The 136,549-nt window shown below is 36.9% G+C and overlaps 2 protein-coding genes across 2 annotated transcripts; both read left to right on the plus strand.

Annotated features, from left to right (window-relative positions):
• Window positions 1-47,280: 47,280 nt before the first annotated feature.
• On the plus strand, window positions 47,281-95,404 carry LOC145979617 (retinaldehyde-binding protein 1-like). Its single transcript, XM_083112582.1, has 5 exons — window positions 47,281-47,395; window positions 69,000-69,180; window positions 79,287-79,378; window positions 94,861-95,011; window positions 95,337-95,404. The coding sequence occupies exons 2-5, from the start codon at window positions 69,009-69,011 to the stop codon at window positions 95,402-95,404; spliced, it is 483 nt and encodes a 160-aa protein (XP_082968708.1). The 5' UTR covers window positions 47,281-47,395; window positions 69,000-69,008.
• Window positions 95,405-95,502: 98 nt separating this feature from the next.
• Window positions 95,503-114,692, plus strand: LOC145979323 (clavesin-2-like). The gene is made up of 4 exons (XM_083112172.1): window positions 95,503-95,624; window positions 109,185-109,295; window positions 110,147-110,288; window positions 114,391-114,692. The coding sequence occupies exons 1-4, from the start codon at window positions 95,544-95,546 to the stop codon at window positions 114,420-114,422; spliced, it is 366 nt and encodes a 121-aa protein (XP_082968298.1). The 5' UTR covers window positions 95,503-95,543; the 3' UTR covers window positions 114,423-114,692.
• Window positions 114,693-136,549: the final 21,857 nt, after the last annotated feature.

The following is a 136,549-nucleotide window of genomic DNA, read 5'->3' on the forward strand; positions in this document are numbered from 1 at the left end:
GTTTTTCACAAATTTTATATAACCTAAAATGTGTTGGATGTTGATTTTTTTTTTTAGTATGTGGCAATTTTTTTTATGAATTTTAAAACTGTTCCTCTTGTTCTTCACGTCGTACGCGAAGGACTTCTCTGCGACCAGGATGACGCTGCATAGAGTATTGGCAGGCAGTGCGTCGTGGAATCATTTTTGGTCATGTCGAGGTTGTAATTCTCGCGCGGGAACACTTCGTTCCTCCCATTCTTGAGATAAACGTTCTTGATCTTGCAGTCGTCGAATTCGCAAACAGATTTTTCCTAAGTCTTACCGTTTCCAAGATAACCTCACTTCCGGTCGCCATTTTGGATTTCCGAACATAGGTTCTATTCATACTTTACTCACATATAGGCGTACATGATGAATCCGCAAACAGATTCTTGCTAAGTCTTACCGTTTCCAAGATAACCCCACTTCCGGTCGCCATTTTGGATTTCCGAACATAGGTTTTATTCATATTTTAGTTACGTATAGGTGTACGTGATAAATCAGCAAACAGATTTTTCCTAAGTCTTACCGTTTCCAAGGTAACCCCACTTCCGGTCGCCATTTTGGATTTCCGATCATAGGTTCTATTCATACTTTTTCTCACATATAGGTGTACGTGATGAATCACCAAACAGATTTTTCCTAAGTCTTACCGTTTCCAAGATAACCCCACTTCCGGTCGCCATTTTGGATTTCCGAGCATAGGTTCCATTCATACTTTTTCTCACGTATAGGTGTACGTGATGAATCCGCAAACAGATTTTTCCTAAGTCTTACCGTTTCCAAGATAACCCCACTTCCGGTCGCCATTTTGGATTTCCGCACAAAGGTTTTATTCATATTTTACTTACGTATAGGTGTACATGATGAATCCGCAAACAGATTTTTCCTAAGTCTTACAGTTTCCAAGATAACCCCACTTCCGGTCGCCATTTTGGATTTCCGAACATAGGTTCTATTCATACTTTTTCTCACGTAAAGGCGTACGTGATGAATCCGCAAACAGATTTTTCCTAAGTCTTACCGTTTCCAAGATAACCCCACTTCCGGTCGCCATTTTGGATTTCCGAACATAGGTTCTATTCATACTTTTTCTCACGTATAGGTGTACATGATGAATCCGCAAAGAGATTTTTTGCTAAGTCATGAATTGGAGGGTTCTATGACAACCTATATTAATTCTCGTAAAAGAACAGAAAACACACAAAAAAAACAAAAAACAATACTGTGGTCACTACAACAAATAGTCTTCTTCAACCCCTATCCAACATCATCCTAACTAGAACAATGTAACTATCTGCCATCTGTTAGATGTTTTGTGAACGAAGTGGTGCTTTGTTTGTGTGTAAAAAAAAAGAAATGCAATGCTTTTTGCACTTGGTTATCATCACCTAACATGTTATTAATTGTTTTTTAAAATTAATTACAACTGAAAACTAATAATTAATATTATCTAAAGTTACTAATTAATAGTATACAATTAATTGATATAATTTTTTTGTTCTTGTTGCTAGTGTTGGGTAATTATAGTTGTTGCAAAATTATAGCTCTCGCGTATCACAGTTTCTGAGTTTTGTTGGGTATATATAGACGAATTGAAATTTTACTTGTTATGTTAAATTGTATGTTAGGGTACATGGTAGGAGAAATCATTGTATATTAGAGCGCTCTTTTAATGATTTGCCTATAACTGCATACAGGCAGCCGTAAATTTAGCATAAAATATCCTGATCCTGTTTCTTCTAGCATGTGCGACGTTTGTTGTGGTGGCCTCATTGGGGGAAATGTGATTCTCCCATGATGTCATCTGACTTACTAGCATATGCGATACGAAGAACAGGTGTGTATGTGGCTTACTAGGATTAGGCTCATGGTAATGAGGTCCTAGTAGCTGAAACGTTGTCGGGGTATTTTGCATTTTTTTTTTTTATTAAGCATAGCAGTGTGTTTTCGCTTATTTTAATATCAGGCAACAATGTTAGAAAGTGGTCCCCCAAGCATACAATTTAAAATCACTAATGTGATATGAACCTTTTTTTTTACTTGTGTGTATTTGAATATGAAAGTGAGGTACTTTAAATAATTGAGGGGAACAATCACAAATAAGCTTGCAACGGTATTGGGAGGTGTCACGAGTTCAAATTTTAGACGATTTCTGTTAATCTGCTAAGGCGATATCAGTACGAAAATTTGTAAAAAAGAAGAGGCAATTTTAGCTAATGGCAACGATGAGGATGAATAATGATAATTATGATGAAATTGATGTGTGGCACTTAGAAAACAAAACTTCAAAGTGTATTGCACCAACAGCTACCCCCTCCCCAAATACAAGGCAGTTAACAGAGGTGTATTTTTGTTGGTTTACGAGTCTGAGGGCTTAAGTTAGTATGTTCATTATAGCTATACATATTAAAAAAATGAAATGACCTGAGCAATAAAATATAACAATACCGATTCTGGCTTTTTGTCGGATGACGTAGTGGTAACGTTGTTGCAATCCCACACCCTGATGGCGTATAGACTTAAATGTTTTGCATAACATGAAATACTGTTAATGGGAATGTGTTGTTTCTAATGTTCAATATAGAAAGCAGATAACAAGAAAAAGAAGAAAAGAAATGTTGCAAGTAGATACGGAGCCTCAACCCAAACACATATATGATCAGACAGGATGTCAACAATGCATTCATAACTAACATGTGATTATTCAAAAATTGAAATAGTGCAGTGGGAAACAATCAACTAACTAACTCTCTAGGCTTTTTAAACCCGAAGAGAGCAAAATACAAGCACAAGCGTAAATAATTAAATAAGTTCGAATCTTTTGATCTAGGTATGGATGCAGACAGGTACTAAGTTTTGTGTGTGAACACAATTGATAATGGAAAATCCTCTTCAATATAATAGCATATTGGTAATGTTGGTCTTGCCTTGTTCCTATCGATAACATAGTGGTTACACGAAAGAAAGAAAGAAAAAAAATAAAACACTGTCCCCTATTAAGAAATACTTCTCGAAATTATTCAACTACTTTTTTCTCTTCCTATCTTCGTAACTAAAAAAAATGTTTTGTCAAATGTTTGGATGACTATGAAAATATTGAAACATATGATGTAATAATAAAACTTTGTTGCATTGTAATCAAATGAATTCGTTGAATATGTAGAATATGGTAGGATATATCTTAAAATGTTAGAAGCTTCCAAAAAAAAAAAAAAAAAAGAAAGAAATTTCTGTAGGATTTTTCGTGTAGCAGTGAGACACACTAACTAAGTAACTAACTAACTAACTCCCTAGCCTTCTTAAACCCGAAGGTTCAGCAACACAGGCCTTCTATTTGTCCCTATCTTGAACAAGTTCTATATACTCCTTTCCATCCCTACCGATTTTCTTTAGGTCCATCTCAACGTTGTCCCTCCATCTTCGTCTTGGTCTTCCTACAGGTCTCTTAAGTAGGCTTAATTCAGGAAATGCATGTTATTTTTTCTTCATAAACTTTTGTCTTCTTGTTTAATATCTAAGATACTAAATGTTAAAATATCCAATAACAGTAATTGTGCCTGTGGATGCGAAAACTTGATCCCTTGCATTGACATTGAGAGTATTTGAAAATAAGATTCTTATGAAAATATTTTAAAAGGGGATGAAGAAACAAGTGAATGGTGAAGGTTACATAATTTAGAAGTATATAATTTATGTTAGTTTCCAAGTATTATTAGATTGATGATTAAATCACAAATACTTAGGTGGGCACGAATGAGAAAGGAATAAAGGAGATTTTACAGGAATCTTGTTGGGAAACCTGATGGTAAAGGACCAAAACGAAGATGGAGATGAATCTAAAAGAAATCTGTAAAGATTGTAATAGCAAATATATAAATTTTGCTCAGGATAAGTACAAATTGAACTGTAACCACGAATTTTCCGAATTAAGAGTGCTAGAGAATTAATTAATTAATTAATATTTAATGTAATAAAGGTAGTAATATAGTATTCTTATTGAGAAGAGAATTTCTACAAAACTTATTTTTCCTCGTACGTTTACTAATAGCAGTTACATTTGACATGTTTGACTAATTGCGAATCAACGTATGGAAGCTGTTGGAAGCAGTTTGAAGACTGAAATGGCTATGCAAGGACACTTATTATAATGTTAATATTTTAATATAATGTTTTGGGAATTGCTTCTCGATAATGTTTGGTATTTAATTTAATCTGTTGTTAGATAAAATACATAATTATTAGAATTTAAGGATGGATAATATGAACAGCGAATGAATGATACGTTTGACTAATCGTGAAGATGAGTATCACAGTACGTTTTTATCGTTCTTATATAAACGTTGAAACGTTTAAGAACGTATAAGAACGTTTACCGAAACGTTTCAACGTTGTTTTCACTGAAGTCGCAGAGAAGTCCTTCGCGTACGACGTAAAGAACAAGAGGAACAGTTTTAAAATTCATAAAAAAAATTGCCACATACTAAAAAAAAAAATCAACATCCAACACATTTTAGGTTATATAAAATTTGTGAAAAACCTTAAAATACTGAAATATTAAAACAAACAGAGTCCCTTGTAGGTTAGTTCGGTGCGTAAATAAAAAATAATAGGTTAAGTTATATCACTTAGGATCGTAAAAAAAAATTAAAAAATCGTAAGAAAAAAGGATAGGTTAAGTTGTATCACGTAAGATCGTGATATACCTACCAAGTACGAGTGGGGAAAAAAATTTTGCAGTGAAAATTGTACTGAAAACATCGCTAAACGCTAAAACGTCGACAAAAAATTGTCAAAATATGTCAAAAAGTGATATTCAATTGATAAAAAAAGAGGATACCTACAAAGTACTGCGTTGAAGCGCTTAGTTTTCAGTGAAAACAACGTTGAAACGTTTCGGTAAACGTTCTTATACGTTCTTAAACGTTTCAACGTTTATATAAGAACGATAAAAACGTACTGTGATACTCATCTTCACGATTAGTCAAACGTATCATTCATTCGCTGTTCATATTATCCATCCTTAAATTCTAATAATTATGTATTTTATCTAACAACAGATTAAATTAAATACCAAACATTATCGAGAAGCAATTCCCAAAACATTATATTAAAATATTAACATTATAATAAGTGTCCTTGCATAGCCATTTCAGTCTTCAAACTGCTTCCAACAGCTTCCATACGTTGATTCGCAATTAGTCAAACATGTCAAATGTAACTGCTATTAGTAAACGTACGAGGAAAAATAAGTTTTGTAGAAATTCTCTTCTCAATAAGAATACTATATTACTACCTTTATTACATTAAATATTAATTAATTAATTAATTCTCTAGCACTCTTAATTCGGAAAATTCGTGGTTACAGTTCAATTTGTACTTATCCTGAGCAAAATTTATATATTTGCTATTACAATCTTTACAGATTTCTTTTAGATTCATCTCCATCTTCGTTTTGGTCCTTTACCATCAGGTTTCTAAACAAGATTCCTGTAAAATCTCCTTTATTCCTTTCTCATTCGTGCCCACCTAAGTATTTGTGATTTAATCATCAATCTAATAATACTTGGAAACTAACATAAATTATATACTTCTAAATTATGTAACCTTCACCATTCACTTGTTTCTTCATCCCCTTTTAAAATATTTTCATAAGAATCTTATTTTCAAATACTCTCAATGTCAATGCAAGGGATCAAGTTTTCGCATCCACAGGCACAATTACTGTTATTGGATATTTTAACATTTAGTATCTTAGATATTAAACAAGAAGACAAAAGTTTATGAAGAAAAAATAACATGCATTTCCTGAATTAAGCCTACTTAAGAGACCTGTAGGAAGACCAAGACGAAGATGGAGGGACAACGTTGAGATGAACCTAAAGAAAATCGGTAGGGATGGAAAGGAGTATATAGAACTTGTTCAAGATAGGGACAAATAGAAGGCCTGTGTTGCTGAACCTTCGGGTTTAAGAAGGCTAGGGAGTTAGTTAGTTAGTTACTTAGTTAGTGTGTCTCACTGCTACACGAAAAATCCTACAGAAATTTCTTTCTTTTTTTTTTTTTTTTTGGAAGCTTCTAACATTTTAAGATATATCCTACCATATTCTACATATTCAACGAATTCATTTGATTACAATGCAACAACGTTTTATTATTACATCATATGTTTCAATATTTTCATAGTCATCCAAACATTTGACAAAACATTTTTTTTAGTTACGAAGATAGGAAGAGAAAAAAGTAGTTGAATAATTTCGAGAAGTATTTCTTAATAGGGGACAGTGTTTTATTTTTTTTCTTTCTTTCTTTCGTGTAACCACTATGTTATCGATAGGAACAAGGCAAGACCAACATTACCAATATGCTATTATATTGAAGAGGATTTTCCATTATCAATTGTGTTCACACACAAAACTTAGTACCTGTCTGCATCCATACCTAGATCAAAAGATTCGAACTTATTTAATTATTTACGCTTGTGCTTGTATTTTGCTCTCTTCGGGTTTAAAAAGCCTAGAGAGTTAGTTAGTTGATTGTTTCCCACTGCACTATTTCAATTTTTGAATAATCACATGTTAGTTATGAATGCATTGTTGACATCCTGTCTGATCATATATGTGTTTGGGTTGAGGCTCCGTATCTACTTGCAACATTTCTTTTCTTCTTTTTCTTGTTATCTGCTTTCTATATTGAACATTAGAAACAACACATTCCCATTAACAGTATTTCATGTTATGCAAAACATTTAAGTCTATACGCCATCAGGGTGTGGGATTGCAACAACGTTACCACTACGTCATCCGACAAAAAGCCAGAATCGGTATTGTTATATTTTATTGCTCAGGTCATTTCATTTTTTTTAATATGTATAGCTATAATGAACATACTAACTTAAGCCCTCAGACTCGTAAACCAACAAAAATACACCTCTGTTAACTGCCTTGTATTTGGGGAGGGGGTAGCTGTTGGTGCAATACACTTTGAAGTTTTGTTTTCTAAGTGCCACACATCAATTTCATCATAATTATCATTATTCATCCCCATCGTTGCCATTAGCTACAATTGCCTCTTCTTTTTTACAAATTTTCGTACTGATATCGCCTTAGCAGATTAACAGAAATCGTCTAAAATTTGAACTCGTGACACCTCCCAATACCGTTGCAAGCTTATTTGTGATTGTTCCCCTCAATTATTTAAAGTACGTCACTTTCATATTCAAATACACACAAGTAAAAAAAAAGGTTCATATCACATTAGTGATTTTAAATTGTATGCTTGGGGGACCACTTTCTAACATTGTTGCCTGATATTAAAATAAGCGAAAACACACTGCTATGCTTAATAAAAAAAAAAATGCAAAATACCCCGACAACGTTTCAGCTACTAGGACCTCATTACCATGAGCCTAATCCTAGTAAGCCACATACACACCTGTTCTTCGTATCGCATATGCTAGTAAGTCAGATGACATCATGGGAGAATCACATTTCCCCCAATGAGGCCACCACAACAAACGTCGCACATGCTAGAAGAAACAGGATCAGGATATTTTATGCTAAATTTACGGCTGCCTGTATGCAGTTATAGGCAAATCATTAAAAGAGCGCTCTAATATACAATGATTTCTCCTACCATGTACCCTAACATACAATTTAACATAACAAGTAAAATTTCAATTCGTCTATATATACCCAAGTAGACCTAGTGTCCGGGTTCTAAGCCATCATTTGGGGCTCGAATCATCATTTGGGGCTCGCTTGCCTTAATGGATTTCTCTCGTAAGGCGCTCGATCGCCTTAATGGATTTCTCTCGTAAGGCATGATCTCCACTTGATGGCGCAGTGTTGGCAACTGTTTACTCGAAAAAATCACCAAGGTTCTTGGTCTAATCTAACCTAAAAAGCAAAGGAACTGGCAATTTTGCTTGAGAGTTCACAAACCGGAAGTGGGGCTCGATCGCCTTAATGGATTTCTCTCGTAAGGCATGATCTCCACTTGATGGCGCAGTGTTGCCAACTTCTTACTCGAAAAAATCACCAAGGTTTTTGTCGGTCTAACCTAACCTAAAGCAAGGAGCTGGCAATCTTGCTTGAGAGTTCTGCAACCGAAAGTGGGACTCGCAGTGTTGCTAACATCTTACTCGAAAAAAAATTACAAAGGTTTTTGTCTTGGTCTAACCTAAGCTAAAGCAAGGAGCTGGCAATTTTGCTTGAGGCTTGAGTTACAGTGCATAAAGCAATTTTTGGTAACCTACTGGTACTTTTGCCATAGTTTTTTACAAAAAAGAGAGAGGAGAGAGAGAGGGAAGAGTTAAACAACCGACAGCTGCCAACACCCTAACCTAACCTAACCTAACCTAACGTAACCTAACCTAACCTAACCTAACCTAACCTAACCTAACCTACTCTAACCTAACCTAACCTAACCTAACCTAACCTACTCTAACCTAACCTAACCTAACCTAACCTAACCTAACCTAACCTACTCTAACCTAACCTACTCTAACCTAACCTAACCTAACCTACTCTAACCTAACCTAACCTAACCTAACCTAACCTAACCTAAAGCAAGAAGCTGGCAATTTTACTTAAGACTTGCCTTACAGTGCATAAAGCAAGGTTGCCAACCTACTGGCATTTTTGCCATAGCTTTTTACAAAAAAGAGAGAGGAGAGAGAGAAAAAGGGAAAAGTTAAACAACCAACAACCTACCTACAGCTTTTTTTTGTCTAACCTAGCATAAAGCAAGAAGCTGGCAACTTTGCTTGAGGTTTGCTTTACAGTGCATAAAGCAATTTTTGGCAACCTACATATACTAAACAAGGAGAGCCGGCAACAAATATGTACTGCCGTAAAAGAGAGAGAGATGGGTGGATGGCAACACAGTATGTGTGTGCGTGTGTGCGTATAATATGTAGCATTATTAACTAGAGTGTGTTGGCAATTTACTTACAACTAAAAAAAATAGAGATGCCAATTTTGCTGTAAGATAAAGAGAGAGAGAGATTTATGGCTGGCAACAGTAATGAGCGAATGCGCCATATCGTAATTTTCCAACTCCTTTGTAAACCTCTCTCGGGGGAACGATGTGCCACACGCGTGCGTGCCTCTTATTATTTCTGTATTGTAACGCAAACAAACAAACAAATAATAATTGTTGTTTTTTAGGATACCTGGCCTCTATAACCTTGCCAGGAGTGCATGGTGGGGTGGGTGAAGTCAGATTCAAAGAGAATGCCACGTGATCATTTTGATTCAATAGCTCCGCCTAGTTTGCTGTATTTTTTGACTGCACTCATGCGTCTAGTTGGTTACACGGTGCAACCTATCTTGTTGATTTTGGGTGTCATGTAGTGTATTTGGTGTCTGCACCACGTCTTGGAGAGGTGTAATATGTGGTGTGGTGTATGACCACGTGGTGAGTGGTTAACTAATCAAATGAACGTTTAAAGCAGCAGACAGATATTTGTTGAATCTTCTGAACTTGAACACCGCTATTCGTCTACTTGGTTGAACGTTATTTTCTTTCACCAGCCTGACACCGGGATACACCTGCACTGCATATAATGTCAAAGAAGTGCAGCGTACTAGACGAGGATATTAAATTGCTCTGTTGTAAATGAGATGCATGATGTTCTCTCGTAAGTTGTTAATATGAATTGATGTTACTGTGAAGAAACTGAAGGCAGAATAACGCCAACGCTATCTGGACTCGCTTAGTTAATTCAAGATAGTCGCGACAAACGTAAACGGGCTGTGCAGGACTTGGAAATTTTTTTCGATTGATGAAAATTTGGTTCTATGATGATGACCTATACTAAATTTTTGGTATGGGAGGACAGAGGATACCGAGACTCGACCAACACACTAAACCCCAGACCTCTCTACGGATACATGTTCGGAAGTTACGCGTGATTAAAAGTTTTGGGAGGGTGTGTGCAAACATCTCTTACCCTTGAACTCAGGACCACCAAACTTTGGCATACGTACGCTACATCCCCAAAATCGACAAGGGGTGGTGTTTGGGGGGATTTTTTCGATTTATTTTTGTGCAATATCACACTGTTTTCGAGTTATTTGCAATTTTTAATGCTGGACTTGGAAAGTAAATAATTATCTACCTCATCAATAAATTGAAATATAAAGGAATAATCATACTACATCTACAAAATGTCAATATCATGCTGCTGCTTCAGACAGAGGGGGTTCAACCATGATAACCTATGTTTATTTTGTTAGGAGCCAATGCTAGCGCATGTCTCTACGATGATCCTATCGAAAAGAAATTGACAATTGGCCCACCCTTGACCTCCAAATTTCGTACACGTACTCTACATCACCAAAATCGGCAAGGGGGTCGACCCTATCTTCTGCACAACTCTGACGTGTACGTCCTGTTTCGCGAAGAGTCGACAACCTTCCACAGCTGTTTGTATTATATTACATCAGATATTATATTGCATGAGTGAGAGTTGGCTGTGTGTATAAAGACTAGTTTCAGACATGGACGCGAATATAATGCCATGATAATTAGCTGCTGTCCAAAGTTATTGCATAACTTAAAATATTTATATATAAAAAAAGGATATTTATTGTACTGTGCTTTCTAGCGAAGGTATTATTGTAAACGATATTGTTTGTAAATGTGGAAAGTTAGAAGCTCAGTCCCCGGCCTATCAATGATAAAAAATTTCATCACGGACAACAACCAAAAAAAGGGTGTGCACGTCACAAAAGCATTGTCATATGGACTGACGATTATTATTTTTTTTTAAAAAAAACAGACCTAGTTACGATGGGTTATAATCTGTGCTGTCTTGCAATTGTTTTTGTTTATTTTAATGTCAGCGAGCGTGATATGAAACATGCATGCGAAGAAGGGAGGGAGATCATAACAAAATAATTCACACTTCGATTTCATTACTTTCGCTAGTCATGTTTCACCTCCTATCTAGAAGGATACTGGACGCTACTTTATTTGAAGATGGCTAAAAGCGAGGGAAGGAGAGAAATGTTACTTTTTACCTTTTTGCCTGTGTGTGACGAAAATAGTTTTACATGCATACTGCTGTATCGTGATCTGCTTGAATCATCATTACGTCTGTGAGTTTTCAGTATTGCTGAATATATTTACATTTCAACCAACGGTTATGAATTGCGTAGAAATTGGCTTTTGTTAACGGTCCAGTGGCGAAGTTGGAAACAGAGAGCGGTCACATCAGACAGGTGCTCCTGGTATCTAAATAATGCCCCCCTCTTACATAAAAAAATGGAGTGTTAGAAAGGAAAGATGTTATACCCGAATGAACGGGGAGTCTCGAGCATCTTCCAATCCTCATCTTCGCGTTCAGCTAACGAGGAAAAAAAGAAACTTTACATATGGGGGACTCAACAGCTGCTGTACGGTATTGTCCATGGATGTTAAAACTTTTGTTTTTTCTGAATAGACGGACATATCAGTGTTGCAATCTCCAGATGAGACCGGAGCTTATTATTATTATTATTATTATTTTGGACAAGGGGGATCAGATTAATGTATGGACTAAAACTTTTTTTTACATCAAAATAAAACAGAGGATTTTTTACGCCACTGCTTACTTATTATTGTAAAGAATGAGGTGCCGCGTCTTATTGTATAGTCTTCCAACAGCACACCTCGGGGCGTAAATTTCTGCTTCTTCATGTATGCAAAATGCACTTAACTTCTGTTGTGAAGCGAATGGAGAGTTTGTTTTGCTGCTGTGATTAAATACTAAACCAAAATCTTATTACATAATTTTGAAGTATATTTGTTAATACGATCTATATTATATTATTGCTATAGGTGGTCCATATTATGCGCAGGAGAATTTTTAAAAAATGTCTTGTTTTTCGAACTTAAGACTTAAGCGTATTATCTGCTTTCATGTCAGATTTTGCCAACCTGTAAGCTGTAGTGTTTAGGTGACAAGCGACCTGCTCAAATATGATACTGTTGACAATATTGTACGTCCGTGAAAATTATATATAAATAAGACTTAAGCGTATTATCTGCTTTCATGTCAGATTTTACCAACCTGTGAGCTGTAGTGTTTAAGTGACAAGCGACTTGCTCAAATATGATACTGTTGACAGTATATATATAGGAGACTAGAAGCATGTAATTTGGCGAAAAAAAAAAACCCAAATAAGGTCATAGAAAATAGTTAAAAAAAAGTGAACAATTATATTTTGCATTGCACAGCATTAGGTATTAAATAACATACCCCAAAAAATCTCTGCATTATGCGTTCTGAAAAAAAATTGCCCTACGTGCCAAATTGCTGTGTCAAGTAAACATTTTCAAAGGCACTGTCGTACTTGTGTGCCGGGAAAGCAAATATGTACGACCAAACTGTGCTCTAAGTGTGGAAAAAAATATTTCTATTGCCAACTTCAAGTTGTTTTTTTTTGACACGTATATATATTATTATTTTTTTAACAGAGGAAGAAAGTCCGTGCTTCGGAAAACGCGGTGATGTACGTAATGATATCTTTCTTCTCCTGCTCAGACTTGTACCAATCTACTGTGTACCGTCTTCTTCCCTGCCTCGCCTCGTGCAGTTCGTCCAACCTCTCGTTCATTTTTTCCCCTGCAGCCGAAAGCAGAATGTTGAGATCACCGCACCTCAGGCCGCCGATCTCCCGAAGATGGTCCTTGAGAACCATTTCACAAGGGATGCGAAATTCCGGCGTCGTTCTTGCTATGATTACAAGTTTCCCTACATCCTCACAATCTCCGTTTACTGCGTGTTTAAATATTTTACATAGTAGCTCGGGCGGCAAATCAGTTATACGAGACATGTTGTTATTATTATTATTTTTCACTCTATGTTATTTATATACCCCACCCCAATTTTTGTTTCGCGTTCATGGCGATGGTGGTACCCAGTGCGGCGACCCGTTCACCCAGCGATGCGTCTCTGCTCACGAACCTTTCGAAAGCTGCGTGCTCTAACTTTTTGTCTGCTTCGTGACGTGCGTCCAGATCCGTCTGCGTGGTGTTGTAGGCGATGTCGTGATCTTTGCATGCCGCGTCCAACAGATTCACACCCTTGTCCCCTCTCTCCAATTTTTTCTCGAGTTTGGTACCTGGTCCGCAGTACTGGTAGCCAGGTAAATGCATCTCAAAAGGTAACTTGTTACCTTTCCGCGTACGATGACTACGTAGGCGGAGACATGAACTACAATCAATTTTCGGAACGCTGCTGCTCTACTTGCTGGAACGGTGACGATTTCGGATTCGCGACGATCGACATGACGAGGAAACCCAACGACGGAAAATACAGAAACAAAATCAACGACTTTCTAAACGTTGCAACGTTGTAAGAAACGACGTATATAAATATACGAACGTTCGTTGAAACGTTTCAACGTTTATGCAGAAAGGTTAAAACGTATTGTCACGATTAGTCGAACATGTCGCGAAAGACAAAATAAAAAAAATAACTCCCAAATTCAAATCGACCAAACAAGAGATAGTGAAAAAAAAAAACATGAAACCTTACAACATCCATTGAATAATCGACATTTTGCTGAAATGTCTCAGGCGTTCGCTGGATGATCATGAAAAATTACATTTCTAAAATTGCAGGGAGAAGAAATGATAATCTAGAAGTCTCGATTGTGATAACAGAAGAGATGGACGCAACAAGAAGACGAAAAAAGAGAACATAAGAAGATTAATCGATGCGGACAAGATAAACGATGATCTAATCAATAACATTACAGCATTAAGTGCCATGCATTCTTTCCTCGTTCGTAATAAAATTTAACAAATTATAAAAAAAATAGCAATCCAACTTGTCATTTGACCTCCTTAGTGAAGCATGTTATAAAAAATATATATATATTGAAAGTTTCCAGTTTGTTTCATTTCGCGATTCATCCTCATAGCCGCGATAAACTTAGGAGGCACAGGCTTGTATACATTCCATCTTTCGTTCGGAGGGACAAGGTAAACCGAGCACCTAACCAACCATTCAATGATAATAATATTCATGAATTTTTGTTTTGAATTGAGAAAGTAAAAAAATAATCACCTCCTTTAAATATCACATCTACTCTAAAGCATTCATTAACTGTTCATATTTTCCGTCCTTGAATTCGAATGTGTGTTTTGTCTAACAATTGATTAAATAAAGTACCGAACATTATCAAAAAGCAATTCTGAAAACATTATACTGAAATATTAACATTATAATAAGTGTCCTTCCATAGCCGTTTCAGTCTTCAAACTGCTTCCAACACTGCTTCTGCATACTTTTCAATAAAATCAATTTACCGTACGCCCTGGCCCTTTGCAGTTTAACGAAAAATCGTCTAAAGTTTGAAGTTGTGACCCTTCTCTATACCGTTGCAAGCTTTTTTGTGGTTATTCAAAGTACCTCATTTTCGCATATTCAAATACACACCAGTGAAGGGAGTTCATGTCTCATTAGTGATTTTAAATTTGTATTTTTGGGATCATGCACACACTTCCTAACATTGTTGCTTTGTAGTCGATGAGTTGTGCAGGTACAGATGTGAAGTAGTTAATAAGACCCCACACAGACAAGCCCCCCACCATTTCTTTCCGACATAGTTGTTGTTTTGTTACTAGAAAATTGTTATGATTACAGTACACCTGTATCAGTATAGAATAACATAGTGCCATTTTCTGTTTCTCTTGCCAGCAAAAGCAAATCTGCAGGTCACAGGTTCGAGAAACAAGACATTTTTTAAAAATTCTCCTGCACATAATATGGACCACCTATAGCAATAATATAATATAGATCGTATTAACAAATATACTTCAAAGTTATGTAATAAGATTTTGGTTTAGTATTTAATCACAGCAGCAAAACAAACTCTCCATTCGCTTCACAACAGAAGTTAAGTGCATTTTGCATACATGAAGAAGCAGAAATTTACTCCCCGAGGTGTGCTGTTGGAAGACTATACAATAAGACACGGCACCTCATTCTTTACAATAATAAGTAAGCAGTGGCGTAAAAAATCCTCTGTTTTATTTTGATGTAAAAAAAAGTTTTAGTCCATACATTAATCTGATCCCCCTTGTCCAAAATAATAATAATAATAATAATAAGCTCCGGTCTCATCTGGAGATTGCAACACTGATATGTCCGTCTATTCAGAAAAACAAAAGTTTTAACATCCATGGACAATACCGTACAGCAGCTGTTGAGTCCCCCATATGTAAAGTTTCTTTTTTTCCTCGTTAGCTGAACGCGAAGATGAGGATTGGAAGATGCTCGAGACTCCCCGTTCATTCGGGTATAACATCTTTCCTTTCTAACACTCCATTTTTTTCTGTAAGAGGAGGCATTATTTAGATACCAGGAGCACCTGTCTGATGTGACCGCTCTCTGTTTCCAACTTCGCCACTAGACCGTTAACAAAAGCCAATTTCTACGCAATTCATAACCGTTGGTTGATATGTAAATATATTCAGCAATACTGAAAACTCACAGACGTGATGATGATTCAAGCAGATCACGATACAGCCGTATGCATGTAAAACTATTTTCGTCACACACAGGCAAAAAGATAAAAAATAACATTTCTCTCCTTCCCTCGCTTTTAGCCATCTTCAAAAAATAGCGTCCAGTATCCTTCTAGATAGGAGGTGAAACATGACTAGCGAAAGTAATGAAATCGAAGTGTGAATTATTTTGTTATGATCTCCCTCCCTTCTTCGCATGCATGTTTCATATCACGCTCGCTGACATTGAAATAAGCAAAAACAATTGCAAGACAGCACAGGTTATAACCCATCGTAACTAGGTCTGTTTTTTTTAAAAAAAATAATAATCGTCAGTCCATATGACAATGCTTTTGTGACGTGCACACCCTTTTTTTGGTTGTTGTCCGTGATGAAATTTTTTATCATTGATAGGCCGGGGACTGAGCTTCTAACTTTCCACATTTACAAACAATATCGTTTACAATAATACCTTCGCTAGAAAGCACAGTACAATAAATATCCTTTTTTTATATATAAATATTTTAAGTTATGCAATAACTTTGGACAGCAGCTAATTATCATGGCATTATATTCGCGTCCATGTCTGAAACTAGTCTTTATACACACAGCCAACTCACTCATGCAATATAATATCTGATGTAATATAATACAAACAGCTGTGGAAGGTTGTCGACTCTTCGCGAAACAGGACGTACACGTCAGAATTGTGTAGAAAATAAAGTCGACCCCCTTGTCGATTTTGGTGATGTAGAGTACGTGTACGAAATTTGGAGGTCAAGGGTGGGCCAATTGTCAATTTCTTTTCGATAGGATCATCGTAGAGACATGCGCTAGCAAGTCCTGCACAGCCCGTTTACGTTTGTCGCGACTATCTTGAATTAACTAAGCGAGTCCAGATAGCGTTGGCGTTATTCTGCCTTCAGTTTCTTCACAGTAACATCAATTCATATTAACAACTTACGAGAGAACATCATGCATCTCATTTACAACAGAGCAATTTAATATCCTCGTCTAGTACGCTGCACTTTTTGACATTAGATGCAGTGCAGGTGTATCCCGGTGTCAGGCTGGTGTAAGAAAATAACATTCAACCAAGTAGACGAATAGCGGTGTTCAAGTTCAGAAGATTCAACAAATACCTGTCTGCTGCTTTAAACGTTCATTTGATTAGTTAACCACTCACCACGTGGTCATACACCACACCACATATTACACCTCTCCAAGACGTGGTGCAGACACCAAATACACTACATGACACCAAATCAACAAAGTAGGTTGCACCGTGTATCCAACTAGACGCATGAGTGCAGTCAAAAAATGCAGCGAACTAGACGGAGCTATTGAATCAAAATAATCACGTGGCATTCTCTTTGAATCTGACTTCACCCACCCCTCTTTTTTTTTAATCCTTAATCGCGACAATAATTGACCGACTTTTTAAGTTTACTCTATGCCCAGATAAGTTAATCGGAGGGCTGGGCGTACAGTTTAAAGTAGAATCGGAATCCAGTAGGTATCGAACCCAAAACCCTTTGATTAAAATGTGACGACTTATCGACAAGAGGAGATACTTTTTTGGTGACGTAGAGTACGCATAGAGAGGTCGGGTTTAGTGTGTCGGTCGAATCTCGGTGTCCTCTGTCCTCCCATACCAAAATAAACATAGGTCGTCATGGAACCAATTTTTTTTCATCAATCGAAAATTTTCCAAGTCCACAGCATTAAATTGCAAATATATCTCGAATTTTTGATAAACAGAGGTGCCCCATAGGATTTTTTGAGAAAAAAAAAACACATGAAACTCTACAGAGGTATGTGGTTATCTAACCGCAGCCGTTAGAACCTTTACTTTTTTTTTGGTTGGGCACCACGCACTCCTGGCGAGGTTATAGGGGCCAGAAATCCTAAAAACAACAATTATTATTTGTTTGTTTGCGTCACAATACGGAAATAATAAGAGGCAGGCGCGCGCGCATGTGTGGCACATCGTTCCATACGGAGCATACTGTGTTGCCATCCACCCATCTCTTTTTTACGGCAGTACGTATTTGTTGCCGGCTCTTCTTGTTTAGTGTGTGTAGGTTGACAAAAATTGCTTTATGCACTGTAAGGCAAGCCTCAAGCAAAGTTGCCAGCTCCTTGCTTTAGGTTAGGTTAGGCCGTGTCCAGATTGGCAAGCACTCCGTCTTGTTTTCTACCGTTGCTCTTGAGTGTCGTAGAAGTCGCGTCCAAGTTGTCCGAATCTACATGCCCCCTTGTAGTACGGTTGTCACTTTTCCCGCCAGGTATCAGCCCGAACTTCACCAACTGCGCTCTGGGGCGCAGGCACATCTCACGGAAGCAGAAGGCAGACGCCAAACAAACATGACAATAATTTCCACCTAGTTAAAAATGTAACACGCTATTTCATCATTTACAATTTTTCTACATTCAGTATTATTGATAAAATGTTAAAGTATAACTGAGTTTTACATCGTCTAATCAGTAAATGTTGTCTGGACAAAATAAAAATTAGAATATGGCTGCCAAGCGCAGCGTCACAGCGAGTTCAAGCGTGCATCTGTCGCGCCTCTCTGCTCTTCCCTCAGACTCCACGTCTGCCGCAAATTCGGACAACGGAGGTTGGTTGGATCCCCCAATGGAACGGTGCTCTAGGTGACATCTGCTGCCGATTCGGACGCAGCCTTAGACCAAAAAAAAGCTGTAGGTAGGCTGTCGGTTGTTTAACTCTTCCCCCTCTCTCTTTTTTGTAAAAAGCTATGGCAAAAATACCAGTAGGTTGGCAACCTTGCTTTATGCACTGTAAGACAAGCCTCAAGCAAGATTGCCAGCTCCTTGCTTTAGGTTAGATTAGACCAAAAAAAAACCTTGGTGATTTTTTTCGAGTAAGATGTTGGCAACACTGCGAGAAAATAGAGCTCATGACTTACAAGAGAAAACCATTAAGGCGATCTTCACTTGATGACGTTGAACCCGTGCAGTGTTGCCATCCGCCCATCTCTCTCTTTTACGGCAGTACATATTTGTTGCCGGCTCTTCTTGTTTAGTGTGTGTAGGCTGGCAAAAATTGCTTTATGCACTGTAAGGCAAGCCTCAAGCAAAGTTGCCAGCTCCTTGCTTTAGGTTAGGTTAGACAAAAAAAAGCTGTAGGTAGGCTGTTGGTTGTTTAACTCTTCCCTCCCTCTCCTCTTCTCCTCTGCTGTATGACAAATAGCACAAACATAAAATCAAGATTTTGGAGAGCAAAACATAAAATTTGCATGCATCTGATGTCGAACCAGGAACTTTTATCTTTCGGGGAGTCAACATTATTTTTTTACTCAGTTGTCATATAACATGAACACACGCAAATATTCACATGTGCTTTTTATTATTTTGTGTTCGGTAAGTACAAGTATATTCTTACATAAATTATTGTTTAATTTAATAAATTGTAAACTCGAAGCCTGCTATACTAACACTCCTTCTGTCTATTGAAAGCGAATGTTGCGTGCATACGGAAATAACACAGAAAAAAAAACCGGATGGAAGCAATTTAAAATCAGTAGAGCAAGGTCAGTATTACGAGAGCGTAAAAACATGTGCTTTCATTCAACTTCGAAAAATAATGTTTAACTCTTCCCTCTCTCTCTCTCTCCTCTCTCTTTTTTTTGTAAAAAGCCATGGCAAAAGTACCAGTAGGTTGCCAGCTCCTTGTTTTAGGTTAGGTTAGGTTAGGTTAGACCAGGTTAGGTTAGACCAGGTTAGGTTAGGTTAGGTTAGGTTAGGTTAGAGTGGGTTAGGTTAGGTTAGGTTAGGTTAGGTTGGGTTAGGTTAGGTTAAGGTGGGTTAGGTTAGGTTAGGTTAGGTTAGGTTGGGTTAGGTTAGGTTAGGTTAGGGTGGGTTAGGTTAGGTTAGGTTAGGTTAGGGTGGGTGTTGGCAGCTGTCGGTTGTTTAACTCTTCCCTCTCTCTCTCTCCTCTCTCTTTTTTTGTAAAAAGTTATGGTAAAAATACCAGTAGGTTGCCAGCTCCTTGCTTTAGGTTAGGTTAGGTTAGGTTAGGTTAGGTTAGGTTAGAGTGGGTTAGGTTAGGTTAGGTTAGGTTAGGTTAGGTTAGGTTAGGTTAGGTTAGGTTAGGGTGGGTGTTGGCAGCTGTCGGTTGTTTAACTCTTCCCTCTCTCTCTCCTCTCTCTTTTTTGTAAAAAGTTATGGTAAAAATACCAGTAGGTTGACAAAAATTGCTTTATGCACTGTAAGGCAAGCCTCAAGCAAAATTGCCAGCTCCTTGCTTTAGGTTAGGTTAGATCAAGAAAAAAAAGGCTGTAGGTGGGTGTTGGCAGCACTGTCGGTTGTTTAACTCTTCCCCCTCTCTCTCCTCTCTCTTTTTTTTGTAAAAAATTATGGCAAAAATACCAGTAGGTTGGCAACCTTGCTTTATGCACTGTAAAGCAACCCTCAAGCAAGATTGCCAGCTCCTTGCTTTATGCACTGTAAGGCAAGCCTCAAGCAAAGTTGCCAGCTCCTTGCTTTAGGCTAGGTTAGACCAAGAACCTTGGTGATTTTTTCGAGTAAAATATTAGCAACACTGCGAGAAAATAGCGCTTATGCCTTACAAGAGCAAACCATTAAGACGAGCCCCACCGAGCTTTACTTTCGGGTGTAGTGTTGGCGACACTGCGAAAAAGGTTGCCAGCTCCATGCTTTATGCACTGTAAGGCAAGCCTCAAGCAAAGTTGCCAGCTACTTGCTTTAGGTTAGGTTAGACCAAAAACCTTGGTGATTTTTTCGGGTAAGGAGTTGACAACACTGCTCATGCCTTACGAGAAAAATCCATTAAGGCGGTCGAGCCCCAAATGATGATTCGAGCCCCAAATGATGGCTTAGAACCCGGGCACTAGGTCTACTTACCCAACAAAACTCAGAAACTGTGATACGCGAGAGCTATAATTTTGCAACAACTATAATTACCCAACACTAGCAACAAGAACAAAAAAATTATATCAATTAATTGTATACTATTAATTAGTAACTTTAGATAATATTAATTATTAGTTTTCAGTTGTAATTAATTTTAAAAAAACAATTAATAACATGTTAGGTGATGATAACCAAGTGCAAAAAGCATTGCATTTCTTTTTTTTTACACACAAACAAAGCACCACTTCGTTCACAAAACATCTAACAGATGGCAGATAGTTACATTGTTCTAGTTAGGATGATGTTGGATAGGGGTTGAAGAAGACTATTTGTTGTAGTGACCACAGTATTGTTTTTTGTTTTTTTTGTGTGTTTTCTGTTCTTTTACGAGAATTAATATAGGTTGTCATAGAACCCTCCAATTCATGACTTAGCAAAAAATCTGTTTGCGGATTCATCATGTACACCTATACGTGAGAAAAAGTATGAATAGAACCTATGTTCGGAAATCCAAAATGGCGACCGGAAGTGGGGTTATCTTGGAAACGGTAAGACTTAGGAAAAATCTGTTTGCGGATTCATCACGTACGCCTTTACGTGAGAAAAAGTATGAATAGAACCTATGTTCGGAAATCCAAAATGGCGACCGGAAGTGGGGTTATCTTGGAAACGGTAAGACTTAGGAAAAATCTGTTTGCGGATTCATCATGTACACCTATACGTAAGTAAAATATGAATAAAACCTTTGTGCGGAAATCCAAAATGGCGACCGGAAGTGGGGTTATCTTGGAAACGGTAAGACTTAGGAAAAATCTGTTTGCGGATTCATCACGTACACCTATACGTGAGAAAAAGTATGAATAGAACCTATGCTCGGAAATCCAAAATGGCGACCGGAAGTGGGGTTATCTTGGAAACGGTAAGACTTAGGAAAAATCTGTTTGGTGATTCATCACGTACACCTATATGTGAGAAAAAGTATGAATAGAACCTATGATCGGAAATCCAAAATGGCGACCGGAAGTGGGGTTACCTTGGAAACGGTAAGACTTAGGAAAAATCTGTTTGCTGATTTATCACGTACACCTATACGTAACTAAAATATGAATAAAACCTATGTTCGGAAATCCAAAATGGCGACCGGAAGTGGGGTTATCTTGGAAACGGTAAGACTTAGCAAGAATCTGTTTGCGGATTCATCATGTACGCCTATATGTGAGTAAAGTATGAATAGAACCTATGTTCGGAAATCCAAAATGGCGACCGGAAGTGAGGTTATCTTGGAAACGGTAAGACTTAGGAAAAATCTGTTTGCGAATTCGACGACTGCAAGATCAAGAACGTTTATCTCAAGAATGGGAGGAACGAAGTGTTCCCGCTCGAGAATTACAACCTCGACATGACCAAAAATGATTCCACGACGCACTGCTTGCCAATACTCTATGCAGCGTCATCCTGGTCGCAGAGAAGTCCTTCGCGTACGACGTGAAGAACAAGAGGAATATTAAAACAAACAGAGTCCCTTGTAGGTTAATTCGGTGCGTAAATAAAAAAATAATAGGTTAAGTTATATCACTTAGGATCGTAAAAAAAATTAAAAAAATCGTAAGAAAAAAGGATAGGTTAAGTTGTATCACGTAAGATCGTGATATACCTACCAAGTACGAGTGGGGAAAAAAATTTTGCAGTGAAAATTGTACTAAAAACATCGCTAAACGCTAAAACGTCGACAAAAAATTGTCAAAATATATCAAAAAGTGATATTCAATTGATAAAAAAAGAGGATACCTACAAAGTACTGCGTTGAAGCGCTTAGTTTACACTACTGGTTTTGCACACCAGTGTACTTAGAAGGCTACCATCCACATTTCACGTTTACCACATTATAAAGCATGGCAAATTTCACAGTTTAACGTGGAAAACTTTGTTTGAATTCTTGTGGCACTTACAGCGTTTACCAATTTTTGTCTTCATTTGAAATACACATTTTAGTATTTTAGCATTTTTATAATGTGTGGTGACATGTGACATGTGACAAAGCATAACATATGTGGTGTTTAATAATTCCTTCCGGGATTTCCGAAATCTATTTATCAGAGGCCAACTTACCCACGGAGACGAGATCATGACGATGAAAAGAGTAAATATAGTAGATTTTAACCCACTCTAAAAATTTTCGATATGTCCTCCCTTGGTGACTCAACACCCGTAAGTAATGAAGGGTTCCCAGGTTCGATACCCGGTGGAGGCACATAGCAGTTCGGATCCCAGTTTAAACTGTAGACCTAGCCCCGATTAACCTATCTGTGCATAAAGTGGACTTATAACTAAAACTCAATCACTCAACGAACAGACGTAATACGAACAGGTAGGCCACGTGGGACTGTGGACTGTATACGAGCAAGATTATAGAATTGACGATAAGGTGGTTTAAAAATTTCGATATTTACTCTCTTCATTGATACGATCTCATCCCCGTGTGTGAGTTCGCCTCTGATCGACCGACTTCACAAATCCTAGAGGAAGTTATGAAACATCCCTCATAGTACTCTTCTTGTGTTGAAAGTTTAAAAAAATGTGTTGTAAGAATACACAAAAATGCACTTGTTACTGTTTGGTACAGTTGGAAACTTTCTTCCAATTTCTCTTCTAACCCTCTACCCTCATATCGTTTACAGTGAGCATTGCAGGTTTTCAAAGTTCAAGGAGGATATTTCTTATTTTCTCTACTGGGTATAGGAGCAGAAATATGCTCTTGTTTATATTGTTTAGTGGTACCCTCAAAGCGAGATGAGGATCTCAATGTATTCTTACTCGGCGATCTGCTCAAAGAAATTTAGTTTCAACTGAGACCATGTGAGCTTCTTGGTTGTAGTTTTCCAGTAGGTAACATAGGAATTGAATGAGGCTTTTTTTCTTGAAATCTAGGGCTATTTTCTGTAGCCTTTCAATGACCTACACATGATTGGAAAATAAAAAATAACTTTGTTCTGCCAATCGACTGCATTGATGTCATTGTTGTGCAGGATAATTCAAAATGAATGGTGCAATTTTAAACAGTTATTATGACGTTACTCTTTATGATAGAATATCAGACAATGCATCAATATAAAGAAAAACTCTGGAAGTTTGACTCACATGGCTCAAATTATGGGATCCGGGTGTAGCGCGGAAAAGGTCCAAACGATAATCAAGTACTTGTTATGCACGAGACAGCAAATCGTTGTCAACAGTTTCGAAGGCACTATCAATTAGCAGTTACACTTTGGCAAACCTTTCGGAAGAGTGAAACATGCGCATTACTACCGAAACGCATGCTGAAATGTCTTTTCACCATTGTGATTGAATTTTACATTAATTGCAATTGTAAAAATTAGTAGCCTCTCGCTCCAACACACAATACGCATTCTACTGGTCATTAGCCATTTTGCGACACTGGCGATCCATGTGGAGCATCGACTAAGCAGAATAAGCCCGCTAAGTGGCAATAAAACTTCCACAGTTCTTCTTTATATTGATGATTGTCTGATTTTCTATCATAAAGAGTAACGTCATAATTACTGTGTAATATTGGACCATTCATTTTGAATTACCCTGCACTATATTAGTACTATGTTTTTGAAACTTCCGCCTCTTCTACTCATTTCTTTCATCTAGTCCTTCTTCCAACAAAGTAATATTGAATGCAAAATTGAGAATAGAATAACTACTTTCCGATCAGCCCATTTTAATGCCAACACATTGTTGGATGCTTTGCCAACAGCTTCAACCTTCTAAAGTACTTCTCTCTTCAGATAAATCGGATGTCTGCAGGTCAAATTTACATAGCTGTATCATGCGAACCATAACCCAACAACCACATGAATAGTGTTGACTATGAATACTACTTATCTCTGTATAACACACAGCTTTCATAAAGTACCCACTACAAGTTTCAGGTAATTTACTGTTAGCTTAAATTTGACACCTCTGGGTGACAACACGTCATTTCGTTCCAAAGTATAACAGATGTGATGAATAACTTTAGATTTTTGTATTTTTTTTTTCCAATTTTACAAATGATATTTTTTTAAAAAAATATGCCTCTTTTATAATTTCGTTTCTCTTGGTTTTGGATTTTGCATGCAAATACAATATAAATGCATTAATAAGATTCGTAGCTAGATATTTCAGTAGGTACTATAGTAAGGATTGTGGTTTATCCCCCCTCCAAAAGAAAAAAAGTATCAACCACGGACATTTCTTCTGAGTTCTACAATATTTTCTTCCATTCCATGTTATGTGATGTCAGGAAAAATAATATAGGTAATATTTTAAGATTCGTAATTTACATTCATAATTTACAAACGTTTTTAGCATACAATTTTTCTCGTAATTTAGAATATTTCAGTTAGCCTATGTCTTGTTGTCTGAAGAAAATCTTTAAAACGTACTAATACTGCTCCTCTGGGAAACAGAGAATCCAATCATTGTGTTAGCAGAATATAAGTTTAAAAGTATAATAAGAAGAAAAGGTTAAAAAATATTATTGAAAATAAATAATGCAGTCCAGTATGTCCTCAATAGAAAAAATGCAATTTAAAATTATTCATCTCTGCTTAAAAAGAAAGAACATCGTTTAAGACTATGAACAACACTTTTTGTTAGTTACATTTAGAAACTAATATAAAAACCGACTAATATTTGAGAAACAAAACAATTAGAATTTAACATTCTTACTTTCAATGAAACAAAATCGACAATTATCCTATGAAAATTGAGCATTCTTGCAATTTATTTTTTAATTGACAATATTGAGAGAGGTTATTTAACCTCACCTGACACATTCAATATCTCAGGTAATGTCCGTCCGTATTCTCCATCGCATATTATGCCTTCATTCCTTTTATAAAGTTTGAATATCGTCATCTACAGGGTGGCGCACGAAATGAACCACCATTTTGTTGTTGAATAAAAACTATATTATAAAGAATATCTCAATGAAACATAAATGACACAAAGGTTACATTTTGGAAGAACGTACTACTGAAACACATGCTCAATATGGCCACCGTTTTGACTTTTAACCTCAGTCAAGCGAACGCTAATATTTCCAATTACCCTACGGCACATGGGTTCCATAATTTCACTGCAAGCCTGAACAATAAGTCTTCGCAGTTCCATTAAATCTTGAGGGTTTTTGCCGAAAATCTTGTCCTTCAAAAAAACCCAAAGAAAATAATCACAGGGGTTGAGATCTGGGCTATATGCGGGCCAGCATTGTCCACCAGCGAAACGATCAGGAAATCTGTTTGAAATTACACGAAGATTGAAAATGTCGTGCAAAAAATCCAGCACAATATCTGCTGTGTGTGGCCTTGCACCGTCTTCCATAAACCACTGCGTATTGAACAGTAAAGGTGTGGCAAGAAGCTGTGAAATAAAACTATTGCGGAGCATGGTCAAGTAACGTTCACTGTTTACTGTCTCCTCAAAGAAAAAGGGTCCGATCAGACCGTGACTGTAGATAGCGGCCCAGACCGTAACCTTCGGTGCATGGCTAACTTTTTCATGAAGCACTCGTGGATTCTCAGCTGCCCAAAAGCGCACATTTTGTTTGTTAACCACACCATCCAAATGGAAGTGCGCCTCGTCAGAAAACCACACGTTGTACAGTGTTGCATTGATACCCTCAGCCCAATTAGCGAAGGTCAATCTCTTCTGTTTCTGTTCATTTGTGAGTTTTTGCACCACGGTAATCTTGTACGGATACATGTGGAGATCACTTTTAAAAATCCTTTGAATAGAACGTCTTGATATCCCAAGTTGTGTCGCTGCTTTTCTGATCGATTTGCCAGGACTTCTCTGCACAGCGACGCGGACGGCTTCAATATTCTCAGGCGAACGCACAGGTTCACGCTTTGATTCCAGTACTGTTCCTTCCACTAGAAACTTTTCAGCAGGTTGTGTATCGTTTTACTCGAGGGGACCCACCGAGTTTGGAAATGTGCACGAAAGCGCCTCTGAGTCCCCACAATGCTCTTTGTTTCGGCGAAAAATAGCACAGTTGCTGATCGCTGTTCCTTCGTAAGTCTTCCTTTGTCCTCCATGTTGTATACTCTAGCCCCCTGGGGACAGGTGGATGCACTACGCTTCAGTTTTCATCACACGATATTTCCAATGACTACTGTAACTGCTGTTGGCACACATCACGTCATTCCTGATCTCAGATCTGAAAAAAACAAAAAACAAAAGGTGGATCATATCGTGCGCCACCCTGTATGTATGGTTAGTTTTGAGCCCCCCTAGCATTAATTCCGACCTGATCTACGTTTTCATAAACCAGCACATGCAGAAGAAATTGCCGGTTGTACTTGAACTCCCTGATAGAACCTTTCTCGTGCATCTTGATATTCTGCACCTGTGCACCATTTCTCTGATTCCCATGTAAAACTCCAGTATTTCTGTTTTTTGGTATTTATGTTTATATCTGAGCACTGTGCATTGTTGAAAGCAGAATTACAATGAGTCTTAGGAGCAAAGGAGACTATGCTTTATCGTCGAATGCAAACTGTGAAGAAAGAACATCTTACCTTTGATTAGACAGAAAAATTGCAGGAACTCTTTTCTTCCTTGGTGCCTACAATTGAGGACCTCAACGGAAATTAGACCAAAGTCCAAAATTTCAAATTTTACTGGAGGCACAAAAAACTTACAATGAACTTGGCCTCATGGGCAAAACAAAAAATACCACGTGGTAGCCCGAATACTCCTCTTTCCATCGTGGCTTTGCGGTTTCTTCCATCTCAAATAGGATCGCCGTAAAAAAATCACAATGCGGTCCATGTTTTCAGCACAGGTCGAACATTGAAAAAGGCATATCTTGGACTCTTTGGTCACCATACCAACGCCCCTGTGTCCTTCGGGATAGATACCCTTTCGATCGCCGCCATTTTTTAAATTCGTTCCAGAGATACGCCTCCCGAAGGGCACCTTTTGGCGCTACCCTAGCGCCGTATCCTCATCTCAATCCACGAAACATTGTACTTCATTTTAAAGAACTCGAACCAAAGTTCCACCTGGTTGCACATTGTGGTAAAGTTGTAAACCCGTTCATTTCAGTAACAAAATCCTGCTACTTCTACACCTAGGACACTGTGACATATTGCGCCCATGCCCATGGACACAGGACCTTTTTCGCCACCCCCCGTGGCGGAGTGTTTAGCACATCACTCTACGACTCCAGGGTTCCTGTGTTCGAATCCCTGCCTGGGCACGGATGTATGTCAGTGTCCATTCATCAATTTCATCATATCATTACTCATCCCCATATTCATCAATTACCCAAAAGTGGCACAAGAAGCGAAGGAAAATAAAGCGAATCATTCAGTCAACAGGACCTTTTTCGACGGAGTGGATTTTTTTGTTTTTCAATTACAAAGTGAGATTTTTGCACTTAACTTAATTTCACCATGTGCCCCAGCACATAAAGAGTACTTTAAACCTAAAAAGTAAATTTCTGAAAAAAATAGACTTTCGCCCAATTGTTAAATTGCGTCATTTGAACAAAGTATCTGCAAGCGGTATGGAAGTATACAAATTATCTCAGGTTATATTACGACTTCGAGAGTTTTCACATAATGTTAGAGTAGTGTAAAAGGCCATATTATTGGTGCCAGAAATGATGAGGTCTTGCCTGTACTAAAATTAGGTCAAAATGCCTATAAACGTTTATTGCTCAAGTGTCCTCCTCTATCAAATTTAAGATTTTTGTACAAGAAAAGTTTTTTAGAAAGGATGAGGTATTTTTGACTGAATATAAATACTTAAAAACTAAGGCAAAAAAATGTCTATAAAAATCTTATTGCTACTGTGTATATAACATAAGATTTTTGTAAAAAAGCTTCTGAGAAAGGATGACTCTTTTTTTTTAGATTAATTTGGCTACAGCTATATCTGTCAGATTGTTATTCATAAGCTTGTTAAAAATATATCTTTTTTCGACACTATTTTGGCTTCACTTAAAACTAATCCAAGATGCTCTTTAGAGTTTTTGATTATACAGTAGTACACTGTAATATAATTTTAAATACTTATTCAAAATATTTTTATATTATTATGTTAATATGTTAACCTGGAATATTTTAATTCAAGACCAGGTACAACTTGTTTATCTAATACTAAGACAATGCAATATGCAGAGGTCTTCTAGAATTGCTCTGTCACTCTCTCATTACTTACATCATAAACATATGATTTTTCTCCTATAAGAATAACACTACATATGGTGTCATCAGGAAGTGTATCATGGAATTCACAGATAATTTTAATGTTTGTCCTGTCATTAACCACAACTTGTTTTCTTTTTGAGGTGTTGATGACAAACATGGGTCTCTGTGCTTTGAATTCATCTGGTGAGTAATACATGTCAGTATTCCCAATTGTGACCCTTTTGTAAGCTGTAAATGCCTCATATAATTTGAGGAAATCATCCTTGGACATGTTTAAATTATAACTTTCTCTAGGAAACACCTCATTTCTGCCATTTTTAAGATATATGTTCTTGATGTTGCAGTTATCAAATTTACTTGAATTTTTTTCTTGATTATTGTGTCTTCCAGTCTGAAACAGTACCACCACAAAATCTGGCATGTCATATTGTATACTGGAGAATGAGTTTGTAGCATCAAATTCATAATAGCTACCAGTGGCAGGCTTCTGCACACATTGATATGTATAAAATTGTAAAGGCACCTGTGGATTTTTTAGTATATCTGCTTTGTATTTAAGAGCATAACTAGCTTCATATTCAACAACTGGAATTCTTAGCTCCATAGTCTGAATTAGGCATTTGCCTTCATCAGGTAGGGTATTAGGCAGAGCTGCCCCAGTAGAGTTTAATGAACTGTACCTTATCAAAGCATTATTATCATTGGCAGCTCTTCTAAATGTAATTCTTAAACCACCCTTCGACATAATTTCTTTGTAATCTGAGAAAAATCCAGGCAACAGGCGCATAGGAAACAATACTGTGTGGTTCTTAGATATTATTTTATCACCAGCTTCAAATCCACCTATTTTGTAGTATGAGGCCTCGGTCTTGGATAATTTTAGTGTGGCCAAAGCTGTAGAGGTAATACCAGGGTAATCTACTCTGTTTATAACAACACCATGTTTTCTGATCTCGATTTCAGAGAACAGATGTGGCACAAAATTGTCTACCAGTCTTATATTTGAGTTAGCCGGATAATCTGTACCATCGAGCTTGACAACATCAAATTTAATATATAGGTCTGCTCTGTGAGGATGTATAAATCCATCTCCTACATCAAAGTCAACCTCAATCTCTGTGTTGACTTGATTTAAATTTACAAAGGTCCTCCGGTTTGGAGGGAATGATTGTAACTCATAACTCTCAATATTTTCCATTTTATTTATTTATTTATTTATTTATTTTTTGTATGTATTTTTATTTAAATATTAATTTCTATGATAGCAGTTGTTGTGGCTCCAGCAAAATCAACTAATTCTTCTTCTTCATTAGTGACCATCAACTCAATATAATCTATTCTATTATGGCATACAGGAAAATATAATGTTGGTGATGGAGTATAGATGATTGGTTCCATAAATTCAGAGTTAGGTTTGAATGTTGCAATGATGCCAGTTTGTTTGTGAGTGCCTATGCCATTTGATTTGGTGATCATACCCTCGGCCACATTACAGTGAATATTTAGAGTTTCTATGGCTAAGAATTTAGGTATATTAATAGCAGTGTGTTTAATAGCTGGTTCAAGTTTTGTGTTGTTCTCGTATCCTAATAGCTCTCCTATAGTACCCAGATCTACTGTTTCTGTAGCAGACACAATTTCTACTCTGTGAGTAACAGAATTTTGAGTTAACAATATACCTCTAGGTAACTGAGCATTTAAAGTGGACAAATTATACTGCCCTGGAGTAATGACAATTTTTTGGTCACCATCTGTGATTGTGTTGTTGTGGTGTGTAATATTAGGTATAAAGTACATGCCATAAAATGCTCTAAGAGCTATTGTTTTGGGATATACTATATCATCATGTAGTTTAAGTTTCAATATTGAATTTTGGCTGGTGAGATGGAATACTCCCATGATGTTTTAGATACCATAAAACTTTTTGAAAATTTTCAATTGATGGTTTATTTATTTGAGACAGATATCTAAGAATAGATAAACATAGATGTCCACAATTAATATCTTTGAAATTTTGAATACGGGTATTATTATAATAAAGATTAGTTGATTTTAGATATTTTACTAAATTCTCAAGTGGAACACCTCCAAATGAATCAAACACAAATGCCTCATTGTTTAAATATTTAAGATAACAAATCCAGTGAGTACCCTGATTTTTATACTTATCCAAATTAACTATGCCACACTCTTTTTTGAGAGGTTGTTCTGGTAAAGAATCAGACATGTATACTCCTCTAAAATATTTGATGCCTAGTGGTTTTATTAAAGCTTCAATATCTTGGTTGGAAAGCGGTTCTTGTTTTTTTCTAACTTATTCATAACTTTCTTAACACCTTTGCCTTGTTTTTCTATGGCCAGATTATGGCGCTTTTGTTCCTCTAATTCTGCCTTATTTTTCTTGGCATCTATTACTGTTTTTGCTATGGCAGCTGATCCCCCAGCCAAGCTGCCAACTGGGATTAACTATCACAATTAAATTGTAGCTAATTTAGTTAATTTATTACAACCCCCACCCCAATTTTTGTTTGGTGTTCATAGCTATGGTAGTCCCCAATGCTGCTATTCTCTCACCCAAAGAAGCATCTTTGCTTACAAATCGACCAAAAGCAGCCTCTTCTAATTTCTTGTCTGCCACATGTCGCTTGTCAAGATCGGTATGTGTGTTGTATGCTATGTCATGGTCTCTGCAAGCAGCATCTAGGGGATTAACACCACGGTCACCTCTGTTTAGTCGATGGTCTAGTTTGGTACCTGGACCACAATACTGATAGCCTGGTATGTGCAACTTGTTTATGATGTCATTTACCAGCCCCCGACCCTCAGAGATATTCCAAAATTTAGGTGGTAGAGTATTAATAATTTTTATAAGATATCCAATGCCCTTAGTGTCATTCAGTATAAAATTAGACAATTTAGTGCTTATCATGTCCATAATTCCAACCTTTTCATTGTAAAAATTGTGGTTGCCAGCATTTTCTTCCCCAGCTATCACCAGCAACCTATCTACAAGTTTCCTGACATCGTCAACCCACACAAATTCTTTAGGCAATGTGTTGTACTGTTTGATCCCACTACCTGTTTTGATCTGTGACCATATGGGTTTGATTAAGTTGTTGTATTTTGCTCCACTGCTAGACTTGACTCTTTTTTGTGTGGGATCATTGTTCTGGTATAGAGCATCTGATTTTATTAATATTTCTTTGTAATGCTCATAATCTTGATCTGTATAGTTGCCAGGTCTCTTCCTAGTCATCAGTTCCCATAATCCAGGTGTTCCAGGATACTTAACAAAACCACCTCTTTCTCCAAGATGAGATTCTGAATATACTATTAGATCATCTCCCATAAATGTTACTCTAAAATTGCCAATTCTATGTATGATGCTACCATCAACCTCTGTGTCAGCATATAAACCAAAAACCTCATCTTTGTTGTCTTTAGGTGTGCTTAAATATTTTTGAGCAAGAAGACCCAATTCAATAGGATCCTGAGTAGCTTCAATTCTTCGAGGAGCAACAGGACTAGGTGTATGAATACTAGAAAGTGGGGTGATTGGATAATCTAATATGTTCCTAGCAGCTACAGGTACAAGCTCTGTGATTAAATTTTGATTTTGTTCTGTAACAGTTTTGAAATTTTTACCTAGTTCACTAATAGCATCAATAATCGGTTGTTCTGTGCGCTTGTGTTGTTCATAGATACCTCGGTTCTCTGATTTCCATCCCTTAAATCTTTTTACAAGATAGTCTCTTAATTTAAGATCATCAATAATTGGTCTTTTCATGGTTATTTATATATGTTTCAATGTCTAGAAAATTGTTAATTTTATTTCTATATTTACCACTATTAGGTTTCCTTGTCATATCAATTGTGACAAACCCATAACTATCCTGGTTCCAGCACCTACTGCAAAACTTAGAAAAATTATTGTAGCTCAAGTCACCACCTACATATTCATCATGTATGTGTTTGAGGTTAGTATGGTCTTGATAAAACACACATATAAAATTGCTGTTGTCTCTTATTAGTTGTTTTGGTATTTTAGAAAAAGTCTGCGCCAGGTAGAAGCAATCTATGTTTTTGTGTCGGCCCTATTTAAAAAAAATTCTAACCTTGTTTTGGTTTTCCAATATAATATCATCAAATACAACAACAGAGTTATCGAGACATTCATGAAGTGGTTTAACATCTGATTCAAAAGTGGCTATATCCAGTCCATCATATAACTTCATCAGTTGCTGATATTTTAATTGTTCTAAACTCTTAGAGAAGACATACAAGTGCCTATTTTTCCAATCTAGCCAGTTAGGTTCCAATAAAAAATTATCAATCATTAGTGTAGTTTTACCACAAGCTGATGGTCCAACAATAAGACATCTTATATTATCAGGCAGCAGCTTTCCATTTCTCTTATTCTGCTGTTCAGGATCTGGTAGTCTTTTTATAACATCCCAGGTGTTCATAGTATCACTTTGTCTGCCTCGATCCAGCTGTGTTCTGGCAGACCTAGCCATTTGACCAGTATTTTATTGCCTTTTTTGCGAATAACTTTTTCTATAAGATATGTGTCCGGCTGTTTAGTTTTGTTAAGTTCTTCTTCATAAAACCTGCCTTTGAGAATTTCACCTCGGTGATCTTTTATTATATATGTATTACGAGCCCCAGGTTTAACTTGAACCACTGTAAATAATTCAGTACTCCAATTTCTGGTAAAACCCCTTTTGAATAAGTGCTTATATTTGCTAATTCTTACTTGATCACCAACTTTGTATTTAGCTATTTTTGTTGTTGGTTGGTATCTAGGATAGTAAACAGTACTGATCAATTTTTGCTCATCAGATGAAGTTACCTCAGAGGGCCTCATGTTAATTGTAGTGTGAACTAAATTATTATATTTATCTAGAAGTTCTGGTAGAATAGTAAGCCATTTATAATTACCTTGAAGGGTAAATTGTTTATACATATGATTTTCTAGAGTTCTGTTGAATCTTTCTACAATAGAGGCCTTGAGATCACTGTAACTCGAGTAATGTTTTATTGAATGGCTTTTAATAAATTGTTGGAACACCAAATTATAGAATTCTTTGCCATCATCTGTTTGTAGATAGCGTGGTGATCTTCCACTCTGATTAATAATTGTCCTAAAAGCTTCTGTAACACATTTTCCAGTCTTAGATTTGAGCGGCAATGCCCAGGCAAATTTTGAAAATGTATCTATGACAGTAAGTATATACTTGTATCCTTTGTTGACCTTGTCTAAATTTTTCAGCTGTCCCCCATGAGGTGCCATCTCAACCAAGTCAGACTGCCATAAATCATCTATGCCTTTTGTGACTACTGGTAGTCGCTTATAGTTATGTCTGGCTGGTTTGTGTAATTCATCAACAATAATTTGTCTAGACATATTATGTAAACAAGAATATTGCAACTATAGGGTGTTCAACAGCTGATACTACAGGATTTTCTAAATATAATTTGTCTCCTATATGTATATTAAATTCGAGAGATCCATCATCTTCAGCATAAGATAATTCTAATGTATTGGGATCTGTAAAATCCTCTAACTCTACACTGGTGACCTTTGGTTTGTTTTCAGCATTAGTTATTGATAAGGTAGGGTAGTGGTGAGCCTGTGTTTGTAACCAATATTTAATCTTGATTGGTCTAAGTGTGCCCCCAACAAAAAACTGGTAATAAAATTGTGCAGGGGATAGTTTATACAGTTTGCCACCTGGTGTAAATGGTGAATCATATTCTTTGTTGGGGATACTGTACAATTCAAGGATTATTGTATGCTTAGGATTCTCGATTATGCCAGTTATTTCTGTTTCTGCTGTAAGCAATCTACTTGTTACAGATTCAAGATGCTCATTGATAGTCCTAACAACATCGTCGTGGCCTGGCTTGATTTTTATGTCCACAGCAAGTTTTTTGTATTGTTGCACAATTTCTTGAAGCTGGGTGGCAAAAACAGACAGAGCATTTGCTTGGTTGGATTCGATGGTCCCTAGCTGTTGCTTGATATTAGCTACAATTTGCTGTAGATTTTCAACAATTGCCAATTTTGAATTTTGAGCAGTAAGATCATGGGCTTGTCTTCTGATATCCTCAAACAAAGCATAAAGTTCATTAATATGTTGATTATTTGGTACAGTGGCCACTGTCTGAGTAAGCTGTTTGATCTCTGTCTGGATATTCTTGATATCTTCTGATTTCAATATGCGATTCACAGCTCTCTTAATATTTTTAAGTTCCTGAGATGTAGGCAGATTTGCTACAGTATTCTGCAAAGATTCAAGTGCTAATTTCACAACATTTAATTCACTAGCGTCAGCGACACTACGCATAGCATCTTGGAGCAGGGTTATGTCTTGCCTGAGTAGGTGTCGATTGTTGTAAAATTTCAAGTTTTGTTTGGATATCATCGATCAAGTGTTGAAAATGAGATAGCTCAGATTCGGTGTTGAGGTTTTCAAGTTTAGTGATTTGTTGCTGGACACTAACAAGGGTATCTACAATACCAGGCAAGCGGGATTCTAGAGTTTCTTGTACACTTGTCAGATCACTTTGCACTGCTGCTATAGTATCCTCAAGATGTGTTATGGTACTCTGAATTTTTCCAAAATCTTCATATGTCTCAAGTTGCAGCTTAATGTTGGCAACACTACGAGTTATAGCACTCAAAGCATCAGAAGATGGTAAGTTGTTCATAAAAATTTCAAGTGTCTCAATTTTTTCTTTAACCTCGGCTATGGCATTGTTCAGAGGGTCCAGATTAGGTATCTGTAGTGATTGAATTTGTTCCTTTAGAGTGGAAATTACTAGATCAAAATCTTCTTGTGATTTTATGCTTTTGACAATTGTTTGCAGCTGTGTCTGGACACTACTAATCTGCTCTTCTAGTTGTTGTTTCAATTGTTCAGAGTTGGTATTCTGAGTTTTTAATTTGGCTTGAAGAGCTGCTACAGCTTCCTCTAAATTTTGAAAATTATCCAATGTTGCCAAATCAGTATATTTTTGAAGCAATAATTTAAGTTTTGAATCAATTTTAAAAAGAGGGTCCATGCATTGTGATTGTAAATTTGTAATTTCTAGTTGAAGACTGGCATTGAGTGTGGTTTGTAAAACTTGTAAATCACTTCTTAATTTTTTAACTCTGACATCAAGCATCAGAATCTCATCACTGTGATCTTCATGTCTTGTGTGGCCAAATATATCATCAGGCATTTTTGTTTTTGTTTTAGTGGTTATTTATTATAAAATATCTAATTCTTAGTTCTATAAAAAAAGGTATAAGTTTGTCATAATATCCTGGAACCTCAATATATAAACAATCACCGGCAGAGACGGTATATACAGTGCCAGAAATCATGTTTGAGTGCTTAATTCTGTAAATATTTCTCCCTACTGAAATCTTGACATCACCCTCGGGAGTTGTAATAAATTGTAATTGTCCACTTACAGGTAATTGGTAATGATTTAAATTATTATTAAATATGTATAATGTTTTACCTGTTTTATCATCAACATCTGTAAGTATGCTATTGAGATGAATAATTAGCAAACCACTTAGTTTAGATATTATATCAGGAGAGGGTGCTGGTGTCGGCAGGTCCATAATAGCTTTTTTTTTAATCCAAATAAATTCATTGGCATCTTTTATTTATTTTAAATCATGCTCTGTGATTGGGCATTGAATACCACTTCTCAAGTCACAATGTCCCCATGGTAAAGTATGTATGCCACATGATAAAATATATCTCTTATCGTCATGTGGGTCCAGAGCTACTTTTCTTACAATATTGCTAGTTAACAAGTGATCCACACTCTGAATTCTATTTTCTGATGTTTTAATTAACCTCTGTGACATGAGACAATTTTTGTTATCTTCAAATTCAAGCTCTTTATCTACAGTATCTCTACCAATGCCCTTAGCTTTTTTGGCAACAGCACCACTGCATGTTTTAAAACTATACATTTTAGCTCTTAACCCAGCAAATCCTACAATAACATCGCCAAGTGTCTCATCTTTTAACTTTCCAGGCACTTTTTGTTGTGGGGTTGAATTTTTGAATGTTCACTGGTATCAAAATATTTAATTAATTCAGGATGTGATATATCTTTATAAACATCTTCTGTTTGAATATCAAGAATAAAACTAGCTGTGTCCATGTACATTAATTTTATACGATCACCATAAAAAGGTTTCAACACATCATAATAATGTTTTAACATATGCAATTTTGCCAATTCTAATATCACCGCCCCTACATAAATAGGTTTATCAAAGTTAAATTTTGTTTTTTTTCATATTAAAAAGTGCCATATTGTCATCATAAATTCTTCTATAATTAAAATTCGGCTTTGCCACTAATTTTTTGCTCCGGCTAGGGTCGGTAACTAATTTACCATCACTATGCTTTCTAACATTTTCTATTGTTTTTCCATATACTGAATTTACCATTAATTTAAACAAAGTTTTATCAAATTGGCTTACTGCAGATGTTCGAAGTTCGGTGTTCGTATCAAAATATGATTTCAACCATCTTGAGTGCCTGAATCTCAAAACTTTGCCAACCTTAGTTATTTTAACACCGTGACGCATCAGAAACTGCAAGTTTTTGTAATATATTACATAATCCTGTTTTGGATCCAGAGTCATCATTAGCTTTTTTTGTTTAGAATTAGGGGAACACTTAACCTCAGAAATTGGGGGCAAATCAGAAAACTTGTTGTGTAAATTATCTGGAATTGACAGATCAACCTCTAAGAGCAAGCCATAATAACTGTCATCAAAATCCTGAAGATCCCCAATACTAAAATTTTCAACCCACTCAAGCCCTGCATATGGCAATTTATCCATCATAGCATACCCATATAAACTGTTTGTATCCACATAAAGTATATAATTTGATGGCAATTCTGGATCATAATTAGAAATATATTTATTATTAGCTCTGGCATATCTCTGAGAACATTGCACCATGCCCCCTCTTATACATTGCTCCATAAACAAGTACATATCTTGATCTTGGATTAAATTCAATTCCATTTGAGTATTCAAAAACATTGCAGACCATGCTAGATCTGGAGCACTATAGAAATAAATTGGATCTAGCTTATAATTTTCTATTGAAGATTTTCTAAATGCCTGAAGTATATCGGCTAAAAGAGTTACATCAAGTTTTAAATATGCCATATGATAATCACCAAATGTCTGGTATTTTAAGTTGTCCCACATCAACTGAGCATGGTGATAATCTTCATCAGTAATTTCGGATGCCCTGAGTTTACTATAGAATGCTTTTTGTGGTGGCAAAGCACACTCATTAAATTTAGAAAAATCAGTAACATAGTCATATGGGTATACACCTTTTCGCCTAATTAATTTCAAGTCCTGATTTGGAAACATAGTACATGTAATTTTGAATTGATAATCAGATAATTGATTGGCCAGAGTAGCCAAGCTAGCCGACAAAATTCTGTATGAATCAAGAAATCTTAAGTGAATGGGAACACCATTAACTTTAATTATCTTGCTAATAGCTATATATTTCTCATCAATTTCTGCTAAAATATTTAAATTTTGCTTGTCAAACCCCTCGTACCTGATCAGATGATGAAAATCATAATTAGATGCACCATGGCAAAATATAGGGACAAATTTTGGTCTCTGGATCTTAATATTACAACTATTACACAGAGCTATTAAGAATTTACCATTTGTATGGGAATGGAGTTTCACCTTAATATTTGTATCTGAAAAATTAAAATCACATACCGGGCATTTTTCTGCATTATTGAAATTTTGAATCTGATTTTTTGTTAAAGGCATCATAGGTTTTGATTTTAATAAGATATTAGATGCTATGTCATAGCACTCATTTTCTATTCTATGTGCAAATTCTTTGATAGCATTCGGTCCCATGTATAAGTGTGTTTCACTAGCTACACCATTCTGTATAATTATATAACAAAAACTAGAAGGTTCATGTAACTGGTATGATGTACTTGAAGATTCATCAGGTCTGCAGAATGCAAGAGGTTTGAGGTTTGATTCAAAATCACAAACTATATATGCTGGGTGTTCTAACAAAGCTTCAAATTTTTTGAATTCGGCATTTTCACTTAGGTTGGGCATCACCATATGAACAGGTTTATGATTCCGCACAATATTTTAAATGTTCAACTAACTTGTTTTTAGCAATTTCTGTGTTACGTTCACGAACCCCATTTATTATTTTTTTTACCATCAAATACAGTTAAACATCTTCGGCACAACTTAAATATTGTATTAGATTTATTTATTTGTTTTCTCACTAAAGCTTCAAGATTGCGTATTAAAGCAATCAATGGGAATAGCAAAATCATCATCAAGTGTACTAATTCTGAGAGGTTCTATCAAGCAATTCCCAGCACCAGTGGAACAAATAAATACATTAATAGATAATTGTTTACCATTGATATCTCTGGCCTTTATTTTTCAAATTTATCAATATTCTGAAGAGACGTTGGATATTTTAAGCCCTCCATTGCATCATTAAAATCATTTTCATTTTGTTTATAATAACTTATTCTTTCTGGATTATTTTAAACTGGATACAAAGCAGCTAAAATACACCACAGAAAACATTTCTCATCATTATTTTCTATGTTAACCACGGCTTTTTTGTTTTTAATATTGACAGGTAATGACAGATATGTCGAACCTTGTAGTGGGTTAAATTTGGAAATATTAATATATAACTTGTGTGGACTTCCACATAAACTCCATCCAGATTCTTTTGCCGCAAATTCAGAGTGTTTAATATTCAATTGCTCTATCAAACTGCCTATTATTTTGTTTGAATTTCTATATTGAATAAACAGCTACAGTTGCTGTTATGTGGGGGTGTGTAAATTTTGTTCCATTCGGTTTCTTATATTGTGTAAATAATTTGAAAGATAATTTATAAGAGCTATTTTGTTTATTTAGAATATCTTGCACATCAGAATTGATATTATTCAAAAAAAAATTAATATCACATTTTGGATCTGATATAAAACGGTAATCCTTTAGTTGGCCATTAAAACTGCTATGAATAGGTGTATAGCAGAACTGCTTTGCTGGTTTATAATTAACAGGTGTTTCAAGTTTTCTTTTTAGACCAGATGAAGATGTAGATGGTTGTACATAACAAATATTTTTATGTGTATATAAGAAATATTTCATGTTATATTTTCTATGGCATTTTGGGCATATTATTGTAGGTGTTCTACATTTGTCTGGATTACAATTCATTTGGTGCCTAGCCCAATTAGAGATAGATATATTTTTATTGCATTGATTACAATATTTCTGATTTGGCATTTTTGTTATTAATTTATTATATAAGATATTTTTTGAGGTTTAAATTAAAACTTTATACTTAATATAAAATATTAATTGTATTTAATAATATGTTTTATATACTTAATATGTTAATATTTTTTTATTATTAATAGTTTATTATATAAGATTTCTTGGGGTTTAAATTAAAACTCTATACTTAATATAAAATATCAATTGAGTTTAGCAATATGTTTTGTATACTTAGTGTATAAATTTAGTATGTGGCTATTTTTTATCCTAGGTTTATTATATACAATTTCTTGGGGTTCAAATCAAAATTCTATACTTAATAAATGACTGGTTGTAATGCCAATAGCTTACGTGCACAAAGGTAGAATAAGTATTGATCCCCAGAAAGCAATAACCTACAGAGTCCACTGACCTACCTCAATTGCATGTCTGCAAGGACATGTCGTGATGTGCGTGTAGGATAATGATTGATTGATTGATTGATTGATTTAGTTTATTTTACTTCGCTATTTGTGCCTCTTGGCTAATTTGCGAAGATGGGGATGAGTGATGAAATGATGAAATTGATGAATGGACATTCACAAACAACCAAGCCCGTCCGGGATTCGAACCCGGGACCCTTGGCGTCGCAGCGCGATGTGCTAACCACTCGGTCACAGGGTCGGGCGCGTGTAGGATAATGACCTAATGCCATGTGAAAAGTCTCAACAAATGAAAATACCCACAGGGTAGTGGCAAGCTAGTAACTGAGCTAGCGTAGGTAATATTAAAATGCACTCAAGATAAAAATACCTACGGAGGTGGCTTGGCAGCTGCTGTGCCAGCGTAGGTAATATTAAAATACACCCAAGATAAAAATACCTACGTGCTCGCTGTATCTACCAAACTGAGAAACTCAACAAATAAAAAATACCCACGCGAAACCAAACAGAGTACTGCAACAACATATCTATACTCTTCAACCACTCTTACAATACTAACTGATATGTAAACTCTTCAAACATTTATACATAGATGGCTCTGTTGTCAACCTATACCTAACAAAATACAGCGATATAAGAAGTGTCGAAGGAGATATATTTTTAATAAGCTTATGAATAACAATCTGACAGATATAGCTGTAGCCAAATTAATCTAAAAAAAGAGTCATCCTTTCTCAGAAGCTTTTTTACAAAAATCGTAGGTTATATACACAGTAGCAATAAGATTTTCATATACAATTTTTGCCTTAGTTTTTAAGTATTTATATTCAGTCAAAAATACCTCATCCTTTCTGAAAAACTTTTCTTGTACAAAAATCTTAAATTTGATAGAGGAGGACACTTGAACAATAAACTTTTATAGGCATTTTGACCTAATTTTAGTACAGGCAAGACCTCATCATTTCTGGCACCAATAATATGGCCTTTTACACTACTTGTTACCAGCAGATCATCAAACCATATGCCCCCTGCACAGGATGGAAGGCATAACACTTGTCTGAGAAGTGCAGTTGTGCTGCTGTTGTCAAAACTATTAACTATGGCACCTCACACGTGAAAATCATACGATGTGTACAAACAAGGAAGTCAGTGGCAGATAATAACGCAATTCTCTCGTAAACGGTTTGTCCGCAAACCCATGCTTACTTAGGCCTTTGCTTCTACTTTCGTGTACTTTTCACCGTTTCAGTTTGCGCTATCACTTCTGGTACAATCTCTATATATGTTGTCGCCTATCATATACTGTATACGAACATCATGCATTCTAAAAAATATTGATACCATATTTTACTTATATGGCCTGCTTGACATGTATAGTGTGAACATGCAACTCTAACATACATGTGGGCACTGTTGGATTTTGAGTGGAGAGAACGTGCAAAGCAATAACTAAGAATTATGAAACGGATGACATCGTTATATCACAAAGAATAAAAACAAATTTAAAAAGAAAACAAGTTAGAGCTACATGAAATACAATCTTGCAATGTATTTCTTTTCCAGACTGGCAAAGAATATAACGAAAAATTTAGCATGAAATGGCTAATCTGTGCTGGATCTATTTGAAACTGAAATGTATCGTTACTGAAAATCGAATCTGAGACATCTCGATTATAGGTCGATAATCCTAATATAAACGGATTTTGAGTATATTTAACAGACGTCCTGGGAAAAAAAAGCACTGGGTAACGTGAACATAAGAAAAAAAGTAGAATATAATTTAAGCGATTTCTGCAATTAAATTTATTTTACTACAACGTTTTGCTACTTGGAATTGTCTTGAACATGAATGAACAGAATGCCGCTTACACAAGCAACAATCTCAAGGATTTGTAGAGGATATCAAGCTCTTGTCGATGTAACAAGGCATAATAAGATAGCATTTCTTTATCCTTAAGGTTGCAGCTCTTCCCACAATTCTTCATACCAGAATCCTCAGCAATAAATAAAATATTCCTTTTCGTTATTCAACTATCACTAGGAGGCCATCACTCATTATTAGGATTCCAAGCAAAGTGAATAGTAATTATCCAAATAACCAATTTTAAGCAAGTAATAATAATTCCTATTCTAATTTTTATATCATTACTAACTCTATATTATTATTTATTCACTTCATTCACGACACTATAAATAAATTACAAAACTAATATATGAATTGTTAATAATAAATTATTAAATTTAAAAAAACAATTCTTATCAGTAAAATGGTTGCGGTTGGCTTTTTATTTTTCTGTCGGAAAATATTCTAAACGCTACAGTATGCTATGGAAACAATATTATGCCAGTAGGATCGCTGTCAGACAAAGTTTCCGATCTTGACCTTTTCCTTCAGATAATGCATATATGACTGCACACACATATTGCTCATCGTGTTTGACGCAGCTGCATGGAAGTAATAATTGTGTAACATCCGTAAGAGACGTCTACATTTCACAGTCTATACGGTCCCTTTCCAACAGAAATAATAAATTTCAGTTGCAAACGTGAATGTTTGAGATGCGGTTGCATACATATAGGATAGAAGAAACATTTTTTTCCAGGATTAACATTCAAATGAGAAAACCAAAAAGTCAATCAATCTATGCATTTCAAGTGAAATCTGTGGCAATGTGCAATGTGCCTCCACTCGGTAGCCAACCCGGAAACACTTGCTTTCAAGGCAATACCCTTACTATCCAACCTTTAGGAAGACCACAAATGAGCAAAGCATATTTAAGATAAGCTGTTCGTTAAGTCCTCTGAAAGTTTATCGGCGATGTATGGCGACATCTTGTATACACAAGATGTGATTTTGCACAAGTCTAGAAAGAAAATGCACACGTGGAGGGTAGCAGGAGTGTTACACTACATCAGGGCTTCGATTTCTAGTACCAACAATGTACCTCTCAAGCACCTGACCACACCCACTGACAAGACTCACAGCGGGGAAAGATTATATAGTCTTTCTCCGCAGTGCGGCATTCATATCACCCTTCCATACAGGTACAGTACTTGAAAGTAAATTAGATGAATTTACTGAGGTTGGATAAGAAAATGAACCACATTAGAACTGGGTACCTGATAAGAGAGCCTCCTGCTCCACTAGAGTTTTTAATACTCATCTCGTGCACAACCACACCAATTAATGCAAATGCAGGACACAGGTCTCATATTAAATATCACGAGTCGATAATATCAAGGAATATCATGCACGGACTGTGAAGCAGCAATTGAACTTGTGCCTGATGACAAATATGAGAGATTTTGCCCTGAATATCACATTAATATTTTCCTTTCTGCACTGAGAGGGTGATTTCTGTAGGTTAGATATCATTGATTTTTTAAGAATAGATCTTTCAAACTTTGCTTTTAAAAATATTTGTAAGTAAATAATTAAATAAAAATAAATATCTCGGCAGCAACATGAAACTATACTAAAACAATTCATACAACATTTCAGTTTTAATTGCAGATAATTTTGTATTCTTAACTCCTGTAAGAATTTAATTTGTTCAAGTTACCTAGTAAAAATTACCTGTTTCAATTTTTCATACAAGGGGTTCCGGGTTTCGATACTCGGTGAAGGCATATAGTGGTTCCGATCACAATTTAAACTGTATGTCCATTCCAGATGAGCCTATTTGTGCATAAAGTGAACTCATAACAACAAGTTAATAAATCAACTTGTCAATAAATTTTTCATTCAAAATTTCTTAATTTTTTGCTCAACGTTTTAATTTAAGAATGGGGAAAATGAAGTGGAAAGAGGATACATAACATAACAAAAAGATAAGTGTAACAAATAGGTTTTCGGTCACCATTTTCCAAGGTGGAGGCAGATATGTAACTTTACTTTTATATTTCCATATCGAGCTCCTTGATTGTAGGAGTTACTTTTAAACCCAATTTTCAAAAAGTTTCTGGTCACACATTCGCAAGATGCACAATTTTGTATCTTTGTAAATGGTTCTCGGGGACTTCCAGCATGTTAGTTGAATGGCCAATATTATGCATACAATCACTTTATTTGCAATATTTTTTTGTCCATTTTTTAATAAAGTAAGCATTGTGCCGAACGTTTCGAATTTGTCGGCCCTGAAGAACAATTCTTTATTGGAAATAATTAATATTTCACCCAATCTGACAAATAATATAAATATTCCAACTCCCTAACTTACAAATGTTTTCTACCTCATTTTCCTGAAACAATTACACCGTTTGTGGATTGCTTTTTTGCATAACATTTTATTACAAATAACTCTTTAGAAAAATATCAGTAGTTACTTTTGCTTCCATAGCAAAGAAGCGCTCAACATTTGGGGCTGCAATTTAACGTTCGCCACATCAAATTCGATCCTTTAAAAACGCAATTGTAAATATTTAGTTGCAAACTTGAAAAGAAAATAGGCTGTAATAAGAACGAAATGTGTAGTCATTATTGTGACGCACGTTTGTTTTTTTTTTCTCGCACATTTTAAGGTCGTGATGACAGTTTCCTACATAAGTTTGAAAAGGTTTGTGGTCGCCACTTTCTTAATATTTATTTCTCAGCGACTTTAATGTATTAAGCGGGTGACAAAATACTACTAGATTAGAATTCGAAGTATCTAGCTGAGAAATATTTTATAAGCAAATTGCAAAGGTCCGGGGTAAAATTACTGTTTTTTGTAGAATAAAATACTTTGCTTAGTACCATTACCTGTGTAATTAGATTTTTATAACTTAGTTCAATTGCATGATATCACACAAGTTAAATGATGTTTATAGTGAAATGTTATTGTGGATGCTTTTCAGAGATATCTTCTAACGTGATTGCATTACATTATAATTTTCTGTTCAGTGGGAGAAATCGTGTATAAAAGTTAGGTACTGAATAAGGCAATATTTACGTGAACATACAGGAATGCAATATTCAGTTTCTGTATTACATGCTCATACCAATTAACGCTGAATAATCTGTGAAGTAGCTAAATATAGCAAATATGTTTATTATATTTCCTGTATTGACATATCCTTTTCGTTTTTATGATTATGGTTTAAAGTTCCCAGGCATCATGCTTATTCTTTTTTACGCAGCGTCCTTAATTTTTTATGCAGCCGCAGAGGAAAGTTTGGAAGGTTTTATCTTGAAGGTCATATCCAGCATGGAAACGTTGCTATCAATCAGCTGTCACTTTGATTACTTAAAAAAATACCTCATTGTTTTTGTGATTATGTTTTCATAATCATCGCAAATAGCATAATAATAGGCATGTAACAAGGACTTCATCCTCTCCTTCAAAATTTCAAAGTTTACTACAATATTTGTAGCAAATATTCAAGATGTTTCTTTACATAAAAAGGAGCTCACTACTTCTGTCATTCATTTTCATTTCTTTCTTGCTTTCTTCTAACATCAGCCCAGTCCATTAACGCAGCAGCAGAAAGCAAGTGGATAATTTAGGCTAGAAGGCTAAAATCAATTTTAAAACGCTGTAGTTATTAGCATGCGGAATTTGCATATACTAAGAAATATGGTAGCCCATTTTTTAGATACACTCATATGGATGTATGTACTACACGAACATCTTCCACATAGCTCATTCCCCTCTCCAAATGAAAATAAATTGTAGTTTTCTACTGACTCATTTAATTGCAATGCACTAAAAACTTGCATTTCCTTTCACTAGAGTGTTAAGGGATAACACCAGTCAGGCAAAATTCGAAACGTATAAAATAATGTAGGGAAGAAAGAACGGAGAAGCGATAACTCTAAAACTATACCATCTTCTAATTTTGTATTCTCTGCTTTTTCCACTTGTTGGCTAAACAAGAATAAGTGATGATTAATAAAATTGATGATAAGTCGTTCACGAGGAATACCCATGTTCAGACCAGTATCCAATGTGGCACTATACTATAGCTTACCAAGTAGAGTGAAATGAATAAGTATTACCAAGCAAATTATCAATCACCATGTTCATTTTCTGTGCTTTACCCAATGAGAGCTTGAAGAACTGAAACAAACACCAAACAAGCTCATGACAATCTCTACACCAGCATTCGTAAGAATGCATTCCTAAAAAGCACGTAGAATGTAAGAAGAAATTTAATTAAAATAGTCATGGACAATTTGACGAACAATACTTCTGCGTCCTACTGTACCATAATAAGAGCGGATGTGATCAATATCAATTGGGAAGTATGAATTGTGAAGGAAAATCATTGTATGGTCTCTCTATCAAAACCCATGCTGCCAACGAAGTACCGAGTACGTACACCGTACACGGAAAAAGTAACTTGAGGATGAGCTCCCCCTTTTCTCACACACTTTTCCGAAGTTACTTGGACTAAATGAAAAGCGAAGAAAAAGATGGGTTAAGTATAGAATTAGAAAATAAATCACATTCATCGAAGAAATAAGTTCTGTTACAAAAATTGGATTAAGGGGACAATTACATAGTTACTTATAATAATTTTCGCGTTGATCCGGAAACCTCAACCAGAATTCAACAGACCGTTCTTGACCTTTCATTTCTTCTTCTATTGTTTCTTGCATATTATCAAGAATCTGCCAAGACAAAAAAAAGAACGTGAATTTAACTTACAAATAACACGAAGAATTATAAGAGACCTTGAACTTATAGCTTTTACACAGAATAAAGTTTTATTATTGAACAGATGAAAGACATTTTGATATGAAATGCATTTTTTGTTTCCATCTTTCGTTCGCCTACGTCCAGATAAACTCCTGGAGACCTTACAACTTCCAACAATCCCACGTGTAGTCCAAAGTTTTAAGAGATTTGTTTTTGCAATCGCTTGCGACACAACACAACTTCCAAATTTATTGTCGACGCTCAAACGGCAGGCAGCCATTTCTGTGCGTACCTTCCTTAGTGTAACGTGTTGATGGTCAGTGTTCAGATTCAGACGTTCAACAACTCATCTGTTGCACCATAGTGGGTTCGAAGGTATGTCAGTCTCTGAAGCATTTTTTGTTTCTCTTGCGTTTTAAACATTGTTTTATTCACTACGGTCACTAATTCATACTTGCAATTTATTTAAAAAAACAACACATTTCTATTCGCTTTACTGCGAATAATATTTCTACTTACCTCTGTGGTAAACTAATATTTCACGGACTACACTCATTTAAACCCTTATCTAGGGAACACAATCCGCATTGTGTGACATATTGACAGGCGTGGAGAGAATCGAAAACACAATTTTGTGCATCTAGGAGCATGGACATCCTCCAATCCTACCTCTGGGATAGGTTAATGTAAAATAATGCAAATATTTCAAATATTACTAGGTAGATAACATAACCCAAGTTTTCGCCACCTTCAAAGACAAGAATGTTATTTTAGAAGTTGAAATTCTTAAATTGATAATTTATTTCATACGTATGGAAATCACCAGTCGTATGTTTATGGGCCGGTTCCTTAGACGAGTGCTTTAAGTAGTCGAGTTTCGATATCACCACTGAAGATTTTGGGTTGATTCTAATTCATGCGAAGGCATATGTGTTCTTTTTGATTGTCCCTTTATCAATTTCACATAATCATTACTCATCGTCGCGATTAGGCAAAAGCTCCAGAAAATCGACGCTAAGCAACAAAAAGTTAATAATGTGAAACTAGATTGTGGCAAACATTTCTGCCCCTCGGGGCAACAACATGGCAACCCGCAAGAAGGTATATATATATATATTTTTATTTAGAAAAAAGGAGATTGAATATTTAGAAAATTCATTAATTTCACAGATAAATGTCTTGAAACTATGATTTAGATATAATAGAGACATTCAATGATCACATAACACCTGATCTATGTACAGTAACTAAATATTTCCACAATAAAATAATTTTGGAGACAAGGTGCGGGAAAAATTTGATGTGGAATACATCCAACTGTTGCTTACCATTGTTTTGTTACAACTTTTGATAGAAGAATTATGGTAAGGTGAAATTCAGTACACAAATGAATATTTCAGGTTTTATTATCATTATATCGTCTAAATGTAAAGTAGATTTACGGGATCAAACCTCAGGCTATGTGAGAGCCTAGTGCTAGGGGGTATTGGCTGCGAGAGGTACACTTATATCTTGGGGTACTACTCTGGAGACACAACGGTAACACTCAAAGAAGCAAAATGGAGCTTGCCTATGTGAAATTAGAACAACGCTTAACCATTAGGTTTTAAAACTTCGATTGACTGGTCTGGCAGGGTTGTGAGAATGATAGAAAAGGATGTAGGAACGTTCGTTTACCTGTAGAACTCGATGTGAAGATCGTCTCGCTGATTAGTAGATAAAACACTCCTGAAATAAAACTCCTTTCGATAGCGCGACTCCCGCAGTAACTTCGATTCCCCCACCGCTCCCCGAGGTAACTCTTTTGATAATTAGCCCATAGATTGTATTCACAGACTGTTCACGCAATAAATTTCTGTGCACAACTGGGGTGAGAAATGTTCTCTCGAACCATTTATGTGGAATTCGAACTTTCGATCGTTAAAACCGTTTACGGGACAGCGTCTCTGGCCAACGGTGTTTTTAGCATAGGGCTGTGTTTGCATTAATTTTCCTACGATTTACTAAAGAATTCGTATCATTTTTTTTACATCCGCTGAAGATCATTGGTGTAATTTGCTTAAAAGGAAGCTCTTTCCAGCTTCTTCGACCGTGCACTTTTTATGAAGTGATTAGACTATCGGGTTATGACGCCCGGGGTCCAAGGTTCGAGTAACGCCTTCGACTTGAAACAATATTCAGCTTCAAACTTGATCAGAATTTTGCCAGAAAAATAACATGTATACAATGGCTGGTTCCTTAAATCCAATGTTATTACAGCTAGAAAACACCCTTAGATACTTGTCAGCTGACACTGGATGTCTACATTTTTCTTCACATACTGCATCGTTCAGTCCATACATCTTAGATACATTTAATTTAGGTCCTACATTTAGGTCCCTATTTTTGTGTGTTCAAACAGTGAGCCTGGAATAATGAGAGTGGAATGCAGGAAATGATATTAAATTCTTCTTCAGAAACTAAATATCTTTCTTTAGAATTTTATTATATTATTTCTTGCTGTTCTTTCTTATCTTTGGGGGGGGGGGCGTGATTTCGTTATTTATTTTCATTTTGTTCTGGAGATTTTCAACTCTTCCACAATGCTCTCATAAACTCACCGCCCGACCCTTTCAAAGATTAGCCGGACCTCGTTTCTGAGTGGTTAGCACATCGTGGTGCGACACCTGGGGCCACGGGTTTGAATCCCGCTCGGGCATGGTTGTTTGTAAATGTCCATTCATCAATTTCATCATTTCATCCCTCATCTCCATCTTTGCAAATTAGCAAAGAGGCAGAAAGTTAAATAAAACAAATCAATCAATCAATCAACCCTTTCAGAGAATAGGCAGTGTTTGTGATTGCCCAGACGTACAAGGGGTTATTTCATAGTTTATACAGCACGCTATTTAAGAAGCAAATTTCATTGGAAATGAACATATTTCTGGAATTCGTACAATAATCGTTGGCTTGCTCAATTCAGAAGTAGACGCTAATATATGTTCAAGCTCTGAGATGCTGAAAAATATTTATCTACATTTGGTTCAACTGTGAAAGATAACAGGATACTGCTGTTCTGTGGCTGCAATACATTAGGATGCTCGATATTTTCGGAATTTCATTATAGCCGAGCGTATTGGTATTCCACCCAGAGTGGAATAACATGGGTACTTTTGGGAAACCCTGGGGGGTAAAGGCGGTCAGGGGCGTGGTGCTGATCAAATCACCCCCACTCACGACCGGATCAAGAAAGTGTGGGGCGTTACCCCCACACCCCCTATACGCCTTCATGGCGTGGTGCTCAGCACAGGAGAACACTTTACCTTTTTTTTTTACCTTTTTACCACTTCACTTGCCAACTCGTAGAGCGTCCGCCGTAAGAACAGAAAATACCTATAGCGTAAATGCACACAGGCATACACAAAAAGTCAGCTCTGCACGGGCCTGGGTGAGCGCCTCTAGCGGAGAAATGTGGAATTTCAACTAGATAGTGGTATTTCTGAGGGCGAAAGTGTGGTTATGGATCAGAACCTTTTAGAGCTACAGATCACGTTTGGTGGAGATGCCTGCATTCTAGGCCTGTAATTCTTATGGAAAAAATTAAACCTTATTGGGAATTTTCGATCATGTTAAGGGGGTATATTCCTTCCGTCTATGGTCTGTTTTTTCACCCAGACTCAAATCAATTAGTATTTGAAGTGATGAAGAGTGATCATTATATCATTATGCTGACAATCACAAATAGGCCCGACCTATTTGGCCGAGTGGTTAGCACATCGCGCTGCGACGCCAAGGGTCCCGGGTTCGAATGCTGGTCGGGCTTGGTTGTTTGTGAATGTCCATTCATCAATTTCATCACTCATCCCCATCTTCGCAAATTAGCCTAGATGAACAAAACGCGAAATAAAATAAAATAAATCAATCAATCAATCAATCAAACAAATAGGGAATGCGTGAGCGTGAAATCACCTTCCTTTTCACTACATCTGTGCCTTCAAAACTAAGTCTTGTTGCAATTTTGATATAGATATACATACATACATACATACATACACACACACATGTATATATACAGCGTGTTTCAAAAAGAATATACGTATTACAAAGTATTATTTTGTCCAAACTATCGATCGGCTATTAGAAAAACGAATACATAGTCTAGTTTATATAATAGCTGCTAGATGTCAGTTGTGTTCTGTTTTGCTTGGTAACCGTCAGTTGTTTGAAATAGCTACTCCGCAGCAGAAATCATTTTGTGTTCTCGAGTTTGCGAAGTGCAATTCCGTTATTACAGTGCAAAGACGTTTCAGGTTGAGGTACCAAATTGATCCTCCGAATGGGTGGAACATTCGCAGATGGTATCGACAGTTTGTAGTAGATACAGGATGTGTATGTAGAGGAAAGAGTCCTGGCCGCCCTCGTGTTCCTGAAGAAAATGTTACACAAATTCGAACTGCTTTCCAACGTAGCCCTTCAAAATCAACTCGTCGTGCCAGTCGGGAGTTACAACTTCCTACAGCAACAATTTGGCGTGTTTTGAGACGTCGGCTGGTTATGAAGCCGAAGAAGGTACAGCTGTTGCAAGCTCTGCGTCCTGATGACAAACTCAAACGTGTGGCATTTTGTAACGAGATTCTTGATGCTATTGACAATGACAACACTTTCGCACAACGCATCGTGTTTAGTGATGAAGCTGCGTTTCATGTCAGTGGTCAGGTAAACAAACATAATGTTCGCATTTGGGGCCTACAGAACCCACATGCATTCATTGAACATGTACGAGATTCGCCGAAAGTGAATGTGTTTTGTGCGATATCCCGATCATCTGTTTACGGCCCATTCTTCTTTGATGGAAACACAGTTAACGGTCAGCAGTATCTCTCTATGTTACAAAACTGGTTGTTTCCGAGGCTGCACGAAGACAACTTCATTTTTCAACAAGACGGGGCACCCCCTCACTGGAGTCGCCAAGTGCGTGATTATCTGAATGAAACTCTACCGAACCGTTGGATTGGTCGTCAAAGAGCTGGCGACTTAGCATGTATCAGCTGGGCTCCACGGTCACCGGATTTGACACCCTGTGACTTCTTCCTGTGGGGTTTCATTAAAGACAATGTTTATGTACCACCACTCCAACAGAACCTGGAAGAGTTGAAGAACAGGATCCGTACTGGCGTAACATCAGTGACGAAGAACATGCTTGCCCGAGTATGGGAGGAATTTGAGTATCGATGTGATATTGTTCGTGTCACTGCTGGAGGACATATTGAACATCTGTAATCTGAACGTGAGAGGTTCGTAAGTATGTGTGTCAAGTTTCATCTTCGTATGTCTTAAAGTTTAATAAATATATGCATGCGAAATACGTATATTCTTTTTGAAACACGCTGTATATACACAAGTATATATACTCACACACACACATATATGATTATCTGTCTGGGTGTGTTTGATACGTTTATGTATGGTGTTTGTGTGTGTGTGTAACAGCCGTGGATTATATAACGAAAAATAAGAATGCCTGAATGTGCGCCAAGAAAAAATCAGGACATATTCAACTCCCCACAGTGCTTGGTGAAAGTCAGCGTAGATATTAGACATTTCTGTTCTGACTAGATCCACACGTACAGTATTTTTTGTTAAGACAATATTTATTTTTCAAAATCTTCTAGTCGAATGTATATTATATGCAGCTCTTGCTGGTTCTGCGACTTGACTCGACAAGAAGCAGTGTTCTGGAGAACAACACTCAACATGACAACTAGTCACGTTACCTTCCTACAGTTCGTGAACTATATGTTTTCCATGGAAGACGATCACCCGATCACAGAAAGGTGCGATGTGTGTTACCTACCCTTCTGCATTACTTCCTTACATTGAAGTCTTAGGGGGATATCTTTTTCCAAAGACTGTACATACTTTCGCGTGAAATGTTTGGAAAGTAACCAAAATACTATTACACATATATTCGTAAAATATATACAGGGTGTCGTTTAACTGGCGCCCCAGGACCACATAAACGTATAGAGGAAATCAAAACAAACAACTTTTCTCAGTAACATTTTTTTTCTTTGGCGTATCATTTCGGCACTATAGTCTTTCAAAAACCTCGTTTTGCCGCCTGAATGCAGGCAATCCAACACAACATTAGATTGCAATTGAGACGTCATTTCCTGTTGTGAAGCGATGCGTGCCAGGGTTGCCAGGAACACACATATTCTGTGAAAATGACATAGCTACAGCCAGCCACATTATTCACTTCTGTAACCCAACAGGAAGTGAAACAATGATACGAGAAAGGGTAGGAAAAAAATGTATTCAAAAGGAAGTGGAAATATCGTAATTTTGTCTCAGCCTACATGTCATATATTTGCAAATGTCGTTGTAAAGTTGACATCCATAGTTTAGTCTAACCACTTCGTTCTTCTGATACTGGTTGTCTGACACACTCAACTGTTGACAAAATAAAAATGAAAGAACTCACACTTCCAAAGATAAGTAACATATAATGTAATGTAAATTCACGGCATTTTGCGGCAAGGGGAAGAAATGGTTGAAAATATGTAGTAGTTTTTATCTTTGCACCGGATACACATGCAAATGTTTGCAATTGTGAACATGGCATTATATTTGCTGCTGATTCATGATTAGGTTGTTACTGTGGTTGTACGTGTTTTAACCATAATGTAACAATGTGAACCTCGGATACTTCCGTTATCAGCACCACAATACCACAACGCATGTATTTGGACAAATGGATATACAAACCTGTAGATATCAACCTTGCAACAAAATTTGTAAATATTTGACATGTAGCTGGGAGTAAAGAACCAGATGTATACTGTTAAGTTCAATAAAATTTGTTGTTGAATATCATTATACGTATTTGACATGTAGACCAAGGATATAAAGATATAAAGATTTTAGACTTTCATGAAAGATTGTGACGTACTTCACTACTTAAATTGGTTATTGACTAACCTGTGGTAACGAATCTGGCAAGGTTATTGGTAGTTTTCGATTTAGTGGAAGGTGGATTTTCATGGTGGTATCGTTTGGATTCTGTGTGAATAGCGTGTTGAATTGTTTGTTTTTCTAGTTTGAGATCTAATTACTTGAAGTTTGATTTGAGAATAATAGTTCTAGAGTTACAAGATTAAATCTCTCTATACATTTTACATTTGATATGTGAAAGAGAAAAGCGAAATAAAAACGCTTGTGATTTCCCAAGATGGCTCAGGATGTGAAGATTAATGAGGAAAATTTAATGCAAGCAATCCAGAGTGATATGAATGTGATTGTACCTGAACAGTTAGCGGAAATGGAAGTTAGTGATAAGACTTCTTTCAAAAGAGGCCGATCTAGGGAAGAATGCACGGAACCTGAAGTGGAGAAAAACCCAAAAAATCCGAAGTGCAAGTACAAAGGTTGGTGTTGCTAAATATAGAAATGAGGCATATGATATGTCTTTATATTATGAGGGACATCAAGGCCCATACATCGTGTTGGTGGACAGTACATTACCTGGATCACAGAGCTTGAATACGGTAAAATTAGGTTATAATTTGTGTAAGGAGAAGGTTGATGTTGAATTCGTTAAACACAGTGGTTTGAAGCAGGCAAAATTGACATTTCGCACAGCATATGATGCAAATAAATTTGCTAAAAATGAATTCATCAAGGAAAAATACCATTTAGAAGCCAGAATTCCTAAAGGTCTTTTAGTGAAAGAAGGATTAATATATGGTGTACAGTCTTAGAAAATAATACCTGGGCCACGGGACGTAGAATTTCGTAACGTCTTAAAGCCTGTTGTTTATGCAACCCAAATAACAAAATATTCGCTTAAGTTTGCCTGGTGATTCTGAGTTCTCGGGAAGGATTGAGCTTTGATAGCATGAGTCACATGACTCGTGCCCCAGCCACAACAAACAGCTGGGTTCTACGATGCCTCCAGAAGAAAATTTCAGGAACTGGTTTCTTGACAAGACCTACTCGTAAAGAAATACTATTCTTTCAAGTGATATTAGAGTCATTGTCAAGAGGTTCGCTGAAATGATGGTTCTCATCACAGACCACATGCCACACGTTAATTGTTTAAGTCCAGTTCATGCACTGGACCTACAGATTAAAATGGGATCCGAACCAAATGCCTCTCTATTTGGTATTGAATTCGGAAGCCTTTCATTACATGGCGAAGACGTTACCACTACGACATCAGAGAGGCAATGGAACCCATTGAGAAAGAGATAAGCGAAAATTGCTGCGTGACAAACCATATTTGCCCGTAAATTTGAAAAATAAGACATATTTTGTACTGACAGTTTCGAACCGTGGGAGAGGCATATATTTTTTTGTACCATCGTCCATTTCACGAGTTTATAATTCTTCCTCACCGACACGAGTAACGCGAGTGGTAGAAGAAAAGCGAACTAAAATAACTGAAACAGAAATAAAAGGAAAAAGCGAAATAAATTTTATTCATAATATTCTGCAGTCACTTGAGTTGTATTCACGGGATGCTATCTTTAAAGAAAGCCGTGGTCTCTTCCTTGTCTTTTTTGCTTTCTTTGTGCTCTTGCTTCCCCCGTCACGATTGGTCTAAAACTAATTAATGCGACGTTAATTAAACAATCCAAACAACGAAACAATGCACAATCAACTGCACAAAACAACATTCCAAATGTTTTCGAATCAGAAAACAATTGAGATGCTGTAAAATGACTTAAGATGCAGTAATAAAGTGGGAATTCGGTACCGTATAGAATTAAATCGGTAGAGATGTTCGATTTGATTGGATGTTTGTTATTTAGATTTGCTATTCTTTCACTTTTGGCAAATAGCGACGATGAAGATGAGTGATGCTATGATGAAATTGATGAAGGGACACTTACCAAGGACACCCACGCCCAAGTCGAGATTCTAACCAGGGACCCATGGCATCGTAGCGCGCTGTGCTAACCACTCCTCCATGGAGTGGACATTATAGCATATTTTGTGTGCTCAATTGGGATCAATCAATGGAATGAATAGGCATATTATATGATTAATAAATTCATATCATAATACCACGTCATATTATTCGGCACGAAGTAACATCAGAGACATTCAATCTTGCATTTTTGCCTTTCAACTAATTCTTTGAATTCAGGTAAATCACAACAATAAGATAAATTATGAAGCAAATGATAGTGAATGTGGGATATTATTACGAATTACCTGACAGAAACAACATTAAGCAGGCTCGGTGGTCAAGCTCATTAAGTGATTGACATTCGATATCGTCGCCAAAGTTCCCGGGTTTGAGTACCGTCCTTGTCGGGGGTGTTTGACTATTTCGTCATCAATTTCATGTAATGGTCACTCGTCCTTATCGTCGCGATCATCGAACAGGGAATAAAAATTATAAAAATAAATACGATGGAAGAGTACTTATTTCATCTCTCACGAAATCTCCTACAAAACCGGAATACATAAAATACATGTATATTCATTCACATACATTTTCGATTTCTATATTTAACTAATCGAGACCGAGAACGGGAGAGCAATTTTCAATTCGACAAACCGAGAGACGGAGAAACTGTCAAGTCTCGTTTCTTCTTGGCACCTCCGTAATCGAGTTGTTCTGTTTGTCATTGGCTTTGTATTGGCAATTATTGCCAGTATTCTTCCCCTGCAGGTAAACCATAACGATGAATTATGATGAAATGAAGCAGATAAAAGGGCAAGAACATGAAAGTCATGCCTGTTCGGGACTCCAACCCAGAACCTTATGTAACGAGATTTGAAATTCTGGAGAAGGCGTCCGTGTTTCGCTTGGTTTTCTCTTTCCTCTACTTCTCTTATATTATCATACATGTATAATAAAAATGGATCTGATACGATTTGTTGCGATTCATAATTGTGCTGGTTAGATGCTACAGATGTGAACTCCAAACTGCAATATATTATTCCCTTGTGTTTCGTATGTGGTTGAACATGAAATTTTCTTACACTGTGACAACTTCTTTCTTAGTTTTGGTTTGGTGCACAGATATGCTAATCTGGACTCGACCTTCAGTTTAAAGTGGGATACTAACCACTATGTGCATCCACCGTGTATCAAACCCCGGATCCACTGATTACAAGGCGACGACGTTATCACTACGCCATCGAGGAGGCCCCATGACAAAATGTTATTCACTCGATCTCTACCATAATTTATTTCAGCATTTACATTTTCGATTTCTTCTTCTTTTTTCCTTTTGTTAACTACTCTTATACAACTCTTTTTGCGTCTTCGAATTTCTTCTTGTTTCAGGAAAAAATAATACATGCAGGCTGTATAAAAATCCCCCGTTCAAATAGATAAAACGTTCACTCTCGAGAACTAATTTACATGTTTGTCACTAAAGTAACCATTAGGAAGGAAACTATTGAAATGGTAACTGATATAACTGCAGATGAAACAATACTTACAGCCACTAACGAAATATCTATTCTTGTGTAGCCTCACAGACAAGTATATGGTGAGTCATTCACTCTTTCTGACTACGGGCGAAGGTCACTGAACTAAAGGGTGGTGGCAAGCAAGCAGGCTTCTGCTCTACCAAAGACGAGGTCACGTGTTCCAGTTGTCAATGGCGTACGAAATAAGGAGGAACACAGCTATCTGCCGTATGTTTTGGTCCCGTCATTGCACTTTATCGTCGTGGCCTTGAAGTTCCCTCAGGGCACTCCTACGTAAAGGCTTCTCAGCTAGAAGGATATCTTCCCCATTGGGTGGAGGAAAAGTGGGTGCGTATAAAGGTCCTTCAACTTTCGTATTCTTTTTCATTTCAGAACCCGTGCTGTATCGTCGACTTAATCCAATCTATCCGATGTAGGTTTTAGGTTCTGTTTCTGTTCGGTTATTTCACGTTGTCTCCCTGCTTATGTTATTCGCGACGAAGGTTCTGGATTCGATAATCTGGACAATAACGGGATTGTGTTAGTTGCTTGATTTGGTGTCTTAAGTCCACTTTATGTCCTGTTAGGCTAATCGTGAATGGACCTATAATTTAAAGGGGGATCCGAACCACTATGTTCCTCCACCGAGTATCGAACCCGGGATCCCTTAATTACAAGGCGCCCACGATCCCACTGCGCCATCGGGGATTGTGTTCGAAACGTATGAATCAAATTTGAGTGATATGATATGCAACCATTGGAAGACTATTGAAAGAAAAGCTATGGGAACCTGCCAGTTTTTCTACTGCAGACAGGAAACCATAAACATGGAAGAGAAGCTTATATTCTATGAAACCTGACGCTATGTGCTCGAATACTGGCTAAATATAATCCATAGAGGCATAGCAACGTTAAACAACCTCTTATATGATACATATAGGTTTAAAAAGGTCAAAATACAAAGATTCTGTGCGCCTCACTGATGGCGTAGTGGTAACGCCTTGTAATCAAGGGGCCTGGGGTACGATACCAGGTGATCGCACATAGTGGTTCGGATCCCACTTTAAACTATATGCACTTCAGATTAGTCTATCTGTGCCGGTGACTCAGTCGGTAACGCGTCTGACTACCATGCAATAGGTCCCGGGTTCGATTCCCGGCCGGTTCAAGCCCGGGAACGTTTCTAACGTTGGAAGCGGCCCCAGCGCCCAACCAGCGTCGAATGACATGGGTACCTGGGGGAAACCCTGGTGGTAAAGGCGGTCAGGGGCGTGATGCTGATCACATCACCCCCACTCACGAACGAATCAAGAAAGTGTGTGGCGTTACCCCCACACCCCCTATACGCCTTCATGGCGTAGCGCCAAGCACAGGTGAGAACTTTACCTTTTTTTTTTTTTTTGCATACAGTGGACTTACAACAAAATTTCAACTTGCGATAAAGATTATGATAAGGTATTAAAGAATTGGGTCTAACACATTTTTTATTGTTTACCAATGACATTATTAACTAATATTCTTAATTTCAGTTTCAAGATGAAATCGGCTACGAAATAAAAGGAGTGGGTTCATATTTCTGTTACGAAATTCCACTTTTGTAGTAGACCTGTGCCACACTAAGTTGTGACAATAAACAAATCTGAGACACTTTCAAAGTATTAAATTTCTATCTACGTATTTGGGAAAAATCTTTCAATATAATACTTTTTTTGGACACGTCAAATCATAGTATTTAATTCCTGTTTTAGCAGCTTTAAGAAACCTGATTTGGGGGGGGGGGTACAAATTCCATTTCTGCTCCCGTCAATTTACGCCTATGACGAACAGGAATTCAAAGTAAAAGACTGTCCCGACTAAATCGGGAGACACGTCTGATAGATTTACAATTGGGAAAATAATAATTAAGCGTGTAGTTGAAAACAACCTATTTTCATATATTGCATGCAGTTCTACTTTTTCTGCAATGTGGATCAAGAACTGGGGACGTGGAGAAGCACAACACTTCACGTAACCAATAGTCATGTGACCCTCTTTGCTTTCCTGTCATGTTGACCTTCGCGTGGAACACATTTCTCGGTGTTAAGACAGGCAAAATCACCCGATCATTGAAGGGTGCAATATGTGTTGCCTACCCTCCTGCATTATTTGCTCCTATTAAAGCCTTATGGGGAAGAACTTTTTTCCATGACTGTACCTACCGACATCCCAGTAGACGAGATAATCGAAGACATTAGAGCTGAAGTTCCAATAATAGATGTAATAAGGATGAAGAAAACTTTTTTCAATGAAGAGGGGGAAGTAAGGCAAGAACCTACTAAACTGATTAGTGTAACATTTCAATCTCAACAGTTACCAAAAGAAGTGAAGTTGTGGAGACAAATATTTGAAGTGAAGCCAAAAGTGAAATCTGTGATTTTATGCAAGAAATGTTTCCGTTTCTCACACACACAAACACAGTGTAAATCCTCTCCCGTGTGTTATAGATGCGGTCAAGCGGAACATGGAATCTGCAATGCCAGTCCTAAATGTATTAATTGCAAAGGAAACCACTTATCTACTGATAAGTCATGTGTAAGATGGGAGCAAGAGAGAGAAATACAAAGGCTGATTGCTTATAACAACATCTCCTATCAAGATGCAAGGAAACAAGTACTTTTTGGAATTGATCCACAAAATGAACAGCGAACATATGCGACCTCTGCTAAAGACTTTCCTAAATTGCTAGAGATAAGAAAGAAATCAATAAACAAGGAAAGTCCTTGCACATCAGAAAGTCCTACTACGATCAGATTAAATTCTGTTACAGATTGGGAAAATAGAAGAAATGACACATATCTGAGTAACCTCTGTTGGAAGAAAGTACCACCAGAATCTGACCGGTCTTATGAAAGTTTTAAAAAACAACACGGGGAAAATTTTAGACTGCATTCTGCTTCACAATTGAGGAAAACAATTAAACCTGTTTTGATAAAGGACAAAAATAAACACAAGGATCCACAAATTGCGTCAACATCATCAGCAGTGGCTAATTCAAGTGAGCCTGTGAGCACGACGTGTTCCTCTAAGGAACAGGATAGAAAATCAGATTCGATTGGACGCCGGACAACAGCGGAGAGTCCTTCTCAGAAAGAATCGCTAGTAAATCTGCTACATCTAATAGCTGAACTTACCACAACAATTTCAGTGAGTGATGATTTATTATATATTAGGAAAATAATCTTAAAATGTAACAAAATTTCTGTACAAATTTTAAAACTAATTCAAGACTTACAAGATTTCGGGGACACCCCTTAATTTAAAACAACAATGTGTTACCAGCAAAGAAAATACTTGCCATTAATAATACAATGGAATTTAAGATCCTTCTCTGCAAGGAAACTTCAATTAATTAAATTAATAGATGAGTGTCACCCGTTAATTATTTGCGTTAGTGAGGTGTGGGGTTTAAAATCAGAAAATATTCATATTGCTCAGTATCATAGTATATTAAATTATTATAATGTGCGAAATAAGGGTGTGGGAATTTTTGTTCATGGAAGTGTACCATTTCAACAAATTCAGTTTAATTCAACACATGATTTATTTTCCAAATATAATGTAGAAGTGGTCGGTATAAAAATTCAGTTAAACAACTTACTTTATAATATTATTAGCTTGTATATTCCATCTCATTATACTTCGCAACAAATACAGAGCTCTCATCTAAATTCTCTTATATCTGGCTTTCAACATCCCTTTATCATAACAGGAGATTTTAATTGTCATAATACATTGTGGGGTGATCATAGAATTGATACTTTGGGAAAGACAGTTGAAGATTGGATGGATTATAATAACTTGACAGTTATAAATGATGGATCTCCAACACATGTTCCACCAAATGGAAATAATATGTCCTCTATTGATCTAACTTTAATATCTGATAACACTGGTCTACGTCCATTTTGCTGACTGGAGGCTGATGGTTGTTCTTTAGTAATTCGAGGGTGGTAAATCCAAAACCGAAATCCGTTTTTTTCTATCACGTCAGGTTTCGGAGGAAAATAGAAAATTATCTAATATTAGGGATGTATATTTAGATCAATGAAACAACGTAGTCCGTAAAGAGGTCACAAGATGGCAGCACATGGAATATTATAATTAATATTATTTCAATCAGTTATTAGAACATTGTTAACCCCAAAACAAAGGACAAATATTACTGACTTTGTAAGGAAAGCATATAGTGCATATTTCGGAATTAAATTGGGCGACCAAGATAAATCCTGGGCACCTCATAAAATATGCAGGACCTGTGTAGACTAAAGGAAAGAAATATTTTAGCATCTGGAACAGCCTTTAAGTATCGGGACAGAGAGAGAGGCATCTATTAAGATATTTTCCAAGGGACGAATAACTTGTCTATTGTACAGATGTGAAGGGACTAATTGAAGCTCTGGGATGTACGTATAATGCAGAAGAAAGGAGACTTTTTATTGATAGCTCGAAGAGGAGTTTGAAGTGTGTGTTGCTGCATAATGGCAATACGTTAGCATCCATTCCTGTTGGCCACTCCATACATTTGAAGGAAAGCTACGAAAAAATGAAAGAACTGCTTCAAAAGAAAAAGTATGCAAATGACAGTTAGCTTGTGTGCGGAGATCTCAAGGTCATTTCAATGTTACTTGGTCAACAAGCAGGTTTCACGAAATATCCATTCTTTTTGTGTTTATGGGACAGTCGAGCAAGAACGAACATTGGGTACGAAGACTGTGGCCTAGCAGGAAAAGCTTTGAAGTCGGGGCGAAAAACATCCAGAACAAGCCGCTTGTTGATGCTAAGAAAGTGTAACTTCCTCCACTGCACATTAAGTTGGGATTAATGAAGCAGTACGTAAAAGCTCTGGATAAGAATGAGGTTTGCTTTAAATACATTTGATCAAAATTTCATGGTAAAAGCAGGTATTTTTGATGGTCCTCAGATAAGGATGCTAATGAAAGATGAAGAATTCTTACACACAATGAACCGCACAGAGAAAGATTCATGGTGTGCCTTTTCTGATGTAATTACAAACTTTCTTGGAAACTTCAGGGCGCACAACTACGAGGTTCTACTTGAAAATTTGTTGGTGATGTTTCAAAAGTTAGGAGTAAATATGAGTGTCAAGCTTCACTTCCTGCACAGCCACTTAGATGTATTTCCGTCCAATCTTGGTGCCGTAAGTGAAGAACAAGGCGAACGCTTCCACCAAGACATAAAAACCATGGAGCACCGATATCAGGGGAGATGGAATGAAAACATGATGGCCAACTATTGCTGGTGCTTGCAGCGTGACTTTCCTGAGGCCACCTACTCCAGAAAATCAAAGAAACGAAAATTTTTGCCTAAGTAGGTATGCATGTTGTGCTATTCTGTGGTGTACGTTAAGTTTAGCATACGTTAAGTTTAGCATAAGTACAGGCATCAGGTGTTGACTGTATGTGCTCGTGAAACAAATTGATCAATTTTCCGGAATTGCCTAAACTTTTTGTCCATTAAGAACTCCTTATTGAGAAAATAGAAACGTATGTTTGTTAAACAATGTGACGTGATACTCTGCATGGACATCTGACTACGTCGCATTCTCTTTGCAAGTGCTGTTGAAATGTAGCCGGATATAATTTTCTGAAAATTTTGAAATGTGACTTGTGAAACAATGCAACTTAATACCTGTTATCAGCTACGCCACCTATGTATTGTCCTATAATTTCATTATGTGCAGATATCTATATGGAAAATTGTTGGAGTTTAGCCCAGTATTATAATACTGTGAAAATTTTCAAATGTGATTTGTGAAAAAGTGTGACGTGATACACTTTTTCTGACTACATATTTGGAATCAGCGACCTCAAATTATATAGAATCAGTTAAAATATCTAAGTCAGCAGAAAAAAAATATTTCATATGTAGACCAGTGTAATCAGTGTTTTGATTTTGTGTGGGAAATAGACTTTGATTTACGAACTAGTGATAATTTTCCATGTTTCATCATGCTAACATTATCTCAAAAATTTCCAAAATTAATAAAACAAAAAACAATTCGTAAGTGGAGCGTAAAGAGGGCAGATTGGATGAAATATAATTCAGTTTTAGACTTAAAATTTTCAGCTAAAGAATATCAAAGCCAATATACTGTACAATATGATAAATTTGTGGATATAATAACTCAAGTTATGGATTATGCATGTCCCCGACTAAAACCGCAATATGATCGAAATTTTCCTAAAATAGATTGGTGGAATGAAGAATGTTTTCAAGCAAAAAGGAAGCGAATACAAGCATTGAAACAATTTGTAAGTGCTCCTTCACCTGCAACTTTGATAAATTTGAAACGAACTACTGCAAAATCTAGAAAAGTATATATAAAGGCTAAGAGATTTTCATGGCAAAAATATTGCGAAGAAATAAACCGTAACACAAAATTAGACGTCATATGGCGCAAGTTCAGATCACTTAGAAAAGCACATGTAAGTCGGACTTTACCTTTGTTCACTGAATGGAAAACCGATTTTATTAATAAAGTCATTCCTACATCCTTTCCATCAGCCTGTGAACCTCCTAATATATTCTACACGTTCTCATCTACATCAAAATACTCAAAGGGGTTCACATCCTCTATCACTGTAAATGAAATTCATGAAATTCTTCAAGGTAAAATTCCCGTTGCATGGACCTCTCAAATTATTATACCAATTCTAAAACCAGGGAAAAACCCTTCGTTGGGTCAGTCATATCGCCCAATAGCTCTAAGTTCCGTACTGGCAAAAAATTTCGAGAAGCTTTTATTAAAAAGATTAGAGTGGTTTATGGAAGGTCAAAAGGTATTTTCTCACAGACAAATGGGATTTCGTAAATATTATGGAACCCAGGATGCATTAGTAACATTATCTTCTCATATTTATAGCGTTATTAAAAGAAACCAATCAGTACTTTCAGCCTTTATTGATATTCAAAGTGCATATGACAACGTAGATATTACTGTTCTATTGAGACAACTACAATTACTAAAAGTGCCACATTGTATACTCATAATGACATGGAAATTGTTATCTAAAAGACAACTTTATTTTCATTTTGGTTCAGAAATGGTAGGTCCAATATATATTGGACAAGGACTACCACAGGGAAGTCCTCTTAGCCCATTATTATTTAATGTTTATTTATCAGATATTAAAACAATAATAGATTCCCCATTTCAGTTTCTACAATATGCTGATGATGTATGTATATATTTAGACTCAAACAATCACTTAAAAGACTTTTCAATGTTTGAATATAAATTAATAGAATTTAACGAATGGTTAAAGCAGAAAAAATTATCAATATCTTTAGAAAAGTCCAAAATAGTAGTATTTAAGCATAAGGGTCTTCAAAATATTTTCAACATTATTCCTAGGAGATTACAAATTCCAATTGTTTCACAAGTAAAATATCTAGGTGTATACTTTGATGCTTCATTATCATGGCAGTATCAAATGAATATGATGAAAAATAGATCCGATAAAATATTTCATTTATTTAAAGCTATGGCGAATACCAAATGGGGAGCACATCCTACCAGCATGCTTATGTTTTTTATAAGAATTATTATCGAGCAGTATTAGATTATGGATTAATGGTCTTGTGTAATCTTCCAGTAACAAAACTTTCTCCACTAGAAGTCCAGCAACGAAAAATTCTAAAAAGATGTTTGGGATTAATGAACAGTACTCCTAATGTAGTGGTATATATGGAGTCAGTAGAATGTTCGGTTTCTGTGAGGATAAAGTTAATTGCTATAAAAATGTTATTTAAAATTCAACATTCACCATGGCATCCTTTCAATGATGTTTTATTAAATATTTTAGAGCTGCATGATTCAGGAATAACCAATGATAAATCAGCTACGCTTTGGGTACAACTATTTAGTAAATATCATCATGAATGTAGTCAAGTACTCATAGCAAGAACATTGCCAGTATACTCGTTAGAATTTCCCACACAACCAATTCAAAATATATATTTCCCGAAATATAATCATTCAGCTGAGTTTAGAGAATCTTGGGAAGACTTTTATCATATATATACAGATGGGTCTAAAACTGAAAGTGGAGAAGGAGCAGCTCTTTATGATACTGAAAGAAATATATCAAAAATGTTTAGGTTACCAGTGGAGGCATCCATATTTACAGCAGAAATATATGCGGTATATCAAGCTTTGATTTATATTGGTACAGTTCCTGAACAGAAATTTCTAATACTAGTTGATTCGCAAAGTGTTTTACAAGCAATACAATCTAATTATAAAAAAATATTTAAAATATCAACATATGTCATCAATTGTATTCGTGCAACTAATAGCTTAATTAGCAATGGAAAGGTAGTTCATTATGTGTGGGTAAAATCACACTTTAATATTTACGGAAATGAACAAGCAGACAGATATGCAAAAAAAGCTGCTCAGATGAACGAAACAATCCAGTTACCATTGCATTACACAGATCTTCTGCCGAGGGTTAAGAAGAAAATTTTTGAAGAATGGAACTTATGGTGTAATAATGCATTAGAAAGCGTTGGTGAAAGTTATCGTCCTTATGTTGATTACACTAGGAAAAAACCTCGGTTTTATAATTGTAAAGGTTCAAGAAATGCAATTGTTTTAATAAATAGACTAAGAAGTGGTCACGCGAGAACATATCATCATTTATTTAAAATACACATTTTAAAATCTCCGAATTGTGACTGTGGTGATTTAAGGGGTGATGCTCATCATATTATTTTGGAATGTCCAATTCACTCAGAGAGAAGAAAGACTTTATACAAAACATTGTCAAAAATTAATGTTCCTTTCCCTATTAATATGACTTCAATGTTGTATGCTCCAGATATTAGAATTGGATATGTTATACTTGCTTTTTTGAGAAAAGCTGATATAAAATTATAATATATTTTTGTTACTGAATGAGTTAATGTAGTTATATAAAATTGTATTTAAGAGCGTTTATGAACTTTGTGTGTAAAATTTATATTAAAAATGTATCTTATGTACTTATAATGTATGCTGGGCATAAACAGCCACATGTAAGCTGTAAGTCCAATAAATCGTAGTTGAGTTGAGTTGAGTTTAGATTTAGTGTGTCTGTATTTTACTTTCTGAACCCAAAATTTAGGATAATTTTAAAGCTCAGCATTCCCCTTATGCTATTCCTAGAATGTTTAAGAACTCTGTGATGATTGGTTTGGTGATTAGGCCTGGTGCTGGGAAAGATGTGTTTTATTTCTGATGTCAAGCATAGTATAGAATAAACTGGGAATTTGGTATTCGAGTTTAACTTAGACATCTCATTTCAAAAATTTTACATGCGTCGTTAACTGAGTATCGTGTAAAATTACACTAGCTTGCCCTTCTACCTTCTTCATTCATTACATACCATCCTCTAAGAAGTCTCAAAACAGGCAGGTTGAGTTTGATCGCCCTAAGTAAAGATAGAAACTCTACATTTTGTGTGTTTGTGTAGTTTAAATTCATATACAGGGTGGCTCAATAAGTCACTTAACACCCTCAGTACAAGGTAACTGCGGCATGGAATTTGAAATTGGCGATGACCAATCGTTATCTGGCCAAGAGGGAACCACATTGACGCCACCCACACGTTAAACATAAACATTAGCCTTGTCACTGTGAAGGACTTTTAATTCAATGGAAGCGTCACACTGTAAATTGTTCGCGACAACCATTCATAATGCACAGCTCTTCATGGATGTATCCGATTAAAATAATGTGAAATGGCATGCGAACGTCTCTCCATAGACGTCACTTTCATCTCGATGCATTACCGAAGCGCTAAACAAATTTTAAGACATTTTTCTAACACCTCGAAAAGGAGCAAATTGGTACAAGAATTCAGTCATAACTTTCTACTGGTTAAAGATACGTCTAAAAAACCTTCACCATTGCATTTCTCGTGACATTCTAGCCCATTTTGATATGTCGCACGAACCCCTTCCCATTTAAAATTCTGAAGTTGAATTCAAGATGGCGGACATCAAGATGGCCGCCGACCGTGTGGGTGGCGTCAATGTGGTTCCCCCTTGGCCTGATAACAATTGGTCATCACCATTTCCATGTTGCGCGCTGCAGTGGCCTTGTACTGGGGGTGTTAAATGACTTATTGAGCCACCCTGTAGAATAAAATTTAAGTTTAGTTGGAAAATAAATCTTCCTTGTATCCTACAAATGAGATTTTCCTGCATATGTGAATAGTTATATTCTTTTAAAGGAAATCCTAGACACATTTACAACATTTGGCAATAGTAAATGATTTTTAATGTCAGATGGACAGAAGACAATGTGCAAGGTAAACGTAGGACGAATCAAATTAAAACAACACATGTACGGTCAACGTTTAAAAATTCTTACATGTTAATATTATGTGTGTATGTTCTTCCTCTGTATTTGCAATACGATGAATTTTCATTGTAACTCCACAAGACAATATTTCTTCTGTGGTAAATGTACAGCGTTACGAGCATTTCGTTAGATTAGTACAAAGGGAAGATATTCCGGTCCAATTATTGTTAATCGTATTGCATACAATTAATATTTCGTATTACGTGGATTGCAATTATTAAACTCCAATGTAAATAAAAAATGATGTAAACTAAAAATGATGTTTGTTGTCCTGAAAAGCAACCAGAAAATGATCCAATATCATGTATATTTAGTAAATTTATAAGAAATTTGAACTTTTTCTAGGTATTTCCTATGCACAGTCCAAAACAAGACGCAACAATTTTAATTATTGCTTTCTTATTTATTGCATTCCTATGAAAGAGGTTGATTCGCTTTTCAAGTGTCGAGCTTAAACATCGATATTCGTATTAATCGAATATTATCACTGTTGGAGTACGTAGTCTTCCCCCCGGCAGATGGTTCTGTTTGTACTGTGGTTTATAAGGCTTTAGAAAAGTGTTCAAGTCAATAGAGAATATGATCAGTGTCGCATCCTGTAATAGAAAATCCGCGAGTAGGCTAAGAGACAAAATTAGATATTACAATTTCATCTTGAATACGTTGATTTTCTACAATTTTTCGTATTGTTGGTTCACTTCCCTCTTTCCCTGGGATGAAAGCAGGTCTCCTGTCTTGTAGGCCGTGTTATCCTAGATGCTTGGTCTACTGGACGCGTTCCTCGCTTTGTTTTACAGTTCATAATGAGGTTGGTAGTCTGTCATTTTTCTCAAAATGTTTGTGTCTTCCTTGCACCACTGCTGTGCACTGTTTCGCAGCATGAAATGACGTCACTGATTCGATATAATCTTGTTTTGGGTTGCCAGTCTTCAGGCGGCAAACCAAGCTCTTTTGAACGACTGTAGCGTCGAAACGACGTACCAACGAGAAAAATGTTACTGAGAAATTTGTTTGTTTTCATGTCCTCTATACGTTTCTGTGGACCGTGGGCACCATGAAAATGACACCCTGTATATATATATCTATACTATACACACAAATATAGAACAATGTATGATGTATCATATATCTAGTATCGTAAAATGAATATTTTACTTTCAGATAACAAAAATGCCTGAAGCAGAGATTATCATTGATGCAGAAGACATGCTAGTTCAATTTACCGAGAAAAGATATGAGAACTACCTGCCACCAGAATATGTCAAACAGGCGGAAGAGGAATTAGGGGAGAATCAGAAGATTGTTTCACAGGAAATAGAAATGTTTAGAGAAAAAGTACAAGGTAAGGATGGTCTTACTCCCAAGAACACAATATCAGGGACTTGGAAATTTAATAATTTAGTACCATCTACTTCATTCTGGGAGATAGAAGATAACCATGGGAAATGTTTAGGAACGGAAATATCTTTAAATGGAGGAACCTCAAATGATACATCTTTTGGTTTGTGCCAATGATGTTAGACAAACTATTTTCAGAAACGAGACTACCTTGCAAAATTCCTCAAGACAACGTGTTTTGTCGAGAGACAGCGAGAACAAGATAGATTTTTGTGTCGTCGAAACGAGGCCGAGACTGTCTTTATCGTTTGACGCCTTGGAATGACTATTTCATTGTATTACCTAAATCAATATAACATTAGTATGTGAAATCTTCCTACAAACTAATCCGATATGTACATGATTACGATTTACAATAAACTCATAAAAAAAGTAAAGTGTTCCCCTGTGCTTAGCACCACGCCATGAATGCGTATAGGGGGTGTGGGGGTAACGCCCCACACTTTCTTGATCCGGTCGTGAGTGGGGGGCGATGTGATCAGCACCACGCCCCTGACCGCCTTTACCCCCCAGGTACCCATGTTATACGACGCTGGGTAGGCGCCGGGGCCGCTTCCATCGTTAGAAAAGTTCCCGGATTTGAACCGGCCGGGGATCGAACCCGGGACCTTTAGCATGGTAGTCAGACGCGTTACCGACTTTTTTTTTCTTTTTATTTCCTTTATTTCCTTTTTACAGTTTCAGAATACAAACACAGACCTTTTAGGTTTTATTTACATAGTATGCATAACAGTTAAAAAATTTGCATACGTAGTATGCATAGCATATGAAGAAATATGCTGATATTCTTGATGCATATATATTTCAAATTTCTCACGAAAATCCTGTTTCTTATAGGTAGTAATAAACAAAGCATAATTCCCTAATATCCATTGCACACTATTTAACTTTGTTTTCGGGTAATATGTAAAACTTGGACACAAAAGGTGATCAATCGTAATTTGCATCTGGCTTGTTCTGCATATTATACTAATCATTTTTGTGATATATTCCCACGTTGGTTTTCTAATTTTGCACTCACTGATTAAATGTTTTATACTTTCATCTACATTACACCATTTACGCTGCGGATTCTCCGCTAATCGGAATCGATGAAGTTGCGTTCCAGTTATCAAGATTTGGTGAACAATACAATACCATGCAGACCGTATCTTTGTTGATAAATGTGTTGCATGTACATTTATCCAAACTCTGTTCCAAATAACACGAGGGTTCTTCAACATTATTTTACATTTATGGAGCATACTCTTACGTTTAATTTTGTATATGTTTTTTACAGTGGGTATTTGAAAGTTGTCCGATAATAACAAAGTATAGCATATTTCTACAATAGAATCTACCAAGTATTGATACTGTTTGGGAATAGTGCTTACATCAATTGGATATTCTAACACAATAGTGTTCAAACATTGCTTTAGAATCGTACCTGTCAGACCATCTGAGTGATTTATCATTGCTGCAATGTTAGCCTGAATCATCAGTACTTGACTTTTAGTTGCCACATGAACCAACTTTAATCCGCCACATTCAACAGGTAGACACATTGTTTCATGACTAACCCGAAGGATATGTCCAGACCACATAAACCAATTTACAGCACTCTTCAGTTTCGCAAGGTCTATTTTTCTTGGTGGAAGAACCTTCGCCAGGAACCAGACCTTGGAGAGCGCGAACATATTTACAAAAGCTGCACGTGATATTAAGCTTAAATTCCTAAGTTTATGTTTACATAAAACATCTTTAATAGCTCCTATTACCATATTATAATTTAATTCCTGCATCTGTCTAATTGACCTAGTAAATATTATTCCCAGTATTTTAAGTTTTGGAACCACTTGAAAATTTTCTTGAGATCTGTTTTGATTTGTAGAATTTAAATACATCATACGAGTTTTTTCATAATTTAGCGTTAAACCTGAAATCGGTTTGTATTTCTCCATTTGTTCATATATAACTTTTTTGTCAGTCTGAGACTGAACTAAAATAGTGACATCATCAGCATATGACAATACTTTAATATTTTGATTGCTAATTGTAATACCAGATATTTCCTTTTCTAAAGATATTAACAAAGGCATGAGCGAGACACAAAAAATCAACATAGAGAGAGGATCTCCCTGTCGAACCCCTGCACACACTGGGAAGGGATTCGTTAAGAATCCATTGATTTGAATTTTGGATTCTGCGTGTTTGTACAAACCTTGTAAGGCATTTAGAAAATTACCTCCTAGGCCAAGTTTACCAAAAACATTGAACATATGTTCATGATTAACAGAGTCGAAAGCATGTTGGAAATCTACAGCTAAAATTGCGTGATTGACATTAGCAGAGTTGGAGTTTGAACTCGCAATTACTTCACGGAGTGTTTGCAACACACCATATATATTTTTGTGTTCACCGTAACAATATTGCATCTTGCCAACTAATTGTTCAGCATAAGGAGTCAGCCGTTGCATCATACACCGAGAAAATATTTTGTAATCTGCACACAGTAGAGTTATGGGACGATACTGAGACACTTTCTTTGGTTGCGCTATTTTAGGCACTAATACAATAACACCAGTATTTGATGTTTTACCAGTGATGTGATTCCTAGAAACTGCATTTACCCATTTTGTTATTGTTTTCCCCATCAAATTCCAAAAAGTTTGAAAGAGAGCAGTGGGAAGTCCATCAATTCCAGGGGAGGAGAAAGGTTTCCCCCCATTACTGCTTTATGTACTTCTTCCATAGTGAAGATATTGTCTAAAACATCTCTATCAGTATCATGAAACACTGTTGGAATATTTCCAAAAAATTCGTCAGCATTTGCATTACCATAAGTTCTTTTGTTCGAATAGAGATTACTATAATGGTCATAAATTACTTTCTTAATGTCTGAATGTTTTGTATACTCACGTCCATCGTCCATTTGAACTGTACCAATTTGTTGTCTCTTCGCGTTTTTTCTCTCTTGTATAACATGAGCGAGAGATACGGTTTCATGGCGATCTAAATGGGGAAGTCTGCTCCTAACTTTGACACCATTACGTTTCTGAGAATGCATACGTAATAGTGTGGCTTGGATTTGCTTTATCTCTGTTTGCACTGGTTTACCATTCGTTGCGTCTTTAGTAAGCTCCCGCAACACATTGTAATAGAAGTTATATTTGAGATTCCAATCTTTGGATCGTTCTTGGCAAAATTGAATACAAAATTTTTTAATGCCAGGTTTTAAAACTTTTTCCCACCAACCTATAATATCTGTCTTTTTCTCTAGATCAATTTCCCATTTTTTCCACTGTTCATGAAACGCATTTTTAAAATTTGGCTCTAGAAGAATAGAAGTATTCAATTTCCAATATCCGTACCCTTTCGGAACCTGAGGGATATCCAAATTTATCCACATAATTAAAGCTAAATGGTCGGAAAAACACGTGGGAGTGAGTTGTATTGATGTCACATTTTGACTTAATTTGGGAGTGACATAGAAACGATCTAAACGTGATGCACAGTTGTCTCGAAAATATGTATACCCTGATTTTCTATTATGCTTAGCAATCCAAACATCCACAAAATTAAAACCGTGAACTATTTTTTGTAAAGTATGAGACGTGGAGAAACCAGGCCGTTGATCCTGTGGATATAAAACACAATTAAAGTCACCTGCACATATTATATGCTCTTTCCCCCCTTGTAATTCTGCTGCTACATCAGTACCAAAAAACTCATTTTGCAATTGACGGTTTGTATTTCCAGACGGAGCATATATGTTGAATAACCAAATGTTTGCTAATGTTGTACCTATAATACGGCCAGATGGATGCTGAATAATGTGTAAATCGGCAAACCTTGTTTGACTACTAAAGCCGTTCCTTGTGATTGACACGTGGGGTTTAGATATGACATATACTGGGCTGGTAATTCAAGCTGAGTTACACACACTTCCTGCAGAAGAGCAACATCCACTGAGGATTGTACTAGGAAATCCCCTAAAGCGCGTTGTTTCGTCGGGGAACTTAACTTATTTATGTTCACAGTCGCTACTCTAACAGTTGTATTCATAACTATGTTTATGATGAGGGGGAAAAACAGATTGACTACTCTCGTTAACATGTTGTATGTTTACACTTAAAATCGTTTCATATTCCACACTTTTCCACTTGCTACCCTAGGGGAGAACATCACTTTCTCAGTCACGAGATGGGTCGGGGGTCACCTCCATGTCACTTTGATCTTCCATTACTGCCCCTAATATTGCTGGGTTTTGGGCATCTAAGTCAGAGGTAGGAGTATTTCCAATATTATCGGCACTTGAGGAATCATTGCTTACAACTGTTGATCTACTTACCATTTCACCCTTTTTCTTCTTTTTTGGCCTCAGTGTCATATGGTCGGATGAGGGGTTGCCTCCTCTCGTTGTTGATCTGGACCGGGATCGTCGTGTGTTGACTGATGTAAATTCACTCTCAGCGAACATTTTGTCTGTCAAATTGGGGGAAACCTCCAAAGGTTGTTCAATAGGGGTTGGGGATGTGGATGGCGCATCTTCATTTTCTATTCCTTCCTTTGTCCCTGTAGAACACCTGGTTGCACAAGGTCATCTTTTTCATTTGACTCATTGGCGGTCTGGAGAGACTTTGTCGAGGGGGTTTCGTTGGTGTCGCTATTCTCGGCACTGGGGAGTAAGAGGACAGAGGGTTGATACTTCGGTCCTCGGTCACTAACTGGTACTTGGCTGACGGCAGTCCTAACCAGATTCGCCCTTTGGGCTGTCGCGAAACTGGATACCGTCGCGGTTGCTCTGGTGTCCCTAGGGCGACGCTCGTTACAGCTATTGGCGTAGTGTGATGGGGAATCGCAAATGGCGCACGTTTTTTCCTGTCCATTATAGGTAACCCAATAGCGTGATCCACTTATCGTAATGTATGACGGGATAGCCTTTGTCAAGGTCATCTTCGCAAGTTTTCTACCTGTCCGGACTTGGTATATATGCTGATCGGAATACTTCTCGTCTATCAGTGGTGAGATTATCGTCCCGAATTGTGCTAACACTGTTCGTATTTGGTCGTCACTTAATTCGATTGGCACAACATGTATTCTCACCGTCACATAATCGCGATCTGCCCAAGTCACTTCTATTTCGTAATCACCGTCCACATCAGTATATTTGTAGATACCACCAGACTTGAATAACAATTGCTCACACAGTACTTTCGATAACAGTTTTAAATATACACACTTATGATACATGTCGATTTCAATACTTAGTACCTGCTCTGGAGTAACTTTTAAGGTCTCGCTGATCCATCGGTGAAGATCCAATGTAGTGGGTTTCCGTGTTACTGTTTGAAAGTTCAATTTCAACGTATTCACGCGTTTCAGAACCATTTTACTCACTGAATTTTCACCAAGACGAACGCTAGTCGCGTAAGGAAGCTAACTCACGGAACTCGCAGCGGGAGTAGTCACGCACACGTCTGCTCGCTACCGCGTCCCGAACGAGACTGTGGCTGAGCCACCGCGGCCATACAATACAATACAATAAACTCATATTAATATGAAATTTATCCACTAGTGGCTATTTTGAGTATGCGTCTAAACGTAGAAAAGAAACATAAAAATCTAATTGAGGATAGTTTTTGCCTTAAATACGTTGTAAAACGTTTTTCATGACACATTAAATATATGTGTTATATACCACACATTTTGAGATTCAAATCGAGACAGGCAGCGTAAGAATAGGAAAAGTGTAGGTGTAAGTGTACTGTTCTTTGTATTATTCAATTGAAGAAAACAAATCGTACCTATTATTCATTGTGAGCATATTTAGAAATTAAATTAAATTTTCTGTGTTTAAATGTTGTTTTTGGAATACAGTCTAGTTGTAGCCAAGGTAACTTAATACATAAAGTAGCGCCATCCGAAAATTGCCGATCATGCACGAGCGCGTGACGTCATATAGGATGGTCGGTTATGCTCGGTGCCCCTTCGGTTATTAGCCAAAAGTGGCACAAGAAGCGAAGTAAAATAAAGCAAATCAATAAATCAATCTTTATTTCCACATATACTATCACATTTACTAAATTTTCAATTTTCCCATTAAGGACAAATCAATGTCTTACCCGATTGAATTCGAACCCGGGACCCCTGGTGTCGTAGTGCGTTGTTCTAACAACTCCCCACGGAGATTGACTAAGGGCCTTCGAGGTACTACGGACCTCACAGAACGTCACAGGAGTACTATCTGATTATAAATTATGGATATTAGAGTTTGGATAATAAGTAAATAAATTATATAATATATAATCGGTTAATAAAAAATACCCGTTCTTCATTTATAGAATTTCAAAGAGCAATAGTTTGCCAAACTAAAAAAAAATCCTATTTTGTTTCCACGACAATAAAAATAGAAGGCATAAACGAAAGGAAAAAAAAATGGTAACTATAGATTGACACAGAATTGAATAAGCTGAATTTTGATGTAACTCGTTTCTATGTGGTTCTACTGGTTAACTTTTATTTGGAGTCCAAACTTGAATATCCGTAATTTTTAATCCGATAGTAGTCCGGTATAATCAATTTACAACATTTAACACAACACACTACAAAAGCCTAATATTTAGTTCTCTAACTGAATTGTTCCTTCTTAATAATTCAGAACGTTGCAATCATTTCTAAGACCATTTCAAATTTTACATAATATCAGAAAGTATGAAAATAATACTGATATACTTAAAATCCAATCTTTACCGTTCTCCATAATGTAACTTTATTTTTCAAATTATCAAGTGAAAGAAGCAAATATACAATCTAGATAATAATTTACTTTGCATTTGAAACTTTCTCCAAATCCCCAACCTTCTTAATATATTTATTTACTGTACAATAATTTACGGATCAAAGTTCCACATGCAAAATTTTTTTGGAAAGTTTTATGTGGAGGAAGAATGACAAAGTAGTTTGTAAGATAGTAGTTTCAGATTTCGGAAAGGCAATTCCAGTTTGTAATTTGCAGATATTTTAAATTTCTCTCGTTCAAATTTGGCTGCAAGTTATCGTTGTCATAGTTCTCAAAAATATATCTTTCGTATTAAGAACTTTTCATACACACGCGTGCAGAAGACGAGGTAAATGGTGCAAGTACTAATTTAACTAACTTAACCTACTCGAAATACTTGATGAGTGCTGGGAACATCAAACTTAAATGTCTTAACCTACTAATTCAAGCCTATAGAATTAGATTTATGATCACACGGTAAATGAAACGCTTTGAGAATATCCATGAAAATATCTTAGTTCTTTGTTTAATTAAACAAAAAAAAAAAAAGGGGAGAAAAGTTACATGAACTCACAATGATTGACCGTGCAAGTGTACGAATGATTATTCGTTAAAGGACTTTGTCCACATTTACATGTGTGTCTGAGTTGTATAACCGGAAAATATACTCCAAAGCCGATATGCGACACACATTTGTACATTAACGAAGTAACTTGCATTACATTAATCATAGATCTTGCTCTTTTTGACAGAAATGTACTACATACAAATAATGTAACATTCATTGGTTTATATTGAGTACAAGGGTACAAATTTATCCACAATGTATTTGTAATATACCAAAATTAAAAAAAGTTGCATAATTTTCAATAATGGGTGTAATATTCACTCATGCAATATTTACCATCGTGCATACAACGCTATGTAACTCGAATTGAAGATGTAAGTGAATTTCATTTCCAATAGCGTGAAAGTCAATACGCGATCTTCGAAATACACATTTCCGACAACGTTTTTCACAATAATGTGAACATTCAAATCACAATCAACATCCGTTTGTGTTAAATAAATGAATTTGTTGGTAATTATGAATCCGATTTATATAAAATGTACATACCAAATCAGTTAGGCTCACTACGTACTTCACACTAGTTGAACACATTTTCAAGATATTGATGGCTTTTCTTGTAGTACTGTCGGTTATGTTACGTTGTAGATTTTGAACTTCTTTATTTAGTTAAAGCAGGTTGAAAGAGGTTGTTTGTAATCTTTAATTTATTTGCTTCGTTATGCAGACGTGTGTTTCTCCTTTGTAAACGATCGAATATGTTTTCCAACAAGGAAACATTGCTTGCAGTTTGTATATATACCTTCGTCTATATATTTTTCTCCTTTTTGGCAGCATAGTCTTTAGTCTGTTTAGGGCACGTCTCCTTATTGCATGTCTTTCGTAGCGTACATCTCTGCAAACCTTATCAACACGTCTTACAAGCGAATCATATTGTGAAGATAAGTGTTTAGGAGAACTACACCATTACCTCGATTATTTGGTACTAAAGTAATTGGGTGTAATTTTAGTGATGGCACTGCAGTTGGCTTCAGCACGTTCTTTGGTGGAAAATACAGAAGTTCTGCTTTTAGATCTCGCATATAGTCTTCTTCACAATAATTGGCACTGCACACTTGCATTTTTTACATTTCGTCTACAAGCATGAATCCACTGTTGACTTACGCAATTATCGACTGGAAATCTATTTTTATGTCAGTTCCTTTAGTTTCCTGGTTATAGTTTTCATAGCTTGCTACAGCACAATTAGACATGATTGCAGTCTACAAGTACAAAAATACAATAAAAATAAATTGAACGCTACAAAATCAACAACCTGCTTGTTCTAATTTTTACGACGTGTTAGTAGCTAAATATGCCCCGCACCAAACTCAATTCTTCCCAGATGACGTAATGCATCTATGGACGACTGCGCATACGTACTGCACATAGCAACGAGCATCCCAAAACCCGATCCTCCCAGATGACGTAATGCATACGTACTGCCTAACAACGAGCACCCCCTGAGTTGTAGCATGCTTGTTTGTTGTGGCTAGAACTATTTCCCATGAAATGGTATAACATAGGTGTTTTTAATATAACAAGTAATGGTTGAAAAACTAAACTTAATAATATTTAAGTAGCGTGGCTAATAGCGTAATTTATACTCTAATAGAGCCCAACTTGTGGTAATAAATGGTCTACAACCAGAGGTGAGTAACTGATACGTCTTAAATAAAAGTGTTCTGCTAAAAATAGAATAATAAAGTGTCTTTGAGCTTACGTCTCCAAGAAGACATTTAAAAAAATGGGCAAAATGTATGTATGATACTCTAAACAGTTGAAATATTTGAAGCTGTACTAAACAAATACTTAAGGTGATATTTAGGAAGCGGATACGGGGAAATCCTCTTTGGATATTGCATCTTTCCTTTCAGGTATAAAATGTTATATAGTATACAATATTTGTCTGCATATACTAAAATCCACCGTGGCCGCGGTGGCTCAGTCGGTAACGCGTCTGACTACCATGCTAAAGGTCCCGGGTTCGATCCCCGGCCGGTTCAAATCCGGGAACTTTTCTAACGGTGGAAGCGGCCCCGGCGCACACCCAGCGTCGAATAACATGGGTACCTGGGGGAAACCCTGGGGGGTAAAGGCGGATCAAGAAAGTGTGGGGCGTTACCCCCACACCCCGTATACGCCTTCATGGCGTGGTGCTATGCACAGGGGAACACTTTACCTTTTACTTTACCTTTACCTTTATATACTAAAATCTAGAACTTTTAAAAATGATACGTTCCTGTGGCCTATGTAAGTAACCAAACAATGTGATAACTAGAGAAAACAGATATTAGCAAGAATGGAATGTCAAAAAATAGTTAGCTCGAGAATTGCGAGAAACTTAGACCAATAATCAACAAAAATAATAGTTATAATAATAATTATAATATCTAGAAATTGAACGCTTTCTGGAGATCACATTTTTCAATACAATTTCATTAAACTGTGTATTATTTCCAAAGTTGCTTATAATGTTCGCTTTCTTTACTCTACCATCTATTCATTTCTATCACATTATAGAGTATAGCTATTCTTATTTTAGTTATAGACGTTATATCACATACATATACAAATATATCCTCAAGAGGATATTTGAAAGTTTTCTAAACACCAAAGGTACATTAATTGATTGAAAAGCATTAGTTTACGACTAAATTATGAAAGTTCCATTATTTTTCAGCATTGGAAAATTTACACACAAGATTGGACGACGCATTTCTTCTAGCATTTCTTAGAACCAGAAAGTTCAACAGAGAAAGAGCACTTAATTCTGTAAGTAATTTATGAATTCGTAACTGTAGCAGTCTTGTGCTACGATTGTTGATACGAGTGTTTAAAGCTCAACTGATAAAAATAATAACGTGGCTAATACAAAGCTATTTAATGTAGTTACGATATGTTAATATTGTTATTTTTACAAGTCGTCAAGTCGTGAACTAAATTTGAAGGGAATCTGTGTCTCACCAAGAATATTCTTTTCATGAATAATAAAGCTCGGCTCTTCATCTCGGGTGTTTGGGAAACTGACAAACTGGAATTTTCTGTTACGTTCATTTAGTCGCACTGAATCAATCGAATAAAATAGCATGAATATAATTTTATATTGAACAAAATTATAAACAATGTAGTTCATGTCTGTAACGTTTGCTACTAAGATAAAAAAAAACTTTAAAATATATCGGCTCTAAAATTGCATTTTTTTGTGTATTTCCAGAACAGACTAGAAATATCAAATTTGAGTGAAATACGTTTTCTTGAAATTTGATATTCAGTAGTATGATTTGACCTATAAGTGCACTTATAGCGTAGAAAAGAAGAGGTTATTTGATTAAATTGCCCACACTTAAAATTATGCCAAGATGCCCTTATTCCCCAATTCTTCAAGTGTGATATGCTCTTAATTCTAAGAATTTTGAATCCTAGTGTAGAAAAGAAGAGTTCATATGCCACGATTTGCCCACACTTAAAATTATGTCAAGAGGGGGCATATAGCCCAATCGGCCATGTGTGTACATATTTAAATCTAAAGAATTTTGAATTCTAGTGTAGAAAAGAAGAACTCCCCTCAGACAGATTTGCCCATGTGTGTAAAAGCTACATCTCTCAGTTTGTTGTCCATAAACTTGTCAAAAATATGCCTCTTCTTGATATTGTTTTGGCTACACTTAAAAACTAAGGCAAAAAGTCACTCTCACCCACCCACACCCATTTATATTTACTTCCGGTCCGGTAATAAGCAGAGCTCTTCTAGAATTGCTCTGTGACTCTCTCATTTCTTACATCATAAACATATGATTTTTCACCTATGAGAATAACACTACATATGGTGTCATCAGGGAGTGTATTGTGGAATTCACAGATAATTTTAATGTTTGTCCTGTCATTAACCACAACTTCTTTCCTTTTTGAAGTGTTGATGACAAACATGGGTCTCTGTGCTTTGAATTCATCTGGTGTGTAATACATGTCAGTATTGCCAGTAGTGACCCTTTTGTATGCTGTAAATGCTTCATATAATTTAAGGAAATCATCCTTGGACATGTCTAAATTATAATTTTCTCTAGGGAATACCTCATTTCTGCCATTTTTAAGATATATGTTCATGATGTTGCAGTTATCAAATCTACTTGAATTTTTTTCCTGATTATTGTGTCTTCCAGTCTGAAACAGTATAACCACAAAATCCGGCATGTCATATTGTATACTGGAGAATGAATTTGTAGCATCAAACTCATAATAAGTACCAGTGGCAGGCTTCTGTACACATTGATATGTATAAAATTGTAAAGGTACCTGTGGGTTTTTTAGGATATCTGCTTTGTATTTAAGAGCATAACTGGCTTCATATTCAACAACTGGGATTCTTAGCTCCATAGTCTGAATAATGCATTTGCCTTCATCAGGTAGGGTATTGAGCAAAGCTTCCCCTGTAGAGTTTAATGTGCTGTAATTCATCATAGCATTATTATCATTGGCAGCTCTTCTAAATGTGATTCTTAAACCACCCTTCCACATAATATCTTTGTAATCTGAGAAGAATCCTGGTAACAGGCGCATGGGGAACAGCACTGTTTGGCTCTTAGATATAATTTTATCACCAGCCTCAAATCCACCTATTTTGTAGTAAGAAGCCTCGGTTTTGGATAATTTTAGTGTTGCCAAAGCTGTGGAGGTAATGCCGGGATAATCCACTCTGTTTATAACAACACCATGCTTTCTGATCTCAATTTCAGAGAACAGATGCGGCACAAAATTGTCTACCAATCTTATATTTGAATTTGCCGGATAATCTGTTCCATCGAGCTTTACAACATCAAATTTGATGTAAAGATCTGCTCTGTGGGGGTGTATAAAGGCATTCCCTACATCAAGATCAACCTCAATCTCTGTGTTGGGTTGATTTAAATTTGCAAATGTCCTCCTGTTTGGGGGGAATGATTGTAGCTCATAACTCTCAATATTTTCCATTTTTTTGTATGTATTTTTATTTAAATATTAATCTCTATGATTGCAGTTGTTGTGGCTCCAGCAAAATCAACTAATTCTTCTTTTTCATTAGTGACCATCAATTCAATGTTATCTATTCTATTATGGCACACAGGAAAATATAATGTTGGGGATGGAGTGTAGATGATTGGCTCCATAAATTCAGAATTAGGTTTAAATGTTGCAATGATGCCAGTTTGTTTGTGAGTGCCTATGCCATTTGATTTGGTGATCATACCCTCAGCCACATTACAGTGAATATTCAGAGTCTCTATGGCTAAGAATTTAGGTATATTAATAGCAGTGTGTTTGATGGCTGGTTCAAGTTTTGTGTTGTTCTCAAAGCCTAACAGCTCTCCTATAGTACCCAGATCCACTGTTTCTGTAGCAGATACAATCTCTACTCTGTGAGTGACAGAATTTTGAGTTAATACTATACCTCTGGGTAATTGAGCATTTAGAGTGGACAGATTATATTGCCCTGGAGTGATGACAATTTTTTGATCCCCTACTGCAATTTTGTTGTTGTGGTGTGTAATATTAGGGATCAAGTACATGCCATAAAATGCTCTGAGAGCTATTGTTTTGGGATACACTATATCATCATGTAATTTGAGTTTCAATATTGAATTTTGGCTGGTGAGATGGAATACCCCCATGATGTTTTAAATACCACAAGGCTTTTTGAAAATCTTCAATTGATGGTTTATTTATTTGAGACATATATCTAAGAACAGATAAACACAAATGTCCACAATTAACATCTTTGAAATTTTGAACACGGGCATTATTGTAATAAAGATTAGCTGATTTTAGATATTTTATTAAATTTTCAGGTGGAACACCTCCAAATGAATCAAACACAAATGCCTTATTTTTTAAATATTTAAGATAACAGATCCAGTGAGTGCCCTGATTTTTGTACTTATCCAAATTAACAATGCCACACTCTTTGTTGAGTGGTTGTTCTGGTAAAGAATCAGACATGTACACACCTCTAAAATTTTTGATGCCCAGTGGCTTGATTAAAGCTTCAATATCTTGGTTTGTAAGCGGCTCTTGTTTTTTTTAAACTTATTCATGGCTCTCTTAACACCTTTGCCTTGTTTCTCCATGGCCAGGTTATGGCGCTTCAATTCATCTAATACTGCCTTATTCTTCTTGGCATCTATTACTGTTTTTGCTATGGCAGCTGATCCCACAGCCAAGCTCCCCATAGCCCCAAGTGCTGCTAAGATGGCCGGGATAGTAAATATGAAACCCCCCACATGTGATTTTTTTCTAGATTGTTGTAATTTTTTTTATTTGGGGGGTACTAAGCAACAATTTCATACCATGGCCCTTTGCAAGACAAGAATTTTTTTTCTTCCGCTGCTTTTTGGTTAAAAGACTATCAATAGTTTTAAGAGATTTAAGACCTGCATAAGGTATTTGATACATAACACCCTTAGCCTTTATTGTAGGTTTATTATATACATATTCACAGCCCCCACCCCAGTTTTTGTTTGGTGTTCATAGCCATGGTGGTCCCCAATGCTGCTATTCTCTCACTCAAAGAAGCATCTTTGCTTACAAATCTACCAAATGCAGCCTCTTCTAATTTTTTGTCTGCAACATGTCTCTTGTCAAGATCAGAATGTGTGTTGTATGCTATGTCATGGTCTCTACAAGCAGCATCTAGGGGATTAACACCAGGATCCCCTCTGTTTAATCTATGGTCCAATTTTGTACCGGGACCACAATACTGATAGCCTGGGATGTGTAGTTCAAATGGCAGCTTGTTTATAATGTCATTAACCAACCCCCGACCCTCAGAAATATTCCAAAATTTAGGTGGTAGAGTATTAATAATTTTTATAAGATATCCAATCAACTTAGTGTCATTCACTATAAAATTAGACAATTTTGTGCTTATCATGTCCATAATTCCAACCTTTTCATTGTAAAAATTGTGGTTGCCAGCATTTTCCTCCCCAGCTATCACCAATAACCTGTCTACAAGTTTCCTGACATCATCAACCCAGACAAATTCTTTAAGCAGGGTGTTGTATTGTTTGATTCCACTGCCTGTCTTAATTTGTGACCATATGGGCTCGATTAAATTGTTGTATTTTGCTCCACTGCTAGACTTCACTCTTTTTTGTGTGGGATCATTGTTCTGGTATAGAGCATCTGATTTTATTAATATTTCTTTGTAGTGCTCATAGTCTTGATCTGTATAGCTGCCAGGCCTTTTCCTAGTCATCAGTTCTCACAATCCAGGTGTTCCGAGATACTTAACAAAACCACCTCTTTCTCCAAGATGAGATTCTGAATATACAATTAGATCATCTCCCATAAATGTTACTCTGAAATTGCCCATTCTATGTATGATGCTACCATCACGCTCTGTGTCAGCATATAAGCCAAAGACCTCATCTTTGTTGTCTTTAGGTGTGCTTAAATATTTTTGAGCAAGAAGACCCAATTCAATAGGATCCTGAGTAGCTTCAATTCTTCGAGGAGCAACAGGACTAGGTGTATGTATACTGGAAAGTGGGGTGATTGTATAATCTAATATGTTCCTTGCAGCTACAGGTACAAGCTCTGTGATCAAATTTTGATTTTGCCCTGTAACAGTTTTGATATTTTTACCTAATTCACTAATAGCATCAATAATAGGCTGTTCTGTTTGTTTGTGTTGTTCATAAATTCCTCGGTTCTGTGATTTCCATCCCTTAAATCTTTTTTTTTTTTTCAAGATAATCTCTTAATTTAAGATCATCAATGATTGGCCTTTTCATGGTTATTTATATATGTTTCAATGTCTAGAAAATTGTTGATTTTATTTCTGTATTTGCCATTATTGGGTTTTCTTGTCATATCAATTGTGACAAACCCATAACTGTCCTGGTTCCAGCACCTACTGCAAAACTTGGAAAAATCATTGTAGCTCAATTCCCCACCTACATATTCATCATGTATGTGCTTGAGGTTGGTATGATCTTGATGAAACACAAATATAAAATTGCTGTTGTCTCGGATCAGCTGCTTCGGAATTTTAGAAAAAGTCTGTGCCAGGTAGAAACAATCAATGTTTTTGTGTCGCCCCTGTATAAAAAGAAAATTTCTAACCTTGTTTTGATTATCCAGTATAATGTCATCAAACACAACAACAGAATTATCGAGACATTCATGAAGTGGCGTAACATCTGGTTCAAAAGGGGCTATATCCAATCCATCATATAGCTTCATCAGCTGCTGATTATTTAATTGTTCCAAGCTCTTAGAGAAGACATACAAGTGCCTGTTTTTCCAGTCTAACCAGTTGGGTGCCAATAAAAAATTATCAATCATTAGTGTAGTTTTACCACAAGCTGATGGCCCAACAATAAGACATCCAATATTTTCAGGCAGCAACTTGCCATTTCTCTTAATCTGCTGTTCAGGTTCTGGCAGCCTTTTTATAACATCCCATGTGCTCATATTATCACTTTGTCTGCATCGATCCAGCTGTGTTCTGGAAGTCCTAGCCATTTGACAAATAACTTGATGCCTTTTCTGCGGATGATTTTTTCTATGAGATACGTGTCAGGCTGTTTAGTTTTGTTGAGTTCTTCTTCATAGAACCGGCCTTTGAGAATTTCTCCTCGGTGGTCCTTTATTATATATGTGTTAAGGGTCCCAGGTTTAATTTGAACCACTGTAAATAATTCAGTGCTCCAGTTTCTTGTAAAGCCTCTTTTGAATAAGTGCTTATATTTGCTGATTCTTACTTGATCACCCACCTTGTATTTGGCCTTTCTTGTTGTTGGCTGGTATCTAGGATAATAAACAGTCCTGATCAATTTTTGCTCATCAGATGAAGTTACTTCAGAGGGTTTCATGTTGATTGTGGAATGGACCGAGTTGTTATATTTATGTAGAAGTTCTGGAAGAATATTAAGCCATTTATAATTACCTTGAAGTGTAAATTGTTTATACATAAGATTTTTTAGGATTTTGTTGAATCTCTCTACAATTGAGGCCTCGAGATCACTGTAACTCGAATAATGTTGTATTGACTGGCTTTTAATAAATTGTTGGAACACAGAATTATAAAATTCTTTGCCATTATCTGTTTGCAAATAGCGCGGTCATCTTCCACTCTGATTGATGATTGTCCTGATGGCTTCTGTAACACATTTTCCAGTCTTGGATTTGAGTGGCACAGCCCAGGCAAATTTTGAAAATGTGTCTATTACAGTGAGTAGATACTTGTAGCCCTTGTTGATTTTGTCTAAGTTTTTCAGCTGTCCACTTGCCATCTCAATCAAGTCGCTCTGCCATAAATCATCTATGCCTTTTGTGACTACTGGCAGTCTCTTATAATTATGTCTGGCTTGTCTGTGTAATTCATCAACAATAATTTGTCTAGACATAATATGAAAACAAGAATATTGCAACTATGGGGTGTTCAGCAGCTGATACTACAGGATTTTCTAAATATAATTTGTCTCCTATTTGTATATGAAATTCCAGAGAGCCATCATCTTCAGCAAAAGATGTTTCTAATGTATTGGGATCTGAAAAATCCTCTAATTCTACACTGGTGATTTTTGGTTTGTTGTCAGCATTTGTTATTGATAAGATGGGGTAGTGGTGTGCCTGTGGTTGAAGCCAATATTTGATCTTGATTGGTCTCAGTGTGCCCCCAACAAAAAACTGGTAATAAAATTGTGCAGGGGACAGCATATATATTTTGCCACCTGGTGTAAATGGTGAATCATATTCTTTGTTGGGGATGCTGTACAATTTAAGAATTACTGTATGTTTTGTATTCTCAATTATGCCGGTTATTTCTTTTTCTGCTGTAAGCAATCTGCTTGTTACAGATTCAAGGTGCTCATTGATGGTCCTAACAACATCATCATGGCCTGGCTTGATTTTTATGTCCACAACAAGTTTCTTGTATTGTTGCACAATTTCTTGTAGCTGGGTGGCAAAAACAGACAGAGAGCATTTGCTTGATTGGATTCCATGGTCCCTAGCTGTTGCTTGATATTAGCTACAATTTGCTGTAAATTTTCAATAACTCCCAATTTTGAATTTTGAGCAGTAAGATCATGGACCTGTCTTCTGATATCCTCAAACAGGGCATGCAGTTCATTAATATGTTGATTAGTTGGTAGAGTGGCCACTGTCTGAGTAAGTTGTTTGATCTCTGTCTGGATATTCTTGATATCTTCTGATTTCAATATGCGATTCACTGCTCTCTTAATATTTTTAAGTTCCTGTGATGTAGGCAGATTTGTTACAGTATTTTGCAATGATTCAAGTGCCAATTTCACATTATTTAATTCAGAAGCATCAGCCACATTTTGCATAGCATTTTGGAGCAGGGCTATATCTGCCTGAGTGGGTGTTGATTGCTGTAAAATTTCAAGTTTTGTTTGGATATCATCGATCAAGTGATGAAAATCAGATAGCTCAGATTCAGTGTTGAGGTTTTCAAGCTTTGTGATCTGTTGCTGGACACTGACAAGTGTGTCTACAATACCAGGCAGCTGGGATTCTTGTACATTTGTCAAATCACTTTGCACTGCTGCTATTGTACCCTCAAGATGGGTTATAGTACTTTGAATTTTTTCAAAATCTTCATATGTTTCAAGTTGCAGCTTAATGTTGGCAACACTCCGAGTTATTGCACTCAAAGCATCAGAAGATGGCAAGTTGTTCATAAAATTTTCAAGTGTCTCAATTTTTTCCTTAACCTCGGCTATGGCATTGTTCAAGGGGTCCAGATTAGGTATTTGGAGTGATTGAATCTGTTCTTTTAGAGTGGAAATTACTAGATCAAAATCTTCTTGTGATTTTATGCTTTTGACAATTGTTTGGAGCTGTGCCTGGACATTATTTATCTGCTCTTCCAATTGCTGTTTCAATTGCTCAGAGTTGGTGGCCTGGGTCTTAAATTTGGTTTGAAGAGCTGCTACAGCTTCTTCTAAACTTTGAAAATTATCCAATGTTGCCAGATCAGTATATTTCTGAAGCAATCATTTGAGTTCAGAATCAATTTTAAGAAGAGGGTCCATGCATTGTGATTGTAAATTTGTAATTTCTAGTTGAAGACTGGCATTGAGTGTGGTTTGTAAAGCTTGTAAATCACTTCTTAATTTCTTGACTCTGACATCAAGCATCAGAATCTCATCACTGTGATCTTCATGTCTTGTATGGCCAAATATATCATTAGGCATTTTTGTTTTAGTGGTTATTTATTATTGAATATCTAATTCTTAATTCTATAAAAAAAGGTATAAGCTTGTCATAGGATCCAGGGACCTCAATATATAAGCAGTCACCAGCAGAAACAGTATATACAGTGCCAGAAATCATGTTTGAGTGCTTAATTCTATAAATATTTCTCCCTACTAAAATCTTGACATTACCCTCAGGGGTTGTAATAAATTGCAATTGACCACCTACAGGTAATTGGTAATGATTTAAATTATTGTTAAATATGTTACCTGTTTCATCATCAACATCTGTAAGTATGCTGTTCAGATGAATAATTAACAAAGCACTTAGTTTAGATATTATATCAGAAGAGGGTTGTGCTGTTGGCAGGTCCATAATAGCCTGTTTTTTGAACCCAAATAAGTTCATAGGCATGTTTATTTATTTCAAATCATGCTCTGTAATTGGGCATTGTTTGCCACTTTTCAAATCACAATGACCCCATGGTAAAGTATGTATGCCACATGATAAAATACATCTCTTATCATCATGTGGATCCAGAGCCACTTTTCTTACAATATTGCTAGTCAACAAGTGATCCACACTCTGAATTCTGGATTCTGATGTTCTGATTGTGCTACATGATTTGAGGCAATTTTTGTAATCTTCAAATTCAAGCTCTTTGTCCACAATTACTCTGCCAATGCCCTTGGCCATTTTGGCAATAGCGCCACTACATGTTTCAAAACTGTACATCTTGGCCCTTAACCCAGCAAATGAAACAATAACATCACCAAATGTCTCACCTTTTAACTTGCCAGGCACCTTTTTGTTGTGGTGTTTAATTTTTGAATGTTCAGTGGTATCAAAATATTTAAACAATTCAGGCTGTGCTATATCTTGATAAACATCTTCTGTTTGAATATCAAGAACAAAACTATCTGTGTCCATGTACATCAGTTTTACACGATTCTTATAAAAAGGCTTCAACATATTATAAAACAATTTTAACATGTGTAATTTGGCCAATTCCAATACCACAGCCCCTACATAAATAGGCTTATCAAACTTAATCTTTGTTTTTTTCATGTTGAAAAGTGCCATATTCTCATCATAAATTCTTCTGTAATTGAAGTTAGGCTTTCCAATCAATTTTTTGCTCCGGTTGGGGTCAGTAATTATTTTAACATCAATATGTTTTCTGACATTTTCAATTGTTTTGCCATACACTGAATTGACCATCAATTTAAACAAAGTTTTATCAAATTGGCTCAATGCAGATGTTCGAAGCTCTGTGTTTGTATCAATATATGGTTTCAACCATCTTGAGTGCCTGAACCTCAAAACTTTTCCAATTTTGGTCACTTGAACACCATGTTTCATCAGGAACTGGAGGTTTTTGTAATATATGACATAATCCTGTTTCGGCTCTAGATTCATCATCAATTTCTTCTGTTTAGAGCCAGGTGATCACTTAACCTCGGGAATTGGGGGCAGATCAGAAAATATGTTGTGTAAATCATCAGGAATTGTCAGATCAACCTCTAATAACAGGCCATAGTTACTGTCATCAAAATCCTTAAGATCTTAAATATTGAAATCTTCGACCCACTCAAGCCCTGCATATGGCAGTTTTTTCATCATGGCATAACCATAGAGGCTGTTGGCATCTACATACAGTATATAATTTGATGACAGTGCTGGATCATAATCAGGAATATATTTGTTATTTGCTCTGGCATATCTCTGAGAACATTGCACCATGCCTCCTCTTATACATTGTTCCATAAACAGATACATATCTTGATCCTGGATCAGATCCAATTGCATTTTAGTGTTTAAAAACATTGCAGACCATGCTAGGCCCGGAGCACTGTAAAAATACATTGGATCCAGCTTATAATTTTGCATGGAAGATTTTCTGAATGCCTGCAGTATATCAGCTAAGAGGGTCACATAAAGTTTTAAATAAGCCTTGTGATAATCACCAAATGTCTGGCATTTTAAATTGTTCCACATCAACTGGGCATGGTGATAATCTTCATCAGTGATTCCAGATCCTCTGATTTTGCTGTAAAACTCTTGTTGTGGTGGCAGAGAACACTTATCAAATTTAGAAAAATCTGTAACATAATCATATGGATATACACCGTTCCGCCTAATTAATTTCAGGTCCTGATTTGGAAACAAAGCACATGTGATTTTGAATTGATCATCAGATAATTGAGTGGCCAGTGTAGCCAGGCTAGCCGATAAAATTCTGTAAGAATCAAGAAATCTTAAGTGAATAGGAACACCATTAACTTTAATTATTTTGCTAATGGCAATGTATTTTTCATTATTTTCAGCTAAAATATTTAAATTCTGCTTGTCAAACCCCTCGTACCTGATCAGATGATGAAAATCATAATTGGATGCACCATGGCAAAATATAGGGACAAATTTTGGTCTCTGGATCTTAATATTACAGCTATTACACAGGGCCATTAAGAATTTACCATCTGTATGAGAATGGTGATGTACCTTGATATTTGTATCTGAAAATTCAGAATCACATACCGGGCATTTTTCTGCATTGTTGAAATCTTCAATCTGTTTCTCTGTTAAAGGCAACATAGGTTTTGATTTTAATAAGACATTAGATGCTATGTCATGGCACTCATTTTCTATTCTATCTGCAAATTCTTTGATGGCATCTGCTCCCATGTATAAATCTTCTTTACTAACAACACCATCCTGTACAACCACATAATAAAAACTAGAAGGTTCATGTAGCTGATATGATGTAATTGAAGGTTCATCAGGATCTGGGCTACAGAATGCAAGAGGTTTGAGATTTGATTCAAAATCACAGACTATATATGCTGGGTGTTCCAACAAGGCTTCAAATTTTTTGAATTTGGCATTTTCACTTGGATTAGGCATCACCATATGAACAGGTTTATGGTTGCCACAGTATTTCAGATGCTCAATTAACTTGTTTTTAGCAATTTCTGCATTCTTTTCACAAACACCATTCACCATTTTTCTACCATCAAATACAATTAAACATCTTCTGCACAACTTGAATATTTTATGAGTTTTGTCTAGTTGTGTTCTGACTAAAGCTTCAAGATTTTGTATCAGAGTATAATGGCGTGTATCATCCCCTTCAATTAAGAGCAGATCAATCGGAACAGCAGAATCATCATCAAATGTAATGATTCTGAGAGGTGCTATCAAGCAATTGCCACGGCCAGTAGAACAAATAAATACATTAATAGATAATTGTTTACCATTAATATCCCGGGCCTTTTTTTCAAATTTATCAATATTCTGAACAGACATTGGATATTCTAAACCCTCCATTGCCTCATCAAAATCATGTTCATGTTGTTTATAATAAGTTATTCTCTCAGGATTCCTTGAAACTGGATACAAAGCAGCTAAAATACACCACAAAAAGCATTTCCCATCATTATTTTTTATATTAACCACGGCTTGTTTGTTTTTAATATTGGCAGGTAATGGCAAATATGTAGATCCTTGTAATGGGCTGAATTCAGAAATATTAACATATAACTTGTGTGGAGATCCGCATAGGCTCCATCCAGACTCTTTTGCTGCAAATTCAGAGTGTTTAATATTCAATTGATCTATCAAACTGCTTATTATTTTGTCTGAATTTGCATTTGAATATACCGGTACAGTTTCTGTTATGTGGGGCTGTGTAAATTTTGTGCCATTTGGCTTCTTATATTGTGTAAACAATTTGAGGGACAGCTTATAAAAGCCATTTTGTGCATTTAGAATTGCCTGCACATCTGGATTTATACTGTTCAAAAAATTCTTAATGTCACATCTTGGCTCTGATACAAAACGGTGATCTCTTAATTGGCCATTAAAACTGCTATGGATGGGTTCATAGCGTGGCTGCTTTGCCGGTCCAGCATTAACAGGTGTTTCATGCTTCCTTTTCAGACCACATGTAGATGGTTGTGGGGGCAATGTTGATGACTGTTCATAACAAATACACTTATGCCATTTGTAATAAGCCTTGCTTAATATTTTATGGCATCTTGGACACATTTTTGTGGCCTTTCTGCATTTCTTAGGGTCACAAATATGCCGGATGCCGGTGTCTAGACCAATTAGAACTAGTTATATTTTTTTTGCATTGATTGCAATATTTTTGATTTGGCATTTTTGTTGTTTGTTTATATATGGACAATATGCCAAAACAATTATAACAGCAGCTAGTGGCTGAGCTGGTGCTTTTATACCCAAACAACAGCAATAACTAGGCTCTGGTGATCCCCAATATAAAAGAGTTTTGCTTTTTTATGCTGTTGTTCAACGCACTTTACAAGGTTTCAAACCTCAGCTGTATATCAGCTAGCAGTGAATATTCTCAAAATCTCATGTGTGGAGATATTATTTTGCCACATGTATTTCAATCTTACCTATTTTATCAGGACTCAAACCCAGAGCCTCTTGATTACAAGGCAATAATACCAACACTTAGCCATCAGGGGAGGCCCACACACACTACCAGGTTTCAGACCTGGGGGCCTCTTGATTACAAGGCAACAAGACTAGCACTTCTCCATAGAGAGGTCTTAAACCCAGAAGCCTTTGATTATAAAGCATATAAGGCATGGGATATGTCCATATTCTATTGAGCATCAGAACCCAGGAGAGCTATATATCAGCTAAATACAATTCAAAGTTGAACTTTGAAATGTGCAATGAAAAATCTGTAAGTCCCAGTTGTGTATATATTATCAGAACGAGGCAAAACCTGAATCCAATTCAGGCTTATATGACAAAATGCAAGAGGCCAATGTTCTTTTTACTAAGAATTTCCCTTGGAGTCAATAACATGATGGAATGTATGGGGAATTTTCCCTGAAAGAGCACAGTGTAGATTTTATCTCATGCATGCAAGCATATTAAATCTCCCAGGCTTGCATAATTGCTGGCCGAGACATGAAACTGATCAAAGATTAGAAAAAACATGAAACAATTTGCAGCCTGACCTTGTCCTATTGTATTGATCTGTAAGTTGTAGAGGATAAAAATATAAGCTTTTTGCCTTAGTTTTTAAGTGTAGCCAAAACAATATCAAGGGGGGGGGGGCATATTTTTGACAAGTTTATAGACAACAAACTGAGAGATGTAGCTTTTACACACATGGGCAAATCTGTCTGAGGGGAGTTCTTCTTTTCTACACTAGATTTCAAAATTCTTTAGATTTAAATATGTACACACATGGCCGATTGGGCTATATGCCCCCTCTTGACATAATTTTAAGTGTGGGCAAATCGTGGCATATGAACTCTTCTTTTCTACACTAGGATTCAAAATTCTTAGAATTAAGAGCATATCACACTTGAAGAATTGGGGAATAAGGGCATCTTGGCATAATTTTAAGTGTGGGCAAATCGGGCTGTTTAATCAAATAACGTCTTCTTTTCTACGCTATAAGTGCACTGGTTATAGGTCAAATCATACTACTATATTCTGTTCTTCGATATCCATTTCTTTTATTTTCACACACACATGCGCAGTTAAAGTGTTAAAAATGAAGGTGTGCATGGATATTTTTTAAGCCTTCATATCCCTATTTGGAAAGGGGTGTTCGTCGCTGAACATGAACATTGTTTTCATAGAATTTCTAAGACTGTACGTTTATAGAAAGTAGAACAAGATTGATGTCATAATTAACTTACAATATGATAAACAATCAAGAGGTACGGTTATACGAAACGAATGCATGACGTTTCTCAGGATGGTTTACGTTTTGCCGGGTGTTTGAGAAATAATTGACGGCTTACAAACATTTATTGCAGATAAACTATTCAACTTACGTTAATGAAACCATTCTGAAGAAATGTGGAAAGCACACACTTTGTGCGTGTATATTTTGTTAAACTGAGAGTTCAAATTCTAACCGCTAAGCTACACTCACATCACTCTCAGTGTTTTGTTCAGTGTTTGGCCCCCAAGATCACGGGACGTAACACCTTGTGACTTTTCTTTGCGGTGTTTCATCAAGAGCAGGGTATTCGTCAAACAGGTGCCACATGATATAGCAGACCAAAGGGAGCGCATCATCGTAGCTTTAGACACTATTGACAGGCCCATGTTGATGCAAGTGTGGCAAGAAGTAGACTATCGTGTAGAAGTATGCCGCCTCACCCGTGGTGCAAACATTGATGACTTGTAGGTGTCAAAAAGAATGTTTGCATTCCTCTTTCGTTATGGACTAGTTTTATTAACGTACGTTCGATACTTTAATTGCAATATTTTTTTATAACACCTCAATTAATTCTAAAACACCCGGTACATTTTTGACACGTATTTCACGCAGCACGCATTTCTCTTTTTTCTATCTCTCTCTCTCTCTCTCTCTCTCTCTCTCTCTCTCTCTCTCTCTGCCTCTCTAAGCGTGTTTGTGTGGGGGCCACTAATAATTTCTTCGCCGGAAAATAAACTCACTCTCTTCTGCAGTCGTCACTGTTTCGTTAAGTTTTTCAGCAAGGTGGTGGAGTAAAAGTGCTGCGTTATGGCACTGGCAGATAAAGGTTTGATCATTTTTTTTTACTTCTGTGGTACCTGTTTGTCCGCCAGTGGAATATTCACTTTAAACACAAATGCATTTACTGTGCCATTTATAAATACCGTCAATGATGTTAAGGACAGAATCGTAACGAAGCGTAAGTCTGTACATTTTCTAAAGGCTTCAATCTGACCAAGGGTCATGCACTCATTCTACCAGCCAGTTGCTCTTCTTAGGCATGTCAAATATACAAAGTCAAGTGTGAAGATTATTCCTGGAGTATTGGTGTAGCAAACTGGTAGAATAAGTGAATGACCCTTGGTCAGATTAAAGCTTTTTAGAAAATGTACAGGCTTACGCTTCGTTACGGAATTATCATACAATTCCTCTTTTAATAGTATATTTACAGTACTTGGTACTAATATATTCTACTGCTTACAATAGTGTTGTTTTAGGGAACGATATTTTTTATTGTTGGTGTGAGATATCAAGTGTCCTTCTTCTAAAAGCATTTTATTTCTGTTTATTCCAGATTAAGAAATTCTATAACTTTAAGAGTAGGTGTTCATATCTATTTGAACCTGCAGTTTATGAGAGAGTTCAGCATATTCACAAAATGGGAGTTTTCAACCTACTGCCGCAAAGAGATGCCCTTGGAAGAGGTATACTTATTTTCAAAGCAGGTAAGTTTTTTTTAAGGAATGTATGCGGTTCATTGAGAGAAGTAGGATTGTAATTTACGTACGCGTAGATATACTGAAGGGAGGCACAAGGGGAGTAGAAATTAAACTAAATAAACAAATGTATTTTTACAATTGTACAACTTCATTTTCATATTTCCACAACTTTTACAGGTCTTTTCCAAATATACATCAATAGAAATATATGTGAAATTTTTATTTATTTTAAAATAATGAATTATTTTATCACGGTTGTACATTCAAGTGTGATTTTTCTGGAATACATAAGAAATGGTAAGACTAAATATTAATATATTCTCCCTAATAGTTGTCCTTGCTCAAATAAGAATAGACATTATGTTAGAAACAGGATTTATAAAATTGAATCGATTTTAAATACTGTTATAATATCTAATCGGCAGGAAATATTGAAACTTCTATGTGCACTGCAGATGACCTTGTCAATCTCCTGTACAATATCACAATGATGGTTTTCCAGGACCAGACGCTTCAGGTGGCAGGTGGAGTTTTCATAATGGATCTCGCCGGTCTGTCTTTCAGAATCCTGAAATTTTTAACTATACGTGTTGCTAACGCAGTTTGCAATATACTTCAGGTAGGGAACATCATTTAATTTTATTCCTGTAACCTGCTCATGTGTTATTTGTTCGATTTTATTTGAAACAAGTTGAAGTGCTTGATTTTCATTGCTCTGTCCAGAGCTTTATATTATTTTCATTATCTTTTAATGTATTTTGACAAACTTTATATGCAGTCAAAAAATATATGAATGGGGGCAACACCTGAAAAGAGCCCGCCTCCACCCGTATTCTTTCTGAGGAATGCGAGATTAGGTCCTTATTTCTTTATAATACACCAGGACGTTTGTTACATTGAATGGCAGTTCCCTCGTCCTTTCCCTGTGCTATGTACTTTAATTATCACCAATTGTTGTAATATTATAAAAAATCCAGTTACAATGTCATCTTCCTATTTAGGTATTTATACAGTTATGTTATGTTCTATAGCTCTTTTCCAGTCTTACGGCGGGCGCCCTATAAGCTGGTAATGGAATTGGTGAGCGGGGAAGCGACCAATCCAACGCGATAAGAAACGCAGCAGCCTGTAGAACGAGGTTCACGTAGTACTTTTTTCCACCGCGTCGTGTCTCTCGGCGCCACTGCTGTTGTCCGGTTGGTTTACGGTGTATTCCCTGCTCCCCACTTCCCTTGCCAGAACGAGGACCGACCGCCGTAAGAGTGGAAAAGACCATTAGTTGCCGAATGTGTTCTGAGAGTTAGAACAGAATCGACTTACAATTTAAATCTATTGCATTGTTATTTAGTGATATTGGGTTACAGGTTACATGTAATTATATGTACAATGTGTTTTTCTTTTTTAATTTTGCTCAAACTTTTAAAATTTACATTTCATTGAAGAATTAATAGGCTTAACCGAGAAAGTTTATGAAATGACATTACATATATTTTATAAAATAATGTTAATAGTATTCCCATGTATTAAATTTAAGATAGAGTATGTAACACTCTTATTCGTACACACAGATTTTCAAAGAAAATGCTTTAATATCTGAAAGGAAATACACTCTTTTGAAATTGTTTCTTTACAGTTCAATAACTAATATGATTAGGAACATAAAATCTTACCCAAATTCTGTATAACCAATGACAATAATAAATTAAATGAAACTGAAAGAAAAACATGCCATTCTTTGTACAACTTTTCTATTCGTACACTTAATAGTATAAAAGAAAAAGTATATTCAGAACAAATTGACTGACAGTTCAAATACTTTAATGTGTATCCTTTGGTTTTAATTACTTATTGACACTTGTTCTTCATAGAATTAACCAGTTTCCGAAATGTTTCAGAGATTATTGTATTCCCCTCGGCTTGCACAACAGTTTTCAACTCTTGTTTGGAGTTATGGACTCGCCTCTTCAAAATTGCCCATAAATGCTCAATCGGATTTAAGTCTGAACTTTCAGCTGGTGTTTGTAGTAGTTTGGGCACATTCCATATTAGCCAATTCATGTTAACTCTCGCGTTATGCTTACTGTCATTGTCTTGTTTGAATCTGTAGATAGGCGGCATGTCCATTTTTTGGGCATTCTGTCTTACATTGTTCTTCAATATGTCCAGATAAACATATGCATCCATGATACCATCAATAAACTGGATGGTACCAACATCTTTGGACGACATACAGCCCCTAATCATTTATGACCCACCACGGTATTTTACTGTTGAAACTGTGTTAATGTGATCATTGTTTTTATTTTATTTTCTCCGGACTCTATTTATCACATCTGACCCGTATATATTAATGTTGGACTCGTCTGACCATATGACAATATTCCAATATTCCTGGTCCTTGTAGATGTGCTCTTTCGCGAATGAAAGTCTATTCCTGCGATTCACCTTATTTACATACGGCCTCTTTCGTGGCATTCTGCCATGATATCCATGCTTCCACAAGGCACGTCGGACAGTTTGATTGGAAATCATCTTGCCAGCAACATTTTCTACTAACGGTCGTAACTGAGGAACACTTAGCACTCTTTTTAAAATAAAGCGTTCATCACATTTATTCTCTCTCTTGGTTTTCTCGGCATATTCTGTGTTGAACCTTCCTCTCTAAATTTGTTTACTATGTATTGAACTGTGGAGTGCGATTTATTGACTGTTTGTCCAATTTTTCTTAACGAATAACCTCTAAGAGCCAAATTTATAATAACATCCTTCAGATCGGAACTAAGTTCCTACACCTTGTAAATTTAGAACACGCTGATAGATAGACGATAGGCCTACAACAATACCTACGCCAGTATTCTGCTTGACGGGAAGCGTGCCTACATGTTCACACTTGTTACGAAGTTGAAAACTGCACGAAATCGCCCAAATAGCGGTGGCGCTATATGCGAGGAAGATTGAAACTCTTGCCTGTACGAATAACAATGTTGCAAGAAATAGCGTGATTTTCTGTCTTCACACAAATTATATGCTCTGTTCATACACTTTGAACATACAAAGGCTGTCGCAGAGAAGGTGAGACAGATTTTTCCTGGTGTGGCAACACTGCCTATGGTTTAGGCACTAGTCGCGTCGTGTAGTATAACTCATTCTGTTTCCGTAACAAGTTATCACATGTTGCGAAACCACGTTAGTGAGCAGCTGTGTTGATTTACGTGGAACGTGTTTCGTTTACCTCTCCAGGTTTTTGCGTATAACATTGCTTATCGCGATTAGTATTCAAGATGAACAGCGACATGCCATAAAATTTTGTTGGCGTTTAGGGAAAAGTGCTGCGGAAACATATGCAATGTTTCAACAGGCATATGCCGATCAAGACAGACTGAGTAGAGCCACAGTATTACCAACGAGTAATTGAGCATAAAAAGAGGCCGCATTTGAAGAACTCCTTCATATTGCACCACGATAACGCACACCCGCATACCGCGCGAGCTTTTCAGGATTACGCGACGAAGAGAGAAATATAAATTTTTCAGCATACAGCCCGGACCTTGCACCCTGCGACTTTTGGCTATTTCCACTTTTAAAAGCCGCTTTACGTGGTCGTCATTTCATGACGAACATAGAACTGATCACCGCAGCGCAAGTTTTCTTCAGTTCGCTACCTGACGACGAATTTTCAAAGACATTCACAAAGTGGCAGGAGCGTATGGACGCTTGCTTAGCTGTCAATGGTGCCTATTTTGAAAAAGATGTACGGCTACACGATATGGCTGATTCTGAATAAAAAGTTTGTGTTTTGTAAATTTTTGTTTCATTTTAATGATTCTTGGAGGGGTCCATGTACATGCTTGTCTTTTAACTGCGCAGTCACGACTCTTTGACCTATTGCGCTCATTTTGGTCTCAATCGGCAGCTAATGAACCAAATTTTCACCCTACTACATTTGCTAGCCAATTGAGGTCGCTGTTTTCCTATACAGGAATTAGTCTCACCTTTTCTGAGACAGCCTTACATTTTTATTGACATTTGTTGGTGAAACCTTCATTAACATTAATTTCCAGGTACATATGAAAATTATTATATTTACTAGTAGATATGAAATTTTTCCCTCGGAAATGCTATGTGTACGAATAACAATGTTACATGCTGTATGTGGAAGATGGCATATTAAAGTTGAACAAAACGTTATGTATGATTGGGGACAACTAATAATAACGTATTTACTCAATCTATGGTAAACATTGAAATTATATTTCGCATGACTGGTAATAATCTTATTTTAGACAATAATACGCTTCAGTTGTAATCAAAAGATTTGCAGTAGAAAGAGCATGGTCCACTTTTATATTTTCAGATATCGAAATGAACCATCAAAATATTCACGTAATTTGCTCTCGGAAAAGCTGTATCAAGACATCTTTTTGCCGGTTAGGTGTCCGAACAGGATTAGAAGTTCGGTTTCGATTTAGCCACCAAAGTATCCTGGTTCAAATACCGGCCAGGGTATGGGTGTTCTTTTTTAATATCCCTTCATCAATTTCATCCAAACATCACTCGCCGTCGCGATTAGTCGATAGTGGCTGCAAACAATTACAAATAAAGAGGCAGATAGTTCAAGGGCCCAGGTTAAAATGGAATTTTGCGCCCCGTTCGGTAGAAATATTGATATTCTCCAAGTTACGAAATTTTCCAACTATACTTAAAGTTATGGTCACAATGAAACCGGTTTCTACCTATGACTTTGTCGTGTTCTGTCATGTTGATGTTCTGGCAAAATGGCGATCACATTTTGTCTGCGTGCTCTACCGAGTTGGTTTGAACGCTCTTAATAATGTATTTTACTTGTGTGCAATGAAGACCGATATTTTGTATGAAGCAACTACAAAAATGTAAACTAGAGTATTGAAATATAAGTAAGCTTGTGACTAGGCCCCATTTTTCTCCTTAACTAGGCGTTATAATTTTCAACTTTTATTTCAAAATAATATAACCCAATGAATGAGTGTGAGTTATGTTCCTTACACTCCCAAAATTGATTGTGCTCAAAGTTTCGAAGGAGTTTGTATTGTACGGTGAAGCGCACTAAGAACGAGAGTCCTTTCTTAGTCCACCATGAAGCATGTCATTCGGTGAAGAAAAAATATATCGAACTCTCATGGCCCACACTACAAAGCCTACTAAATCACGCATTATGTTTGAAAGATTTAATGCCAGTTGTAGTCAAATATGTACTGTACAAATCCTGTGTGATTCGTTCCATAAGCTCTAAATTGTAGCTTCCACAGAATTTTGGCGCAGTGGAACGTCGTCGCCTCGTAATCAAGGGGTCCCGGTGGGGGCACATAGTGCTTCGAATCTCACTTTAAACTGTAGGTCCGGTCACGATTAGCCTTTCTATGCATAAAGTGGACTAAAACACCAAATCAATCAATCAAACATATGGACCGACAAAGTTGTGTGTATGTACCTATCCATTATCATATTCTTTACACTTATTACATAGAAACAGAAATTTACTTCGAAGCATATCGTTGACATAGGCGTGCTCAAACCCTCTGATTAAGGGGTCAAAGCCTTGATGAAAGTTCAGTCTGGAAAGAAAAAAACTCATTTTATGTCACTCTTTTAGTTTTGTTGCATTGAGGGTGTGTGCATATATACTATTATGAAGACATATATATATATATATATATATATATATATACACTATTTAAATACAATACATAATCAATTCATCCTCTCCATAAAAAATCAACTGCAAAAATGATATAAATTGTCTCTGAAATGTGCGCGCACCTTTTCCCCCGAAGAATTATTTATTTATTTATGTATTTAAGACAAAACTGTTTAGCAGCAACAGTCTGAAGTTCTTATTTCTCTCTCTCTCTCTCTCTCTCTCTCTCTCTAGTAATTTACAATTCAATACAGAAAATAATGAAATTGCGAGCGATGCGAACTAGAAAAATTGCTGATCCAAATATTTGCAAACTGAAAACAATACTCTTAGATTCTGCTAGTCTTGCTTTCTTTTAATTAAAAGTTTGCCCACCCCCCACAATTGATTTCCGTCCACTGCACCCTATTATCTCGTAGTTGCTTTGAACTTTCATCAGATTGAAAATACTTCATTGTGTTTTAGAGTATAATATCGTTTAATAACGGCGATAAGATTTCTTTACACTAAATTTCCAGGTGAAAGTATAATATAGTGGAAAGGACATTTGGAAGGGGGGTCATGGATAGCCACACTTCCTCCTTATATATTTCACACGTATAATTTGATTTTAGTTACAGTAATTTACATTAATTATTATAATGGAGATGCGGGTATTCGATAATTTCAAATTCAAATGGTGTTTCTTGAGGGGGCAACAATTTTATCGGAGTTTTTATGCCCGACGAAAAAATACCTTGCTTATCCCTCCGTGAAAAAAATCCACGGACGCCCATGATTAGGGGAGACAATTGCACCCCCCCCCCCCCTCCTTGCCACGCACAAGCCTATGATGATTGATATTGCAATTCCTTTTTGGTGCCATACTGCTATCTCACATCGACGAAACGTTATTTGAGAACTGCGGACTGAACAGTGCGGGCACCCAAGCACTGACTGTTTACAGTAAACAGCTTAGTTTACAATAGGAGAGATTTGCAACTGACTTTCAGTGCTGCTAGCAGACGGCGGCGCTATCGTGAAGTCAAATGTCTTTGCAGCATCTTCGTGTAACTCGATAACTCTTGTATTATCGAGGGGGAGCGGTTCAATGTACAGTTCGATTGTTTAGTAAAATGAGCATTTTAATATTACACATATAAATATGAATAATGTTCAGGAAAGTATAGTCGTAATGATTTTTTTCTCTCCAACATGATTCCAGGACATTTGTGAATCCCGAAGAAACTATTCGGGACACCAGGATAAATTTTATCATTCCGGGATTGTCCCGAAAAATCCGGGACGTTTTGCAGGCCTAGGTAAGGTCAAGCTATCAAAACCAGGCCATCAAACATTTTGACCTACTGTTCTAATGACTAACGGATAGCCATTTAAACGTTGTTTCAATTTTGAAATGTGTTGACGGTGTTCAAAGAAACGTGAGTTCAATTCTACTACAAAATTGTCGAAAATTGGACAACGCAGGTAAACCTTGTAATATCCTTTTGTGCTCTCAGCTCGTGCATTATTCCCTCAGGTTTGGTGGCTGGGTGTTCTAGGTCTTTTAATTTCACTATACTTGGAATACATTTAATTAAAGTTCTCAGAACTCACTCTTGGTTTCTTTAACTATGTCTAATAGAATACTGACATGTTCACAGTACCGAACAGTCCACCTTTTCAGGTGCCGAACATAATCTTGCACTACATGAAAATAATTTGGTTAGGACAAATGAAGATATTGTTGAAATATTTATCTTCTACTAGTATTTTGTGAAGTCCGTAAAGTATCTACAATTAGTGAATACAATTAAACACGTCAGGCTACTTAGTATTGATACTTTTCTCTTCATCTTGTGTCAAACAACTTGAGACTGTTACGGTGTTTCTCTGTTTATTATTCACTGCGTTTTTAAAATCCCAATTCCTTTAAGGAAACTCGAAGTATAAAAATTATAACTGATTTGACAGTCCAAATACAGTTTCTTATCGAATAAATTCCGAAACTATCAGGAAAATGCAGACTTTTGGTCTGCAGTACCATCTAGTATGTGGAATTACGTAATTTCCTCTCCATCCGTATCCTGTCCTATACGTCTCGAATTTAGGAGAATAATGTAGGCTAAGTCCGAAGAAATTTTTATGAACAAGCGGATAGAACAGGTAATTTGGTAATTTTACTGAACCAAAGGGGTGGGGTTGGACCCGTTGAATCCTCCTCCTCAAATACGCCCATGCACACAATGTATACAGGGTGTTGCAAAATACCTGTTACAACGCTTGGAAGGTGATTCGACAAGTAAAAACAAGGAAAAAATACCATGTGAAAAAATGTCGAAATCGGCACCGTTTTCGAGTGACAGGCGTGCGAAAATCGCCTCACACCATGTTTATGGCACAATAACTCAAGAAGAAAGAAAGATATCAATGTCGGATTAAAAGAATACAAACAAAATCGTACCTGGCGAATACAATGGTGCATCAATTGAGGCTCAGTGTAAATTGCGCAAGGGGACTCTCAAAGAAAGTGGGGAATCCCCTGATGGAAAATACAAGAAATTTACTACTATCTTCTACATAATGTTGAGATCGGAATGTGGCCAGTAAAAACTGACGACGTATGTCCACATGTCCCACTACTGCTGGGACACCGTCCCACACCCGGGAAATAGGAAAATAACTGCAAATCTCCTGTTGTACACGGTTCACATTGCGGTACGAAGAAGAAAAGAAACCAATTTGTCGCATGTCTCACTACTGCTGGGACACCATCCCAAATGGAAAAAAATACTGGAAAATCATAAAAAAATGTTTTCAATCCCTTAATGTTGACACACTACTTTGCAGTACGAAAAACAAAAGTTAAACAATGGCCACATGTCGTCAGGCTGTACATATACTGCAAGAGAGCTCCCCAAAGAAAGTGGGTAATCCTCGAAGGAATGAAGACGGAGAATGGCGAGAAAACGCACACAATGGCATGTAACATTTCCAGGCACAGCATATCTGGAAGGGATTCCACTGAGAAGCGCATAACCTCCGCACATGCAGATCGACGGTATGAAGTACAGCGATAACCAGCATCTTCACTCGCACGTTTCACTAAAGGACAGTATGCGGTGCTGATAGGGGCTCACAAACACCGGTATACTTAGAGACGTTGTTGAAAATGTCCGCCATTGACTTCAAGACAAAGATGGCATCGGCGAAGCACTGATTGTCTTGTACGCGCAAATACCTCTGGCATGTCACCAATTGTACCAGCAGCGGCACTAACACGAGCAACGAGATCCTCAGCACTTTCCACAGGGGTTTCATACACGAGCCTTTTCATTTCTCCCCACACAAATAAATCCAGTGGTGTGAGGTCGGGGGAACGAGGTGGCCACGGTAAAGGTCCACCCCAGCCAATCCAACGATCGCCGAAAATATCGTTGAGTAAGGCCCTGGCTCCCCGGTCGAAATGTGCGGGGGCGCCGTCGTGTTGAAACCAGATACGTTGTCTACCTACCAGTGGCACGTTTTCCAAAAGTTCAGGTAATACGTCATGTAGAAACACCCGATAATTCCCACCACACAAAGTAGAGGGCAAAATGTACGGGCCTATCAAGTGGTCACCTACTACGCCACACCACACATTCACTGCGAACCTATGTTGATGATGGCGTACAATGATTGGATGCGGATTGTCCATATCCCAGACGTGGCTGTTGTGGCTATTGAACATGCCGTCCCTGGTGAACATTGCGTCATCGGTCCACAAAACTCTTGTTGGGAAATCTGGAATGGCAAGAGTTTGTTGCACGTACCATTGGCAGAAATCCATGCGTAGGGGAAAGTCCGTGGGCAGTATGTGGTGCACTTATGCAATTTGTATGGGTGCAATCCCTCCTCCTGAAGAACGCGGAACACATTGCTATGGTGGGTTTGTTGAGTACGAGCAATGACACGTGTGCTGGTGTCAGGACGGTCTCGTATCGCGTCCAACACGTCCTCTTCAAATTGCACAGTGCGCACAGTGCGGGGTCTTCCACAATCCCACCTACGGGGTAGTAGAGATCCAGTTTCACGCAGTCGAGCATCAAGTCTTTGAAAGAGTGCATGTGCTGGTAACCGCCTATTGGGAAAACGTTCGTGATACGAACGCCGTGCTTCACGGTTGTTTCGGTTTGCCTCTCCATAAACGAGATGCATATCAGCAAGCTCGTGGGTAGAGTACTCCACCATTGTCCTGTTCGAGAACTGCCCAGCAACAGGGGCACTTTCCCTCCGAGTGACGGATCACAACTACCGTGATGAGCACCCACGTAATGTCACACAGGTGTCCACGCAGTTGTTGCAAACCGAGAAAGAACACGGGAATACGTACTCTACGTACAATATTCCTTGGTGCAATTCAACCATACACACACGCCAGACTAAACTCCACGCTGCGAGACGCAGAACAAGACAGGAAAAACAACGGTCGACTACACTCTCTACGTAGTATCCACCAACACTAATACGTAACAGGTGACCTACACTCACAGCGCCTCTAGTGGGGCTTTCTGTATCAATTAGCTGAAATCAATCTGAGCGTAATTTGACGACATAGCGTCATTTTTGAGTGAATTTCCTATTTCCCGAGTGTGGGACGGTGTCCCAGCAGTAGTGGGACATGTGGACATACGTCGTCATTTTTTACTGACTACATTCCGATCTCAACATTATGTAGAAAATAGTAGTAAATTTCCTATATTTTCCATCAGGGGATTCCCCACTTTCTTTGAGAGTCCACTTGCGCAATTTACACTGGGCCTCAATTGATGCACCATTGTATTCGTCAGCCACAACTTTCTTTGTATTCTTTTAATCCGACATTGATATCTTTCTTCCTTCTTGAGTTATTGTACTTTACATATGGTGTGAGGCGATTTTCGCACGCCTGTCACTCGCAAACGGTGCCGATTTCGACATTTTTTTACATGGCATTTTTTCCTTGTTTTTACTTGTCGAATCACCTCCCAAGCTTTGTAACAGGTATTTTGCAACACCCTGTATAGTCTACATATATATGTATGTATGTATGTACGAGGTATTCATAAAATCATTACTTGATTGATTTGTTTTCTTAAGTCCACTTTATGCAGAGGAAGGCTAATCCGCACTGCACCTACAGTGTAAAGTGAGATCAGAACCACTGTGTAATAGAGTTCCTATACCGGGTTTCGATCCTGGGAACTCTAGATTATAAGGCGACGACGTTGCCACAAAGCCATCGGGAGACCCATAAAAATATATAACGAATAAAAAATGAAATGAAAATAAATATAAAATCAAATCCTTATTGTAACAATTTTGTGGACACAGGCATTCAACATTTGAATCACCGAAAAGTGTATTCAAAATTATTTCTCACTTTAATATTCTTTGGTTTGTTAATTCCAATTATGACTTCAATTTGTCTCCGTCAGAACATCAGATTGTAAATATAGGGAATGAGGTTATTTGGGTATTATGATTATTCTAGAAAGAAGTTCTATTTACAATGATATTAGTAACTTTAAAGACTTTCGGCCTGACCCTCCCCTCACACATACCCGAAAAGTTACCTTGCTTCTGTAGTCAGATTGTAGATTTTCTCTGCTATCAATAGAGTGCCAACACTTCGACCTTTCACCTACCCAGGTAACTACGTTTTATTTGCTTGGTATGCTGACGAAATCGTTACGATATTCAAGAGAGTATTTCAAATGAGAATTTATCCAGTGCAATTTCAAGCTCATCAAACACCACGAACATTACGATGATATTCAAAATTAGGTATGTTTTCTCAATACACTTACTCACTTTCCTCAATGTTCCTTTACAAATTCTTTGAAGGATTTCCATGTTCAGTTTTCAAATCTTCAAATTTGATGAAGTACAAATAAGGTAATCAGAGGTAATTTTATGGGGATTACATTTACCACTTTGGAATTACATAGTTCTTTATTGCTTTCATTTGAAAATTTTGATTTTCTCAAAATTTCGGGAGGAGCTGTAGCTCCATTAGCTCTTCATTGCCTACACTTACATTTAGTTTTGTTTCCGACAGTTCCATAAGATTGAACAAGTCACACGAACAATGTTGTAACCAACGATTTTGTCGAAAATGTAAAGACGGAACAGTATTTTGCTAAGGATGGTGAATGCAACAGTGATATTAGTTTTAACTTTGCTACACAAATAGCACACCTTTTGTGCCACTCAGCGCCTGTTGGAAGAACAATGTTGTAACAGAACGCAATGTGACTGACTGAAGTTCAGCTTCGTTGAGGTCTTTTGCGGAAACAAAGCTCAATAAGAGCAGAAGGTGTAAAATTATGTTATGAAAGATTTCTAAAAGAAAAGGTTTCAGGGACAGTGGAAATTCTTATATATCCAAGAGAAACAAGTCAGTTAATGTGAAATTACCTTCAAAAAGTGTTGAGTAGAAGAACTTCGTATAGTCATTATTTCTTGTCTCGTTATTCAGTGCCTTGGACATGGGACAGTATAGCGAAGAAGCAGCGTCGATCCGGAAACAAATATTTACGGCCACTAAACGTTGTTATCTTAACCAACTCATAAAACAGACCCGTGCAGTGAGATGCACAAGTATTGCTCGGAAAATCGTACATGACCATTTTTATTTAATTTTTATCCTGTTTCATACCAGAAGTTTTAAGTACTTATCTAAGGGTGTGCTGGTTCAGTGGCTGTCAGCTGTCGGTTAGGCACTCTGTTTCGATTATTGAAGCTCTCATGGCCTAAAATAAAGAGAATAACTAAGGTGATGGACAATTTGCTTCATAATACTTATACGTTCCACTATACCTGTGAAGAAAGCTGAGAAACCTCATATGTTTGATATGTGTGTGTACAGTTCACGTCCATGTAGAACAAATTCATTTTTTATGATTTCTTTCATTCCATTTAGACTTATTGAAATTTTCCTCTGATATATTCTAAAATGTGTTCAGTGATAAAGAGCTTCCGCTTGGCATTAAGATTTGGCACACATAGGGTATGTGCTATGTAGATGCTGCATTTTTCATTGAAGTTCCTGAATGCTTCCATTTTCATTATCTTCGTTTTGTTTTGTGTGTGTGTGTTCACTGACAGTACTGATGTGCGACAAGCTAAATGAAAAGTGCTAAAGCTTTCCCTGTGTTCATTCACAACATTTTGCTCTCAACTTACTTGTTGCGTTTTCTGAAATCTTTAATAAACACCATTTTACCCTTTTAAACTTTACTTTAGTCTGTTTGCTTGGTTAAGATCAAACTTTATAACCAAAATTTTGTCAGCTGCAACATTGTTGTATATGTAAATTACAATGTTTCACTATTTTTTTAAATAACGAGGAAAATTGTAGTGGCTGTGGTATGATGGCGTCAGTAACACAGAATTAAAGAATATACTTTAATAGTATTAGATACGCATTTTACAAATTATTTTTGTCTCCTGTGAAGTTTGTTTCTTGTTACTTATAACGTTGTGTGTCCGATTCAATTGTTGCAGAGGTGTAGAAAGAACTCAACCTTTTTGACCAAGTCTTGACGACATTTTTCATGAAACTACGAATCATACGAAATGGAGGCACGAGGATGTTAGTAGAATCAACAACATCTTTCCGTATTACATTTTTCCTTCTAATTTCTAATGTAGCTCTATGTGGTCACTCGATATTGATACTATGTTGGCCCCCGCCATGTTGACAATTCTTGAAAGAAGCTGAGAATAAGAAACACACGAGGTTGCATACATCATAGAGATACCCCTAAATATATATTAATCAAGTTCACGAGGTTCCGACCAGTTACGAAATATGTCACTCACACATGCAACTTTGGTCTCACTATCGTTCTTGTTTCCAAGTTCCATATTCCATAGCGATTACAGCCGCGAGGTTTGAAAGCTTCTCTTGTCAGAAATTATATTGCAACGGGTTGTAATAACATATCTTTAAGTACGAAATGTTGTGAAAGAGTGACAGAGAAAGCAGGTAGATGGGGGGGAGAGAGGAATCAAACAAGGAAGGAGTAATAATCTGATCTAATTGCCTGACTATGTAGTTATTATCTATCGCAAGACGCCTGGTATTACAAAACTTAACACTAAGCATCTCCTTCCTGTCGCACATGATTCCTCAAGTTTCAAAGAGACTTTCTCAAAACTACATCGAAGATGAACCTAAAGCTATTCCTAAAGAGTTAATCATTATTTCTTTTAGAAGCTTGACACATTAAATCTGCTTCTATGGAAATCACAAATTTAAGTTTGTGATGAAATAGTATGTGATGATATTTTCTCCGTTTACATTTTCACCCTAATATCAGTCACACAGAATAGGATATTGACAAATTCTATTAAAAAAGATTGTAATTATCACACTAAATATAGAAAGAAATATTTAATTGTAGTGGCAAATATCTTACTGTGTAATCTTGTTATTCTTTCATAGTAAATATTAACTCAATTTAATTTCTGTTACAGCATAGTTGCTTCTTTTATTTTCAGGAAACCTTTCCAGTTCGGTTAAAAGCTATTCATGTGGTAAATTCACCTGTCTACATAGACGCTCTCTACGCTTTCTTTAGGCCATTCCTTAGTGAGAAAATGAGGAAAAGGGTAATGATTTTTTTAAATATATTTCGAACACACTCAAACATGACTATCATTGGCAAAATTAAATTGAAGTTCCACATGCCTTCAGGACATAAAAAATGTCACCGTTTAACTTCCACTTTAATTATTTTTTTTAAAGATGAAAATCAGATATGAAACACTGATAGGGAAAATTACGAAGGGCTCGTAGTAACCGTGATGCTAACATCATGGGTGCTACGAATCCAGTGGTTGTGTCTTCGTTAATGGTCAAACACGACCGACAAATAAGAGAGTTATTTCCCAACACTTTTTTTTGTAGCGTCATGAAAGGGAACAGTGTGAAACACCCTGAATATTAAAGCACAGAATACCCTCAACAGAAAGTTCAACATCTTTCCTCAGATTGTTTTAGTGCTGCAGATTGCAAGGAACTTGAAGAGTTCTAATTCTAGCAGTAACTAGAGCATTTTCTTTATTTAATTTCTAATTTGTAATCTTTTACACTGTGACAACAAAGTTCTTTGACTAATTCGATTTTTTCAATGTTTGTTTATACTAGGAAACCTATTTCTAGATAGAATATCACAAGAAACCAGACAAAAACAAAATGTAATACATGTATTTTACTTACCTTGCCATTTAATAGAAATTAGAATATACTCATTTAATAACAACTTTGGCTTTGCAGTCCATCACACAGGTCGAAATTATAAAAAAATATTATCTTCAAAATAATAATAATACGTAACTGAATTAAAAGCAATACTTTAAAACACTCACAAATTTGTATAGAATGAAAACAGTGAACTAGCGAAGTGAGTCTGCGTTATTTACCTACCAATGTATTATTTGTTCCCTTTTTTATTATTCAGGTACATTTTCATGGAAGAAAATGCAAAGACTTTGATGAGCATTTGACACCGGAAATTATGCCAGTTGAATATGGTGGACTAAGACCTATGGACAACTCAGAATTTGTGAAAATGTTTAGATCTGAAGAAAAGGCCATAATAGGTAATTGTCGAATTATAATGTAAATTTTAATTGTAATTCATATCTGCAAATCGAAAACAATACATTATACAAGTCACAGGCAGCTCTGAGATAAGCGCAAGATCGATGCTCAGCAAAATTTGTTCAAATAAAACATACAATGTAGTTGAGATGTCACTCTAAAGACGCTGTATAACTAACTAACTAACTCTCTAGCCTTCTTAAACCAGAAGGTTCATGGCTGCACCAACACAGGCCTTCCATCTTTCCCTATCTTGAGCAAGTTCTAATTCTAGCAGTAACTAGAGCATTTTCTTTATTTAATTTCTAATTTGTAATCTGTGACAACAAAGTTCTTTGACTAATTCGATTTTTTCAATGTTTGTTTATACTAGGAAACCTATTTCTAGATAGAATATTTGGTGCATTTGTTACACTTTTCCATCCCTACAGATTTCCTTTAGGTCCATCTCAACGTTGTCCCTCCATCTTCGTCTTGGCCTTCCTACAGGTCTCTTACCATCAGGTTTCCCAACAAGAATCCTGTAAACTCCTCTTTCCTCTCCCATTCGTGCCACATGGCATGCCCACCTAAGTCTTCTTCTTGATTTAATTATTCTAATAATATCTGGAATGCAAATTATGTAGTTCTAAATTATGTAACCTTCTCCACTCACCTGTCTCCTCATCCCTTTTAGGTCCAAAGATTTTCCTAAGGGTCTTATTTTCAAATAATCTCAATTTATATTCCTCTTTCAATGTAAGGGACAAAGTTTCACATCCATATAATACTACAGGCAAAATTACTGTTTTGTATATTTTAACTTTTAGTTTCTTAGATATTAAACTAGCAGACAAAAGTTTATGAAGAGAGAAGTAACTTGCATTTCCTGAATTAAGCCTACTTTTTATTTCCTCTTTAATATAATTTTCATTTGTTAATATTTCTCCTAAGTAATTGAATTTGTAAACTGGTTCAAACGAGTTGTTATCAATAATTAGATTTTGATTATTACCTAACACTTGGTTTCGGCCTGTAAGCATATATTTAGTTTTCTCTTTGTTAACTTCCAAACCTATCTCTTTAGCAGTTTTGAAAAATATTTTAGCATTATTCTTAATTGTATTCACATCATCCCCCAGTAAGTCTACATCATCTGCATATGATAACAACTAAGTCACACCATTTAATTTTAGTCCTTCTTTAGTTTCTTTTACCTTCCTAACAGCATATTCTAAGGCAAAAGTAAAGAGCAATGGAGATAATGCATCTCCTTCTTTTAACCCATCGTGAATTGTAAATTTGTCAAACATATTAATACCCACACGAATTTTACTTTCTGTTTCACTGGTGCATAATTTTATCATACTAACAAGCTTTTTAGGTATTCCAAACTCTACTAATATATTATAAAATTTATCTCTTTTGACCGAATCATATGCTTTCTTGAAATCAATGAATAGCTGATGGACATTTTGATTATATTCCCATTTTTTCTCAAGTGTCTGTCTGATGTGAAAAATTTGATCTGTAGTTGATCTGTTACGTTTAAATCCACATTGATAATCACCTATAATTTCATTAGCATATGGTGTTAGTCTTGTTAAAAGAATGTTAAACAATATTTCGTATGTTGTTGAGAGTAGAAATTTAACCGTAATTATTGCAGTTAATTTTATCACCTTTTTTAAACACAGGAACAATTATGGATTCTTTCCACTGTTGAGGGATTTCTTCTTTATTCCATATTAAACAAATTAATTTATGAATTTGACATATTAATGAATTTCCACCATATTTAATTAACTCAGCTGGTTTTAAATCAATGCCAGGTGCTTTGTTATTCTTTAGCCTTTTAATAGCATCTTTAACTTCAGTCAAGTTAGGTTCTGGAACTAAAGGCGCTGCTATGCGGACTTCATTTACTTCTGATTTATCTCCTACATGGACATTTAAAAGGTCATTAAAGTAGTTCTTCCATCTATTTAGAATATCGCTTGGGTCAGCTAGAAAATCACCGTCTTTATCTTTTATCAAGTTTTCTTTAGGTTGCCACCCCTTTCTAAACTGATTTACACCTTTATATCAATCTCTGATACTTTTATTTTTGCTGTTTGTTTCAATTTCGTTAATTTTGCTTTTCAAGAAATCTCTTTTTTTACTTCTAAACGTGCGGTTAACTTCTCGCTTTATTCTATTATAATTGTTTAGATTTGTATCATCGGAGTTATTTAACCACCTAAGTCTAGCCTGATTTCTTATTTCTATTATATTATGACATTCATTATCAAACCATGGCTTACTTTTTCTCGGTTTATGGTATCCTATACTTTCTTTAGCTGCTGATTCTATTGCATTAGGTATGTGCTCCCAATTCTTATTTACGTCTGTTTCATTTATATTTTCATCATCATTTAAATCCTGCAAACATCAAATCTACTTGACAGCTTAATTTGGTAATCTTTCTTAATTCTTTCGTTAGTAAACTTTGCTGTATCAAATTTTATAACTTTTAGATTTTGTTGCTTATGATTTATCACTGAGAGTCTTTCTCTTAATTTAGCAATTACTAAATAATGGTCACTGGCACAGTCAGCACCTCTATGTGTACGAACGTCAATTATGTAGCATGCCTTCTCTTATCAATGAGAATATGATCTATCTGATTATGAGTTTTACCATCTGGAGAAGACCAGGTATATTTATGGATATCTTTATGTTTAAAAGTGGTACTTTTCACAATTAAATTCTTTGAGGTTGCAAAAGTAATCAATCTTATACCATTATCATTACTTAATTCATGAAGACTTTCTTTACCAATCGTGGGTTTTAATGTGTCTTCTTTGCCAATCTGTGCATTACAGTCACCTAACAGAATTTTCATATCATACTGAGAAAACTTATCAAAGACCTGTTCTAGCTCTGTATAAAAATCATTTTTAGTATTATCATCTTTATCTTCCGTTAGTGCATGTATGTTTATTAAAATAATTTTACACTACCTACCCTAAAGACGCTGTATATATTCTTAAAATTAATTTAAATTGTTTATTACAAACTTTCTCGCTGAATGTTTTACGGGATCAAATAGAAGGCGAGTTAGCCAGCGACGATATTGTACATGACATAGCACGAAATGTTTTGCGAATCTTGTAACATTTTACGTTTTGCTTTACATGCTTATACATTTTGTGAATAAAATATATACTGTAGGCATCCATGAACCTTAAGAATGTTTTCTCTATTTTTTCGAACCCTCTTGTGTTACTGCTTCCATTATTTCTTACAATTTGAAACAAAAAAATGATAATTTCCTAGTGAATTTCATGGAAAAATATTTTTACTTTTTTCTGAATGGCCAAGAAAGTATTTCAGTGTAAAAAATACATCGTAATGTTCTTTACGTTAAGTACTATTTTCTAACATTTTTCTTCTGAATTTGTTTATGAAATTTGAAATTGTTAATTATTGGCAACACTGTAGTTGGGTGGCGTGACCTTGACTGGATAGAATTGGTTTTCATGCTATGTCCTAAACGTTTGTAAAACTGGACAAGCAATGTTTTATTTTTTAAATTTTTTTAATAATATATACGGGACGACTAGGACACGCATATGTAACGGAACTTTCCCGGTCAAAATGGGACGTATCGTTACCGTAATTAATAGACAAGAGTAGACTGATGATGATTGACTAATTCACTAATGATTTACATTAGGAAGTACGGAACCCTTCTACTTTAAATACCTATTCGCTACATTGAAGTGTATAGAACATTGTGTAGTACGGATTGAATGATTTCGAGTACTACTGGGTGAATCACAAGTACAGGGCAACCTTTTATGTATTACTGAAACGGAACGGAAAATGGAAAACATCGCAAGGCCCACTTCCCATTCGGAAAACTTGACGAAGATGGAAGATTTCAATAAAGCGACAATGCTAAGGATATATCATGAAAGTAGCACCCCTTCACACATTGCTTGCTGGGGTAATTAGATATTTAATTTTCCGACATAAACGTGTGTCCTGAGACTTTAGACTCAACCTGTGTTTTAAGAAAATTCTATATGTTTATATTTTATATTGTGAATATTAATTATTTTCTTATATTGTTCCCAGCTATGTCGAAATGTGGATTCAAATGCCCCTAGGTATATGGAAGATAGAACGCGAAGCCCTTAAGGACAGCAAAAATGGTGAACGTGTTTCCGTGATAAATGAAGGACTACTTCTCAGGAATTACTTATTTATTACGAATAGTTAAGTGACAGAAATATAATATCAAGCAAATGATGGTATTTGGAAAGATACTCTTCCATTATAAGGTTTGCGATTAATGAAATTATATGAATAGGAACACTCATATTGAAGAATAGGCCTTACATGCAGGAAAATTTTGAATTGGACAATACTGATTTCAACTACACATTATATACTTTAATTCATGAATTATGTAGTAAAATATAAATGAAGGGTTTTGGACTCGTTACTCGAAATAGTTGATGTAATACGTAAACTTTTAAATATTATGTCACTTTCAATTAATATGTATTTATGTCTATTTGTTTCTATGTATGTATTGACGAATTTTTGTGTTCATGATTTATGTATAAACTGAATATCGTACACAGCAAAAATACATTTATTTTACTATTATAAATATTTATTAAATATTTCATTTTATTGTAAAAATATATTCGTATTTTCTTTTTCGTAATAAGTGTTAAAATATCATGCTACTTATAACATATAACATTCAAGCGAACATTATATAACATTCAAGCGAAAAACAGATTCAGTAGTATTTCCTACAAGTAAAGTTCTCCACGTCATTTTATCAAAGGATTTATTCCAAATAGATTCTCCGAGAATATATGGAGTGAACATATCACATCATTGATCTCTATATTTTGATTTATTTGATTATACTGCTGAAAACAGCGTACTTGCCTAATACAACAGTTTGTGCTGACTAGGGTTAGGATTTTTATGACCTATAAATAACCACAATATGGAAAATAAAATATGCTGCTATAACTATATTTCTTGAAAAAGAGAAAATATGCTGAATATGACCGAAAATCCACCAAAATATGCTCTATCACGCAGAAATGGCTAAATATGACGAAATATACCGTTTAAGAAGCACCTTAATTTAATTAGTTTCTTCATAATATGAATTTCTATGTATTTAGGGAACACATCTTCCTTACCAAAATAAATATGTTAAGTCATGAAAATCCTAGCCCTAGCGATGACATATGATATATATGCACAATATTACAATTAAAATAAAAAGAAAATCTACATGAAAGAATATAGTGAGAAGACAATTTCGTTACAATAAAGACAAATAAAAATTTGAAACGTACAAAGGAATCACGTTAAAAGTAAGATTAAACATGTTATTATCATAATGAACGGTTATTAGGCTCCAGTGGATTATGACCGTATTGAGATATAAGAAAATTATAATACCTATTATGTCTTGAATAAGATGTGACAGAAATTTCAGAGCAGTTGTTTCGGAATACATAATGACGTGTTTTAATGTAATTTTAGATAATAAATATGGTTCAAGTTTTCCATTAACTAATTTGGAAATGAAATTGTAATCGTTAATATATTTCTTTCCAAGATACACTAAATATTAAGTAGAAATTTTCAGCGAAAAATACAGGCTCGACAAAGACTCGAACCAGCATTGTTCGCTGAAAATGTCTACGTAGTACATCTCCTGTGTGTTGCTAATGTACAATAATGAAATATTATTTTTTTCTAAAAAAATTATAATATTCATAATGAAACCTAAAAAGTCTGGATTTAAAATACAAAAATGAGACATATCTTTTTTGTACATTTTTAAGTATGTCTTTTATATTATTATTACATGCAAAATTCCATGTTGTTGTACTGTATTCCAAAATAGGTCTTACATACAAAGTGAATAACTGAATTAACAATACTAGATTGTTTGAATTCGACCATTTGTTAATTAAGTGGCTGCTTTTCTTTCTAGCTTTTCTTGCAATTTCATATACATAGTCTTTAAAATCAAGCCTCATGTCTAAAAGGACACCCAAATCTTTATAACTTCAACTCTTTTAAAGATCTTTTCCACTCTTACGGCGGCCGGTCCTAGTTCTGGAACAAGAAGTGGGGAGCAGGGAATTCGCTGCAGACCAAACCAGACAACAGAAGTGGTGCCGAGAGACACGACGCGGCGGAAAGAAGTACTACCACAGATAAAGATCCTTATCTGTGGTACCACGGAGAAGATAATTTTATATATAAAATTATCTTCTCTGTGGTGGTACTACATGAATCTCGTTCGTCAGGCTGCTGCTTTTCTTATCGCGCTGGATTGGTCGCTTCCCCCCTCCCCACTTACCTTGCCAGCTTACAGAGCACCCGCGCCGTAAAACTGGAAAAGAGCTATAACTACACATGAGTCTAATTTATAACTATAACTACACCAATGAATTTTCCTTGTAAATGTGATAATAAAGGATTTCTCTGTATTCATTACAAGTTGATTATTAGCCACCCAGTTACCGACTGCATTATGATCATATTGCAACTGAGCATGTCTATCGTCAGTGTCATCTTCAGTGTATATCTTGATATCATCAGCATAAAATATATACAGAAGCATAGCCTACTTGATTACTTTAGAAATATCGTTCAAATAGATAGCAAAGAGAAGAGGTCCCGGTGATGATCCCTGGGGCACTTCTCTGTGTATTTTACCTGGAGTTGAAAATGTTGATTTAATCCTTCCACAGAAAGTTCTATTGCAAAGATAACTCATGAACCAAGCACAATATCGAGAAACACATCCATAATTGTTGAGTTTCTGCACTTGTAAATTTTGATTGACACTATCAAAAGCTTTGAGTAAATCAAGGTATATAACATCTAGTTGACTCTTGTTACAGAAGGATTGAAAAGCATCAGATATCAGAACTGATAGATTTGTTCTTATTGATCTTCCTGGTATAAACCCATGTTGACATTCATTAATTATATTCTTAGTATTAGAATATAAAGATTTGTGTATCAGATATTCGAAGATCTTACTAAAAATATTAACAATAGTAATCTGTCTGTAATTAAATATTTTGCTGTTTCTATTTATCTTTTTAATTGGTACCACAGTTTCTTCCTTCCATAATTTGGCGAAGATGCCAGTTTTTAATGATTTGTTGAAAATTAAGCACAAGACTGGTGCAAGTATATCACTACATCCTTTGAAAATATAATTCGGTATATTGTAGAGACCAGAATCACTTTTAGCCTTAATTTTCATGAAGACATCAATTATATCGTTCTCACAGATTACAGGAGGAAATACAGGATTAAAATACCAATGAGATTCCTGAAGAGCAGTGTCTTGCGGTTTACAAAATTGCCCTTAAGTGCATATGCATGACATTTTAAACAAAGATTTCATAATTTGCAATTATGTAATAAAATCTATCTCTCTACCTAATTATGATGTGCATATTCGTGTTTGTGTTTGAGGGAGATTTTGTTTTAAGTCCACGTAATGCACAGAAAGGCTAATCGGGATTTGACATACAGTTTAAAATGCGATCTGTACCACTATGTGCTTCTGCCGGTTATCTGACTGACTTAACATTAATTCTGAACCCTGATATAAAAACATGAACAGATTTGCAATTAACTGTCCGTCTAATGAACTAAAAATTACAGTATTCTGTTAATCTCTATTGGCGCGAGTAAAGTAAAAAGGTGTGTTAAGATTGAATGCACACGGTCAAGAAACCTTTTACTGTTACCTTAGCAGGCCTTTGGAACAAGTTGCCTCCTGAAATTCATGTCTCGTTCTCAATTGTGACGTTCAAAAAATTGTTAAAGTTACACATATTATATAATTAAAATTAAATATTTGACTTCCCTAATAAAGTGGCGGGTGCAGAGAATGATAGATCAACGTAAGGCAAAAAAAATATTTAACGTAATAGTTAAGATGAATTTTCGTCAAAGTATACCGATTTGGACTGTGTTTAAGTAAGTGTAATGCTACGTACTTGCTTGTACGTGTGTATGTGTAAGAGCAAGAGTATGTATGTGTAAGTGTGAGTGTGTTTTCCCGTATGTATAGCTTAGATTACCATTCTTATACGTATTTTGTCTAAGTATTTTTTATTCCTCTGTAATATTTATATATTTCTTTCTTTCTTTTTTTCAATATTTCAAAAGTTTTTGTAAACATGTTCCAGTGGAAGAAAAGGCTCCACAGCCGTAACTTCGCCATGTAAAACAAGACGAAATAAATAAATATATATATACCTATGAAGAAAGTTTAATCAAGCTGCATTGGACTTGAAATCACGCCTGTTACAAGGATGTTAATCATGAGGACATAGATTAGAATATTGGAACAGGTGTTACATGTTAGGCATAGACAAAGATAACCATACTTGAAGCTCTAGTCAATTAGAGATATCTGTAAAGAAGTGGGCACCTTGAAGCAGGATATGAAATCTAATCTTGAATCAGCCTTTGCAGATTTTATCGTATCAGATACTAGATTGGGACAGCTGGTGCAGTGACACGATGACTGATAAAAGCATTTGGATATTTTCTATGAGAATTGAATGCCTTTAAGCAAACACACCTGTGGCTGAATTTGTGGAGTTATCGACTTGCAATCCCGCCTCCAACGGTTCCAGGTTCAAGTCATGTCTTGTGCGTAAAATAACCTTCATGGACTGCGTCTGATGTTTATTCATCCTCGTTATCGTGACTGCTAGGTATTGGTTGCACTATTGGGTCAGTGTACTGAGTGAAGAGGCGATGTTCTAACGTTTGCTCAGTTTCCGTCATCAATAGATTGATTTGATTTATTTTACTTCTCCTTTCTGCTGCTTTCGCTAATCGTGAAGATGAGGATGATGGCAAAAAAAGGTAAAGTGCTCCCCTGTGCATAGCACCACGCCATGAAGGCGTATAGGGGGTGTGGGGGTAACGCCCCACACTTTCTTGATCCGGTCGTGAGTGGGGGTGATGTGATCAGCATCACGCCCCTGACCGCCTTTACCCCCCAGGGTTTCCCCCAAGTACCCATGTTATTCGACGCTGGGTGGGCGCCGGGGCCGCTTCAATACATTTAAATTGTTGAAGGGGTAATCCGAAACACTCAAGGACCGCATCAACAAGAGCCCAACAGGGGATTATACTAAGCCAGAACCTGCTAGTCTGCAATATTCAGTTCACAGTATAATACGTGGAAGTGAAGTTGACATTTAGGTGCCTCTGGAAAGGGTCAACTCTCACACCCAATTATCGTGTTCACCACTCCCTTAAAGTGACGTAAACTTTTGGACGCTAAATTTATACTGGATTTACTTTTTTCCTTTGATCTGAACTTTATGTATGCAACCCTTTGGTTACATGACGTGAAACAGGTGAAATTTTCGTATATATGCATTCGCCAAGTCAACGATTAAGGTATTTTCTACTCTTACGGCGGTCGATCCTAGTGCTGGCAAAGGGACTGGGGTGCGGGAAAGCGATCAATCCAGCACCATAAGAAACGCAGCAGCCAGTAGAACTAGGTTCACGTAGTACTTTTCGCGTCGTGTCTCTCGGCGCCACTGCTGTTGTCTTATTGGTCTGCGGCGTAATCCCCGGTCTCCACTTTTCTTTCCTGAAGAAGGATAGGCAGCCATAATAGTGGAATGGACGTATAATATTATATTCACTTCAAAACGTAGTTGCTGAAAATAGAGATCCGGTATTTCTGTTCCATATTAAAACGTATGACTAATATTAAAGAAAAACATTTTTAAATATAATTATGCAATTGTTATTAAGATATTTGTTTTACTCATTTCTTATACAGGTTTCTAAGATTGTTTCTAATAATTGTACCAATAATTACGCTAAAACACGCTTTATCTGACTATTTGGGACGATTCTGATTGATGACAATTACAAGAAATAAATGAAGAGACAATCACACAGGCACATATATGTCCAATAGTAGCTCTAGCCTGGAACTTTAAGTGGCGATATTATAAATAGATCGTTCAGTGCCTTGACTCGCCGAAGAGAACATTTCCGTTTAAGTATTTCTGTGAAATCGGATAGTTTAGCACGCACTGCAGTGAACCTCTCCAAAAACGTGCGGAAACAGTATGTGGATTTCCATGGGAGAAATGCGAACATTTCTAGAGAATATTTTTTCCACACTACCTCGGAATGTGCTCTAGTGGCGTTGTGGGAGTATTTCTGTAGTTCGAGATCCATTGCGGAATTAAAATTGAATCAAATACTTAACTTTCCTACCAAAAGGCAATTTGGAGCCTTATCATATGGCTGGACCTTCTCCGAAAGGCGCTAATGAATTCCCATGCGGTGTTAGAAACCCACATTTGCTTGATATCATGAACATGACCGAAAAAGCAGAAGGGCGATAGGGTAACTTATGGTGAATCGGGTAAAAAAATCAAACAATTTAAATATTTCCAATAATTTCATTGAAATTTAAAATTATCGGGAATATGGTAATAACACTATCCTTTAACTGCAATTTCCACTGACTAATAATTTGTTAAGTTCTCTTATTTTTTGCCCGTAGCATTTAGTCTTCAACTCTGCATGACCCCATTCACCTTTATCAGTCTTCCACTTCCAATATAAACCTTATGATTAGAGTTAAGGACCTTAATGTTTTGCTCGCACATATTCTAGACAGGGGTGGCCAATCCCCCCCAAGGTTCATGACGTACTCCCCCAAAAAAATGTTTGTCAGACAAAATTTGCGGAAAAATATAATACCAGAGGTGCAACCACTAATTCTTCTCGGGGGGGGGGGGCAAGTACCAAGATAAACGTACCAATAATAATAATAATAACTTTATTATTATTATTACTAGTACTACTACTACCAGTAGTAGTAGTATCAAAGATGTTATTATACTCATAAATTACGCAAAAAGGGGTTGAAGTCTGTCGTAAAGCATTTCTTTGGAACAAACGATTTGAATTTTTTTTGAACACCGTCAATTTCACATTAGCTAATAATGGAAATCAAGCACACAAACTTTATTTTTGAATGGCAGAGAATGAATGATAAATGCATTCCGAAGATGCATGTGTTACTTTTATTTACAACAAATTTTACACATATGCTACATTGAGCGACATAAAATGGAAACAACAAGAAGCTTATTCAATACAAATATACAACGTATATTATTTAAATACATTACTTCGGAGAATGCGAGCGAAGGGAACAAGAAAATTTTTAGATCCAATTTTTGCAATTGAAAACAATATTGATTTAAGAGGGTGCAAATAATTTCACTCGACGCCATGGCATTCTCTCTTTTACAACTTTTTTTTAGATCATTCGGCTTCCATGGCCGACTCCCTAGCTACAGCTCTGAACTTGACGAAAACGAGAAAAGCAGGTAATGCGAGCGAAGCAGTCAGGAAAATTTTAAAAAATAATTTTTATTTGCATAAAATTTAAAATTGAAGTTGTAATTGCTCCTCTGTGCCCCTCTCCCCCATGCAGATGCCCTTGGCCATCAATGTTTGTTCCCCCTTGCTACCCTAGAATTGACTGCCGTCGAAGGTTTGGGGAGTGGGGGAAGAACCCCCTGCCTCCCTGAGGTTGCGGCACTGTATAATACAGACATATTTAAGGAATACTCTAAGTTTACTTTAGGTACTTTAGGCTCACTGCCATTGTTAGTCAACCTTATTCAGCACAGTCTGTCTGCTCGACTAACTTTGTATTAATGCGAATACCATGCCCCCCCCCCTCCTCGCATCCAAACCTATTCTAAAGGCATAACTGGTGGTGTTTCATTTCAAATCTATCGCTACGATCAAGCACAGTTAGGTAGAAAAACTGTACATAATAACCAAAACTAAAAATCAAAAACAAGTCAAACGATACGATCCCCCCATTTTGTGTGAAGATATATAGAATTAGTATAAAATTTTGTCCATCACCAAAAAATTCCGACGACGCAGGGGCGTCATAAAATCCCCTTCTGGGTACCCCTGTCCACAGATAAACTGTATCCTCCCTTGTGCAGTCGCACACTTCCTGTGATAACCATCTTTCGATTTTCTTGCAACTGTACCCAACCAACCAACTTTACAGAGACAGGGTCATTAACAGTTGGGCTGAAAAGTTCATAGGCTGACTCATAGATGGCGTTACTAGAATTAAATCCATGTGATTTTTACTGAGTACTAACCTTCAAAAGATACGTGTATAAATTTCACAGCTGCCGGATAATAGTTCGTGAGATATAGCATTGTGAGTGAAGCAGCTTTTGTTATTGTGAAAAAATGGATAAAAAAGAATTTCGTGTGTTAATAAAGCATTGCTTTTTGGCGAAAAAAAATACTGTTGAAGCCAAGGCTTGGCTTGATAAACATTATTCGGACTCTGCACCAGGAAAATCAACCGTTGAAAAGTGGTTTGCTAAATTTAAACGAGGCGAAATGAGCATCGAAGACGATGCACGCAGTGGACGCCCCAAAGAGGCTGTTACCGACGAAAACATGAAAAAAGTCCACAAAATAATTTTAAATGATCGTAAAGTGAAGTTGATCGAGATAGCTGAGACTTTAAAAATATCAAAGGAACGTGTTGGACATATTGTGCATGAATATTTGAACATGCGAAAGCTGTGTGCAAAATGGGTGCCGCGCGTGCTCACAATCGATCAAAAGCAACAACGTTTTGATGATTCGGAGCAATGTTTAGCGATATTCAACCGTAATAAACACGAATTTTTCCGTCGATATATTACAATGGATGAAACATGGCTCCATAACTACACTCCAGATTCCAATCGACAGTCAGCCGAGTGGACTGCACGTGATGAACCGAATCCAAAGCGTGGAAAGACGCAACAGTCGGCTGGCAAGGTTATGGCATCAGTATTCTGGGATGCGCATGGTATTATATTCATCGATTACCTCAAAAAGGGCCAGACCATCAACAGCGATTATTACATAGCGTTGTTGGAGCGTTTAAAGGATGAAATCACGAAAAAACGGCCCCATTTGAAGAAGAAAAAAGTGCTGTTTCATCAAGACAATGCACCGGGTCACAAATCAATGAAAACGATGGCAAAATTATGTGAATTAGACTACGAATTGCTTCCTCATCCACCATATTCTCCAGATCTGGCCCCCAGTGACTTTTTCCTGTTTGCAGACCTTAAAAGAATGCTCGCTGGAAAGAAATTTAGCACTGATGAAGAGGTAATCGCCGAAACTGCTGCCTATTTTGAGGCTAAAGAGAAATCGTACTATAACAATGGCATCGAAAAATTGTATGACCGCTATAATCGTTGTATCGCCCTCGAAGGCAACTATATTGAATAATAAAATCGAATTTTGTCAAAAAAATATTTTTTACTATGTTAGCCTACGAACTTTTCAGCCCAACTGTTATATTAGATCTTCGCATAACAGAGCCCACAAAGAGTATTGCTTCCTTCATCCCTGACGGTTTCAGACTCTGAACATGATGATCATGATGATGTTGATGAGAGCGTGCGGGCGACTTGAAAAATTCGAACGCAACTTTTCTCACATCACTGGGGTCGAGGAAAGAAACCACACGATCATAATTTTAGTAAATGAGAAACCAGTTCATCTTTCTGTTTCTCGGTCAAAGTAGCTTACCACCTTTTTTCTCAGGGATTTGTCCTGAACCACTCCCTATTCTTCTTTGGAAATACGCATACGGAACGCCAAACAGTTGTGTGGCATGTCGTTGGTTCCTACCTTCCCTAAATGCCGTATTCGACTCATGCATGTCCTCCTGATTCCACGACGTTAACCATATCCTTGAATATTTCCCCATCCGTAAAAGACAAATTAATTTAGAATTCTCTTTGAGGGCAAATAAGCATATCATGTATTGACCCTATTCACCCGATTTTCGTGACCCTATTCGCCCAAAAGTGCAATATTTTACTGTTCATCAGTTGGATACACTGCACCAACGACAATGATGGCGATAAATCTTATAATCTCTTGTACCACAACTAAATACCATGTTATGTACAAGTGGTCTTTAAAATTTCGCATGTACTAATACCGTACATCACTAATAATTAAATATAGCCAATTTTTAATCAGTTTCTTTCCCTCGTCTACTTACATTTAATACAAGTATTATAGTTTTTTTGTCAGCTCCAAATACACTACTTCTTGTAGCTTATACGTTCGACAGATACTACAAGTTCCAAACTTTGCTGGCAGGTCGAAACATTTCATTCTGTTCGTTTGGTTTTGGTCAAAAGTGACCCTATTCAGACAGTGACCCGATTCACCTTAAGTTACCATAAATGTTGTGAAATCGTGTAATTTATGCTACTAATTATTCATACAATCTTCTCCACACTATTAAAAAAATAGGGGAGTCAAAAATTGCAAAATGAAAGAATAAAAGATACGATTTAAGAGCGTCGAATATTATGATGGGTACAATTTCATGTGGAAGAAAACAAGAAAAAGAGCAAGATGAAAGAGGGATCATAGATTATGGAATTGCTACACGTTCGTCATGCACATTGTACCTTGTTTTGAAGACACATATAGGGAAATAGCTATGGATGTAGTGACACGTACATTATCACACCATTTTTAGAGGTGATATGATCAGCAACACGTTCCAGCGAATGTTTCCCCAGGGATTGATCTACGCACCCATTTATGTCACACACGCTAAACTCAAGAGTTTATGCAGGGAGAAGGTTGTAATAATTCTGACCTTAGATCAATCAGTCAGATTGAACTGTTCACCTTTTTCATAAAGGTCTTACCAATGCGAAATAATTTTGCTTATGCTTCAATATTTCTGAATCCGTCCAGTTGAGAGGAAACTACTTCCGCTCACCTTAGGAAACTCCTTGAATTAATAAGCAATATGTGTTACTCCTTCAAAAGCCCAAAACCAGGCGCTGAACTTCAACTGCAGTTATTATATGAGTGTGCAAATCTGAAATAGTTTGCGACGAAGTGAATATAAAGGAAATGAAGCTATCCCAACAAATGAATTAGCTTAGGATGTATGAGTATTTTCCACTCTTTTAATGCCAAAATAAATATTTCAATTCTCCACATACATTTCATTTAGCTATTGTCAATCACCCATTGTTCTTGTTGCTTTAAGTTTAGCCAATGACAAATTACATTTGACTTTCTTGCTATTTGGTCTCTGTTTAGGAATTACAAAACTGTATCCACAATTTCTCTGTCATACACTTTGCAAAACTCACAATAAACGCTAGTCGCCTGAATTGTTTAAATTATTCCCTTTCCGGAAGTTCCACAATATTCTGGAACGGAAGTGATGTGTCAGTGTCAAAAACGAATCATGATTGTTCCGTGATCTTCTTCATTGAGTTAGGATGGCAACATTTCAGCTTGTTCTTCATTTTCGGTAATTTTGAGAAGTCGCAGGGGATAAAATCAGTAGTTTAGCTATTGCACTGGAGAATGTCATTTTCCTTTGAATAGAACTGATGGATGAACAAGAAAGCGAGGATAAACGTTGTCGTAGTGCAGCAAGCAGATCTATTGCCTCCAAACGTCGGGCCATATTGACACACTTTAACGCAGTGGCCAAAAGTGTCATATTATAAGTTCAAGTTGCCCGTGTTTTGGTTGAGGACGATCCTTTTGTGAATAATCCTGATGATGAATAAAATGATAGGCAAACTCTTGAATTACTCTTCACCTGTCTGGAAGGAAACCAAGAGATGCCCGACCGCCATTGAACCGGAAGCATCTGAGTTTAGTACACATCATTACTTGAGTCATTGCCAGGGTGTCCGCCACTTATAGCCCTAGGATTCGCAAAAAATTTGACTTAGACTGACTGCTCACTATTCGACCGCTCTGAAAATGGTTCCAGATCGCAGTGAATATTCTCAAAATTATAACTGAAAAAACACCTTTATATCAACATCCAAGCAATAATACCTAATTATACTAAATTAATGAAATATTACCATGTGTAATAAATTGTATAATGCAAATAATAACTTAAATGAAGAAAAAGGAAAATCAGTTTTTTTAAAGACGTGAAGTTTCCTTTCTAACGATTACACCGAAAAGTTGAGGAAAGCAAAATAAAGTGTTTAGATGTATTTTGGGTATGTAAAGGAGGCAAGTTTTCGGGTTTTCGGAATCGCGAAATAACGTGAATTATGCCAGTTATCAGAATAATAAATTTTGCACTTTAACTCGAACAACGCCGCGAAATATGCAACATAAACTGAGAATAACACTTCTCCTGTTAATAAGAACTAACTACCTAAAGCTATATTCTGTCATTTGTAGTGTAGCTGGTCATAGTTTGATTCAAAATAGATTATCACGCTTTATTTATTTAGTTTGGTGCACACATGCCTGATAGTGTTAAACCTAGTTCTGAAATAGAATTAATTCACTAGGTGGAAATTTCGTAGGAACGAGAAAATTTTCAGGTTGAAGCACCTTTTGTGTTGGGAGGGCGTTTTGGGGGGGGGGGCGGATGTATATGTGTGTGTGCACACAAAACGGTATTTTGAGGCCGCAGAGGGTTTTTTGGCATTGTTAAGGAAACGTGTTGTGTATGATTGTGTTCAAAGATTTGGTTGCTCTCATTCAATGAACATTTCAGATCTAGTGGCTGATGACATGACATAATTTTCGAATGGAAGCAATTTTGTAATTTCTCACAAAGGTAAGCCATATTTGTTTTGTCATTAACACTCAAATTTGTCTCAATTTTCCAGAATCAAAACAATGTGAAAATGTTAAGCACAGAAGGAACAGTAAAAATGCATCTAGAAGTAACACAGATTTTAAATTAATAACCCCGATTTTTGCCCTAAACCGAGAAAAATAACACCGCATTGCAGTAAGTAAATATCATCTAAATGTAGGGAAATATAAAACGGAAACTTTACGTCCCTACTTATTATGTATGAATAAGATCACATGTAAATATTTATAGAAATGAACTCGCGGGCAAATATGAAAAAAAAGCTACCCCGATGAAACAAAAGTAGTGCTAATTAGTTGTTTCAAAGTAACACTTGGTACGAATTCTTTTTTTTTATGGATTTAACCTCAGTGGTAGCATATTTTGACGATTTTTTTGTTGATTTTATAGCGTTTGACGACTTTTCAGTGCAATTTTCACTTGTTTCAAAGTAACACTTGGTACGAATTCTTTTTTTTTATGGATTTAACCTCAGTGGTAGCATATTTTGACGATTTTTTTGTTGATTTTATAGCGTTTGACGACTTTTCAGTGCAATTTTCACCGCATCTAATTTTTTCCCCACTCACACTTGGTACGAATGCCACGATCTTACGTGATATAACTTAACCTATCCTTTTTTTTGTGCTAAACTACACGAGAGCCTCTATGTGCTTTGACCTACTAGTAGTGTAATCAGACCGTTTCACCAACCTCAATTGGGGATCAAAAAAACCTTAAAAACTCACTTTCTCTCCACGTTCCGCGCCTCATTTATTGCGCTGACGATGTTTTGCAGCGAAGAAAAGAGCACCAAAACATCAAAAACTCACTTTACTCATTTGGGGTTTACCAAAACCTCAAAAAAAAAAAAAAAACAACTCATTTTCTCTCCACGTTCCGTGCCTGACGAAGGTGGTATGGTACGTTCTGGAACCATTCTTTTTTTTTTTTTACGACGTTTTACGGGCTAAACTAACCTACAATGAGAGAAAAGTGGACAGAAAAAAAGCTCTGGCATTATTTTTTTAAGCTCCTCCTGCAAATTTTTGCTCTCGTCCTTTGACCTACAACTTTTGAAATGACTTACGACATTTTCCTATAAGTCTGCTGTCTCCTCTTACTGTAAAAGGTCCCTCAGTGTAATCTACTACGACCTTGTGTGCTCTCAGCGTAATCTGCTACGATGTTTTTTTTTAAAAAAAATCAACTCATGTGTGTGATCTTCTGCGGTGTGTGTGTGTGTGTGTGTGTGTGTGTGTGTGTGTGTGTGTGATAATCCAAATTATTTTTGTTAAGGCCCTCAAAATAGAAAAAATAATATCCCCAGCCATAGAGAGAGTGGGGGGTGTGCGTGTGGTGTCCAACACCAAAAGTTCTATAATGGTCATGGCTATCGAAGCCATGCATGCCACTGTAGAGAGAGTTTCATGTGTTATTTTTTTTTTTATTTGCGCATCGAACTAACTTACATTGGATCCCGATAGTGGTGTGTAGCGTTAATTTGATCGGAGGCGCCTTATCGACAGGATCGTCGTTCTGCAGTCCCGTTGAGAGAAAAAATGGCTTCGATAGCCATGCCTCTGTAGAGTTTCATGTGTTATTTTTTTTTATTTGCGCACCGAACTAACTTACATTGTATTTTATATAACCTTGTTAATTTTTTTAGTATGTGGCAATTTTTTTTAGGAATATTTTTTAAAACTGCTCCGTCACCCTCTCGTTCTTCACGTCGTACGCGAAGGACTTCTCTGCGATGAGGATGACGCTGCATAGAGTATCGGCAGGCAAGGCTTCGTGGAACTCGCAGACTATCTTGATGTTGGTTCGATCGTTGACAACCACCTGCTTCCGTTTCGTGGTATTGATGACGAACATCGGCCTGCGGATTTTGAATTCGCTGGGCGTGTAGTACATGTCGACGTTTCCCTCGGTCACGCGCTTGTAAGCCGTGTAAGCTTCGTAAAGTTTGAGGTAATCATCTTTGGTCATGTCGAGGTTGTAATTTTCGCGCGGGAACACTTCGTTCCTACCGTTCTTCAGATAAACGTTTTTGATCTTGCAGTCGTCGAACTTGCTGGAATCTTTTTCCTGATCGTTATCGCGCCCGGTCTGAAAGAGCACTACGACGAAATCTGGCATGTCGAACTGTATGTTGTTGAACTGCGTCGTCACGTCGAATTCCATGTGACTTCCCGACGCCATCTTCTGCACGCACTGGTTACTGTGAAAGTGAATCGGTACCTGCGGACTTTTCAAGATCTCCGCTTTGTACTTGAGGGCGTAGTTCGTTTCGTATTCCACGATCGGCATTCTCAATTCCATGCTCCGGATGACGCATTTCGCTGCTTCGGGTAATGTGTTGGCTATCGGCGTGCCGTCGGCGTTCAATTTGGTGTATCGCATCAGTGCGTCGTTGTCGTTGGCCGCTCTTCGAAACGTGACTCTCACTCCTCCCTTCCACATGATCTCCTTGTAGTCGGAGAAGAAACCGGGAAGCAGACGCATGGGAAAGAGCACCGTGTGACTTCTCGTCGATATTTTGGTCCCCGCTTCGAAACCTCCCGCCTGGTAGTATGCTGCGTCCGTTTTGGATAATTTCAATGTTCCCACTGCCGTCGACGTGATGCCTGGATAATCGATTCTGTCGATGACGGTGTTGTGTTTCCTCACCTCCACCTGCGAGAACAGGTGAGGTACGAAGTTGTCCACGAGTATCAAATTTGCATTGGGCGGAAACGCGTCTCCGCTTTCTTTGTTCACCACGTCGAATTGAAGGTAGAGGTCCGCTCTGTGAGGATGAACGAACCCATCCCCTACGTCCACGTCGTATTCGATCTCCCGGTTCGCTTCGTTCAAATTGGCGAACGTGCGACGGTTGGGAGGAAAAGATTGCAATTCGTAACTTTCGATTTGCTCCATGATGTGTATGGTTATTTATTATACGTTGATCTCCACGATGGCAGTGGTCGTTGCACCTGCGAAATCCACCACCTCTCCTTTCTCGTTCGTCACCACCAACTCTATGTAGTCTATGCGGTTGCCACATACTGGAAAATAGATCGGCGAAGAGGGTGTGTAGATAATCGGTTCCATGAACTCGGAACTGGGTTTGAACGTGGCTATGATTCCCGTCTGCTTGTGACTTCCCAGCAACCCCCCGTCCGAGGATTTCGTGATCATGCCTTCCGCCACGTTGCAGTGTACGTTCAGAGTCTCTATGGCCAAGAATTTAGGAATGTTGGTTGCTACGTGCTTGATGCCAGCTTCGAGTTTCGGGTGATTGTTCTCGAAACCTAAAAGTTCTCCCATGGTGCCAAGGTCCACGGTCTCCGTCACGGATACGATTTCCACTCTGTGCGTGACCGAATTTTGAGGAAAGGTACGTGCCTTTGGGTAACTGAGCTTGCAAAGTGGAAAGGTTGTATTGACCTGGCGTGACGACGATATGTTCGCTTCCGACGCTAATTTTGTTGTTGTGCAGCGTGACGTTAGGCATGAGGTACATGCTGTAGAATGCACGCAGAGCCACGGATTTAGGATAGACGATGTCGTCGTGCAGCGTGAGTTTCAAGATCGAAGATTCGCTCGTGAGATGGAACACGCCCATCGTCGTGATGCTGTTTGAGGTTCCACAGTGCTTTCTGGAAATCTTCGATCGTAGGGTTATTTATTTTAGAGAGAAACGCGAGCACGGAGAAGCAGAGATGACCGCAGTTCACGTCTCCGAAATCTTGAATGCGTTCGTCGTTGTAGTATATAGAGGTTTTGTTCGTTTTCAGATAATGGACTAAATTTGTAGGTGGAACACCTCCGAAAGAATCGAAAACGAATGCTTTGTTATTGTCGTTTTTGTGGTAACATATCCAATGCGTGCCTGGATTTTCTTGACCGTCCAAGTTGACTACGCCGCATTCTCTATTTTTAACGGTTGAAGGTAACGAGTCGGACATGAAAACGCCTCTGAAGTGTTGATTTTTAATGGTTCGATCAGAGATTCAATGTCTCGGTTGGTGAGTGCTGTTGTTTCTTTTTTTTAAACTTTTTCATCACGCCCTTCCCCCCTTTCTTCTCCATGGCCAGGTTGTAACGTTTCTGTTCTTCCAATTCCGCCTTGTTCTTCTTCGAGTCGATGACGGTTTTCGCGATGGCGGCGCTTCCGCCGGCCAAACTTCCAACGGCCCCCAATGCTGCCAGGATGGCCGGGATGCTGAATATGAAACCTCCGATCTTTTGCTGTTTCCGCGAACGCTGCAAGCGTCTCAATTGAGGTGTGCTGAGCAGTAATTTCATTCCGTGTCCTTTAGACAAGCAAGAACGTTTCTTTTCGCGTTGTTTCTTGGTGAGTAACCCATCGAGGGCACCTAGATTTTTAAGATTCGAATATGGTATCTGGTACACGACACCCTTGGGCTTCATGTTTTTTTTGATGCTATATGTTATCTGAGAAAGAGAACAACTTTTTTTTTCCGTTAGGTTTACGATGTGTGTTATTTATATCGTCTCACTTAAAACAACTGTGACGATGTGTTATTTATATATATGTATTCTGGGAAAGAAAAAAAGTTTTTGCTTCGCCTAATGCTATCATGTGGTTTACAAGATCGTCAGTTTCAATGTTCGACGCGTACCAGTCTTCGGTAAATCTTCTTCTCCCCTGCCTACACTCGTGCAGCTCGTCTAATTTATCGTCAATTTTTTTGTTTGCGGCTCGAAAGAGAGTCTCTGGGGATCGGAACATTTTTTTCATTCCGCTTATTTCTCGGAGGTGATCCATGAAAATCATTTTGCACGGTGAACGAAATTCTGGCGTTACTTTACACACGTCTATGAGTTTAGTTACATCCCCGTCGAACGTGAACGTAAATATTTTGTGCAACACTTCGGGAGGAAGTTGAGTTAGACAAGTTGTCATATTTTTCATGGTATGTTATTTATATATATATTCCGGGGGTGTCCGTGATTAAACAAATTCTATTACGTGCTTCGTTTTCTTACCGAGAAGTTCCTTTGTCCCCTTGTACACGATTCGAGTTTTGTTCTCGATTAAGATAGCTAGCTTCTCGTCGGATAACATGTTAGCGTATCGATCTGGTAAAAATAGACTGTATTGTCCGTCGAGCAACAGACGCACCTTGGGACCATACTGGGTAGAAACGATTGAACCGAAAGTTATCGTGTAGGGTTTGTCGACTTCCAATTCCTGAATTTTTACATACTCGACTGACAAATTTAGCATTTCTTTTAATGCTTGGAGATCACTCATTTTTTCAGTCGTCATATCGAAGAGGTGTGTGTTAGAGAATTTTAATTTTTCACAATATAGTATATTTTTTTTGTCTCATATTTTTTTTGATACGTACATTTTTTTTGACGTGTATATTATTATTTATTTTTCACAGTGTGTGTAAGAGGAAGAAAGCTCGTGCTTCGGAAAACGAGATGACGTGCGTTACAATATCTGCCATCTTCTGTTCAGACTTGCACCAATGGTCCGTGTCTATTCTTTCGTTTAATTTTTTCCCCGCGGCGAAAAGAAGAGTGTCGAGATCAGGCCTCTGATCTCCCGAAGATGGTCCTTGAGAACCATTTCACAAGGGATGCGAAATTCCGGCGTCGTTCTTGCTATGATTACAAGTTTATGTACATCCTCACAATCTTTGTTTATTGCGTGTTTGAATATTTTAGATAGTAGCTCGGGCGGCAAATCAGTTATACGAGACATGTTGTTATTATTATTATTTTTTACTGTATGTTATTTATATACCCCACCCCAATTTTTGTTTCGTGTTCATGGCGATGGTGGTACCCAGTGCGGCGACCCGTTCACCCAACGATGCGTCTCTGCTCACGAACCTTTCGAAAGCTGCGTGCTCCAATTTCTTGTCTGCTTCGTGACGTGCATCCAGATCGGTGCAAGTGGTGTTGTGGGCAATGTCGTGATCTTTGCATGCGGCGTCCAACGGATTCACACCCTTGTCTCCTCTCTCCAATCTTTTCTCGAGTTTGGTACCCGGTCCGCAGTACTGGTAGCCAGGTAGATGCATCTCGAAAGGTAACTTGTTGATGATGTCGTTCACGAGTCCCTTTCCTTCGGCCACGTTCCAGAATCTCGGAGGCAGCGTGTTGATGATTTTGATGAGGTAACCTATGCCCTTGTCGTCGTTCACGATTAAGTTGGAAAGTTTGGTGCTGATCATGTCCACGATGCCAACCTTCTCGTTGTAGAAATTACGATTGCCTGCATTCTCTTCGCCGGCTATCACCAACAATCGGTCCACGAGCTTCGTCACGTCGTCCACCCAAACGAATTCTTTGGGTAACGTGTTGTAGCGTTTGACGCCGCTTCCACTCTTCACATCGTTCCAAATCGGTTTGATGAGATTCCTATACTTCTCGCCGCTGCTCGATTTCACCCTATTCTGCGAGGCGTCGTTGTTTTGGTACAAGGCATCCGTCATGATCAGAAGTTCCTTGTAACTCTGGTAATCTTCGTCGGTGTAATCTTTCGGCTGCTTTTTGGCAACGAGTTCCCACAGTCCCACCGTACCCGGATACCTGGTCCAACTATCCTTCTCGCCTAAATTAACTTTAATGTCGTTGCCTTCGAAGGTCACCTTCGATTTCCCAATCTTCCACACCACACCACCCCCTTCGTTGCTCTCCATGCTGGGATACAATCCGAACACTTCATCCTTGTCGAATTTCCCCGTGCTCAGGTAGTCTCGTGCCAAAGGTCCCAACTCGATCTTATCCGAAGACGTGCTACCTATGGCTCGACGTCGTGCCGGTACGTCCTTCAGTTCGAACGGCGTCGAAGGAATGCTCGAAATGGGCGTGGGTACGGCGTAATTTTTAGCTGCGAGCGGCACGAGTTCGTTGATCAAATTTTTATTTTGTTCCGTGACACTTTTAATTTCTTTACCTAGACCGCTGATGGCATCGATCACAGGTTGATCCTGACGTTTCTTCTCTTCGTAGAATCCGCGATTCTCGGATTTCCAACCTTTGAAGCGTTTCGCGAGGTAATCGCGAAGCTTGAGATTTTCGTCTTCGATTTTTCGTTTTGTCATAACGTTATTTATACACGTCGTTTCTCACAACGTTGCAACGTTTAGAAAGACGTTGATTTTGTTTCTGTATTTTCCGTCGTTGGGTTTCCTCGTCATGTCGATCGTCACGAATCCGAAATCGTCACTGTTCCAGCAAGAAGAGCAGCAGCGTTCCGAAAATTGATTGTAGTTCATGTCTCCGCCTACGTAGTCATCGTACGCGTGCTTGAGGTTGGTGTGATCTTGACGAAACAAACATATAAAATTAGCGTTGTCGCGTAGTAACTGTTTTGGAATTTTGGAAAACGTTTGAGCTAGGTAGAAGCAATCCATTCCTTTGTGACGACCTTGCGTGAAAAAGTTGCGAATTTCATTTTGATTTTCCAGGATGACGTCGTCGAACACAACGACTGAATTTTCACGACAATCGTCGAGTGGTTTTATTTCCGAAGCGAACGTTGCAATGTCCAGACCATCGTACAGTTTCATCAGTTGCTGGTATTTGGATTGCTCCAAACTTTTCGAGAACACGTACAGGTGCCTGTTCTTCCAATCTAACCAATTCGGTGCGAGGAGAAAATTGTCCAGGAGCAGTGTCGTTTTCCCACACCCCGAAGGACCTACGATCAGACAGCGGATGCTGTCGGGAAGCAACTCGCCGTTCTTTTTTTCGTTTGACTTTCCAAATCAGGTAGACGCTTCACCACGTTCCACGTACTCACAAGATCACTTCGTTCGCGTCGATCCAACTCTTTTCCGGAAGTCGCAGCCATTTGACAAACAGTTTGTCACCTTTCCTAAGCAATACTTTCTCGATGAGGTACGTGTCGGGGTGTTTCGTTTTAGAGAGTTCCTCTTCGTAAAATCTTCCTTTCAAAATCTCGCCGCTACTATCTTTTATTATATACGTGTGTCGGTTTCCGGGTAAAACTCGAACCACCGTAAAAAGTTCCGTGCTCCAATTTTTTGTGAATCCCTTCTCGAAGGTGCGTTTGAATTTGCTGATTCTCACCTGGTCTCCAATTTTGAATTTTGATTTCTTGGTAGTCGTGGGAGTGTACTTTGGACAGTAAACTGTAGAAATTAAACGCTGCTCGTCAGATTTCGTAACGTCAGCTGGCTTCATGCCTATCGTTCTGTGCACCGTATCATTATAGGTGTCGACGAGTTCCGGCAGGATGTCGACCCATTTGTAATTTCCCCGAAGCGTGAATCGTTTCCACATGTGTGTTTTCAAGGTTCGATTAAATCTTTCCACGATGCTGGCTGGCTTTGATGTGACTGAAGGTCGAATAATGTCGAATGTCATGTTTTTGGATAAACTTTTGGAATGCGGCATTGTAAAATTCTTTACCGTTGTCCGTTTGCAAAAACCGTGGTCGTCTGTCGCTTTCGCGAAAAATTAATTTGAATGCTTCCGTGACGCACGTTCTCGTTTTCGCCTTCAAAGGTAGAGCCCATGCGAATTTCGAAAATGTGTCTATGACGGTGAGGAGGTACTTGTTGCCCTTGTTCAATTTATGTACGTTTTTCAAATTGCCGCTGCTCATCTCCACGAGGTCACTTTGCCAAAGATCGTCGATGCCCTTGGTTACCACCGCCAAACGTTCGTAGTTGCGGCGTGCAGGTTTATGCAATTCTTCGACGATGGCTTGCCTAGACATTTTTTTTTTTAGAGATTACGTTTGAATAGAAGCACCAGCGTGATGGGATTCAAAGAGGGTGGCACCTCACCTGTGTTTTGAACGATCAGCTTATCGCCAGCACTCACGTCGAAAACGGTAAGATCTTCGTCTTCGTGTATTTCATATATGTTGCGCGTTTCGTTCCAACGTGCCAGAGGAATGTTTCCTGCTTTCTGGACGCCACGATTCGATATTAAGGTCATGGTGGGAACGCTAGCTTTTCTGCCGTGAGACCAGTACGAAAATTCGTTCATCTGAATCGTACCATCGAGGAGAAACTTGTAGTACGGATGATAAGGATGCAACATGTACAGTTTGTTACCTTCGACGAACGTGGAGATTCTCTGCTGATTGGGAACGCTGTTGATTTCGATGGCTTGCAAGGTGAACAATTTGGCGAATTTAGTGTCGACACCGAGCAGGTTACTGTGAACGTGTCCGAGTTTATTTTCGATGGGCAACAAATGCTCGACTATGGTATCCGTTACGGCAGAAAATGACGGTTTGATTTTCACTTCCACGTTCAACTGCTTGTAGTTTTCGTTGAGTTCTTGCAACTTGGCACCGAAAGAGGCCAGCGTCGATTCCTGCGTGGATTCCAGCACTCCAACTTGATCTCTGATGTTGACGACGATGTTCTGAAGGTTCTCGACTTGATTCAATTTCGAGCTCTTCTCGGTAAGATCGTTCACGATGCTTCGCATCTCTGTAAACTGCGTGTGAAGATCTGTGACGCTCTGCGATGTGGGCAGCGTCGACACCAGCGAACTAATTTCGTC

The sequence above is a fragment of the Lepisma saccharinum genome, chromosome 26 (assembly GCF_977018435.1).
Source record: "Lepisma saccharinum chromosome 26, izLepSacc3.1, whole genome shotgun sequence".
Lineage (NCBI taxonomy): Eukaryota > Metazoa > Arthropoda > Insecta > Zygentoma > Lepismatidae > Lepisma > Lepisma saccharinum.

What these genes read in the sequence shown, in the direction of transcription:
- LOC145979617 (XM_083112582.1), top strand. Translation starts at nt 69,009, where the DNA reads ATGCCTGAAGCAGAGATTATCATTGATGCAGAAGACATGCTAGTTCAA. An exon ending in GTTTAGAGAAAAAGTACAAG is followed by an intron (nt 69,181 to 79,286) that starts GTAAGGATGGTC and finishes ATTATTTTTCAG; the next exon opens with CATTGGAAAATTTACACACA. An exon ending in TATACTTATTTTCAAAGCAG is followed by an intron (nt 95,012 to 95,336) that starts GTAAGTTTTTTT and finishes TCTCCCTAATAG; the next exon opens with TTGTCCTTGCTCAAATAAGA.
- LOC145979323 (XM_083112172.1), top strand. Translation starts at nt 95,544, where the DNA reads ATGGATCTCGCCGGTCTGTCTTTCAGAATCCTGAAATTTTTAACTATA. An exon ending in CAGTTTGCAATATACTTCAG is followed by an intron (nt 95,625 to 109,184) that starts GTAGGGAACATC and finishes TTTTATTTTCAG; the next exon opens with GAAACCTTTCCAGTTCGGTT. An exon ending in TGAAGAAAAGGCCATAATAG is followed by an intron (nt 110,289 to 114,390) that starts GTAATTGTCGAA and finishes TATTGTTCCCAG; the next exon opens with CTATGTCGAAATGTGGATTC.